The sequence below is a fragment of the Amblyomma americanum genome, chromosome 7, assembly GCF_052857255.1.
Source record: "Amblyomma americanum isolate KBUSLIRL-KWMA chromosome 7, ASM5285725v1, whole genome shotgun sequence".
Classification (NCBI taxonomy): domain Eukaryota; kingdom Metazoa; phylum Arthropoda; class Arachnida; order Ixodida; family Ixodidae; genus Amblyomma; species Amblyomma americanum.
Genome location: NC_135503.1, coordinates 27152876 through 27268598, shown reverse-complemented (window position 1 = coordinate 27268598; position 115723 = coordinate 27152876). Strand labels below are relative to the sequence as shown.

The 115723-nt window shown below is 45.4% G+C and overlaps 4 protein-coding genes across 9 annotated transcripts; all 4 read left to right on the top strand.

Moving 5' to 3' along the window:
• The first annotated feature begins 9920 nt into the window (after nt 1-9920).
• LOC144098726 (solute carrier organic anion transporter family member 74D-like) lies at nt 9921-33833 on the top strand. The gene is made up of 9 exons (XM_077631564.1): nt 9921-10809; nt 11399-11485; nt 13835-14041; nt 22765-22929; nt 25017-25215; nt 28743-28872; nt 30235-30419; nt 32175-32239; nt 32708-33833. Exons 1-9 carry the CDS (start codon nt 10110-10112, stop codon nt 33034-33036), a joined length of 2067 nt encoding a protein of 688 aa, XP_077487690.1. The 5' UTR covers nt 9921-10109; the 3' UTR covers nt 33037-33833.
• Nucleotides 33834-41955: 8122 nt separating this feature from the next.
• LOC144098725 (solute carrier organic anion transporter family member 74D-like) lies at nt 41956-55120 on the top strand. The gene is made up of 9 exons (XM_077631562.1): nt 41956-42908; nt 43497-43583; nt 44836-45042; nt 47585-47749; nt 49677-49875; nt 50857-50986; nt 51484-51668; nt 52499-52563; nt 54219-55120. Exons 1-9 carry the CDS (start codon nt 42194-42196, stop codon nt 54545-54547), a joined length of 2082 nt encoding a protein of 693 aa, XP_077487688.1. The 5' UTR covers nt 41956-42193; the 3' UTR covers nt 54548-55120.
• Nucleotides 55121-69415: 14295 nt separating this feature from the next.
• On the top strand, nt 69416-83719 carry LOC144098724 (solute carrier organic anion transporter family member 74D-like). 2 transcript variants are annotated; one of them, XM_077631560.1, is made up of 10 exons: nt 69416-69571; nt 70570-71443; nt 72664-72750; nt 76087-76278; nt 78519-78683; nt 78955-79150; nt 79654-79792; nt 80829-81013; nt 81824-81888; nt 82817-83719. In XM_077631560.1, the coding sequence occupies exons 2-10, from the start codon at nt 70723-70725 to the stop codon at nt 83239-83241; spliced, it is 2175 nt and encodes a 724-aa protein (XP_077487686.1). In that variant the 5' UTR covers nt 69416-69571; nt 70570-70722; the 3' UTR covers nt 83242-83719. The 2 variants fall into 2 exon arrangements, with proteins under 2 accessions (XP_077487686.1, XP_077487687.1); XM_077631561.1 differs by lacking the exon at nt 69416-69571 and adding an exon at nt 69580-69698.
• A 3268-nt stretch (nt 83720-86987) lies between these two features.
• Nucleotides 86988-111962, top strand: LOC144098722 (uncharacterized). 5 transcript variants are annotated; one of them, XR_013307231.1, is made up of 10 exons: nt 86988-88059; nt 89864-90010; nt 95445-95579; nt 96223-96316; nt 97197-98629; nt 104350-104453; nt 105407-105553; nt 107187-107321; nt 108452-108545; nt 110064-111962. XR_013307231.1 is itself a non-coding variant. In XM_077631556.1 (8 exons), the coding sequence occupies exons 1-8, from the start codon at nt 87924-87926 to the stop codon at nt 107196-107198; spliced, it is 2241 nt and encodes a 746-aa protein (XP_077487682.1). In that variant the 5' UTR covers nt 86988-87923; the 3' UTR covers nt 107199-107321. The 5 variants fall into 5 exon arrangements, 4 of the variants coding, with proteins under 4 accessions (XP_077487682.1, XP_077487684.1, XP_077487685.1 ...); XM_077631556.1 differs by lacking the exons at nt 108452-108545; nt 110064-111962 and having other exon boundaries at nt 96223-96349; XM_077631558.1 differs by lacking the exons at nt 89864-90010; nt 108452-108545; nt 110064-111962 and having other exon boundaries at nt 96223-96349.
• Nucleotides 111963-115723: the final 3761 nt, after the last annotated feature.

Sequence of the window (115723 nt, the reverse complement as noted above, 5' to 3'; positions counted from 1 at the left end):
CAGCACATGTGCGCCATTATAACGTTGGCGGTGAGATTGGGCAGCTGCAGCAAGTCCGACACTCCAGTCAGACAGAGCTGGCACTTCGCCCGATCCCCCGACGAACACGTACTCTGAACCGCTTTTTTTTTTTTATCGCCCCTTGCCAGTCCTCCCACACTAAAAAGCGCGCTATGAGTACGTGTGGTATCTAGTCAGGCGCAGCCTTTGTCAAACATTTTTCCACGAACAGGTGGTTTGCTTTTAAGCTGTGTAGCGGAGCAATTACAGTGCCCCCAGTTTTTCTGAAATTGAGATTTTGAGAAATGAAGACGTTTTTTTTTTTTACTCTACAGAGAATGAGAGCAAACCGTGGTGTCTGATTTCTGAATAAAAGTGCATCGCGAGTTGGCATAACAAAAAATGTTATAAAATGTTGGTTCCCGCTGCCCGCGACGAGCTTCTTCATTCCGACAAGCAGTGGAAGGAGCAATCTGACGCATATTTTATGTTTGAGATGTCCCGCATGACGCAGGCAGTGACTTCGTGTTCGCACAGTCGCTCACGTACCACCGCGTACACACCGCAAACATTTACCTCCAAACCTTCTTGGACCACGCATTAGTAGTACATGCCCCATTGCGTCTAAACAATAAATTAATAGGATATTCTTTGCAAAGGCTAATTAATGCGAGCATGAATAATGTGTCGCCCATCAGCAAGTGCATCATCGCTCCGTATCGTTGATGCCATTTCGCTGGTTTAGTCCGTATGACATTCGTCTGCGCTTCTAGAGTACCCTGTAATATCCGGTGGCAAGCAGGAGCGTAATCTGCGCAGATACGTAGGAAGTCATTTTATATAGCATTACATGATGAGTTTTTACCTGTGAAAACATGCTATATCAGTAGTGTTTACTTGGAAGCTAGTTGGCTCATGTTTCCAAAACGGAATACTTTTAAGCTCAACACGTAAAGGAGACAAGACTCGTTCCGTTTATGCGTTGCGCTAAAAAGTATTCAGCTTTGAAAACATGCTTCAGTGGAAGGCTTCGGCCTAGTTTCGACCGCCTGGGGGTGGCTAACGTGGAACAACTATTATTTAGTCACAACTTCAAAGGTAAATTGCGTTTAGAAAAGTTATGTTTGTCGTGCGATTCCGAAGCACGCTCCGTTCACCATATGAAATCAGCTATTTGTTTATTTCCACAACGTGTTCTTGCATTATTATCCAGAGGAAGCACGCTGCCTTTCTAGTTGTGTCTTTGGTTTACATTGCAGATTTCAGCGTAACTAACGCTAACTTGTGCAATAATATCTTCCTGAAAGAGAAAGCATCACTTCTAGAGCTTGGCTGTTCATTGAATGACCGTTTTATGCTGAATGGCGAAGCCGAACAAGGGAACGAAAGTTGGGGCTGCGGTCATTGTAAGGCTGATAATAATAATAATTAATAATTAGTCTTTGGGGAAGGAAATGGCGCAGTATCTGTCTCATGTATCGTTGGACACCTGAACCGCGCCGTAAGGGAAGGGATAAAGGAGGGAGTGAAAGAATAAAGGAAGAAGAGGTGCCGTAGTGGAGGGCTCCGGAATAATTTCGACCACATGGGGATCTTTAACGCGCACTGACATCGCACAGCACACGGGCGCTGTAAGTTGGTCTTTTTAGAGACAAACTGAGTTGCCACAATTTAGTCTTTCTCGGGATTAAATGTAGTGGGACTAATGGTTAGACCTGGACTAATCATCCGTTAAGATGCCACTGCTAGCAATGTAGAGGTGCGGCCGTTCATGCCAAGAGAGATTGTGTTCAAAAAAAGAACTAGCGGTCGAGTCCATGTGACGCCTGGCTTATTCACTGCAGGAATGCATGCGTGCTGTTAAGTGTTCTGAGGTCACACATGCAGAAGGAACAACCCAAGGAATGTTTTCACAAAAGAAACCTTTCTGAACTTGTTTCGTTACGTCACCTGTGAGCACCAAGTGATGACGTAGTGTGTACGGTAAGTCTGCTTAGAAATATCGCCTGTGATCGACGCCTCGGCACAAGCATTTGTTTTTAGTTTCATTTACTTTTTGTGCGCCATTAGCCAACCAGGCACAGCAATTACCACATTCGAATTGAGAAACGCGGACGCTATACAAGCACGTGTGCATGCGGACGAGAGCACGTGCAAGGGAGGCTACAAACGCGTGCTCAAACGCAACAGAGATCACATCGCAAAGAAAGACGCTCAGAGTGGTTCGAAAAGATAAAACCTACAACGTTTTCAAGGAGCCTTTCCTTGGTCATCTCTTGAAGATATTGTTCATACATTGTTCCTCGCTGCGTAAGACATTAGTGCCAGATTGTAGCAACTCTGTTGCTGTTATTGACGCACTATTTTAAAGCTAACTGCAACATGAGTAAGTGCCCTTTGCATTCGCTTCTGTGACCTAAGTACAAGATGACAGAGGGTTATTGGGACTATCTATTGCTTGCTGCAGTAATCGCTTGGGCGGACGTGGCTGTTGGAATGCGCCTATTCTTCATCTTTTTTTTTCATCTATTTCTAGCAGACACTTTCTGTCTGCACGCGGCAGTGATAGTGACCCATTTGGAGATTGAGGGCATCTGTTGCTGCAGTAATCGTTTCAGTGGACTTGATTACTGCGACACGCATATTCTTTCAATCGTTTGTGTCGCATCTATTCCTTTATACTCCATTCTATCTTCACGCGGCAATGATAGTGGCCCAGTTGAATGCAGCCTTTTTTTTATGGTACGGGTTGACTGAAATAAGCGTACAGAAAGAGGTGAAAACGTAGCTAATAAATGAATTTCTTCATTAAAATAAAGCCGTGCCCGTAGTGGCAATCGAACATCTCTCTGGTCGTTTGGGTGGCAGGCGCGCTGTACACTAGACAACCTCTACTTATGTGTTCCTTTATTGCCCACGTCAGCGCGGTAATACAGCACAAGGCAGGAGGTATTCGCAAAGTTGCCACGTTTCTTTCTGGCAGTGAGGAATTATACTATTTCATTCGGGTTACCTCCTGAAAAAGCAATTAAAATCAGCATAAAATTCTTTCTCCTTGATGACATCGTGTATTCTAACACTTTCCACAAAATAATGGCACACCGATTGGGCTGCGTGGTCGGAGTGACCATATACCATTACACTTCGCCAGACAGCGTGCAAGCCAAGAAGGAAAGTCAAATCTTGAGGGTTGAGCTGCCGCTCTCATATAAGAACGTATTGTCATGTGGTGTCAGAGGAAAACCCTTTTCTATAGTACATTTCAATACATCTCGAAAGTATACTGAATTGGGTGGATGAAAACGTGCTGAGGATATTCAGCTTTATCCCAAGCGAAACAATTTGTTCCTCACGGTACGAAAATTGGCCCTTCGTGCAAACAGCTTTCAACTGGGAATGTACCCCTCATTGCCAAAAGAAACCGAACAATAGGTTTTTGCTTCTCAACCCTTTAGTGGAGCCTTTACGGCACCCCTAAAGATCTAAAGGTGTGAAAACGTGAGGGCAAGGGTGCGCCTTAATTAGACAACCTCAGAGCTTATGGGCTGCCATAAGTGTTTCGCTACGTGGCTACGAAACAAACCACCGTTGATCGGTTACTTTCGGCAAAGACGGCGCCTATATTTAGTTGAAAGACAAAACATTTTTCCTGCAGGTGTAAGCCACATTATTCTACCTTTTTAAGCATGTCTTGGCCAGCCTTTGCCTTAAAGGACACATGGTACATTGTAGCTGGACACTCTGTATCACTTGAATTTCTCGTAAGGCGTTTCGTTTCACTGCGGCCAGCGAATCACTGACGCTGATGTCTTTTTAAAGTGCCGTTGTGACGATAATGTAAAGCCTGTCTTAGTACTGCCGATGGAAAGTCATCTTAAAATCCGGGTTTATCGCCAGACAAATGCTACAACCGATTCAGCCCTTTGAAAGTGCGCGTTAGATATGAAGCAAGGAAGAGGTAAGTGTAGCCGTAGTCCAGTTGAGATGTATTGGACGTATTGCTTTAATTCGTGCAATGTGCGCCTGTGTTATTGTCGTGCACTTCCGCACCAGGATTTCCTAAATACTAAAACATAAAATACGCGTTTATAACGGCTTTCTTAGCGCAAAAAAAAATAATTAAGCCTTGTGTGCACTGACGCAAAGTGCTTCGGAGAGTCGGCGTTGTCGTGATCGAGGCCACGTTCACTCTTTTTCTCCTAGCGCCGTATTGGCGCGGTAATTTTTCCTCGCCGCCACCGCAGGTGTATGGTCTGGTCTTTATGCCGAGCGTCGTGATAGTGCTCCGGATGTCGCCGAACGCATGGTGCAGCGACAACGACCGGCCGTTTGCCACTTTAGAGCGCAGCTTCGTTGCCAGACAGTTTAAAATCTAATACTAACAGCAACCAAATGACATTTCGTATATCCTTGACAGACACCAGGCAACTGACTCCCATACACGTTTCGGAAAATGTCGTGCACATGTCATCGCATTCCAAGCTGCCGATCGCTCCGATCTACTTAAGCCTCTGTAAGCAAAAGTCTTGGCCTCCGCCCGGGTAGTGGCAGTGCTCTTGCTCGTGAACAACGTTGTCTCATGTTCTACTTTGTTTCACGTGTTGCACGCTGTCGTGGACTTCGATTACAAGAGGCCCCAATTCCATTCGCAGCCAACATGCCATTAAAGTTGGTCACTCACAACGGAGCACAGCAACAGAGCGAGTACTACAAATGATGACGTCCGTTCCTCTGTTCGTCTCTTTTGCAATCATGGGATTAACGTTTAGTCTTTTATATCTACTAAGCGCTGCCTCGACTCGCAGTTAGATTTTTCGCTGAAGAAACTTCGCCATCGCTTAGAGTGCATCAAGGTTACGTCCCTGCCGTGCCACTAAGATGCGCTTATCTTGAGAAAAAACAAACATGAATACTTGACGTGCAGTTTAAATGCTTATCGCTTCCAACATAAACGATGGATAAAACAGGATGTTCCTAGAGTTCGCCAAGCAGCTCAAAGAGAATAAAAATGCTCTCAATAGTGCAGTTACCACCAATTTTCTAAAGTGAATATTAGTTACCGACTGGCGTTAAGCAATTCCTTAATATATGCTGTCTCCGATATTTTAAAAAACTTCGGTTTCCTGTTGCCAACAACTCATGCGCAGCTCTTTTACACCGATCCTCGAACTCAGGCCTGAAGCAAGAATTGATTACAATGCCACCGCTGAGTATTATTAAACATACGGAATCGCGTTCGCTTGCACTGCAATGATCTTTCTTTCCATTCATCAGTGGCATCGAACAATGATAAAAAAGCCATGAGATTAATGCGCATTGATTTGAATTATTAAGTGCCGTGAGCACAATCAACCAACTTGAACATACGGTACTCTTCCATGAAAAAAAGGCTTGAGCCCCGTACTGGCGTGTTCCGGGAGCACCTCCAACATCTTAAGACGACGATAACGCAGTGCTGAGAGCCCTCAGAAAATGGGTCTTGTAAGAATGACATCTGCATTCTTATCTTGTTTTCGGGCTGATCTTTGATCTCGGTAACACGGCAGTCGTGCAGTGTCTGGCAAACATACTCAGAGCTGCTCCATGCTATTGTGTAAGAGCGATCGAGCAAGGTTCGAACATGCCTCAGTATGTTCAATGCTTGATTCGATGTCCGAGATGTTTGACTGTCGGTCGCATTGAAAGTTCCTTATCTCTAAGATATAAAGACCACTCAAAATCTCTGGGCACCTTGTTTGACTAGCCTCGTTCGATGGTCTGCAGCGATCTGAAGTGCATAATTGGAGAACAGGGCCGCCTATTGGCCAAGTGGAGAAGTACGATGCGGTAATCGTCTTGATAACGCACAACTGCAGCTCTAGCAATGGAGAACATGGTAGCTGGCACGGTACCTGAGCATGAAAGCTTCCTTTTGTTAGAAGAAAAATTAAGAAAAGAAAAGATATTCACGTAACCCTTGGTGTTTGGGGGAAATTTATATAGCCTGCTACTCTGCACTGGTACCAGCAAAGAATGAAACGAAAGGGGGGATGGGTGACAATGTGGACAGAAAAAAAGTTGCGAATATACGCAAGCAGGTCATAATGTGGGCACTTAATCATAACCATGAGTCAAGAGCAATCGTGCGAAAAAGATGACGGAGCACACGTGTTACCTGGCAAGCTTTGCAAGGCTCCCGCCAACAGCCCAGTACAAGGGCCGCCGAGAGCGGCCTGTCTAAAAGAGCGCTAAAAAAAAGCAGCTTGACAACAGTCTTTCGCGCGCACATACAGGGCATATCGATATCACAGGGTCCATAATCTCAGAGGAATAAGAACCGCCAGAAGAGTCTGAAAGTCCATTCGAATGCAGGTACCACTTCGGGAAGACAACGCCTAATCGCAGTATATCTACGGGGTTCGCCTTGTTGCGCTGAATGCCACGCGGAATGGTGAAGGTCCTGGTCGGATCCAGTCTATCAGTATTGGATGCGGTGTCCTTGACAGCGAAGATTTGTCTTGAAACCTTACTTATTGAAATGTGTACGAAGCGCTATACATAAAAGCCTGACCATTAAGAGACATTGTAGACAAACTGAAATCGGCCTATATCGATGAATTGGTGCGTATTAATTCCAAGAGAGAAAAATGACAGGGTTTTAAAACAACAAAAGGCCCGTAAAATTGAATGCACGCAGCAGCGCCCCAGGCCATTTTCTTGCCCACACACGCAAAAAAAAAACGTAAAATAATCGACTTTTCTTTGCATACCTGTAAGGCTAGACCGTATCGCTGTCCATTTCCATACGCCGATCACGGAGTCTATAGTTTTCTCGACGTCGCCGCAACTACAGTATTTCCCGCTCAAGTTAATCTAAACGCCAGAATATTTAATCTGAGTGCCATTCAATTTAATCCAGCTTCCGCAGAAATTAATCCAAGCGCCAAAGCGTTTAATCCAAACGCCAGCAAATTTAATTCTTATGCATTCTCACACTGGACCGCTCAAACTTAAAACGCGGTCTACAAATCCCAGACGCGTTATCGATGAGTTGTTACTGACGAAGCATTAGACACCCAATGAGCAAGTAATAATAACAACTTCTTTTAATCACAACAAATAAGAGCTGGGTATTAATACCACCCACCACATCAACCGAAGTACAGGGTGAGCGCGAAGCGTTTTGCAGATATGCATCGGCGGTGTCCAACAACTCGCATCATCATGTCACATCTTTATTATCCTGATAAGATGAGCCACTCACTCTAAGGTTATGACTAAGATAAACTCCCTGCGATCAGCCGATAGTGCACTCACATGACTTCGCATCACTTGCAACCTGACGTCCCACATTCTCAACCAAAGTCATGAGGGGTATGGAACGAAACGTTATGTCGAATGTAATGGCGCTATCACTTCGACACACCTTTAGCTAGCACATGCAGTGTGTTCCTACATGACACTAATAAACTGCACAAAGATGTACAATTCTTGCTGCCTTATAAAGGGGGTTTAACGTCCCAATGCCACTCAGGCTATTAGAGACGCCGTAGTGAAGGGCTCCGGAAATTTCGGCCACCTGGGGTTCTTTCACGTGCACAGACATCGCACAGCACACGGGTCTCTAGAATTACGCCTCCATCGAAATTCGACCGCCGCGGCCGGGATCGAACCCGCGTCTTTCGGGCCAGCAGCCGAGCACCATAACCACTCAGCCACCGCGGTGGTTCGCCGCCTTATAAAGTCACGTGACTTTCAGCAAAAGGGAGGCCCTTTCGCGACCTAACAACATTGGTATCGGATTTCCCTGGACAATACGGCTATCCTTTGCACACAGCTATTTCGTTGAATCCACTCTCCGGTCTCACTCGACTTGCAGTATCATGCATCACATCAAGTCGCTATGGCAATGTTATCGCTATCGCTAACTCTAAACACTTTCACTGCGTCATTACAAGTTGTGACGTCAGAAGGAGCGACTTTCATCATGACGGGACGTTATGGCAACCCTGCAGTGATGGGTGTCAAACCAATGACAAGAGAATTGTCGTCATGCATGATACTGCCAGTCACGTGACCCCGGTGATGACTCGGCGAAAATGTATCATCTTCACGACAGCCTTATTACGCCAGAAAAACCGATTCGCTTGATACCCAACTTCATAGGGTTGTCAAAGTGACGTGTCGTGATTCACGATCCTCCAAGTAACGTGACCCCGGATGATGACTCAGCGAAAATGAATTATCTTCACGACGGCCTTATTACGCTAGAAAAAGCGATTCGTTTGATACCCAACTTCATAGGGTTGCGAAAGTGACGTATCGTCATTCATGATATTGCAAGTTACAGACGCCGAATGATGACTTGGCTAACACGTATCATCATGACAGCCTTATTACACAGGGAAAACCGATTGGTTTGACACCCACCACTGCAGGGTTGCCATAACTTCCCGTGATGATGAGAGTCGTTCCTTGTGACGTCACAACTTGTAATGACGCAGCGAAAGCGTTTAGAGTTAGCGATAACATTGCCATAGCGACTTGATGTGATGCATGATACTGCAAGTCGCGTAAGACCGGAGAGTGGACTCAACGAAATAGCTGTGTGCAAAGGATAGCCGTATTGTCTAGGGAAATCCGATACCAATGTTGTTGGGTCGCGAAAGTGCATCCCCTTTGCTGAAAGTCACGTGACTTTATAAGGCGGGAAGAATTGTACGTCTTTGTGCAGTTTATTAGTGTCATGTAGGAACACACTGAATGTGCTAGCTAAAGGTGTGTCGAAGTGATAGCGTCATTACATTCGACATAACGTTTCATTCCATACCCCTCGTGACTTTGGTTCAGAATGTGGGACGTCAGGTTGCAAGTGATGCGAAGTCATGTGAGTCGACTATCGGCTGATCACAGGGAGTTTCTCTTAGTCACCACCTTAGTGTGAGTCGCTCATCTTATCAGGATAATAAAGGATTGACATGATGATGCGAGTTGCAGGACAGCGCCGATGCATATCTGCAATATTGCTTCGCGCTCAACCTGTACTTCGGTTGATGTGGTGAGTGGTATAAATACCCGGCCCTTATTTGTTATGATTAAAAGAAGTTGTTATTATTACTTGCTCATTGGGTGTCTAATGCTTCGTCAGTAACAACTCATCGATAACGCGTCTGGGATTTGTAGACCGCGCTTTAAGTTTGAGGGGTCCAGTGTGAGAAACCATGAGGATTAAATTCGCTGGCGTTTGGATTATTTTCTGTGGCACCTGGATTAAATTGAGCGGTACTGAGATTAAATATTCTGGCGTTTGGATTAAATTGATCGGGAAATACTGTAGTTTGACTCGAGTGGAAGGTATTTTTATTTTGAACTGCAAATTTCTCATAAATGAATGCGTATCGTGTTACCAAACAACACAAACGAGCCACAAAAAAACACATTATTTTATTAACCATAACATTTGGATATAGTTGTAGTAGTTGTAATCACTGTCCCTTTAATGACAGCGTTAAAGGTGGGAAAGCTGGGACAGGCAAGCTTACAGTGTAATAACATCGTTTCATTAGCCTTGACTTCACGCGAAAAGCAGGGTATCACTGGTGAAATCTCCACTCTCCCGTACTAACTTCGCGTATATTTATAAACGCGCTTGCAAGTGCGTTTTCAAAAAACCGGAAGCTTCATGCAGCCAAGAGCAATCTTCTCAAGACAACCCAAGATGGTCACAATGCCACCAAAAGAAAGCACTAGAAGAAACAAGGGAACAGCTAGGCGATACCCGGAAAGAGACTGCCGGCGACATCGCACTGCCGATATCCCTCTTGGGCCAAGACGAGTCCCCTTGCTTATCGGCGAAAGATGTGTTTAGATTTTATCAGCGAGAAGGTTCACTCTGTGGCTATCGGAATACACAGCGCTGACAGATTTGCCGGCCCCTTCACAGCCACCTAGTCACAGATCTGCTGCGGGACTACTGGTGCGACGCTGCCAATATCCACCACCAGACTGCGCCTTGGAGCCTCCAAGAAGGACTCTCCAGCCTCGTACTCTGGGTCTGCGACCATCACTCCGCAGTGTTCGACGAGCGGCCACCGTGTTCAGTTTGCGGTGGACAGGCTGGCTAGAAGGTCATGTCTTCCAAGGAGCCCAAGTTCGAAGCCGTTCCGACGAAGGAACCCGTAGACGATGCATATGAAAGGGAGACTGACCCGGATTTTATGTGCGGAATCTTAGGATACAGGCCGCCCTGGCTGCAGCGATTCGCCAAGGCTTACTACTTTCTCCTGTTCTACACCCTGTTCGGCATCTTTCAAGGAGCGCTGAAAGCCTACCTGAACGGGTGCATTTCCACAATTGAGAGGAAGTTCGGTCTGACTGGAAAAACCTTTGGCATCATTCTCATCGCGGACAACATCAGCGCGCTCTTCGCCAGCTTGCTGATCGGTTACTATGCCACAAAGATCAGCCGGCCCAAGATCATCTCTTTTGGAGTTTGGATCTCTGTCCTGGGATGCTTCTGCAGCGTGTTGCCGTACCTCATCTACGGGCCGGGATTTATAAACCACGGTGGGTCTACGTCCGACACTAAGACACAAGCCGTGTCGCTGAGCATGGCGAGTCAGCTGAAGTTCTGCACAAAGGTAGAAAACAACGACAGCGATGGTCCCGGAGTTGTCAGTGACGAGGCGCCAGCACCGACGGCCATCGTGGCAGTGTTTCTTCTGTTTCTGGCTAACTTCCTCAACGGTATCGGCGGCACGGCGTTCTACATAGCTGGAGCAACGTACACGGACGACAACGTGAAGAAGAAGAACTCTCCGGTGTACTTCAGTAAGTCAGAGAGCCTTATTTCCTCTCTTGTCTTTTGCTCTTTCCAAGTCACAACTTGTGGCATAGCGTAGGCGCGGTCTGGGTGTGCTGAGCAAGCTATGGATTGATAATAATTTCATACGCTCCACCTATTGGCGCAACCTTCTGCGTTATTAGTGTCTCATAAGATTTGGCCAACAAAGTTAACTAACGACGGTTTAAATGGAGCGTCGTGTCCGTGGAGACTGACTACTTTATGGTAGAGTAACTTAATCATTTTAATGAAGACAAGTTCAGCAAAAAGTAAGTTCGATATACAACACTAAACTTTTCAACGTTCACGCTACATATACTCTTCCTCCAAGCCCAAGAGCTGGCTTAGGTTCGCTTGGAACTTCAAGGAGAAAGCTGAGGTATTGGTGCTAGTAACCAGGTAGCTCGTAAGGAATTTTCGCTGAAGTGGCAATTAGTCATTGTGATTGCAAGAACAAATTTCTAATTGTGTGTCATCGGTGCCGAACAAAAAAAAAAATCTTCGATTCTTATAAAGATTTTGTTTATTATCTTCGTTGCAATAATTTCTAAAGAGGTTTCTGTTTGTTATGTGCAGGTTTAATCATGTCTCTGCGCCTCGTCGGACCCATGTTGGGGTACGTTTCGGCATCGGTTTGCCTAAGCATCTACGAGTCACCGTTCGGTAAGCAAAACAAGGGAATCACAATCTCTCTTCTACACCGTCTCGCTTTTCATACTTAAAAAAAAGTTGATGCTTTTCTGCTTAAATGAAGCGGTAATGCAACACGTAATGCGGTATAACACGTTGAAATTATTTTCTTCAGAAAAAAGAAAGAATAGTTACCAGTGGCTCTCAAGCTCAGGAAAGAAACTTCTACTTGAACATTTTTCTGTTTTTCTGTGGGTCATCGACAGGGCGTAAAAAGGCAATATATTTCAGAGATCAGTCGATCCAATTGAGATGATTCCAAAATTTCACAATCCTCGCAGTGCAGTGGAGTCCCATTGTTATCAGGAATAATAGTAATAATCTGTATTTTGTATTGCTCCTTCTGTTTACTTTGCTGCAGTGGCCCCACTGTCTTCCCCTTAACACTTTCAGGAGCTGTAGGTATGCTTGAGAATATAAAGTCCTCATACCTGCGGCGCGTTCAATTATTCGGGCATGTGTTATATATTACGCTCGCACCGTGATGCCACACCGGTAGAGATGTCCGAAGCAGTTTTGAACAACAGTAACTCTTGCAGCAAGTTTCGCTAAATCAACTTTCTGTGGGAGGAAGGATGATTGGGACATAGTTCAGGACGTCCTTCGGCGCGTATTGATAATTTAAAAGCGGTACTGTTGTTAAAAATATTAACAGAAAGAGAAGTATTTTTCTGAATCAAAAACGCCCGGCATTACAAAATAATTTAGTTATAAATATACAGAGGCAAGGTCTACCACGATACCTGAGCGAGCCTTGACAGGAGAAGCTCGAAACGGTCGGGTATTGTGCTCTTGCGCCTAACGCGTTATAACAGTGAGGGTGGCCCGCTGTTTTTGCCTAGGCATAGAAAGCGGGTGCCGAATCTGTATCAGTTCGTTATCAAGAGGCTCGGAGGCACTCGTCATCACAGTAGTGCCAGTGAGGTTGCGTATGTACCTCGTAATTATTAACGGCAGCTGCTGTGTACTTCCCAAAAGACGTTCCCGCGATGTCTTTGATGACTCCTCGGAAGTTTATACCCTTTCACTACAGTATTTTCTCGGTAATACTTAAAGTTCAAGTTGTTTGTTTCATTACCATTTCTGGATGCTGGAAACACTAAAAAAAATTGAACGAAATAGTTGGCTTCGCGGAAACCGCGCCATTGTTACAGACGTGAGCGGGTAGGCAGTGGTATCGCAGTTATTACCGCAAACATAAGTGGGATAGGTCAATGAAATGGAAAAAAAAAATCAAATTCAAATATGCAGAGCATTGAAAGAAATCGGATATAAACAATATACAGCCACTCAACTCTGACACATATATTTTCTAACAGAGACGTTTTGGTAAGATTCAATGTGATTTGCGAAATATACAATAGGACAGGCATATTGCGATCAGAGAGCAACACAACTAGAGGGAAGGAAATGCGCAAGAAATGTAGATAAGGCGCTCCGAAAAAAAGTTACATAAAAAACAAAATTTGGAAGCTGTGCCGTTCAGAAAACGTGATCTTTACTCGTTGAAAATCATCACGCTTATATTAAAAGCGTAAAAAATCTCGAAACGTAGTATGTTTACAAAGCATTGGCTTTTTAAGGGTGCGTGCTTCAGTGAAACACTGTGATGTGCATGACACGCCTTGCTTCAGCTAATGAGCACGCCAGTTCGCAAAATTGCTTCCAGGAAAGAACAAGCTCCTTGACTTTCTGGTGCCTGCGCTCTAGCCAATCGCAATAGCGAGTGACACCATGCCGAATGAGCTGACTAGTCGCGCGTCGCACGTGCGTGAGCAGCTTCTTGAGTTCAGCCCGTGAATGGCTGACGGCAGTTCTGAATTTCGCGGCGCTGTGGTATTTGATGTGGGCAGCATAATCGTTGGAATTTGGAATATTTCCTTCATTGGCAACAATGCATAGTAAAAACGACGAGGATCAATCAAAGTAAAATACTGAAAAGTAAAAATTACTTATGAAACCGGAAAAAAGGGCTGAGTTTTCATTTTAATGCCCAAAGGACGTGTTTCAATCAATCAATCAATCAATCAATCAATCAATCAATCAATCAATCGATTGTTAAATCAATCAGTTAATCAGTCAATCAATAGTCAAAATAGACAAATAAATAAATTGAAAGTCAGCACTCGTGTCTATTTTTCTGTTCTTGACCCCGCTTTTGTCGCGCTGTCACAAATGAAGATTATTCCACTCCCCAAACCTTCCGCCTCGTTTAACCCGCTTTATAAATATATCCCCCAAACTCAAAAAGTCCTGTGACCGCCTCCATATTTTTTCGCTGCCCTCTAATATAAAATGTCCTCTCGCATGTGCGTGCAACAGAGGACCCGGGCATAAAGCGGACGCACCCGAACTGGATCGGCGCCTGGTGGCTGGGCTTCGTCATCTGGGGCGGCGCCATGGCACTGATGTCGCTGCCCATGTCGCTGTTCCCGAAGCACATCCGCAGGAGCTCCGTGTATACTCGACCTGAGACGAAAAATACCGAACCGAAGTCGCTTCGCGAGAAGATCGCCAGGGACGCAAAAGGTGAGGAGCTTTCTCAAACTTACGGGGCTTAATTATGCCTGCAAGCATGGGTACTTCACTAAAAGGTAAACGGCACATCAACAGTTTCTGCCACGAAACGTGACAGGTTTGAGGATGAAAATATTCCCGCAGTATTCCAGCCTAAAATAAAATAATTAATTAATAGTGCAGAAAACTTAAAAACAATGCTTTACAGTTAGCTGTAGTATTTATTGTACTACCACTCCGGACAGTAAATAGCTGCGGTGTGGTATGCTGTGGAATGGTAAGGTATGTCGGGTTCAATGTCTGAGAGCTACGCATGAGTTAGGAGAGACGCCGTATTATAGGGATCCGAATTTACTTTAACCACCTGAGGTTGTTGAACACGATCTACAACATCTCGCAACACACGGGCATTTCGCCTCCATAGAAATGCGGCCGCCGCGGCAGGGACCCAATATCACGACCTTGGGACCAACAGCCGAACGCGACAGTCACTAAGCCACCGCGCTGAGTCAATAAATTCATACGTGTGACCCGATCAGATGAACTATCGGTGAAGCCACTTCTACAACGCGCCCAGATTAGGCGGCCTGCCGTTCCAACAGCTAGTTGACGGTGCGACGCGGCTGCATATGTGCTCCTCGATAGCCAATTTTAAATTAGTAAACTGAGTTCATTGACTACAGTCACCAAACGAAAGGACATGAGGTGCCTGTTCAAGGCTTCATTTTCTACTGACAGGCATTGCGAACCCCGTCTAGATGCCTCTATCTGCTTAATGAGGTCGCTAAAAAAGAAAGAAAGCTAAGTTTTTCCTCCCTCGGGTCAAAAAATTGACAATGACGGTCCTCTCAATGTCGCTGGGACCATACCCTCCTAAATACTGCTTATCCTACAGTCTATAACGTCCTACACACTAAACAATTTCTCACCCTTTAGGGTGTAAATCAGCTGTCCCCAGACGAACACCCTTTTCCAATTGTTCAGTGCCAAAAAAGGGTGCAGCGATCAGAACCCTTAAGGAAGGGTGCACTTAATGATACTTTAGAGGATGTAATGGTTGCGCCCTCATTAAAGGGTACTATTTTTCCGTAACACCTCTACGAATGCATGTTGGAAGGGTGCTCCACACTGATCCACCCATGAAGCAAAAGCCTTGGATTGATGCACACCCTCTAAACTTTCATGCTGTGCACCCTTCCTGAAGGGTGCTGATCTCTGCACCCTTTTTAGCACCCAAAAGGGTGTTCATCCGGGGACAGCTGATTTGCGCCCTTAAGGGTGAGAATTTGTTTAGTGTGTACGCTGCGATAGTTCTGTCCTGGCTGAGCTCCATACTGAGAATCCGGAATCAATATTATAAAAATAAAGAAATAGCACAGCTTTCATTATCTACGGTTGTGGTCAGGTAAGGGTGGTAGCCGAGGCCTCTTGGATCTTTGTTTTCACTGAAACTTCTACATTTGATAGAAGAGTATGTCCACCAAGGGAATGGTACTTAGTTTTGGGTGAAAGGCCGCACTTTTTGGGGGAAGGAAATTGTATATGACACGAGATAAAAACGTCGCTTTTACGATTTGGCAAAATCGCTAGCTTGGGTCCCGGCAGCAACTGAAATAAAATTTCGTGGAACCTGAATATTTTTTCAGTAATTGTATGCAAACTTTTATGTTGGAAGCAGTGCAAAAACATTTTTTAGCTCCTATAATTTCGCACCGAAAAAATTGCAAGCATTTTTGAAAAAGTCAAGCATTCTAATAAGGAAAATTTTTAGGATTGAGGTTTAAATTTTTTTCTCAGTATTGATCTGTCCTTTTTTTGCGCCGTCGAACAAAATTTGCACTTGTAGTTCGGTCAGACGATCTTAAATCCGGCGTTGAAATCATCTTGAATTCGACAAATGAAAAAGACGCAGTTTGAGATTAAAAAAAAAAAAACCTCTGATTTTCTGTAAAATTTCCCTGAAAGAACGTTTAGTAATTAGCAGTTGCAGATAAAAAACTGTTGCATTATACTGTATTAAACTATAAAATAAAGGTTTAACGCAGGCCATATTCATTCAATTACCAGTACTGGATATTGCCCATTAAAAAGAGTAACGTACACTAATTCGGCTTAGAACTGACCACATGTTGTTCAGTTTTAGTTAGCATACTGGCATGACTGCTCTACTGTTATTTTATTGTTCAGCTACAGTGAGTATTGTTCAGTGAATGTATTTATTTAATTATTGTCTTTTAATGAATTTTATACGACCGCTGAATGTTCATTCAAATTATTACTTATATGTTTTAAAACGGGCGACTTTTTCGAATGTAAATATCAGTACCTTGATGTGAAAAGGCTCTTTTAACTGATCGTTTAATTTAGGCTGAGGTAGAAGACGGAGCAGGTTAAGTTAACACTTCATGGAATTTCTGTACACAGGAAATCGCCATTGGAATTGGACATTAGCAGGACATTCGATGTCTTAGACGAAGCGCGAACGTCTCCAAATAAAAGCTTTTTCAGGCGCAAGACTGCGTTTCTGTTAACTGCAATACCAAATAAAGGGGAACAGTTCATGTCGCTATCCCCACATGCGGTGCCCCCGCACAAGACCGTAAATTAGTATAGAACAATAGTATAGGCCCCCTTAGCATTGCCTAAACTGATTCAACATCCCCTCATTAGATGCATGCGGTTGTCATGTACTTTTTCTGCCCTTTTCCATCCTATACTAAATGTGAGTAAGCTGACTATTCCGAAAGTCCTGAGTGGTAATATCATCCAGTTTTCCTTTAAGTACACCTACGAAGCCACTGGTTCTTTCTATGCGCTCATTTCCAATCGAGATCAAGGTGTGTAGCGTTTGTTACCTAGCCCATAATCGCCGTTGCACGCACTTTTGCTGTGCCTTGTGGCGGGAAACGTCGCTTTTGTTGTTTGGTATTCCTCATGAAACTAATTTTTGCGGAGTACACGGGTTCGAACCCGACCGCAGTGGTCGCGTTTCGATGGAGGCGAAATGCAAAAAGTGCCCGCGTGCTGTGAGATGTCAGTGGACGTCAAAGATCCCCAGGCGGTCTAAATTATTCCGAAGGCCTCCACTACGGCACCTCTTTCTTCCTTTCTTCTTTCACTCTCTCTTTTATCCCTTCCCTTACTGCGCGGTTCGGGTGCCCACCGAGATAAGTGAGACAGTTACTGCGCCATTTCCTTTCCTCAGAAACCAATTTTTATTTTCATTAATTACAAGTTTCTTACATACATGTTGCACCTTGTTACAGGCGATCTTGTCTGTCATTTTGTCGGAAGTAATGGCGATTCTCTATGTCCAGTTTTTTTTTTTTTTAGGTGGAAACACATTTCTGCCAATTGTACGTCTTGAGTTCATTTGGAAACAAAACTGTGCAGTACTAGAGAAGGCAATAATAATAATAATAATAATAATAATAATAATAATAATAATAATAATAATAATAATAATAATAATAATAATAATAATAATAATAATAATAATAATAATAATAATAATAATAATTGGTTTTTTGAGGAAAGGAAATGACGCAGTATCTGACTCATATATCGTTGGACAACTGAACCACGCCGTAAGGGAAGGGATAAAGGAGGGAGTGAAAGAAGAAAGGAAGAAACGGGTGCCGTAGTGGAGGGCTCCGGAATAATTTCGACCTCCTGGGGATCTTTAACGTGCACTGACATCGCACAGCACACGGGCGCCTTAGCGTTTTGCCTCCATAAAAACGCAGCCGCCGCGGTCGCGTACGAACTCGGGAACTTCGGATCAGTAGCCGAGCGCCCTAACCACTGAGCCACAATGAGCCACAAAGCAAAAGTGCGAAACTAAATTTTCTACTTATAGCTCTCTCTTTATTCAAGCATAAATCCTGGAATAGATCTTGTGTACTTGTATAGACAGATTAGGTGACCATCCTTAAAAGTGATGTTAATAGAAATAAAGCAATCTCGGCTATTTAACGATCTCATTCGACGCCAGAATTGCCGTTAGGTTTTCGTCATGACTACAAAATTCAGTTTTTTTTTTTTTGCAACGCTTGCCCGTAACGAAAGCGTAGGCGGCGCTAGCTAACCGACGTATACACAGAATCTTCTTGTTTTCAGGGCAAAGAGGCTTTTCTGGCTTTCCTGGCCAGGAGCACAAATCAGAACTATACCAATTCGCACACCCTTCTTTTAAATTCAATTAAAGGAGCTATAGTTGATCTCAGTGGTGTGAAAGTTCGAGCTAAGCATTTTAAACTCCGATTCTAAGTCAAATTACCGTGCAATATTTTTGAAGGACGTCAAAATTCTTACTCCAATTTGCCAGACGTATAGAAACAACGCGAACAGGCAAACGTATTCTTGCTTTGACTTATTAAAAAAACACACAAACAAACAAATGCTTCCAAGGTATATTCTAAGATTTTGCCACTGTACTAACTAAAACGCAACCACATGCGCTCAGTTCGAAGTTAAATTCATGACCATTGCTCTTTTCAACGGGCAATATTCAGTAAAGGTAACTGAACGAAATGCGGCCTTTGTTAAGCTTAAATTTTTATTGTTTAAAACAGAATCATGCAGTACTCAATACTTTCTTGTTGATCTAGAAATTACTGGTAATAAAAGCTTTTGAGATGAATTTTAAAGACAATCGGTGGGTGTCTTTTAATATCTCCTTAAAAATTTGCTTTTTTCTCAGTTCCGGAATTCCAGGTGACTTGAACTGTTGAATGAAAAATGACTTTTGTCCGACAATAATAAAAACGTGAGAAGTACGAAAAGAATATTCAGCTTGAAGTTTTCAATTTTGTTGTCCCATTAATGTCCTAAACTCTGCCCTTATTGACACGTGTCACCTTTTCAGCAATCTTTTCGATTTGTTTGCTGCAAAGTTACAGGGGTCAAAAATGTTTTCGCGCTGTTTGCAAGAGAAAAGTTTCTATACAGTAATTGAAAAATATTCAGGTTAAAATTTTTTATCTAACTTTCTTCGTTCATCGGAACTAGCGGTATTGCGAAATCGCAAAAGCGACTTTTTGCACTTCGTGTGATACATGACTTAAAAAATAACTGCAGTGTTTGTTGCAAGCCTAAATATTATTCCCTTGTATCGACACATTTGCTCATCGCATAAAAAATTTGATTTTAAACAAAAAATGATCATGGGACCTCGATTATTGTTCTTGTCTGAAGACACCCTCATTTCTTTCGCAAGCTGCGCTGATCGCAGCACAACTGAGTTTCACACGGATGTTCTTTTCCGGGGAACAAATATTTGCAGAGACGTCTTCAGTTGGAGTCCGGTCTTCGGTGGTTTTGCGCTTCCGACAGATTTCGTGTTCTTTTCAGGTGGTCTGTGCCGCAATCTCAAAGACTGATAGCTTCCACAAGTGCGCTCCGAGAGCGCAGAGCACTTGAAGTGATACGCCACACTCTAGAGAGCTGCTGCTGGCCACCCGGCACAATTTTCGGATTGTGCGCTTTCCGGAAAGACCGTGAATTGAGTTTCTCGCAATACGAATGAATAGACTTTATTTTCTTGGTGAATAAGCGTTTCTTCAAATGCAGTCATTTCCCGACCACACCGTCTAAATAGACTCGTTACTTCGGTCATAGTTCTGGCGGTTTGAAACCAGCACCTCGAACAACCTATCTGACGTTTATGAACAGAAACAGCCAGAAATCTCTACAGTGCGATATTTAGATCCTGTGGGTAGTGGTTTGTTGCTTTCCGCCTGCTTCTTGTCTCACTCGAGCAAAGTTTTATCTGTGTTGCGTACAAAAGTACGGCGTTGTGTTGACCACATAGCAGCGAGAACATTTTACGGCTTAGTAGCCATCCTCATAGCTCCGTAAATTCTTTTCCGCCTCAAATATAACTTTTCTTGTCCATGACTTGGACTTCTTCAGCGAAAGGCGCCTCTCTTTCTCCCTACATTTTCGCGAGCACGCGTGCTCGTGTGTGCAGTGTTTGTGTTTAACGAGAACAGAAAACTGGGCAAGTTGGAATGGATTCATCTTTAAAGGGACACTGAGGAGAACTCTATCATTTTTTTTGTGTTAGAAAAATCTGATAGTTCGGCATTCCATGGCTTTGTTGCCGCTTGTCCGGGCGCGAAAGATGCATTTATTTCAAAGAAATTTGGATTAGAAGATGAAAAAGTTTTTCCCGCCGCTCTGATTCAAACTCAGGGAACTCTTATGACGCCACGGCAACTCTTATGACGTCTCAGAACGGAGTGACGTAATACGTGACGTAAACGCAGACTCCGTGATTTCTGACGGCTAGCGGTGCGGTGCGCAACCTTCCTTTGCCAGCCTCAGAGATTCGGGGCTTCCGTGAGGTAAGGAAAATACCTCCAAGGTGGCGCCTCTTGTCCTAGGAAGTCATCACGCTTGTACTTGCGAGTTTGGCCTGTGGCGGCGACACCTGTATTTTGTTTCCTGCTATTTTCTACATTACAAGAGTTTCGTTTTCAGTAAGAGTGGCGTTTTTGTGATCAGGAGCTGCTATTATATCGATACAAGCCAACTTCAATTTTTCTTCAGTGTCCCTTTAAGCAGCGCGAAACACAAGACGTCTCGAAACACAGGGCGCTCGTGCCGTCTCTTGTTTCTTCCACTACGCCCTGTGTTTCGCGCTGCTTAAAGAGTGTTTGCGTACTGGACACATATTTGTACATCGCGGGATGACATTTTTTTTTCTCTTCTTCATGTAGGTTAGAAAGGCACCAACTCGTTTGGGCACTCTCTCATGACCACATTTGCCTTGCCTTTAGTCGGTAATCTTGGGCAGCAAGTGTGCGCAAACTCACCGGTCTTAAGTGTGAGCAACCTCGGAGGCTCACATCCCAGAGGCAAAGCTTTGTGTTGCATAAGCTGAGGTCTACTTGTGAGGCGAGGTTGCGAGGGGCAGAGGAAACGGCATCTAACCTTCGAGACCCATGCGCTGCTCTCTTGCTCGGACATTTTAGAAGCGAGGCTATGGGACACGCTGAGAACATCGGCTTGAGTTGCACAGCATACAATGGACCCCTCTTCACCACACTGCCAACTTCCTTGAGAATATTGTCCACCGTTAACTATTGTGGTATGACCGAGTTCCGCAGTGCCTCTCGTTGTCTTGGCTTAGTTCATCTCTTTATAACTTACGCGAAAAGCGCTAGTGGGCAGCGCACGAATATGCATTCATTACGTAACCACCATTACGCGTGTGTGTGTTGGGGGGGGGAGAGGACTTGACGAGATGACCATTATTTATTTATTTATTTATTTATTTATTTATTTACAGATACCTTACAGGCCTCCGGAGAGGCAATGTGTAAGGGGGGTCAAATACAGAAGTTTGTGCAAAATAGGTTAGAAATCAGAAAAAAATAGTAAAGTACAGCAAAACACAAAAAAACAGGTGAGTTCAGATACGATATCGCAATTCACAAAAAGAGACAACAGTTAAACACAACTATGCGTCATGTAACAAAAATATAAGGGAAATGCACAAAAAGTTATACAAAAGGAAAAGAGTGTATCAGGCATACATGAGGAAAGCCGCGCATCAACAGAACCAAAGAGGCAATAGTCTCAAGCAGCTGAAAACGAAGTTATATGCATCTTGAGTATAAAATTGACGTGCTAAGCGTTATCAATGAAGTGCTTGAGTAGATGTTTGCGAAAGGTGTCATGATTACCCTGCAGGATGATGCAATCCGGAAGGTCGTTCCAGAGAGGGATGCACGCGGGAGTGACGAGAAGTGGAAATCATGTGTGTTGCCATAAATCCGGGCATAGCTGTAGTTATTATGTAATCTATGTGATAAGTAGAAGGGACGCTGTAGATGTGCTGGCGGTGAATCAGTGGTATGGACGTATTTGTGAAAGATAGGCACTAGTCATCCTCCTAACCTGAACACCAGAACACTTCGTTTTCTTCTTCGTATACACTTCCAGCCTCAATAACAGTACGCACATAGGCCACGACAGGTATTCTTCCTCTCCTTTAATATAACGCAATGATATGTACATACGCTGACATAATCAGACGAGCGTTTAGGAGATGGAGATTACTGCAAACCGCTCTTTGTCTTGGAATGTGCAGCGTGCTTCTGTAGTTTGACTCAGAATCTCAAAAGACTTAGTCTGATATGTATTTGTTTTAGATGGTTTTGCCTGTCAGTCAGGGCGGTTGAAGCCTGGCATCGGGGGCGTGCTCGGGTGGCGCTTGATTCGCTGGTGCGATAGGCTGTGGCTTTTGCGCGCAGCGGTTACTGAGTGTACAGAGGTGCCCACGTCCTTCGTCACTGTTAGAGTTTCCATGAAAACTTGGCGACCCGTGCGTGTTCCGGAATAACACATTTTCTCAGTAGATATATTTATTTGTGTAATGTGCCCACTTTTCATGCAGATTTCAAGAGTGCTGTGAAGCGGTTGTCCAAGAACCCTGTCCTGATGTGGAAAATGGCGACTTAGTCTGATATGCATTTGTTTTAGACGGTTTTGACTGTCAGTCAGGGCGGTTGAAGCCTGGCATCGGAGGCGTGGTCGGGTGGCGCTGGACTCGCTGGTGCGATAGGCTGTGGCTTTTGCGCGCAGCGGTTACTGAGTGTAGAGAGGTGCCCACGTCGTTCGTCACTGTTAGAGTTTCCTTGGAAACTTGGCGACCCCTGCGTGTTCCGGAATAATACATTTTCTCGCTAGATATATTTATTCGAGTAATGCGCCCACTTTTCATGCAGATTTCAAGAGTGCTGTGAAGCGGTTGTCCAAGAACCCTGTCCTGATGTGGAAAATGGCGACACTTGTCTTCATCATCAATGCCATCGGTGGCTACGTCAGCATGTTCCCGAAGTACGTAGAAAACCAGTACCGAGTTTCTGCGTCGAAGGCCAGCCTCTTCACAGGTACGTGTAATAGTACTCGTAAAACGCATATTCGTGTCCATGAGGTATAGAATTGTTGCGGAAGCGCTGACAAGTGTCGTCCGCCACATCAACTTATCAATAATTATTCAAGCGACTTAACTCTACATTTCCCTGAAATAAGGGCAAATTGTTTGCCCAGAAAAATATTGGGCCACTCTTTTTTAAATTATTGAATGAGATTTACTGGACGATCTCGCTAGGATGAGAAGAAGTGGCTAGTGCAACCATAGGGAAAAAGATACGCAAGTAAGTTGCAGGATTTTTCCTTATAAGCAGTTTACCATAATAAAGCTTGGAAATCACGTGAGCAATGTCTTATAACGAAACATGGTACAGAGCGCGTCAGCAGAAATTTCAATTTGTATCAGAAAGGCACACGGGTTCAGAAGCGCATGGTTTGCATGTTGCATACGATTACAGATACCTTTACTTGCGCCACAATTGCTCATAATCTCGAAGTCGAGAACTGAACACTCTTTCTCAGTAGGTGTCAACAGTAGCAGTTCAGCGGGACTTTTCCTTGTGGTTCTTAGCAAAAAGAGGCTCTTGAAGACCGACTTGAGCGAAATTTTGCCTTACGTGTTAAGGCTAGTCTAAGTGGATAAATTGATTGAAAAGGCCTAATCCAAAAACTGCGTCGAAATACGAACTATAGCGTCAGAAGCGACACATCAGTCTAAGTTACAGGAACTAAAAATAAATGACGCCCATTACCAGTCATCGGAACGGGCCTTAGGAAATCCTTGCGCGGATTCCATGCTAGTTCTATTTGAATATCACCTCTCGAACATTTTGGGGTGTTTGCCTCCCATTGTCAGCATGACAAACAGAAGCGCAACGTTTATCAAAGCAGTTCTAAATAACTGTGCCCCAGAAAATATTGTAATATAGGGATTATCTGGCTCGTGAAATCGAGGAACTCTGTGTAAATTTGGTGTGAATTCATTCTTTTGAGGCATCAGTCATTTGAAATGCGACTTTTTCTTCACTTCTTCGTGCCAAAAATGTCGCAAGCTTGTCGATTATTGTAATGACTTCATCAAAGCCGTACCCTATGAACTTGAAAGTAAAATCGCGAGTTCAACCAGGCTTGATACCAGCCGTTTAATTAAAAAAACTGAGCTATAAAAGGCAGTGTCATATGCCGATACTCCAGCGTCATGGCTAATAATCGGACTAGTGTAAATTTGGATGTTAATCGCTGGATGCTGGAGAACTCAACCTCTAGCGTCGCCGCGGCATCGGTAAGCTGTCTCGGTAGCAAAACTTTGGAGAAGCCGTACCGAACATGATTCCTGCAGCTTTCTTTCACCGTTCAGCTAAAATTTTGTTCCCAGAGAAGATAAATGTTTAAGATGACGGCCTAACGAAGAGGCCTAAATTACGCTTAATTTTTCAGGGCAAAAATGTGTCATGCCGCAGAAATATCTAGCTACACAACCTATCACTTCCGGGAAGTTTAAGTACAGCAGACGCTTTATCTTTTCAGACCATGCATACATCCGACAACACATTCCGTATCCACTGCAGCCCATCAGTAGTCGCACGCTTTTCTTGATAAAACCAACTGTAGCTCTGGCGACTGTTTGCGCGGTATGCTAGAGTAATCTAATCGCCCGTTCTGGCGGCATGCTCCACTGAATCACGAGAACGGTTCAGTTACACACTTCCATTGTTTAGTTTCAATTGTTTATCATTTTCTCCATTACGTGTCATAGCCAATCACAGAGTCTTCATCTAGAGCGGTAGAGTTCGTCTTCGGCGCGGTCCGAAGCATGAATAGAATTCGATTATACTCCGCAGTATTAACAATTTTGTTTCTCCAGTGCAGTTTTCTGAATGGGACCAACGGTACAAGGCCCACAGTGCCGGGCTTCGGCGGCACGAAAGAACTCAACGCCGGGGCATGTGGTTAACACTAAATTTAGATGTTACAATGCAACAGAGTTCTGTAAAATCTGAAACTTGTCAAACATGTTTATCCGTTTGTCCCTATCCTGAACGTATTTTCGGGTCACAAAACAACTGCAGTGGTAGTAGTATTAAGTCATAGCAAACGCACGCAGGCCCCACCAAGGTGCTGGCTATGATGATCGGCCTCTTCCTTGGCGGAATGATCATTCGCTTGTGGAAGCCACGGGCCCGCACCATCGGCCTGCTGGGAGCCTTCGCAGACTTCGTCAACATTGCGGGCCTCTTCGCGGGAATCTTCCTTGGATGCTCTGGCTGGCAACTGGCTGGTACTGGGATAGGCAGCGACGGCAGGTATAAGCTAACTATTACCAAAAAAATATATGCGGGGCTTTTACCATGTAGTGGCGCTAAAATTTCTCACGAAAAAATGGAGAAAGAGCTGTATTACAATTTTACCGTATTTTCGGCTTTCTTTCTTCTTGAAAACTGACATCCGTAAAGTATGTTTGGCACATCAAAAACTCTTTGTAAACTTGTTTTTCAATTGAGAAACACTGCAAAAAAATGAAATGGACTCGAAGTTAGACATACGTTTGTTTTCTTGCGTCAAAGGTATGTCGAGAAACTGGGCAAATCTTACAATGGCAGGAAGTTATATCGAAGCAGGAAGTGATTATTACCATAAATGTGAATATTTGCTGTGTCTCACACTGTTAGATGCCGATATGCTCTTAAAGAGTCAAGTCTTCTTATTCACGGAAGCCGCGCACGCTTTTCGCAGACTGTGTTTCGTAATGAAAAACTTTCAGGGAACACACACTGAAAAAAATGCCACCTCTATCACGTTCAATGAATGCTAGGATCAGCGCATTGAATGTCGTGTTGAACCGCATTGCTGTATTTATGACCTCCAAGGATGCGGGCAGCCCCGCAGCAGAAGTGGGCATTGTTGTCTTGTGAATGCCAGGGTTTGGCAGAAATAAAAGAAGTGTTCAAGTTCAGAAGGGCGGCAGGGGATATGGAAATACGAAAAAATAAAAACATTGGCACATCGCAAAGAAAAAATCTCACAGTGGGGTGCTATCATCTTGTCGAAGACAAATATTTACGCACGAAGGCATATGTAAGTGAACAGGCGGTATGTTCCGCCCCGGTTTATAATGCGCAGAAATATAAACGCATTTAATTCCAGTAGATGACAGGCTAGATAATTTGTTCCCGCAGAAGGTATCGTTTACTGCGTGTTCAATGAGCACAACTTTCAGCGCGAAATGCTTTCCGCACATTAACGAAGCACTCGCAAACACGAGCCTGAATACCAGTGTACTTAGGAATCATATCCTTTTGAAACTCGGCAGTGGAAAATTTATGGGATATATTAGACAGCGAAGTTGCAAGCGCAGCAGCTATGAAAGAAGGTTTAGTTTTGGAGAAACCTGGTTCCCAGCTACGTTTAAAACTTGTGCTGCCATCTACTCAGCATGGCTAAATATGTATTCCTACTCTTCTGTCCAGGAGCTCTCTAAATGATGGGACTCAGTTCGAGCATGTTTTTGTTTAGGGAGCGGTAAAAAGAAAATAAAAGCACAGCCGTATTCGCATGCATTTAACAGTCCGTAAAACCTTTTTATTAAGCACTTATTAGTACTTCTAACAATGCAACCGAAACATATTAACACATATTTCAGTAATGGAAGCTAAAATTTTCCTCCCAGTTTTAGAGATTTCATAACTCTCTCGATATTCAGTGTCTCCCATTCTGCAGTCATATGTTCGGAACGCAGCAAAATATATTTCAGCTGTATTTTCGAAAGGTATTATAATATCGTAAACGCTTGAAAAATAACTTGATGGCCTTCGTAACCATATTCTTCTTAACGACAGAAGAAAGTACAATAATCTTTAGGTTGTCTACTACGCTGTCTACAATGAGCGTCTAAAGCAGACACCAGTGGTGTCTGTGAGGCCCGCGATGCCCTTTTCGAGCTCCCGTAAGGCTCACTCGCAGCGCCACGGTGGACAGATGGTAGCTGCGTTGAATTTGACAACGGTGGGCAGTTTGCTCAAAATCCGCTGTGCAGGTTTCCACCTTCTACGATGGGTGGGTTGCGATGACGGTATAAGGTCACATGAACTCTCTCGACCAATCAGAGGATTTCATTACGGAGAAACCGAAAACTGCAACACGGCGACCTCATTGCTGTCGCATTGAAAAAATATCAAGTTCACAAATTAGACAAAACTTACGCTCGCGGTATCAGGAAGTTACTCACGCGAAATTAGACAGGGCAAAACATGTACTTAAATATTACTTAAGTCAGTCCCACAGCCAGTGAGTCAAGGAGGGTGTATCCTGGTTCCAATCGTTGGGCTTTGTTCAGTGGAGATGTTCTCATAAAAGCTATGCCATATGTGTCTGTGAAAAATTAGCACATAATAATAATAATAATAATAATAATAATAATAATAATAATAATAATAATAATAATAATAATTGGTTTTTTGGGGAAAGGAAATGGCGCAGTATCTGTCTCATATATCTTTGGACACCTGAACCGCGCCGTAAGGGAAGGGATAAGGGAGGGAGTGATAGAGGAAAGGAAGAAGGAGGTGCCGTAGTGGAGGGCTCCGGAATAATTTCGACCACCTGGGGATCTTTGACGTGCACTGACATCGCACAGCACACGGGCGCCTTAGCGTTTTTCCTCCATAAAAACGCAGCCGCCGCGGTCGGGTTCGAACCCGGGAACTCCGGATCAGTAGTCGAACGCCCTAACCACTGAGCCACCGCGGCGGGTATTAGCACATGTCGGAAGTTTCAGCCTCACCGCTGGAGTTTTCTAATTAATAATAATAATAATAATAATAATAATAATAATAATAATAATAATAATAATAATTGGTTTTTGGGGAAAGGAAATGGCGCAGTATCTGTCTCATATATCGTTGGACACCTGAACCGCGCCGTAAGGGAAGGGATAAAGGAGGGAGTGAAAGGAGAAAGGAAGAAGAGGTGCCGTAGTGGAGGGCTCCGGAATAATTTCGACCACCTGGGGATCTTTGACGTGCACTGACATCGCACAGCACACGGGCGCCTTAGCGTTTTTCCTCCATAAAAACGCAGCCGCCGCGGTCGGGTTCGAACCCGGGAACTCCGGATCAGTAGTCGAACGCCCTAACCACTGAGCCACCGCGGCGGGTACTAGCACATGTCGGAAGTTTCAGCCTCACCGCTGGAGTTTTCTAATTAATAATAATAATAATAATAATAATAATAATAATAATAATTGGTTTTTGGGGAAATGAAATGGCGCAGTGTCTGTCTCATATATCGTTGGACACCTGAACCGCGCCGTAAGGGAAGGGATAAAGGAGGGAGTGAAAGGAGAAAGGAAGAAGAGGTGCCGTAGTGGAGGGCTCCGGAATAATTTCGACCACCTGGGGATCTTTAACGTGCACTGACATCGCTCAGAACACGGGCGCCTTAGCGTTTTTCCTCCATAAAAACGCAGCAGCTGCGGTCGGGTTCGAACCCGGGAACTCCGGATCAGTAGTCGGAGTTCCCGGGTTCGAACCCGACCGCGGCGGCTGCGTTTTCTATGTAGCCCAGTTCTAGCTCTTGCGATGATTAAGTTTCTGATGGGCCTCGAATGAATCTCGTAAAAACGGTGTGATCTCGCCACATCTAATACGCACATAGTTTAATTGCCGTGTCATGGATCATTTCCCTGTAACGCGAAAGTTAAAGCAGACTGAATAAACCGCCCCCGCGTAATGCAACCCGCCATTACACTGTCAAACAATCTGTTTCGCTCCCCAAATTTAGATGGACGCTATCCGCAACATCAACTTCATCCACACTAAACCTTTTCACGCAGGTTATCATTCCGGGCTGCCTGCAACCAGGACTGCGCCTGTCCCACCGGCCGTTTCCAGCCAATCTGCCATGTCACCGAGCGTGCCACGTACTTCTCTCCCTGTGCTGCCGGTTGCATCGATCGAGGAAACGTACGTTGATTTTACTCTTGTAAAAACTCACCTCGAGTTTTATGAAATTCTCATGAACACTCTATTGACGGTTAGCACAAGCTTCAATGAAGTGCTTTTTTTTTTCTGAGCATGTACAGAGTGTCGTATGTAACCTTTATAAAATTCCGCCTATCAAGAGTCAAGGAGTCATGGATAAGATGGCTCGCACCTGCTACTCTATTGAAGAGGACGCATTCACATAGGCACGCTTTCCGAACACTTCCTACATTCTTGCAGATAATATAAGCCTCGATTTTGTATGTTTTGTTTTTGTTTTTTAAAGGTTAGCAAACATTTGCCTGGTTCGATGCGACACGTAATGTGACACTGTGGGATTCGGATCGACTTTTAAAAGAATTCTGTCAACAAAACATTAAACCCTGTTCTCACTCGGTGAACAGCACATAAAGCACGAAATCAAAAAAGGAATAAATTAAATTAATTTCGGGTGAATAAGTTATACTTATAAGTTATACTTATGCTCAAATCTAAGCTTTCGTGCTGGTTGTTTTTTTTTCTCTTTTTTCCTTTTTTTAAGTCCAAATATCAAAAAGCGTTACACAGCAGTCAGCAGAGGGCAGTACAGACGGTGACAAAGAAGTCTTGGTTGCCGGTCAATCTTTCCGCAGTTACCGACTGTCGGCCGCATCGCTATGACATAACTTCCTCTCCGAAAAGAAGTTTTTAACTGGCTGCGATCAGTTCGAGCCTCGTAACTAGAAATAGTCGAATACCTCTCCAGCTTCTTGCACGTGACAAGTGCGATTTCTCGGAAAGTCCTTGATTAAACTACTGAGACTTTCTGTACATGAAGCATCCTGTACAAATGTAGTGAACGGCGAGAAGAGCATAGATTTATTTCACTTTCAAGCCTGGAAGTATGACGCAGCGCTGTCTTGAGAAGACCTAGCTGATTCTGGAAATTGCTGCATGTACGCCTTGAGAACGTGTGTTATCTTCTTGACCTGTTTTAGTACACGGCCTGTTAATCTATATTTAATGCCTGGTATTACTGAAAACGTGTGCTCATTTCCGCATAGGCATTTCTTGCTATTATATAACATGAAAGAATAAGTGTACAGCCTCGAGATTACTGCACAATGGAGTCATAATTTAACGGCTAATAATATTCAACAGTACACCTGAGGGAACATGAATAAACTGCAATCTTTGTATTGATACGATTTTGACATTCTACTTTGTTGAGTGTGCACGATTTGATGATGATGATCATCGATGGTGAGCCGCCCTCTTTGGCTTTCTGTTCTCTCTACAATGCTCATGTAAGCTTCACTCGTCAAATCTCTTGTGTCTTAAATGATCATTCATCGCGCCTCGCAGGGTTCCATGGCGTGCTCTTGCATTCTTGGAAACTCGACAAATGAACTAGATGTCCTGCTACCAAAAATCACCAATGGGTTCTGTGACTTCCCGTGTCAGAACATGTACATCCTGGTACTGATCGTCAGCCTGGGAAAGCTCATATCCCAGCTTTCCAGGGTAGGGTCGACACTCATCACGCTCAGGTAAGCGTAACCGCTCGTTGTATACTTTCATCGAAGGAATTGTGATATTCCTACGAAGCTAGATAGTATAAGGATTAACACTACCTAACACATTGGTTGATGTCATTTTAGCTCAGTACTTACAAATAAACTAGACGCCAGTATTAGCCCAGGTCAGCCAACAATACTACTGGTGATAGGTATGTCGGTGACAGCAGATCCGAAATAGCTGATCGAGGAAAACTTGGTGAAATTTGTTAGTATATTTTCCACCAGCCATAATGACTGCTCGATAAGGCTTGATTTAGTACACTAGCACTTATTGTGGTCATTACTCGCACTTATCCGTTCTGTGTCTGTTCGAAGTTTGGTGTGGCAGGCTGCCTGCCACCTGTTTACCGGGTTGTGGGCAACTGCCCAGCAGATTGTGAGTAAACTGGCCACCGTGCAGGTGGCAGTTCAATTAATGATTGGTTGCCAGAAGTTATCGGGAAGAGCAATCTGGGTCTCACAAGCCCCACCGATGGCAGCACCTGCCATCGCAGGGCGAGGGCGCATAGCCTAACCGCAGCACAACGGCTTCAGGGGTGGTGTGAGGACTTCCAGGAATCTATGAATGCAGAAAATGACTGCTTACCGAAGACGACGAATATCTGTCGCAACGGGGCGATTAAGTCGAAGGTCGTGTTGTATTTGCTCAGACAGAGTGTCATAAATTCTGCGCGTGCCTTAGAGTAAAAAATTTTATTTTTTCAGCATTTATTTATCTCTCCCTGGCCCTGGGATAATATTGTAGAGTTCAGTGGGAAACTTCGGCAGTGCGAAAAGTGATTCTCGTGTTTCGCAAGCAAAGCGATCACATTTCTTTAATGTACCTCTCACTATAGGCACTGTTTTTAGTGAGAACAAAAATTACGCCAGTAAATTTACGCGTACCAAAGCTGAACCTTGGGTGCAATGCAAGCTTTAGCGAATGGCTTCCAATTAACTCCTGACAATAAGATGCCTAAAGCATGCGCCGACACTATGCATTTTCATACCGAGGAATTCTGGACAAAAGCATTTTTGAGCGGGAAACCATTTATGAATCCAATTTTTTTATTCAATGTAAAATTTCACTGTTACAGTCAATATATCCGCAGGTCACCCGACGGCAGTTTGGTAATTTTTATTTTTATTCACGTTGTGTCTATCGTCAAAAGCGTTCCTCACTGGTTTTCTATGGCAGTCCTAACTATTCGATGCGATCGCTGGAAACATTTTAAAAGAAAGATTTTGCTATAGATACCAAAATAATGGACCGTTACCTTCAATATTTCTGTAACAGTGTCTTACATTTATTCAATTTTCAAAATTTTTGCCTGCGAAAGCTGGATTTGATGCATGCACACAAATTGGTGCAACCAAATTCAAGTAGCGTACATACTTCACTTTTCAAACATCTCCAGGCCATGAGGCTTCCTGCCAGGCCGTATAGTGTAGGTCTAGTTGCAGCCCTGTTATTTCAAGCTTTGGTTAGGGCGTAGGTCCTGCCCACCTGATATTTGTAGTGCTTTAAACATGCTATGATACACGCAACCGAGACCAAAACCAAACCTTGTGGCTTCGGATCCTTTTAGGCGTCCCGCAGATTACGACCACTTCTTTTTTTTTCATTTCGTATTGATTTCATTGTGATGAAAAATGAGTTTGATAGTCCGCAACATTCTTAATCAGAGCGTAGCCTTGTTTCGCCTCTCACGCTGAATCATTTTTTCCTTCTGTCATCTTTTGTAGGTGCGTTGACCCAGCAGACAAAGGAATAGCAGTGGGGATGCTTGCCGGTTGCCTTAACTTCCTCGGTAAGCATTCTGGTGTTTTATCTGTGGGTTCTTTCTAAACCGCAGCGCAAATACGAAAGGACAAAGTCGCGATTTGGTTTGGTTTGGTTTACAGGGGTTAACGTCCCAAAGCGACCCAGGCTATAAGGGACGTCGTAGTGGTGGGTTCTAGAAATTTTGACCACCCGGGGTTCTTTAACGTGCACTGGCATCGCACAATACGCGGACCTCTAGCATTTCACCACCGCGGCCGGGATCGAACCCGCGTTCTTCGGGTCAGCCGCCGAGCACCAAACTGCTGAGCCACTGCGGCGGCGAAGTCGCGATTTAATGTCATGTCTTTACGGGTAGTACAGCACTTAAACGCTCACACTGTACGCGTGCGACTGTGAATAGAATCAAAAAGATCCATCCGACTCTCTGCCGTCCACAGCTACAGTTTTGAGGCCATTGTACTCTGTCCTAATCCAGTGTCTTTTTTGGTCACAGGAGCCATCCCCTACCCGCTCATCTACACGGCCATCTTCGACGCCACCTGCCTCGTGTGGGAAGACCGTGGAGGGCACCGAGGCAACTGCTCCTTCTACGACGTCGACAAGCTGCGCGTCGCCTTCCACGCTGTCACGATCATCTTCATGAGCCTCGGGCTGGTGTGTCAGCTCGTGATGTCCTACTACGCCAAGCGGGTCACCGACATGTATGGTGAAGCGGACGATCACGCCGAAGTTGGGGACCTGTCCAAGCCAGGAAATGGCGCATTGGAACTCAATGGTACAAACGGCATCGACGCTGAGAAGAAAGCGCCCAAGAGTTCTTGAGTGGGAGGGAATAGGTGGTTCCTCCTGGACGGGCACTGCGCGCGTTTAAGTGCGAAAAAACACTGCAGAGTGCTAATGCGCGCGCATTTGAGGCGACTGTTTATGGTCCTCCGTGCTTTAGGACTTCACGCCGGTGTCTGCTCATGTCCAGTAACGCTTAGTGAATGCGCGACGAATGCAGCTCGCGATGTGAACATCGCGGGCAAGTCAACTCAAATCTGTGGAAACGGCAGCATCTACATAGTCGTCACGTACGATGGCTAAGTGGGCATACACAGCATTGGCGTCCATAGCATTTGGCGTCTTCGCTTGGATTCCTTCCTTACGTTGGCGTCTCAGTACAAAGGCTGATTGGTGCTTACGAAAAACTTGATTGGGGATATTAAATTCTACTGCGCTTGCTCCAGGGCGAATCTGTTCCTTGGAAACAACTATGTACGCATAGTAAATCTGCGACATCTGGTGTACAACGCAGCTATTGCAGAACGTATATGCTCTGAAATGGCGGAGTGTAAAATTTTACATGAAAAGATAAAAAATTTGAGGGGAACTTAAGCTTCGCCTTTAAGGGTATGACGCGACAGCGGTTCCTCTTGCTCATGCAGACGCACAATACTTCCCATTTCACAATCACAATCACAGTGTGAATGACTACACGACATACATATAAAGCCCCACCTTAGCGAAACCGTGTGAACGTGCATGCGTGGCTTAGCAGTAGCGTGTGTGAATCCTAACTCGAAGGTCAGGGGATACAGCGATGATACTGCTACGTAGCAGCTTGAGAGGCGTCGCTGGTAACGTGGGTTGTTGCCTGCTGCGTGTTTATGTGAGTATGAGGAGGAATACACGACTGGGCGCGTGGCTCGTGGTTGCTCCGATCGTTAAAGATCCGATGCGTCGCTGGTGTGGCTGGTGCCATCTATGGGAGCCTGTGGTAACGACCACTTTATCGGCCAATCCGGATTTTTCGGCTACAAAAGCACGCCCACGATGGCAGCGCCAACGCCAGATTTTCTGAACAACGGGTCCCTTACGCTGCCACGTATAAATTGGAAATTGGGAATCGTACCTGAAGTGATACGCGATATTCACGAATGGGCACTTATGGCTGTGGCATGTTCAAGCAAGAGTACATTGCGGCCTTTCGTTATTGCTTGAGCAGTACATTAAATAAGTCAAACAGAATGATTTCTGTAGCATCGCTAAATTAAGGGACAATGCTGCAGCAAACCTTGCTTTTTTTAGCGGAAATATTCATGAACTGTGCATTATGTGGCGAACGGAAGGGCCATTCATTAATTTTTTTTGTCGTCTGTCATTATTCCCGTAGTGGTGCTTGATGAAATGCAACAGAAGGGAAAGATGAGAGTCGACCCTTGTTAGTGTCCTTGTTCCTGTTATACAGCTATTCATACTAACGCGACCGATAGCGTTATAGCGGTCGTTCGAAGGAAACCCTGATGTCCTGAGACGAAAATCAACACTGAGGGAGGTAGTCGTGATGTCATAACTACATGTCCACGTGCCGGTAATTCAAATGCCCCACAACGATCACACAACAGAACAGTGCTGACGTCACTGCCAAATTCCGCATTGGGCCACAGGGTTGTGATGTCACACGGAATTGAAATTGATTGGAACATCAGATAAATTGTGATTATAAGGTCGCAAAATGACCCAGACGTCACTATGAAATGTAAGGAATGCACGGTATATTAATTGCTATGAAAGAAATTGGGGTGAAATAAGAATCGCAATCGAACCCAGGACCCTCGCGTCTGGAGTCGGGCACTGTACCACTAAGCCATCGAGGCACTTTTTCTTTTCTTTACTGTATGTAAGTACAATATTGACAGTCTTCTAGCCTTACTTAACCAGGCCGCATACCGCGATCCCGTCAAACAAAGTCACACCGCCATCCTGCTATCATTCTGCCTGCACATGAAAATTCCGGGGACACACACTTGCATCGAGTAAATGCAGTAAGACACAGGTCGATCTTGCACATCATATACCCTCGCAGCAAAGCACACTGCCTTCTGAACATAGACTTCGACTAACGTGGCGGCTCTGCGTGGCGATCTAGCATGCGACTTTTCCACAGGCTGAACAGTCTCATGAGCCCAAAAAGATCACATGGAATCTTGGAACCTTCCACTGTAGGCAAAAATGTTATAGTATAGAACATAATCTCAATGTCCTTTTGAACAGCCAGCTGAAAAATGTCTCTTCCCCTAAACAAACAAATCAAGAGACAAACAGACAAACACGGCTCCATTACAAAACAAAAAGCAGTGATCAAGCGTCTCTGGATGATGACGCAGGAGGCATTTCATTGACCGTTGCACGAACGTTCCATTAGCACGAAACCATGTTCTGACAGGTAAGGTCGACGTGTGAAGTTTAAAACAAAGTTCTGCGGCCGATTGGACACAGCCGTTGAACCGCTTTAATAAAGTGCTTTAAAAGTAGAGGTAAGGCTGCTAATACATCGGTATATAGAAGACCACCAGAATAGGAACTTTTGTCATCTGCTTTCTGGAGAAACTGTAGTGCTACTATAAGGAAAAAACGAACAATGAGGAATTAGAATATGTCGCTTAAGAAAGCCCCACAAAGGCCTCTCAGGTCTATAAGCAGTAGGCGCAAATAGAATAGGAAAATGGGCACTTCATCGCCTACTAAGCACGGCTATCAGGAAGGTATCGTTTGCCGTTTTCAAAAGAAAAACCTTGAAAGAAGTTGATGGACAAGCAAGTGCTGGAGGCCGTCTCAGCCAGACTCGAGAGGGAGAAAGAAATTGTGTCGACGCATAGGCTCCTAATGAGAGCACCACACAAAAGTCACAAAAATTCTATACAATGCCTGTACCTTTTTCCTTGCGCAATGCATCGCTTTTATTATGCATATGAGCTTCGATCCTAAGGCTATATTGAATACTTTTGCTCGTACTAACACAGGCAGCTTTATACCTATCCAAGCCTGGGTCTGTCGCCTGGCGGATGAGATTTGAGAACCTCAGTGAAACCCACTATAGTGATATTGATGCAAGGGAGCCCCAAAATGCTGTTTATCTTTGGAGTCGTACCTGCTGCCTCCAAAAAGGCACCAGGTCACCATTGTCTGGTCCCCATTGTTCTTGTCAGAGCACTTCTGATTTATGAAAAACGTACATTGAGGAATTGGAATATGTCGCTTATGGTAACCCTACAAAGGCCCCTCTCGTCTATGACCAGTAGGCGCAAATAGCATAGGCAAATGGGCACTTCATCATCTCACATAACTGCTCAGTTACGTGCAAAACCTCGAGCGCACTCTTTTTATCAGAACAAAAAAGGGCAACGTCATCGGCAGAAGTTAAAATTTTGATTTCACATTGTGATGGCGAGAAGCCAGGAACTGCTGTGTTTGTGCTGATACTAAGGCATAGGGGCTCAGATATAAAGCCATTGAGGCACATTCAATGATACCCGCCGCGGTGGCTCAGTGATTAGGGCCTCGGCTACTGAGCCGCAGTTCCCGGGTTCGAACTCGGCCACGGCGGCCGTGTTTCGATGGAGGCAAAACGCAAGAGCCGCCCGTGTGCTGTGTGATGTCAGTGCACGTTAAAGATCCCCGGGCGATCAAAATTATTCCGGAGCCCTCCACTGCGGCACCTCTTTCTTCCTTTCTTCTCTCAATCCTTGAGGTTTTCCAGCAAACTGACCGTTATGTGGTCATCTCCCGGTGCCGTGCCTCTCTTCATACTGGTTAGAGCTGCTTTGACTTCCCATCGAGGACCTCACAGACTTCATCAATAAAAACCAACTAGCTTAGATGTCAATTCTGCTTAAGATATGGAAAAGGGAACAAATACCTAAAAAGTGGAAAACATCAATAGTGAATTTCATAACCAAACCTGGTAAGAGAATCAACACGGACAATTTAAGACCCATTTTCCTTACGTCGTGTGCGGGCAAGCTTATGGAAACGGTCAGGAAAAGACTATCTGAGTACATAGAGGACCAGGAGCTTTTCTCTACAAGTATATTCGGCTTCCGGGCACGCTTGTCAGCACAAGACGTGCTCTTACAATTTAATAGGAAAGCCATAGGCCCCCTTTACGCCAGTCAACGGGACAGAGCTATCTTAGCTTTGGATTTGAAGGGGGCCTTTGACAACGTTAAACACAGTAAGATACTAGAGAATCTCAACACCACAAACTTCGGAAAGCGGACTTACCAGTATGTGAAGGACTTTTTCATCGACAGGAAGGCATACATCAGGATAGACGACAGTAAATTCGAACCCATAGAGATGGGAACGCAAAGCACGCCTCAAGGGGCGGTAATGTCGCCTCTGCTCTTCAAGATAGCCATGATGGGCTTCCCCGGGAGGCTAAACGCTATAGGTGGCATGTCTCACGCCATCTACGCGGACGACGTCACTGTGTGGTCGTCGGGTGGCAGTGTTGGACAGATAGAGGACGCCTTACAGGAGTCAGCGTCAGCAGTACATAAGTAGGCCGAAGAATGTGGCCTTAGGTGTGCACCCACGAAATCAGAGCTCCTTCATATCACGGGGGATAAAAAATCGGCAAGCAAAATTCAAATATACTTAGATGGAACTCAGGTATCGGAGGTAGAAAACATCCACGTGTTAGGGCTACATATCAACAACAAAGGTAAGAATGACATAGCGATTAACAAACTAAAGTCCAGGAGCGAGCAGATCAGTAGGATGATTGGCAGGGTATCTGGCAAGCACGGGGGACTCATGGAAAAGGAGACCTTGTGCCTGGTGCAGGCTTTCGTCATTAGCCGAGTAACACATGCAGTGCCCTAACTCAAACTGCAGCAGAGTGACAAGAAGAAATTAGACGTAATAGTCAGGGCGGCCATCAAGAAGGCGCTTGGACTCCCCACCAAGACGTCCACTGGTCGCCTTCTCCACCTAGGAATGCATAACACGCTGGAAGAGCTACTCGAAGCTCACCAAACAGGCCAAATATTGCGGTTATCAACAGCCAAAGTTGGTTGACGAGTCCTCGAGGATCTGCACATGGCGCTGCCACCCACAACAGAAGACGGAGACATTCCCAAGGACTGGAGGGATAAACTACTAGTTAAATCAATACCAAAAAATATGCATCCCGAGCACAATCAAGGTAGGAGAGAAGCTTGAGCTAGAGCTATAGAGAAGTATTACGGCAGCAAAAATGGCACGTATTATGTAGACGCGGCGGGCCCCACGCAAGAGGGCATCTGCACCGTCGCGGTCATACACGAGGGAAAGCAGGTGGATGGACTTTCGGTGAAAACTACTAAAGTTGCGTTAGCCGACGAAGTGGCGATAGCGCTGGCAGCCCCTCACTCCGACGCCATGCACATAATTTCTGCTTTTCAACACGCCTGTCGAAATTATATAAGGAGAAGAATAGCGCCACTTGCCAGAAAAACTTTAGCAAACGCGCAACATAGCTCAATGCAGAGAACAAAACAATTGGTATGGGTGCCCGGACACCACGGAATAGAAGAGAACGAGGCTGCTCACACAGCCGCCCGAGCGTCTCTCCCCCGGAGTTCCACTGAATTCCCAGACTCGGTCGGGGCTCCTGTACCGAATCCGCTTACCACATATGCGGACATTACAACATATCTGCGCCTCAGTAGGCAGACGTTCCCAGAGCCCGCCAAGGGCCTGGATAGAACTGAGTAACGACAACTCAGAAGGCTGTAAACGCGGTAGTTTCTAAGCCCTGCGATACTAAAACACATAGACCCAACTTTTCGGGGTACTGTAAATTTTGTGAGATGTGCACAGACGTATATCATACGGCATGGGCCTGCCAGAAAAATCCGGAAATAGAGCAAATCGGCCAACGAGAGAGGGCTGGGAGGCGACGTTGTGCAGCTGCTTGGACCTGGAGTACAAAAGGGCTCTGGTTCAAAGAGCGCGGGCAGCGGATACCGCCAGTGGTGGTGCTCATTCCAGCTACCCGAAATGAGGGCTACCACTCAGGCAAGGGAGCCATGAAACCCTCCGCTCTCCTCTAAAACCCGCCCCAGTGCATCCAATAGTTTTACCACCACCACCACCATCTCTCACTTCCTTCTTTATCCCTTCCCCTACGACGCGGTTCAGGTGTCCGCCGCAACATGAGACAGATGCTGTGAAATTTCCTTCTCTCAAAAACCGATTTTTGAATGTTTTTTCACATTTGATAGAGCTTTTTAAGAAAGCCTGGTATCTCTTATTGTGAGCAAAAAAAAATTAGTTTAAGCTCCTTAGCCATGAATAAGAAATAACGATCACGGACTATCTCGTCGTCGAGAGTAGACGTAAGCACGAAATGAACTGCAGGAAAAGCGCACCGTAGTCTAGGACTGCTCACAGATACTGACATCCGCACACGTGTCTTGGGGAGCGTCCATGATCATCCACTTTTCTTCCCTTAGGTTTTCTGCATGAGCGACAGTGCGCCCGGCTTTCTTTGCCGTTGTTTTATGTATGGCGACCAGTGCTTGTCACGTGCCGAAGGAGAGGGAGGGTGACAGCACGTGCTGCGCAGAACGTTGGGACATTGGCCGCACGCCGCTGTCCCCGCCTCCACCGACCACCACGTTGAACAACAAATTAGATCTGGTTGCTGTCCCTGTTGATAGATGGCGCCACGGGACCTGTGTTCTTGGCATGGTTATATGGTTCGCGGGCATTACGTAATGACGGCAACTCACGCGGCGCTGTCGCCTTGCTCAAGTGCCACCAGGGCTGCGCTTGCGCCTCTCTTGCTGCAGGGCAAAACGTAGGTTCCTTTGGGACGCAAGATAGCTTCGCCCACCACAGAACCATGACGAGGCTGTTGGTGACTGCACTGCACTGCATGCACTGCTCCGGCCGCTGCGCAACTTCGCACTATGCGGACTGAAAGCTTCGCCAAAGTTCGTTTACGTTTGCCTCCGTGTTCTCCCTTTCTCCTGGCGTGCACGTCATGCACGCCGGCAACGGGAACTGAAAGCATTTCATGCTTAAAAACTGTTGATCCTCGGTAGATCGTTTGAATGCGTTAGCAGCCGAACGTTCGTTATATCCGAGTCTGACAGACCAAAGTTTGTTTTATCCAAGGTGATGCACTTAGGTTCGTCATATCCGAGGCCAGTGCACTAAACTCGTTGCATCGGAGGCCCAGACACGAAAGCTCGTAATATCCGAGGTAGTATACTAAGTTCTTATAGGCAGCATACTAAGTCCGTTCGTAGCCTGGCGAGCCGGGGACCATGACGGGTGGCCCACCTGCCACTTGCTACTGACAGGCCTTTGACCATTTCCTCTTGAACCGGCTCTTGTAATTTATTTATTTATTTATTTATTTATTTATTTATTTATTTATTTACAGAATACCTGCGTCGCCTCAAGGGCATTATCGCAGGTGAGACAGTTCAAAAACAACGTGTTCTTTTCACAGAAAAAGCAACAAGAACATTAAGCGAAGTTAACATCAAAGTAAAACAAAATCAGTGAACATTATTAAAAGTAACAGAAAGCATGAACAATAGTAAGACAGGAATAGATTCTCGGGAATACAGACGACAATAAAAATCACGATTATCAAACACTGAAACAACTCTTCCGGCAACAAGTTCCAGTCTTTCACAGTTCGTGGAAAGAAGGGTTTAGAAAAACTGTTTGTATTGGAATTGTATTCGCGCACCTTCTTGGAGTGGTCGTGCCGAGTCGAGACGTAAGTTCGCTCCAAAAGGTAGTTACGGCTAATGCTAAGGCATTAATAAAATATATTAAGATTTAAAGATTAAAAAATGGGTTCCATGACTGATGTAAGCGCGTAGCGAAATGATGCATGTGGAGTTGCGTAGAGGGCCTCTCAACTGCGTACGACTTGCTAAGAGATTACTTACGATTTGCAGGTTGGCTTAGCGCGATACAAACTAGGACAAGAGAAGGACACAGGACGAGCGCTCCTCGCTTGTCCTGGTTTGTTTCGCGCTAAGCCAACCTGCAAATCATGAATCGCCAACTGGCCCAAACTCCGCTTTGCTAAAGATTACTTACGAATTCCCGAAGTTTTTTTTTTTTATGACGTGAATTAGTGGTAACACAACTATATTTTGCGAGATAACTGCATCGAATTTGTGTGCGTGTGCATGTTTATCTGCGCGCGTGTGCGCGCGATTGTGTGGCGTTGGTTGTCACGAAAAGGGAAAATTATCTCACTGCACTGTAACAGTCTCTAAACGCATCTGGCCCTTTAGCTGTCAAGCAGCATGGAGGAAAGAGAGAAAAGTGGGGGAAGAGTGATGAGGGAAGCGGACAGCGAAAGTAATGATATGCGTAACGCCTGTTTCCGTCAAGTGGCTGAGCTCGGGGAAGCCGTCCAAGATATGAGGTTATAGCACGTGCTGCATAAGACGTAGTTGGGTCGGATTCACAAGTGCATGTCTGTCTACTGGTTCCGTATTGTTGCTATGTGCCAACGACTACATAGATACGCTCACCAGATAGCGTACTGATAAGCTGGATGAATGCGACCAGTTAACAAAACCGATTGATCGAGGGCAGTATCAGAGGGTGAACTAAGAGAAGTTCGTTTTGGCTAAAGGAGAGGCTGGGTCTATAAGTTCGCCTTTCGTACGCATTCATTCTTGTTAAGAGGGTCTGTCAAACTGTTCACATGTGCTAAAGGTCTGCTCGCAGATGCGGCTTCAGAACTACAGAAGTTTTAACACGCAAAGTTTTGTTAATAATTCTGGTGCCCCCGAAAAAGTAAAACCCAACAGAGAGAGAGGGAGGAAAAAACGGTCACTGCAAGAACGACCGAGTGCATCTGCCGGCGACATCACAAGGTTCGATATCTCCCTCTTTGCACGTGTTGTCTAGGTTATCTACGAGACCCGCAGTGATGTTTTCTCGGTCGGAAGCTTTGGTTTAGATGAACGGTATCTGAAACTAGGCGCCGACTGATTCTGCGCACACTTGAATGGCTAAGGAACCTACGGCGCACCCGCAGTCGAAACACTTTGTACTCCACCAGTCAGACAGCCACTGGACTCTTCGAGCTGGCATCGCCTGGATTCTCCTCTGAAGGTGTCTCTTCTACGTAAAGTTTGCTTTGATGCTAGGACTTTTGGTTTACTGACACAACGACGGCTAGCAGCTGATGTCTCTCAATGAACTCAGGTTCGAAGCCGTGCCGGCGAAAGAGCCCAGTGAAGATGCAGACAAACAGCCTGAGACAGACCCAGATTTTATGTGCGGTTGCTTGGGGTATAGGCCTCCGTGGCTTCAGCGATTTGGCAAGGCTTACTACTTCCTAATTTGCTACTCGCTTTTCGGCATCTCCCAAGGTGCGCTGAAAGCGTACCTGAACGGCTGTGTATCAACTATAGAGAGGAAGTTTGGCCTTACTGCAAAGACAGTGGGCTTCATTCTCATCGCTGACAACATCAGCGCGCTCTTCGCCAGCCTGCTGATCGGATATTATGCCACAAAGATCAGCCGGCCCAAAATCCTCACCTTCGGAGTTTGGGTGTCCGTGCTGGGGTGTTTCTTCAGTGTGCTGCCGTACCTCATCTACGGTCCGGGGTTCGTAAGCCACACAGGAGATGTGTCTTCTACGATAGCAGACGCCAGGACACTTCACGGGCTGAGGAGTTTGAAGACAAAGCTGAAATTCTGCACGCAAGCTGAAGACGACATTAGTGATGAGCCCAGTTTTGTCAGAGACGAGACGCCAGCTCCCAGAGCCATTGTGGCCGTATCCCTGCTCTTTTTAGCCAACTTCCTCAATGGCATCGGAGGCACGACTTTCTACATATCAGGGTCAACGTACACTGACGACAACGTTAAGAAGAAGGACTCTCCTGTCTACTTCAGTAAGTGACCTCACAATGTTTCACCGTGCCCTGCGCATTGCCGTAGTCAGATCATACTAGCCGGCATGATGGTCTGCATTTTAAAAAGGATGCGCACTGTAACTTTATATCGTTAGAACAAATGAGAGTTTCTGAAAATGCATCATTTTTCAAGTAAGAAACAAAATTAGGTCCTCCAAGGTCTAAAGCAAAAGAATTTTAAAAGAACACACCAGTCCCTCATAGCCGAAAATTTAGATTCTTGACCCCTGTGAGTATTAACTCTTGTTAATGAAGCTTAAATGTGAGACTTACAATGTGCAGGATTGGGTGTTAGACTAAAAATGTTGCCCTACTCACATGCCTAACTGTAACTAACTGTAACGCATGATTTATCTCGGTAATTGCATTGCGAGAACTGTCGTGATCATTGCATTGCATGCAGAAACTGAGATTGAACTCAACGGAGTTCTTGTTTGAGGCGATAAATTTCTTTCACGATGAGATATGTGCAAAGTTACTGCAGCATCGCACCAACGCATAGAAACTATTCGTGCATGCATAGCACCGAGCGAAGTACAGTTTTGAGTGTTCGCGTTTTTTGCGCAGGTTTGATCATGGCTTTGCGCCTCGTTGGTCCTATGCTCGGATACGTGTCCGCATCAGTTTGCCTAAGTATATACGAGTCGCCATTCGGTAAGCGGGTTTTTTTTTTCTGAACGCATTTATGTTATTTACGGTTGTACTCGTATGCTGTCTAGGAAAAAAAAATGTCACCGTAATTGTAGCTTTCAGTTATAGCATTCATCTTTTACAGAGGAGAAAATCGTGTCTATGATAGTTAGGAAAGTTTTGTGGGCCATTAGGCAGAATGGAAGTAAGACAGGATCATACGGGGCGCTACATTCTTTCAAATGTACGATGCAGATGCGATCTCAATCGGACATAGCTTGCTGGGCTTGTTCGCGCAATTAACTTTCCCTGGCTCAGGTTGCACAGCTTATAAATAAAGATGCAAAAGAAATAAAAGACGAGCGCAGTTTGTAAGTAGTAAACAAACCGTAGAAAGATCCGAACCATTAAAGTCTGAAACGCATGCATTATGTTCAAGCAGCAGTGGATTCAACCTTTCGGCGGTACTATTTGTTATACCCACTGTCAATGAAATGAAGCCGATAGATTCAGGAGGTAAAACTTCCGAAGCGCATTTTTGAGCACACTGATGACAGATTTTCGGAAACAAGTTTCATCCGGAATTTTTAAAGTTTTGATGAAGGGGCGAGGTGTTGAGAGCGCACCGTTTTTTGTGCGTCCAATAACTCAACCTGCTATAGATGCTATTGTTTCAGCAAGGTGTAGACGGCATGGTAACATACTGATGGTACCTGTTGCGACAAATAAGAAATTGTTTGCAATGCGGCGTGGATGAAGGAAGATGGCAGCGCGTTTACTTGATCAAGAAACATTTATACCTCAAAGTGCTCACCAGATGGTGGAATGTCGCAGAATGTTTATGTGTACGCCTTTCATCACCGCTACAGAGGCGTTTATTCAATGACGTTGGCTTTGATTACATTCATTGCTTTGGCGTGTCTGTTATTCTGAGAATAACACCAAGACAATTTCCGCAGAACACCACATTGCTGTTTCCCCAATGCAGTTCTAGACGACGCTAGCCTCTTCTCATCTTCGTGTTACTTTTTTCATTTTATGCTAACAACGTCTCTTTCACCTTTAAGAATGTTTAAATAGAGAAAACTGGGAAGACCTAATAGCGGTCTAAGAGTTTGTCATTTCTGCAAGCCTTAGAATAGTTCGAAAACCGATTGCGGCTAGCAGAGACCGTTTAAGAAATCTTGTATTCTTTCTCTCCCTTTGAACGTACAGTTCATCACCTAACCTACAAATTTGTGAATCTGATGTCTAATGGCTCTCTTGCGGATGACAGAGAACCCAGGCATCGGCCGCACGCACCCGAACTGGATCGGCGCCTGGTGGATGGGCTTCGTCATTTGGGGTGGTGTCATGGTGCTGATGTCGCTGCCCATGTCTCTGTTTCCCAAGCATATTCGGAGGAGCTCTGTGTATGCAGCTGCAGAGAGCAAGAAGGCAGAGCCCAAGTCATTTGGCGAGAAGATAGTCAACGACGCACGTGGTGAGGACGCAGTGCAATACGGCGATTGACGCATGCAGCGACGTTTCAAAGTTAGGTTTCACCGTTGTGGTGGCCTATCGATTTGAGCATCCGCCCCTTAAGCGGGAAGCGTGGGGCCCGATCCCGAGGGCTGCAGTGTCGCAACCAGTTTGCCATTAAGTTCAACCTCGTTACACCGAAGTTGAAGGGGACCGGGTACTATTTCGTTGTAGCCGTAGCTTCGTTATAGCCCCTGTCGACCGAGTTTCGAAGGGGGATTGTCATTCCTTCGTTACAGCCAATATTTTTTGTTATAAACTGTTTCGTTATAACGAGGTTCGATTGTAATTACAAGTGCTGGGCTTCTCTGCCGTGAAACCTACTTAGAAAATCAAGCACAAGGAGCGGCTGGCTCGCAAAAGTGTGTCCTTGATTTCCCTTCGTGTAGGCCAGACTCCTTAGCCATAGCCCTCTTTTACCACGACACCCTGTGCCGTTTTTTATTTATTTGTTTATTCATACTGCCGGCACAGGACAAGGCAGGAGATGCGGTTTTTCAAGTACACATTTTGTTAGAACTCTTGCATATGAAATACAACAAAAACAGACAATTTACGAACTTTTTGAAAATTAGCAAACCATCATCAATATAAAGCATTAAGGTCTCTCTAGCTAATACTGTAGAAGCTTGGGCAAGTTGGTGTGACATGGTTCTTCAGCAGCGCAGGGGACAAAGGACGTGACAAGTGCACAGACATGGCGCTGAACTTACAACTGGTTGATTGAGGTGATTGGTTGATTGGTTTATTGAGGTGATTGGTGCCACTGTATATAAGTAGTGAAAATCACCTCAATAAACCAGTTGTAAGTTCAGCGCCGTGTCTGTGCACTTGTCACGTCCTTTGTCCCCTGCGCTGCTGAAAAACCATCTCTCTAGCTAGTTTTTAAAGCTCAGTGCTTCTCAGGGAGAGGCCAGCTTCTCTCTTTCAGTCGGCAGTCGGTTCACAGAGCTTTTCAGCAGTACAAGTTTCGAAACAATTATCTAGACTTAAAGCTGCCATTACTGGCCACACTTTAACGCCTTGTAAGCGCTGACATCGTCTGCGACCTTTGGCATTATCTATTCGCAGTGTTGTTGCATCTGTACTCTCTGTGTCTGTGTCCTCAGTGGAAAGCTGACTGGAGCTTGCAAAGAAGATTGGGGAAGAGGGGACACAAGTACTTCTACAAAATGTCTCCCAATCCGGAAACCACCGCAAGACGCAACGCGTGTCTCAATTAACCTGCACTCTGCCGCTTATGATTGGGGCTGGCATAAAAAAAATTAATCGTCACTTTCATCACTGTTTTTACATATCTGGCACACGAAAAGTAGCTTGAAATTCTCGGAAACGAAGTCACGTCCATGCGCTGTGCTCATTTCTATGGTCGACCCCTTCCTCTTTTCAACTCATTAACCTCGGCTCCGTGCCGTCGTTTGTTCTACTAGATAACATGCCAGTGTTTTCCGCAGAACGTGTCTGAGCATAAGTGCGCGTAGCGCAGGTTTTCTTCCGCTCTTTATAATAAACCTCAAAAGTTATTTCGAAATTATTTAAGCAAAAGTTATTTTTAAGGCTTGGTTTATGAGGTTTAACTCCCTAAAGCCACTCAGGCTATGAGGGACGCCGTAGTGGAGGGCTCCGGATGACTTCGACTACATGGCGCTCTTTAACGTGCACTGACATCGCACAGTACACGGGTCTCTAGCACTTCGCCTTCATCGAAATGCGACCGTCAGGGCCGGGATAGAGATCGCGTCTTTCGGGTCGGCAGCCGAGCACCACAACCACAGCGCCGCGATAGCGACTCAAGCAGTACTTTTAAAAAGCATCAATTTAAAAGGTCAAACTGAAAACAAAATTATAGAAGAGGTCCGGGTTCGAACCCGACCGCGGCGGCTGCGTCTTTATGGAGGCAAAACGCTAAGGCGCCCGTGTGCTGTGCGATGTCAGTGCACGTTAAAGATCCCCAGGTGGTCGAAATTATTCCGGAGCCCTCCACTACGGCACATTTTTCTTCCTTTCTTCTTTCACTCCCTCCTTTATCCCTTCCCTTACGGTGCGGTTCAGGTGTCCGCCGATATATGAGACAGATACGGCGCCATTTTCCTTCCCAAAAACCAATTATTATTATTATTATTATTATTATTATTATTATTATTATTATTATTATTATTATTATTATTATTATTATTATTATTATTATTATTATTATTATTATTATTATTATTATTGGAGGTCAGCATCAAAAGGGAGCAGGAATTATCAATTAATCAATCAGTTTCATTTATACCGCATATTTAGTAGAGGATAGCCTCCCAGTGCATGGTTACAATTGCCTTGCATCTCCTGGTGTATATTGGCGCTCTCTGAGTTCTTTTTTTTTGCTTTGCTGTTAAAACAAAATCTGCTGTTGGCGGCCGTCTGTCGCCTTTTGACCTTGTTTTCTTTTTTTGCGCATTTCGTACGTTTCCAGATATGTCAGGTCAGTTAGGTCATGCAAAAAATTTGCTTGTTCGCAGATTTCAAGATTGCTGTGAGCCGCCTCTTCAAGAATCCTGTGTTGGTGTGGAAGATGGTGACGCTCGTCTTCATCGTCAACGGCGTTGGCGGCTACTTGAGCATGTTTCCGAAATACGTCGAGAACCAGTATCGCGTCTCAGCGTCAAAGGCCAGCCTCTTAACAGGTTAGTGAAAGCAAAAGTGTTACCAGTGCAACCTATTTTGCTTCAAGTAAACGCCAAGTTCGAGATATTGGTGCGCACAGATACGCCAGTAACCCTAAACCTGAGTGCGTTGAAAGGGAGACACGTATGAACAACGTCGGATTCCGCATGTTGATGGCATATGAGGCATTCTTTCTACTAAGCATTATCGAAGTTGTTTGTCTCGTTGAAAGTTTTGAGGTAGGTTTTGTATTTTACACGTCCTACCGTTCAGCTTGCACATGTGTGGTGTCGCTATACTGACAGCTTCGTTCACTTTTCCTGCGATACCGAGCTTGTAAACGTAACCAAGTTATTCTAGATACAAGTGGTACAAGTTTTTGAGCGCTGTCCTGAAAGACCCTAAACGTTTCGCAGGGCACAAAAACTTAGCCGCGTGGTTAGGGGCCACGTACTCATCAGCTTGTACTCATCGCTGTCATTGTTCTTTGAAAGAAATAACATCCGTCTCTTAGCTTAGCTCTGTGGAAAGAAACTGAATATTTGAAGCTAAGAAATAAGGCGAACGGTTCGAAATATGAAGCTTCAAGTTGTAATAGCATTTTTAATGCATGTTTCTCGTCAGAAAAAAACTTTCCCAAGGGAAGTCGATCTAATACGAAAGGAGACAATGCAGCCGAACCCGGATATATCGAACTCGAAGGGGATCGCAAAGTAGCTCGATATATCCGCAATTAAGTGCATAAAAAAGGGTAGCTAAGCTTATCTGTAACCTATAAGGAAGAATATACATTGAAACGACGCCAGCGGCGCGCCTCTGTTATGATTGTAACCGCATCAGGCTATGGGGCCGCCGACAGATAGCGTTTGGAAAGTTACGTTGGCTTTACCGCATGACGGCAATGCGGAATGGAAAAGGTATGAGGCTGAAGGCGACCCTAAAGCACACCCCACGTTCACATTGTCCCGTGGTTGCTGCCAGCACGTACCCAAAGTCACGCAGCCGACATGTCCCCGCGTGCAGCAAGTTAACAAAGAATGTAGTAAGGAGATTCGTCACTTGCGGGTGTGCGGCACGTCGTTCGATGCATCGAATGACCAGCGAAATTGGAGTTCGATGTGTAATGCGACTTTCCTACACTTCAAGATTTTCAAGAAGATAATCTGTGCGTTAGATATAGCAAACAATTCGAAATAACCGGTCTCGATATATCCGGAACCGGCTGTCATTCTAATGCTATCAGTACTTGACATCGCAGCCATTGAAAAACAGAAAAGGAAGGCAAGAAAATTTAGAGCATTCACTTGCCCAGCCTAGAGTGAAACGGGCCCTATTTCTTAACAATATATTCCTCACTGCTTCAGATCGCGTTTAATGAACGATTGTTCATAGACAAAGGTATTGTCAAAGCTTTTACCAAGAATGGACTCATTAGTGCTGCATTAATCCTTTTTTACCACGGTCATCGTTTTGTGATTTACGACCCCCCAGGATGTCTATTAAAAAACAGTAAAAGCGTAAAAACAAATTATGGGAAAAAACAAACGCTATAAGGTCAACGAAATATACGATCAGCCGGCTAACCTGTTCATAACGGAAAGAGAAAAGCTTTAACGGAAGAACTACTAAAATCGGAGAGAGATTGCGGGCCATGATCAGTACAAGAGGTGCGAATTTCTTCGGTGTGTGTGTCGACGGATTGCGAATTTTTTCACAGGTGGTCGTGTTTTATTATCTTTGTCAGTCTGCAATTTGAAGCGTCATTCTCTGTTTTTTTATTTTGTTGCGCATAATTTGCCTTCATCTTTCACTGTCGTGGCCACCATTCGAGAGTGCTCCTTTGTGCGCTTGCTCTTTTCTTTCGTGTCTTTCGTCCTGAATGCTTTGGCTTCTTTCCGACGTGAATTCTTTCTAAGGGTTATGAAAAACCGGGCACATAATGTGCAGGCCCCACAAAGGTCCTTGCCATGATGGTCGGCCTCTTCTTGGGCGGTATAATCATTCGCTTCTGGAAGCCCGGGGCACGGACAATCAGCTTGCTAGGAGCCTTGGGCGACTTCCTAAACCTGTCCTTCCTGTTCGCGGGCCTCTTCCTCGGCTGTTCAGGTTGGCAACTGGCTGGCACAAGTATGGACAGCGGTGGCAGGTACTGTGCTCGGGAGTTCTTTTGGGGTGTCCTTGAACCACACCTTTGTTGTGCAGTAAAAACGGCTTGGGGCGCCTTTGCTCTGTTTAGAAGCGTAAGGTGAAAAGAGCGTTTTCAGTAAATAATTTAGCAGTTCACAGCAGAGGCTTGAGAGCTGGGAAGAACATGTGACAATTTTTTTCTTTTATGTACACTTTAGCATTAGGATGGTAATACACATATGCCTTATTCAAAGGAGTTCAGATGTTGTCGAAAGGATTTCCTATCATGCATTTGAAGCGCAGAATGACGGCGGGATGTAATGTATACCTTAGAAAAGTGAATTGCGCGAAGTTCATAATCTGCAGGGTGCCATAGACAAATTTCTTAGATCATGGACTAGTGTCATAAAAGAAATTGATGTTTCGGGAGTGCAGTGGCTCATGTGAAAACTAAACATATTGTCAGTTTTGCCTGTCTGGTTGAGTTTGAAGACGTATAATAAAATGCACAACTCCAACCAAAAATGTTAACTTTAACCCAACGTTTCGAAGCCGACTCGGCTCCTTCATCAGGGGCGACTGAAGGCAGTAGCTAAGCGTCTTTAAGTATAGAGGGGAGGAGGAAGGAGGGGGGGGGGGGTCAAAGGAACGACAGCTGTGACGCGAAATGCGCGGAGGAGGGGGAGGGTGTTTAGGCTGTTAGTCACGCTGGCCCACTGCAGGGAGGTGGTGACGCGACTTTTTTCGTTGAATTTTTGGTTGGAGTTGTGCAGCTTATTATAAGTGGCTCATGTGCTACAAGGGAGCCGTAGCGCTCCCGACATGTGATTTTTCTCATGCAATCGTCAGTGGCCTATGGGCCTTCACGGTTTCTTGACACGACAGTATGCAATAAAACCATAGAATTCTTCAAGATGACCTATTTAATGGTAAATTTCTAAGCAAATGCTATTTAAGAGCTGGACTAGAGTTCGGTCTTTGAAGTCATTTCTGTGCGCAGGCTCTCCTTGAGCAATCCGTGCAACGAGAACTGCACGTGCCCTACAGGTCGCTTCCAGCCAATCTGCCACGTCGCCGAGCAGGCTACCTACTTCTCCCCCTGCGCCGCAGGATGCATCGACCGTGGAAACGTGGGTGCAAAAAAAAAAGGAATTTATTTCCTCCTTTTTAACGCTTTCTGTCCTCGGTGCTACACAAGTCGTATGTAAGAGAGATGTTGTACCTTTCCATGTAATTAAAGTCATTGTTGAGTCGCCGGTATGAACAACCAATGTCTCGACATAATATATACTTCTCGACTGCAGTAAATTCTTAACTGGCACATTCATAAAAGAGCTAATGACATCCTAGGTGATATAAAGAAAACCTAACGGTCATGGTCAGGACATGCAATACGCAGAACAGATCGCCGTTGGTCGGTTAGGGCAACGGAGGCCATTGCAGTCGAAGGTAAGCACATCAGCTGGCGGCATAAAGTCAGCGGCGCTGATGCGATAGGGGCAGGGATGATTGCAGCTAAATGAGAGAGACTTTTGTTCAGCACTGGACGCAACCGGGTGTAATGACGCTGCTTAGATAAATGGTTACCTTTATGGCTGAGACATGGACTCCACTTCGTACTTCGCAGGGTTCGATGGCGTGTGCCTGCATAGCCGGAAGCGCAAGTACGGATTTGAACGGTGTGCTGCCCATCATCGCAAACGGCCTCTGCGACTTCCCGTGCAAAAATTTGTTCATTTTAGTCCTTTTGATCAGCCTGGGAAAACTCATATCGCAGCTCTCTCGAGTGGGGCTCACAATCATCACGCTAAGGTAAGGTTTCGTTTTTGGAACTTTTATTGCAAAAAGTTGTGAAAATTGTGAGGCGTTGGTGACCGTGCTGCCATTAAAGCTGCCATTATATTCGCATTTAAGGCTATTGACATGCTCCAAAATATGTTTCGGGCAGACTGGGCCCGAATGGAAAATTAAAAGAACACTGCTGCACTGTCAAAGCTGTTACCAATCACTTTAAGAACCACTGTCGTGACAGAGGACACGTCCCATAATTTACAGTAGCCGAGGTCTTTCTGACATACGAATACCTAACCGTGAGCGGGATCACTGAATGGGCTGAGATTAGGAGGCTTCCGGAACACAGTTATGCTTTGATTCCTAGGAGCAATGAGATTGCGAATTTTGTTTCACTGCTTTTTATTACACACACACGCATTCAAAATGTGCTTTTTTGCATTATGTTATGTTTATGCTCATGTTACTACTTGATGATTTGAAAGGTAAATGTTATTCTCTTACTGTGACGTTTTCATTTTTTTTCATACATACACACTGTGCTTTTTGTTTTTATTGCTCTATGGACGACTTCTTCGGTCTTCGAGTGCTTTGCTTTTGAAAGCTACCCTGTTTACCGCATAGGTGTGTTTGCGTACCAGTCCTGTTGCGTGGGGGACAGTTTTGAGCTCTTGTTAAAAGTTCTTTAAAGGATTTTTCCGGGTATAAAATCGCATACTTGTGCTACCTTGTCCCCATTGGACTGTTCATCACAGTTTATACACTTCCCTTGGTCTACGTGGGAAGCCACAGACACGCTCCTATATCATAGCTACGGAACTGTTTAATGTTCAGCGGTCCTCGCTATGCAGGTGTGTGGATCCTGCCGACAAGGGTATGGCTGTTGGAATGCTTGCCGGCTGCCTGAATTTTCTCGGTAAGGATTGTACTCTTGGCGTTCGTTTTCATTAACATTGACAAGTTTGGAGCGTTGACTAAATTCAGGAGGTGCTGTTCAGTTTCGTGGTTAAACATATTTGCTGGCCTGTGTAGCAGTTTGAGATCTTAAAGTACCAGGGCGCAGATGCCGCTGAACATACAAGAAAGAGTGAATAGCTGAAGGAGGGGCCACGTTTTTGACGAGTTGTATGTACCGTAGTTAACGAACGAATATATAATGTCAACCAGCATATGAAAACACAGACAGCGTGCATGTCGCTAAGCGCAGCTCGGTCAGATTCGTTCGCATATGTAGGTGTAGGAACTTCAAAATGTATTTGCGCTGACCATACGTCCACCATTTTTCATTTTATTTGCCATGAACTTCTTAAGGATGAACGACCAACAAGCCCAGCTTTCTGCTTTGAATTTACGAGCCTTATATACGCTTTTGTGAATTTTTTTTCTCCTGCGCCAGAGATTCGTAAAGTGGGTCAAACAAAGGTGACGTCTAAAACCGTTTTTCAGCTTGACGGAATTCCGGAAGTTATCGTAAACTGTTGTGCAGAGACAACATCGTCGTTGAACAGCCTGCAACGCTACCATTGATAAACAGCTCTTCCGGGAAGGAAACAAAGAGCTGCACTGATTTTCCTCCTCCAGCATTGTACAATTGAACTGCATGGCGTTAGATGTGCGACCTAACGAGGGCAGCTATTACACCGAGTATTACTATTAGAACTGTAACATTGTCAAAGGAATATTGGATACTTTCGTAGAGATTGATATCGCCACAAAGGCTAGTAGTGTTTATTTGTTCATGCCCAAAGCGGCCGGCACGCGGCTTTATTACTTAGTTCATGGCAAGATAAGCAACCAGATTTATTTGCAGCCGTGCGCTATCGGTTCTACGTTGATCAAGGTTGTCGACGACGTTCAGAGCGCGTTAAATCGTAAGTTCTTCGTCAGCTTTAAATTGAGCGCGGCTGACAGTGGCGGCGATTCTGTTCGTGAATGACGGCCGAGCACGTTTGTTGCTATCGCCGCCATCATGTTGTTTTGTTCTTTGTAAGCGCAAATGAACCCAATGAAGAGTTTCTTTTCAGTGCATTCCTGCTTGTTGGACTCTGTCACCGCCCCGGAGCGATATCCTCGAAACTACTCATATCTAAAGCTTTAGACAAAATGCGTTTGTAGAATAAAAATAAAAACGAATTCGTTATGCGAAATACGAAAATACAGAGCTGACTGAATTGTACTACACCCAAATGGTACGCATCACGTACGGGGTTCGAGTCGCGGTACTACCGATAATTAATCGATTCCTTCAATGGAGGCACGTAGCCCCATGGCGCGTGTTAGACACAAATAAAATAAGGAAATCTAAAGTCTGGCGAAAAGATTCATGAATAAAGAAAGGAACGCCGACCAAAGGTTGTTGTTAAAACGAAGACGTTTCGGCTTCCATGATCAAGGCTTGCGTATGGAAGCCGAAACGTCTTCGTTTTAACAACAACCTTTGGTCGGCGTTCCTTTCTTTATACATAAATAAAGTAAGGGATGCGCTGTCTTTCAACTTTGTCACAAACACTGCGCATTGATACCTTACCCCGTGGAACCTCCGAATTATTCTCTTTTTTTCCTTGACTCCAGGAGCCATCCCGTACCCACTCATCTACACGGCTGTGTTTGACGCCACTTGCCTGGTGTGGGAAGATCGGGCCGGTCACCGGGCAAACTGCTCCTTCTACGATGTCGACAAACTGCGCATCGCCTACCACTCCGTCACCATCGTGTTTATGGGCCTCGGCCTTACGAGTCAACTTATCTTGTCGTACTACGCCAAACGCGTCACCGACATGTACGGTGACGTGGATGCCCATGTTGAAGATGCAGCGACTGCTAAATGGGAAAACGGGGCACTCGAACTTGAAGGCATCGCAGGTGCAGACTCAGAGAAGACTGCGCAGAACAATCTGTGACATGGAATACAGAGCCCCTTTCATTTTGAACACCTGGCAGGAAAAGGTGAGGGAAAGAGAAGGGCAAGAAGGCTGGGAGGTACCAGATATAGCCACGCTGACTACCCTTCCCAAGGGGGAACGGATAAATGGAGAGGGAGAGCAGAAAGGTTGAGTTGCTCGTATAAGTAGAAAGGGTGACTATGGTCATGGGCTCGTTCTGGTTGTGGTCAGTAAACTGAAGGAAAGTCCCAGTATCCGGCAAAACAAAGCGTCTAAAGATAAGCACGCTTCGCTCCGGCCCGGGGTGGACGCCATTAGTCGCGTAGAGGCCTGCGCCGTAAAGTTTCGCGAATTAACCAATATGCAGGCTGCCTTCTTGTGGTCGGCGCAACAGGGCTTATATATCATAAATAAAAAAATGTGGAACGTTGCAGTTACGAATGCGTTGAGGTATTAAAAGCCGTATTATTTCGTAAAATTTAGTGGTATTTTGTGCTTCTCGTGAACTTAGTTTCTTCATGCTCTTTATGATATTTTAAGCTGCCATGCCGCGCAGACTTGTGCATGACACTCAAGACGTGTTGGGCAGAACAGACATGCCCTGCCTTTGTTGGCCATACGAAATACATAAGCTGCAGTGTGTTGAGGGACCATTGCCCTTCTCAAGGGTGTTCCGCTCGATGGCCAGATCTTTTGAAGGCGAATCTTCTCCCCCGCACCACAGCTCACACAAGCCAGAACTATGTCCTCCATTCGAGGTCAACTGGCAGAGTTGACGAAACCGACTGACAGCGAAAATCTTGGTTCACAACGGGGAACGCCAGTGCCGATCGAGAGAATGGCGTGCTACGCATGAGAAATGACAGCGACGGAGCCGTGTCGTGACAACAGACTCATAAAAACGTCGAGGATCACAAATAATTGCAAGCAAGGGTGCAGCGGTACTCTTGGCGCAGAAGATGGTCCTATGCAGGGCCATTTCCGGGCGCGTCGTGCAATATAGGTAACTTTTTTACTTATGGCTGTGATGATGACGAGGAGGAGTGTTCATATCATAAAAAACCATCCAAATTCAAATCCGAAGGAAACTTTGGCCGTATGCGACCTGTGTCGTGTCGCCACGCATGGCAGCCTGAAAGTCCGCGCTAAACAGATGGCGCCACAGCGCTTTGAAAATGGCGACACTCAAAGTTATTTCGTGTTGTGGTATTTAGGGCCTTCATTCCAAAGGGGAAGTCTTGGTGAATAGGAGGAGGTTGTGAAGTGGGAAGGCTGTTAGGATGAGTAGGATGAATCTTATCCACGCACGCGGGCTGCTAAAGAGAATTAAGCAGGTGACCTGCAAAACAAAGGAGTGACCGGTTGACAGGAGAAGCCCTCTTGAAGAAACATTGGCAAGCACACTGAGGCTTCCTCCTTCCCTTTCTTGTTCACTTCGTGAGTGCCTTAGCAATGTTCGCTTTCTTCTGCTGACATTGCCAGTTGCTTAGCACGATGGTTGTCAGACAACCAGTTTTGATACTTATCTTTGTGATTATGACCTTATTCTTACATCCCTATGTATTTACCTATTGTTACATTGTTACGCCCTCGTTCATTGCTACGCTCTTATCGCTGATAGCAGAGAACATAAAATATTAAGAAATTCTCATATAAGTTGCACTAACGTTACATGTTACACTGAAACATTACTTTAGTGTTAAAATTTAAGACAACTTTTGTAGGGCTATACGGTCCCCTTTTATTCATTTAAACCACGCGCGCTGTCTTTCAGTCATCTAGGTGCGTACGAGTGCAGGGCAACTACGCATGACAGAACAGCTGCTCACGATATGTGGCATGCGGTCGCTGTGCGATGACTAATAAGGACGGCGAAAGAAGCGCGCCGGAGGATTTCCGCAGGAATTTTTGTTGGGGCGCGATGAAGCTTTCGGCGGCCAGCCAGAGTTGTCGCGATGCGCACGAACGACGGGCGTAGCTTTATCAGGAAGATAGAAGATGGAAGCGACTTCTCCGAAGATGGAATAACTCTTTGGCGTGAGTGGCCGCTACGCGAGCAGCCTGGTTTCTTATGCCGCTTCGAGCCCCCCTTTTAACTGTTCCGCTTCTTGCCATTCGCGCCTCAGTGTGCTTGTTTTGTCGCGCTTAGGGCTTAGCGGCCGTTTTGTGTAGTCCGAGCATTGCGCTCTCGAGAGCCTAGACCGCATGCCCTGCTCCGCCGCTACGTTCACTGCTGTGCTCTGTTAAAAGCGTTTTGTAGCGAGAGCTACACTACGCCAGCTCTTCGAGCCTTCAGCGTGGCACCCCTTGAGCTCCGTGGCAGCGCCGTGGCGTTGAGCCGGTTGGTCACGTGATGCGGAGCAGCTGCTGCTGCCGGCGGTGCGGCGCGCCGGCGAAATCGAGCTGCAACAGCTGTGCGCATGCGCCGTGTCGAGTGGGGGGGGGGGAGGGGGGGAGCGGAGAACGGAAGAGCTAAACCACAGCCATTTTTTTTGGTGCGGAATAAACCGGTGTGTTGCCATTGAAGGTGCGCCACTCGTCGGGCGAGACCATGGCTCGCGGACCCGTTCCCTAGAAGGCCAGGTTTGAAGAAGACCACAAGGATATAGCGATAAGGATGACGTGGTTTAACCACAACATTTAAAATATATATTTAATTGTATCACATAAATTTGCTAACATTTATTATAGCAAACATAGACTGCAACTGGCAGTACTTTGCCATAAATCTGTTAGATTGTGCCTGCATGGATTCCATGCAAAGCCTCAACATTTCGATGGTTGAATTCCAATGGAAGCGAAATTGTAGAGGCCAGTGTACTGTGCAATCTCAGTGCACGTTAAAGAACCACAGGTGGCCGAAATTGCCGAAGCCCTTCACTACGGCGTTCCTTGTAGCCTGAGTCGCTTTGGGACGTTAAACCTCTGTAAACCGTAAAGCCTGAATATTTAGTAAGCAAGAGTTAATTACTCCCGATTCTCCGGCATCACTAATGGGGCACCCTTTAATAATGGTTATACCAGGGGATTTTCCTCAATGTATACATAATTTATTCCAGAAAATTGCTGATGGCCTAGCTCGGTTAGGCCAGAATATACGTAGCGAAAGCGCGGCGACTTCGGCATCGGGAGAGTGCATTCACTAGATGCCCCTTTATCCATGGTTGAAGCTTGAGCGCCTTTGTTTCATGCAAGTGTAAAATGGTCACATGTCCCTTCCAAATACCTAGGTGTTCCTCTTGACAAGTATCGAGATAACGATGACTTTTGGAAAGAGAAAATTCAAGAATTGTCCACGAGTGCACAGAAATGGTCGGGAAAGGAACTGTCCAATTTCGCGTGCGCAAACATATGTAGTGCATACCTGGTTTCAAAAGTGTGCTATTTGTTGCAGGTCCTTTCGTACTCTAGACTTATAATTCAAAAGTTTCATCGTCTGTTCGTAGTTTTTCTTTGGCAGTTCTCATGGGAGAGGACTAAACGTGACTATTTATTTCTGCGCTTGAGAAAAGGGAGTTTTAGCTGCCACACTTGTACCTGAGGCAGGTGGTGTCAAGATTTATTTTTCTTCCAGATCAACGCGACCCTTTCCTGCGGACTTTTATTCAAGTGAGGCTTTCTTCGGCTTTGCCAAACTATATTATTTCCACTGTAGACGGGATGTGATAGAGTGCAAGTAGATTTTTGAAAGAAGGGATCTTTGCTTTCCGGTTTCTAAATGCTCGGTTCAGTTTGGAATATCTTTCAAATGTCACGCGTAAGAAATTACTGAAAGATTCGCTTGACTGTGTCTTCCCCGAGCTAATATATTGATCTCTGTATAGTGGAGGCCAAGGAGGAAATGTTTTAAAAAGAGTAAGGAAAATGGCGGTGCTAGCGGGCGTGAAGACGTTTTTCTTCAAGCTGCACACTGGTACGTTGCCGGTTAAAATATGTATGGAGGAGAACGGACTGTTTTTACCATGGGGTGCTGACTGCTTGTTGTGTCACAAACCAGACTGAATAGAACACGTCTTTATTGATTGCTGGGATGCGCTGCTCTTTCGGGACGCGCTCCTGCGCGCAATGAAGAAAGACTTACCCTTGACGCCGTATGGGATACGATTCCTGGACGTTGAGACGGAACTTTATAAATACGATGTAATTTTCCCCCTTGGCCTGCACAGCATTTGGCGAAGCAGGGTGACTGTACGGCACTGCGATGAAGATGCGCAGCCTGTCAGAGATTACTTCAAACAAAACATATTTAAGCTGCGTGAAGTGTACAACGAGTTGTGTTTTGAAGATGAAGTTGTCGAGTTGATGGGAGAGGTGTGTTCCTTGAAACAGTTTTGATTTTCTCACGTGAGTAAAACGCATGTCCGCTCTTGATGCTTGAGAGTGCAGCGCATAACATGTTAGTGATCTGTTGTAAACTGTCAAAACAGGCAATAAAGACAAAAAAAAGAGCCGTCGTGGCGCAGTGGTAGCGTCTCTGCCTCAAACGTCAAAGGCTGTGGTTCGATTCCGAGCCTCAGTACAGGTTTTTTTATTCGGTGAGTGTGCGGGGGATTTCAGTGGCTCCCATAGATGCCGCCACCGAATACATTGGTTAGCGGTTAAGCGCAGGCTCTGTTAAGGCGCGTCTATACTCCGATATGACGCGCGCGGCTCGCGCTGCACGGCAACGTCACGTCGGCCAAAGCGAGACTCTATACTCCAACTGCGCTTGACCGCCGACGCGTTCGGCGGCTTCAGCGCCCTCTGACCGCACTGTCGGAAACTTGGAGCACGTCTCTATTTCGCGCCGAGTGCGCCAGCCAACGCCGACCCGGCCAGACCGGTTCGGCTCCACGGCGAGGCGCGCGTTGTGAGGTCATGTGCCTCCTCGGAGCACCGCCATGGCGAAATCGCAAGTTCGCGGCCAGTAAAGCTTTCGGTTTAAAAACGCGAGAGAAGCACACGCCAGTGCGGTCTGTGCAAATGGATTGTAGAGCAAGATGTACTGCCGGGGCCAACACTCTCCAGGACGGAAGAAGCGATCTAGGTCCACATATGTCACGCCTGCCAAAGAAAATCTGCTTTCACTGCACCACATTGGAGCACGTGAGTCCGACTGTCACTTCTGCAAGTTTGACTTCAATCAAATGACTAATGACGGGCCTGTCGGCTTTTGTTCCCGGGTATGCGTCCTGGAGAGTTGTATTCCCAATAGTACATGATGTAAATGATAGAGCTCATTGATTAGACCTATAATTATCTAATAGTACCTAATCAACTCTTTGTTTTAGACTTTAGGGGGAAAATCGTTGCCAAATTGACTGATTTCAGCATGAGAAGTGAGTCTGGTTTCTAAATTTTTATAATCGACAATGTGGCAGGAGTCTTCTACTTGGGCTTTAAGAGCTTTTTTATTTGCCCATCATCATAGATAAATCGATGTAACCTTACAATGAATAGTTCGGGGCTGAAAAGGGGCTTCAAACCTGTATTCATCGTCGTGCATCACGCTATTGTTGTCTGAAAAACAGAGCACAATACGTTGAAAATGAGAACAACACTCGAGGTAACTTGGCATGTCAGTGTTTGCTTTCCTCTTCCTCTCCAAGTTTGGTCAGTGTGTATGAAGCTTCCTATGGGGAACCTGCGCTCCCAAGGTGGCACTGCAATTGTTCCATTCGGTTACTCAAAACTGCTTTTGTCAGCTGCTTGGACCGCTGCAAATGCGAGAACACATTCTGCGCGATTAGATAGCCGCGTTTGGCTGACAGCATCCATTGCCTAGCTTCTCTCGGCGTAGCCCAGATAGCTGACGCACGGCACGTGCGCCTTCGACAGAGCGCGGAGGCTCATGCCAATAAGCGCCTGAAGGTGGCGCGGAAAAGTACTAAAAGTAACACTAAGAGTAAACAAAAATAAGAGTAAACAAAAATAAAGAAAAAAAACTGAGCATAGTGGCAACAACCACTGCCCCGTTTCAAAGGGGACGCTCCTACCTTCCATCCATCCATCCATCCATCCAGTACTACCCAAAACTGCTTGCTCTTCTCGCTAGGCAGTGTGTTTGGCGCTGCAATCGGCGCCGCAAACTTCAGCGCAAGTTCCCCTACCATGTCCAACCAATGCAGATGCCAGTGCCAATTCCTCTCTTAGCGGCCGGTGGAGAGACAACCGTAGCGTCGTGTCGTTGTCGTGACAAAGTGCGTTTGAAAGGTGGCGGCATCGTATTCTCACTGCCATAAGGTGAGGGTTAGGAGCACGTGCATCGCGGTACGCAGATTGCTTGCTAAAATTGTTTCGCTCGTGCGACTCCTTCCATCCCGTCAAAGTGAAGATGTTTCATGACGTTTTTGTTCATTTTGATCCACATTTGTCGAAGTCCGACAAATGCGCCTGTGCCTACGCCCGTGTCTCTAAGCAATGCATGCGCTGTTTTTTTAATGGCACGGAAATGTTCGTACTTTTTTTCCCAGGATATACAATCAATGAGTTGCGACATTATTGCTTCACCGCGGTGACAGTCTGAACACTATGAAGGTGACTGTAGGCCCTGAAATAAACTTGAGCGACTCAGTGCGTTTTTTGCGCTGTATTTATTAGCACGTATACGAGAGCCTAAATCGCTCACATCATCCGCTCGACTAATCCGCTAGACAAGTTTCAGAGATTCACATATATATGATACATATACGCGTGATATCTAGCTGCTTTGTAGTACTAGTTCACCATATCACATAGTGACTTACAACATATCTGCGTTAACACAAACAAAACCCTTGTTGCAATCTTTAACTGCTTCTTTAAGACCATCTGTCAGGCAAGTAATTATATCGGGAGTCAGTGGCTCTCTAGAAGAAAAAACGGGGCAAAGCGCGAAGCGCGGATTGCGCTTTGCGTGTGTGACTTAGAGCGTCTTCTTGTCCTGTCGTCTGCGCGCAGTTTATTATTTTTTTTGGCATTCACTGCGAACCGACTAGCCCAACATCCCAACAGCTTCATAGTGGCCTCGCGGTTGGCAAGATGACAAAATTAGAAAAGTAGCGGTATGCTTTCGTGCCATAAAAAAAAAGCATTCAAATCAAAGTCCTTCAGTTCTGGAGGCCACTTTCTACTTGTGTTCCTGCGGCCCTGCATCCGCACTTGACCAGCCAAAAGTTCCTGAAGGCCATGTACCACGAATGTTTTCAACATCTCCAGTGCTTTCTTCTTAATAATGTGTCGGTTTTTTTTTTGTTTCCGTAGTCCTTTCAATACTCTGCGGCAGTTTTCGGCTTCTCTCCTTAGGCGGACCACACGTTTGGGTGCGGCTGGGGAGACAGGCTTTTTTCTCTGCCTTTGAATTGGTTTGGATCCTGCAATGGGATGTTCGTACTTGTCAAAGGATTGCGGCGTGTTCGAAATAGGCGAAGCAATAATTCCCTGATGTTCGGTAGTTTACTTTTCCACTGCGCTTAGTCCACCGCCACTCGCTTATAGCCCATCATTTTCTGCTCGGCGCGAGAGACGACCTCTTTTTTTAAAGTATTCTTTTCGTTCTTCCGCAGACGTGAATTTAGGGTTAACGACGGATTGAACTGGTGCGCCGGCAGCTCTGCAATATTCTTCAGTTCGCAACCACCCACAATGGTTATCTCATATACCTGAGTCGTTCAAATCAGTGCGTGACTGAAAGCCGCAGAAAGTATTGCACCAAGCATGGACATCACTGTCGCCACCGCCTAGTTTGTTTGTTTTCTTGCTTTTGTGGGCGAAACGGGATAGTGAGGAGTGAGTTTTTTAATGTTTTCTGCCGTTTCTCAGTCTAGCGATCGTCAGCGCCGCGTCACGATGCTTTTCAAAACTAAATCGCCCCTTCTCTTGGGCTTCGTGTACAGCGGTTGACGTCAGACGTGGTAATGCGCAAAGTTTTAATGGATTTGTGCATGCAATGTATGACAGGCACACTCTAAGAGATTTGTTCCAAACTACTGCTAGCTGCAAAGCATCTTTTCTGTGGGAATAGGGGCAAAAACTCTGGGACATATGTCTAAAATATATTTGCACGGTTGAATCCCGGCACAACGAATGTCACTTCAACGAAATTTTCGCCACAACGAAGTATTTTTAATTCCCAGGGAAATACCCATAAGAGTTAATGTATTAAAATTCCCTCGAAAACGAATTACTTTGTGAGCACGCATTCGCTTCTACGAATTTTTCGCGAGCCTTCGCCGGTCAGTGGCCCGCCTTTCTTCAAAAGTTGGGCGCTGTACGAGATTATTCCCTGCTAAAGCAGTGGCTTGGAGCAGCTAAATAAAGCACGGAATGTATTTTTATTAAATTTTCATCTACTTTTTATAAAAAAAATTTGGTTGGGAGTCGTTTATTCGTCATAGGGAAGCAGCGAGGGGATTTGGCGCCGTGCGAAGGCCGCCGGCCGTACGAGGGCCAAAGACGAATCCAAATCCGGTCGCCAGCCTCCCCTCCCCGCCTTCTCCGCAGCCCTTGCCGCCATTTTCTCGTGTGTTGGTGTGTGTTGATCGTCGGTCTTTCGCTGCAGTCTGATCTCGTCGATCGCCTCTGCCATGTCGCCGCCAACGAAGAAGCGAAAGTTTATTTCGCTAGAAGAAAAGGATAGAATTATCGCCGAAGCGGAAAGCGGGAGGAAGAATGCAATTATTGCCGCAGATTTTGGCATCGCGCCGAGTTCGCTATCGACGATTTTGAAGAATAAGGACAGCATTAGGAAGGCACTTTCATCGGCCACTTCAGCGCAGCACAAGAAAGTGACGCAACCAACGTATGAAGAGCTCGACAAGGCTGTCTATGCTTCGTTCGTCGATACGCGAGCAACAAACATGCCCCTGAGCGGTACAATTGTGCAGCAGAAGGCCCTAAATTATGCTTGTTTGCTAGGGCTGAACTACTTTAAGCCAAGCCTAGGATGGCTGAATCGCTTCAAAGAAAGGCATAACATCGTCGGCAAGGTTTTGTGCGGTGAATCGGAATCTGCGGACGTTGACGGCGCATCAGCATGGGTGGCGGACAGAATGACTGTCATAATGAGCAGTTACGCTCCGCCTGATATTTATAACGCAGACGAGACGGTCCTTTTCTATGAGATGCTGCCAGCGAAGACGCTTGATTTTAAAGGGCAGCGTTGCCACGGAGGCATACATAGCAAGAAACGAGTGACTGTGCTGCTGTGCACAAATGTGGATGGGTCTGACAGACGCCCTCCGTTAGTTATTGACAAAAGAGCAAAACCGCGCTGCTTCAAGGGGAACAGGAGCCTACCTGTCAAGTACGTGGCAAACAGCCGGTCGTGGATGACCCGTGCCATTTTTGCTGATTGAGTGGTGCCACTTGACCGCGACATGAGCAGACAAAATCGGAAGGTTTGTTTGCTCTTGGACAATTGTTCAGCGCACCGCATTGACGACGTCAACCTGTCAAGTGTGGAGCTGAAGTTCTTCCCGCCGAACTGTACCTCAGTCATTCAACCCCTGGACCAAGGCATCATCCGGAGCATGAAGTCTTCCTACCGGGAGAGGTTGATCCAGCGGCTTCTCCTGAACACCGACAATGGTAGGGAGACGAAAGTCGATCTTTTCATGGCTTTAGAAATGATGGCTGCGGCTAAAGAGCAACACGGTGCAGCGTGATCCGCAACTTCTTCAAGCACGCCGGGTTGGTCGACAGCAAGGCGACCAGCACGACTGCAGCCGCGGAAAGTGTACCATCGTCATCGACTCCTGGGATTGACGTTACTTGGAAATTGCTCAAGGAAGCTGGAAACGTTCCTGCTGACATAGCGCTGGGCGATTTCCTCGACGCCGACGGGATTATCCACGAGGAACGAAGCGATGAAGACGTGTTTTTGAATGTGTATGCGTCTGTTTTTTGTTTTTTTTTGTTTTTTTCCAAGCTGTTCTTGAGCCGCTGTGTCTTTATTAGTGTTGATGCTTGTAATGATGTTAATGTTTAACAAGAACCCTGCACTTTGTATTGATTTTTGTTGTACCATTGTATATGTAACGACTACTCCCCCCCCCCCCTTATGTAATGCCCTAAACCAAGGGCCTTTAAGGGTAAATAAATGATGATGATGATGATGATCATCAAAAGTGTTCGCGAGCCGGAAGAGCCATCCGATCATGAAGCCTACTTCGCTCAAGATTTACCTGCCGCGGCAGCCTCATCGCAGGTACTGGATGCCTTCGACGTTATTAGAGAATTCCTTGGTACACACGATGACGACGTTGCGATGTCGCTGTTAACAGAGTGCGAGAGTCGTGTGACGCCGCTGCTGGCAGTGAAACGCAAGCAGGCTAAGCTCACAGATTTCTGGCAATAAAACTATGTTTTGCTGGAGTTATTGCCTTGCATTCTTGGTTAATTTCTCGACAGCGAAATTTCGCGACAACGAAATTCCTCGCGCGTCCCGTCGATTCCGTTGTAGCGGGATTCAACTAATGTTTTTTTTTTTTCTGTAGTTACCATTTGAACGTAATGATAGCATTTCGAATATAATATTACACCAAACTTGTTTTTGAACTTTTAACTAATGTTTTCGAAGCAATAAACAACTTAATTGTCTACATTTTAACAATAGAAGGACGTTAGAACACACAGGAAGCACAATATTTATTTGTAATTTTAAACTATTGTATATGATGCAACAAAATTTTATTTGTTAATTTTGGCTTTACAACAGCGTTCAGATGTAACCGATAACGTACATTAATTTGGTTTACATAACAATTTCGTAACTTTATATTTATGTTCGGCACTTCCTGGGGCACTGCTCTAGTTTTAAAGCCCAAGTTTCTCAACTTGAAGTTCAATAATCTCCTGCTCTGGTGTTTTGTGCCTTAGGATCTCTTTCCCTCCCTCGTTCTCTCACTCTCAAGATCTAGAGTTTCTATTGTCACTATAATTTCGGGCTTTGTCATTATGGGGCTAATCGCTTACGCACAGCTCCTCATTCAAACTCACGGAAGGAGTTTTGAGCAGTCGATTAAAATCCAAGACTGAACAGCGGTCTGGCAATAGCTGAACATCCACCCAAAACTACTTCAACTTACGCTTGTGCGACTGGCGTCACCAATGACAGGATTACACTTATGTGTTAGCCTGGTAAATCAATATAAGCACTTATCTATCAGCAGCTGCCATTATCTGCGACTTCAACGTGCTTCAACAGGTTCGATCTGACCGCTCCACCAGCTGTCACAACGCTTGTTGTAGGGCAGGAGACGTAAGTATAGTGAAGGCTGGCGCGGAGCGTTGAGGACCCATGGATGTTAGGTGGGCTAGGAGTATAATCAGAATCTGTTTAAATATTTAAATGGTGTCTCCAATGTCAGAATGCCCCATGGTATTACAACCTCGTGTTTTTAATCCATGTCAGGTCCCAATTCCATAAGGAAGGGGAATTCATTGTCCTTGGGCACGAGCCAATCTCCGCGCACAGGTTGAATACTTTTTTTTTTGCTCACCACCAAACCGGGACACGTAGAGCCGACCCTCAAATTACTGCCCGTACACATCGCAGGCCTTGAGTACGGAGTGCTCGCTCTGTCACGCATCTTTACGGTGTAAAAACATTGCTTTGCCGGTGCATCCGGAAGCCTCGGCACTCATACAGTAGGCCTCTTCCTAAGCGCGGCTTGTCTTTTTAATTCATCCCAGGTGCAAGAGTAAACAGAGACCTGTATGAAGCTGTCGCAACTCTTCCGAGATGTCGGCGCCTCAAACAGATGGGAGATCGCAATCCCAAGAGCTCGCACACTAGCGCCTTGTAGCCTCTCGTAGTGTCAGCCGTAATCGGTTACCGGATAAGCTGTGAACTTGAGATCAGTGTACGTGCAGACAAGTGGACAGCCTTGGTAGGAGTGTGCTTGCTTGCTAGAATCGCAATGTACCCTTAATGCTCTCTAAAGCGGCCCTTAAATGGGTAAGGACAAAATTTCGACCGCAAACGAATGACGTAATTTGCTTCGTGGGCGGAAGGAGATGCCTTCTCACAAGTTTCAGTCACAGGCGTTGAGTGGAATCTAATTTAATATGATATTGAACGCTGTCCGAGGAGCCACTCGGTATCTCTCCGGCATCAAGCGACGTCAGGGTGCCGTTGCCCCAGTTATTGTGCAGGTAGTACAGGTTGGCCGATCAACCTTGAAGTCAAAGTGCACTCAAAAGCTGGCGCCGTCTGAGGCCAAAACTGCCTATACAAAATAGTTAGAAAAAAAATTATTCACGCCCGCGCTAACGTTTTGAGGTTATTTGCATGATTACTAGGCTCGTAGAGCTTTCTTCAGTGCAAAAAACAGATACCCCAAAACTTTGTGTCTGCACCGTTTCAACGTCCCTGGTTGCGATGTTGGTCAGCTGCTCGACAGAAGAGATAGTTTTCGGTCAGGTTGTTTTCCCTTTTAAATCCAAAAGATATATGCCACTAACAAATCAAGCGCCTGTAATAGCTACTTGGCGTTTATTAACGCATAACCCTTAGCGTTCATTAAACCGTACTTGCTGCACATCGCTTGACATTAAGACATACCAAGCTCATCGGCATTTATTAAGGCATATCAGCTGCTCCGCAGACATAACACATCACAAAATATTTGCATTCCACAAAGCGCTTGCTTATTCAAATGTTTTGATATTCGTTTCGGAGTTGATGGCCCTTACATAAAAATGATTTTGTTGCGTATCTACACTTTTCTTGCATTCATTCTTGCTGATAGAACAATTTCGGTAAGTCGATTATACATTACATAAATTATCCCATACAAAGAGCAATTGCAGAAGCTTCCTCTGAAACTTTAAGCTGACCACATGCGCATCATGCTTAAGAAAACTTAATAAGCAAAACAATACTGCCGCTTCATCATTACTTCCTTGAGGTTACGCGGTTTCTATGTCTGCCACTTAGGCAAGGTAGAACCGTAGCCATAAATGTTGGGATATCTTCACGGATTACAGCAAGCAGCATATGCTCTGAAAAATAATGTAAGGCTAACCTGGACCTTCCTTGGCCAAAGCCAGTTTTACCAATTTTACCAAGCCAATCTAAGCAAGCTGCCAAAAAGTGTCATACAAGATAGATCCAACTTTAAGTGCATTGCAGTAGAATAAAGGCTTCCACAACGTTGGACGCATTAGAGCTAGGTCGCTATTACCCTTACAAAAATATCTTTAGACAGTCTATATACTGTCTATAGACTTGTGTCTATACATTCTATAGACTTTTCATAGGGAATTTCTAGAGAACAGTCACTACGCAATAAAAATCCTATAGCCAATCTATAGACAATCTGTTGAAATATGGTCATACACTTTTAGTAGACTTCTGTCTATAGGCAGTCTATACACTATGAATAGACAAAAATAAATATCTACAAGGGGGAAATAGAGTCTATAAGCGGAGGAGGAGGAGGGAAAAGAGTAAAGGCAGGGAGGTTAACCGGAAGAATAATCGGTTTGCTACCCTACACGAGTGTAAAGAGATGAGGGGATAAAGAATGAAACAGAAAGGAAAGTAGCAGATAATTTAAGTCACTATGAAAATTAAAATTGAAGTCACCGGGGCACAGCGGCATAGCAGGCAATCACCGCGCCCACGAGGTCGCGCGAACTGCTCACCACGACGGCGATTTTGTGTCGATCCCCATTTCGAGATCAGACGCAGCGGCAAGGCTTCGCGCACTTCTCGCTGGACATCACGCTTGCCGCGTAGAATTCTGGCCAATTTTCCAATTCACGTTTAAAATCTTTGGACCCAGATCTGAAGCTCTGGCTTCCATCCGACCTACCGTGACGTGAAGAAACTTTGCTTTGCCGCCTGTGGCTTGGTGTAGCTTTCACCAACCGTTACTCGTTCTTAATCGGTATGGCTGACAGCCCTGCATGCGCCATCTGCGGGTATGACGATCGAGACTATATCCCACATTCTTTGTGACTGCCCTGCCTACAACACCGAAAGAAAGTCTCTCTGTCGTGCACTGGAGCATCTAGATCCGCGCCCACTGACGGAAATGAAGATTCTCGGCCACTGGCCGCGGCGATCGTCGGCGGTGAAGGCCTCCAAGGCACTGCTCCACTTCTTGCAAACTTCTGACCTGCGCGATAGGATGTGACTTTAACGAATGCTGACTTTTTTTGTAAAAAGTCTATAGACTGTCCATAGACCGCCGCTTAAACCGAAGTTGTAATCATTTTTGAGAGAACACTTGGAAAGATTTCTCTTTCATGTTGGCCCGACTTGTACTACAAAACTTATACCGAATGGACATTTATGGGTTCATTTCAACGTTTTTTTTATCCCATCTTTCTTCTTTAATGCAACTTGTAAGCTTGATGCCCAGAGTCTAATGGCATTAAGAAGGCGAGAACACATTTATGCTTACTTTGTATTATAGCGGAACGGCAGAAATTGACCGATAATGCGAAATTAGGATAAGTTATTGCATGATTTCTCGTTCTGTTTGCGAACACGAGGATCCCTTCGCGGAAAACACCTCTGTAGTGAGGAGGAAATAAATCCAATGGCTGAGTGCGTGACGGGCAGAAAAAAGCATCTCGATAGAAGTCATGCAGAAATCTGATATGGCTGATTTATTATAAATAACAAGAATGAAACGGTGTTGCTTGCCAAGCAAGTCATGGCCAGAACGAATCAACAGGGGAGAGAATGATACATGCATACAAGCCAAAAAAAAGTGTTTTCCACCTCACGACACAAGGCACACCGCGGGAGCTTCTAAGAACTCTTCAGCTAGGTTCTTAACGTCCCGATAAACGTGCATTGAGTGTCGGGCACAGGGCAAGTGGACGGACGCCAGAATACTTGAAAACCATATCGACAATCACTCCGCTTTATCTGCACAGGCGGTAAGGAGACAGCATGCACGATAACAGTAAAGGAACACAGAACAAGCAAAGAAACAGGTGCCTAGGCTGCGGACAACACCAAACTTCGTCGCCAACTTCGGTGTCGAGGGCGAGACTATCACGTGAGAAGGTTGCGAAAATGTCTTTACACGCCATCGGTGTTTTGTGCCGGCTCTAGGAATGGAGGTAAGCGAGCGGGAAAGCTCTTTGTTTGGGGGACCTTGATGTTATTAGTGAGAAAAGCTTTTTATTCATGACTCTGACCGTATCTGCAAAAGAGCTCTCCAAAAGTTCAAGTAGGCCGCTTCTCCCGGTAGTCTCACCTTTCATGACTCTTCACATGTAGGCTATGCATCCGCCGAAGGCTTCTGCGTAGTTCTTGCTTGGAGGGGTGTACTTGCGCTTATCCGCGGTCTGCGCAATGAATTTTCACTGAGTGCAAGGGGGAGCTGAAAACAGCTGTATATATTGCAATTTTAATTTTCCTCCTCTGCAGAAAGCAGATAAATAAATAAATCTGGGTGAGGATGTTGCTGTTCGGGTGTTTTCAGGAGGCTGTGCTTGTGATGGCGCATGACGTTTTCAGGATTCGTAGGTCTAGCAAAAACGCTGTGGTTGCACTGTGACCGCAGCGAAAGGTATTGACACGTGCGTGTATAGTTCGTAACGTAAATTAGCCCACTTATAACTCATTACGTGTGTGGTGTTTGAAGTTCTATTCTATGCTGCAATTTCATGAAGCTGCAGTCCTCGATATTGTAGTGCTTAAATTTGCGGTGTGTTTTTTTCGTAGGCTTCTGTAGTCACATATTTTGAAAGCAATGGCTTCTATATGCAAACAAAAACTAGCGACCACATTAGCATCGTTAGCGCGGAAGAGAATAGCTAAAACTTTTAAAATGTCTCGTTTCCTTCACATAGTGACTCCCTTGCTTGCTAAACATTTGAATGAATAAACTTGAGTGGCATAAAACTGGCTATGAATGAATAACACTGACGATGGACAAAGCAAGTTAAGGGGAGGTTGCTTCACGAGCTTTCAGCGAGCGGTAATACACTGATTGGTTTATGGAGACCATCCCCATGGTCTAAAAGATAAATCTAGGGATCATAATACAACATTGATGGCTGTCCGCGCACGGATGTTAACACAAAACTGCAACAACACCCGACTTCCGTTCTAGGTCGACTGGCGGAGGTGACGAAATAAACTGACGCCTCGCCGAAAGCTTTGGCTCGCAAGGGCGGACGCCGATGCTGACAGAGAAAAAGAGCAGCTCGCCGCGGACGAGATAAACGGAGACGGAGCGGCGCGTAAAGAAGACACGCCACATCCCATGAATGCCCACAAGGAGAAACCCGACGCCGCCGACGGCGGAGGCGGCGGCCAATACGTGAGGGTGGATCCGGACGCAGTGATTCCCCCAGCGCACGACTGCAAGCAAGATGTCGAGGACGACAGCGACTACCTCTGCGGAGTGGGCAACTACAGACCGAATTGGCTGCAGAGGTTCGCGTCGTCCCGCTACTATGCCCTCATCTTCGGACTGCTGGGCATCTTCCAGGGTGCCTACCGCACGTACCTCGTGGGTACGCTGTCCACCGTGGAGAGGCGCTTCTCCCTTTCGAGCCGGGCCTCGGGGATCATCATGATCGCCGATGACCTGAGCCCCATCGTGGCCAATGTCTTCATGATAGTTTGTCTGAGGCGCACCAGCAAGCCCAAATGGGTGTCTGGAGGGATGCTGTTTTCGATTCTCGGTGTCCTGTCCAGCGTGTTGCCGTACTTGGTCTACGGGCCCGGCAAGCACTTGCTAGTTGATGTGCAGAAGGCCGGCGGCGTCACGGCTCAGGCGATGCAGTTCTGCGGCACTTCGGATCAGGAGGCGGCGGCGGCTAGTTGCCAGGCGTCCAAAGAAGACGCCGCATCGCTCGGGCCTCTCATCTTTTTTTTCCTGGGCAACTTTCTGAACGGGCTTGGCAGCACTGCATACTATGTCATCGGAACTACTTACATGGATGACAATGTTAAGAAGAAGCATTCGGCTGTGTACTTTGGTGAGCTCCGCTTCTGTGCTACCTTCAGTTTGATGTCCGAGAATGCAATTGTTCAGTTTAAGTAGTAGTTGCATTGTTGTTAGCGCAGAACCATTTCTATCTCGAGCACGTGGTCTTAATTTCACTGCTGTGAGACGGGAATTAGAGAGGCGATCGGGTGAAAAACAGTTATTAGAAAAGGAAGTTAGTGGCATAGATTGGCATGCTGCGTATTTTTTAAAGGTCTTCACCGTGGTTAATAGAGGATGTGTTGTGCAGCTGGACTGATCTTGACCTTGCCTCGACGGTCGCATTTACATGTTGGTCCAACGCAAAAACACAGGTGATTTAATTTTTAGCGCATGTTAAGAACACGCAGTTAAAAATTAGGGTGAACCTGTCGCTCGCTGTGTCTCTTATTACCTAGTTGCAGCATTGATTGCTAAAAAGATACCACTTCTCTCGCTAAGTTTTTACCTTTAATACTTGTTATTTTCATCGCTACTTTTCCTGAGTGATAGCCTTATTTACTGATCATATGCTTGAAGCTGTTTATGCGTAAAAAAGGCTAAATACCATTCTAATTTTACGCGGAGTTTTTCGCAACATGCTTGCCAGTTTGGTATATACGCGTGCATAATTGTTGACTATAGCATTTATGCGCAGCGTAAATTGCGTTTCCCTTAAGAAAGTGAGAACAAGTCGCTGAAGCACGTAGCGTGGTAGCATTACGTATATTTTTGAAGAACTTATGTGTCAGGAAAGCATGGTCCTCCGCCCCTGCGTCTCCAGTGCATTACAATGTGAAATCAAACATATTTTCATTCCACTTCATTGTAGAATGCAGTTCCTGTGGTGAATGTTTTCTTGGGCTCTCTCTCACGTTTCCAACAGAGGTAAAGACACACGAGAAATTCGGAGGGCTACCTATATTATAGCTAATGGCGCTATTCTTGAACAGAAAGAACAAAACGGCTTCCCCAGAGTTATGTTTCGAGTGAGTTCGTATGTGCTTTAAAATTCACGTTGCACGTTTAAATGGCGAATGTTTTGTTTGCTTCATGGCGAACTAAATAGTTGGTACAGGCAACTAAATAATTGGCTATGCCGACTACAAACTACCAACTCTTTCACTGCAGAGCATATGAGACGCAGGCCTGGATTAGTCTCCACCCAATACAACCTCCGATGACACTTGTGCATGCATATTATAAAAGACACGCTTTTTTTATTCACCTCAGGATCGCTATACGTCTTCCGGCTCTTGGGGCCTGTCTTGGGCTTCACTTTGGCATCGCTCAGTTTGAGTTACCCGGAGGAAATGACAGGTAAGCGAACATCTGCAGTTTAATATCAGTAGAGCATCAGCATTACCAGACAAAACCTGGACCTTCTGTAGCTTCAATCAACTGATATCTTAATAAGGGAGTAATTACTCACTAACATCCACCCGAGCGCAGCCATACGGCTGCGCCGTATAGCTTTCCTTTGTAGCTGTATTGCTGCGCTTGGGTGGATGTCGATGAGTAATTACTTCCTCATTACAAATCTACTCCACCTTGGGGGATTCTCCTGAACATTTGACCAACTGATATCTTAACCGCTGGGGTGTTAGCAGACTTACATTTTGATGCTCGCACGGAATTCTTCTTGAAATTGAACAATAAAAAATAAGGAAGGAGTACCAACGGAGTAGGAAATCCAGTTACGCCAGCCATTCTCTTTTATGTCATGTCAATAGCGCATGCATATCTGTAAGCCATCTGCGAGCTTGACTTTTGGGTAGTGAGAGTGCAAAAGGCCCACTTTGAGAAGGAAAACTTCCACGCGCGGAGTACATCGTGTACTGCTGGACTGCCTACAGGGCTACAAGCGGCATCCAGAAAATTTAAAGAAAGACAAGGAAGAAATCGTCTGAACAGTGCAGCCATGCGAACAAGTGCTCTCGGCGAGCACGAGCAATTATCTTGACACGAGATCACTTTCTGATATGTACGTGTGACAGCGGTGAACAATAACTCGGTTTTTCCGCCTTCACCTAAAGTCGTGTTTCCTTGAAACGAAATGCGGATGCTCTAACTCTTATACGGTTTAACATGTGCGTAATGTGTACGCGATGTGTCTTGATCACGCTATGTCTTCTTCTCGGGTGGATTGTGCAAGTTCTTATCCAGCATAGCAGATGAAACTTCTGTGTGGAGGCATTAAATAAGCTCATCCTGCGAACGTGTGTGGTTACCCGGTGGTCGTAGGAAAATTTTACGGAGTTGGTGCTCACAAAAACAAGTTTATCGTAGCGCTATCTCGTTATCCGGTCACCTGGTGCTGATACCAGCGGCTGAGTTTGGCACGTCCTGAATTCGTTTGAGGTGATCAACTTGCGTGAGGCTGTACAAATGAACTTTTTTTTTGTTCGGGCAACCACATCTTGCAAAAATAATACCGAAGCGGTGGTCTATTGGTTCGAGCATTCGCCTTGCGTGCTGTGGGTGCGGGGTTCGATCTCCAGTGCCGCCGCGTACAAGCTTTGCATTGGCCCAATACAATGGGCACAAGCTTCCCCCTGGCATCGTCCTCGGAGTGCACGGGGTGAAATTCCTGGAAATGGGTTTTTGACCCTACGTTTCATAACGAGAATACCTTGTGTCATGGTGCTTATTACCCAAAAGCTCCCCTTTCGCCTTTAAGATTCATGGTTATCATCCGCATCCTGCAACATTCTGCGCTCGACTGATCATAGGCTGCACGGACACATGGACAGTACATAATAATATACCCGTTTCTGTCATGCAGAATAGATATCATAAATAAACGGCAGGCTTCAAGCTACCCAGAAAAGAATCTAACCCGGGCGGCCCGACGGCCCAGTTCATACATATCAGCGTCATGACCGAGCAAGCGCCTTTTGTGGTGCAGTATTTCATGTGGTTCCTACGAGCAGCTCGTGACAGCTGGATGGCCTTCCGACGTCGTTCCGTGAAGCGGGGTTGATGTGGTCACAAAAGCGGAGGTCTTACGGAGCCGCTTTGCTCAATTTGTTTGCCAAGCAGAGAGGAAAGCTGCCCTCTCGCCTCCGATGCTCGCTACCCTCAGAAACCACGAATCATTGCGATTTTTTTTTTGCTGCGCAGTGCAAGAATACGACGAAATTTGGGAGATGCCAGACGACCATATATAAAATATTTACCTTTCTTGTATGAGTGGCGTCGATGTGAGATAAAGTTCTTGGCTAGCTCCATTCATGAGAAGAAACAGTAATAGTGCTGTATTTCGGAGGGACAGAAACTGGAAGAAAATCTGAGGAGGCATAAACGAGCCGCGGTCAGGAACAAGCGGCACGTGGCTCACCGGATGACACCAGAGTTCATTCTTTGCTAGTGGGTGGTATTCCCGGCATACATGGCGTTCACAGACCTCGAGCTGAAGCTCCGAAAACTGCAAAACTACAAGCTGAACTACCCAACATAAACGCTTTGCAGCTTTTGAACATTCAGCTCGAGGTCTGTGAACGCCATGTATGCCGGGAATACCACCCACGAACAAAGAAGGCACTCTTGCCTTTTAAGTCTGCACACTCAAAGACAGTGAAAAGGGGATTAGCACCTTCATGCACGGAATCGGTCCTCAGAAGATCGTGTGGGCATAAATTGCAAGCAAGTTGTGACAATTAGGCGCGCCGGCTTTTGGCAGCAGGTTACTCTTTGTCACTTTTGGCAGCTGTGGCTGAGGCCCTGATCCAGAAGCAAAAAACCAGAGAGCCAGGCAAGAGGGCGGCGGCCGAATGTGAAACGTACAGGCCAGTGCTGGTGCCTTGCCTACATAACTACATAAAGTCTCGCACCACCTCAAGAGAGTGGCAGTCAGGCATGTAGTCCCTCTGGCGTTTTTTGCGCCGAACAAGCTTTCCAAGCTGTGCTTCTGCATGTGCGGTGGTGGAAGGCATGGCTGCCAAATCAGGCATGGGACAAAATTTGTCCCTCGCACTACCAGAGTTGTGTATGCATTTCCACTCTCGTGTGGAAAGACTTACACCGGGCAAACGGGGCGTTGTATATATGAGCGACTCAGGGTGCATGCGTTTAATGTAAGGAATAAAGTTGAGAAAGGTGCACATCTTGTGTCGCACTTTAATGAATGCAGCAATTGTGCACCGCGATTAGAAGAGGCGGCGATTCTGGGCAGAAGCGGAAATGAACACGCGCGGCTGGCTCTCAAAGCATTTCATATTAAGAAAAAAAGTTTAAGGATGCATCAGCGATACCTTCCTATCTCTTTACTCAGCCGAGTTTGTTTCTGTGCTTGCGTCGTTTCCACTAATATCAGATGACGAGTTTTTTGTTTGCTTGCGCAGGTGCGGCAAAAGGTATATATGCGTTGGTTTAAGAAGAATAAAGTAGTTGTTAGTGTTGCGCCTGTCCTTGTGTTTCTCTCGTGCACATGGATAGTGTAATGTTTTGCGCACATCGCTCATCTGTAGTATTTAAATGGTTTCGCTCAGCATTTCTAAAAACGGGTTGTTGTGGCGTAGACATGGGACTGTAAATAATGTAATTTGACTATCAAATCAAAATGTTCGGAAAAAATCTCCAGAATTCTCTTTAAGGGCTCTCGCGCTAAAAGGTGCTCCCCCCCCCCTCTTATTCTTCCTTTTGTGTGGCTGTCAGGAGCCGCCCCTGTTCAACCTGGCGACCCGCGGTGGGTCGGAGCCTGGTGGTTCGGATACATATTCATAGGCCTGGGCATATTCGTCAGCACGCTGCCCATGCTCTTCTTCCCGAAGAAGATCCGCTCCAAGTCTGAAGCGAACAAGGAGGACGCGGTCTCCAAGAACAAGAGCCTCAGGACAGAAATAAGAGGTAGCATCTTCATTTGTTCCTGCTTTCTCGGCAGACAGTGCCGATGAGAAGGTCCCGTACTGCCGCTTTGGCTTAGCGGCAAAGATGTATGAAGTGGGCTGTGAATTTAATGTTCAGCTCATTACTGCGGCTGAAGAGCACTATAAGAGAGAGATGTAAACGCGTATGGTGTAGCTCAAGTTTCTTCATAGAAAGTTCAGGAGACCGAAATTAGTATACAGCCTGATTTTGCGGTTGCATTGGCATCTAAAGGTTTGGCGCTTGCTGCCGCGGGAAATGCAACATCGATCACTTGGCACCCGTCCAAGCAGCCATTGTTGCTGCCAATCACTGTGCGATACGTGTGAATGGAGCAATCGAAATTTAGCGTAAGGTGAAAAAGTGCATGCCAAGTTCTCAAGCCTTATGCATTGTAATGGGATAAAGGAAGCGCCGCAGCCTGGTGTCCGAACATTTCCATAAGAATGCCAGAATTTCCCTTCAGCAATGTGCACCAGAGCTCGATTGTGTTTCACAACACCCCATCAGCGCCAAATTCAGTAGCCAGAACACTGTCGTACGATGAGACCGCCGGGTTTGTTTGTGTATACGCGTATGTGTGTTTGAACTGAGCGATGTTTGCAAAAGCGGGACCGCGGATGTCACAGGCGCAGGTGACAGTCACGTTCTTGCAAATCGAATGGTACACAATGCACTGGGTAGCGGGGATCTTCCGTTGCTATAATGAAAAAAAAACATTGCTGGTGGTTTAGCTCGGATTAACCGTGGTCGAAAGCGAAAAACTGCGTCTCCCTGACTGCGTTTTTGGTCGAGCGACTGGCGGCTTCCATAGATAGCCATTCTGACACACACGCACACACACACACACACACACACACACACACACACACACACACACACACACACACACACACACACACACACACACACACACACACACACACACACACACACACACACACACACACACACACACACACACACACACACACACACACACACACACACACACACACACACACACACACACACACACACGCGCGCGCACACACACACACACACACACACACGCGCGCGCACATTAGTGGGCATTTTTTTTACTTGTTAAACTTCTTGCTTTCTTCGAAACGACATTAAAGGCCCTCACAGAAGACAGCATATATATTTAATACAGCTTCGGCGTTATTTACAACCGTCTTATTGCTCGTTCTATGTGGAGATATGGAACCAAACCAGGTTCCAAGCGACGCGCAAACCTTCCAGATAATTTCAGAAAGCCAAATTGAAAAACATGTTTTTTCGGGGAAAGCAAATGGTGCAATGTGAGACAGGCGTCATTTCCTCTTCTTACCAACTTTCATTTTTCTTCGCTTACGGCGCGGCTCGGGTATCCAGCGAGATATATGAGACAGGCGTAATTTCTTTTCCTTAAAACCAACTTTCATTTCACTTTCCTTCCCTTACGGCGTGGTTCTGGTGTCCACTGAGATCTGAGAGAGGCGTGATTTCCTTTCTTTAAAACCAATTTTCATTTCATTTTCCTTCCCTTACGGGCGCGATTCGGGTGTCGACTGAGATATGTGAGACAGGTGTCATTTCCTTGTTTGACCTATACCTACATTCAAGGTCAAACTAGCGGCCCCGCTGACGGCTCGAAAAGCTGGCGTAGTGAAGCTTTTCGCTTCAAAAATATGTGAGCAAGGTTACACCATCCGAGCAATCTCACACTGTGGCTCTAAGTGAGTTCTAACTAAGCACCAGCGCCTATTCCTCGCTTTTCGGTTTGACAACGTTGTAAGTACGGCGAAGAGCCCACATATACTGTCGTATTATAACGAGAATTAATCACTGGACTACGGCTGCACCTTTTTCCTTTTGTTTTCACTTACCTAGTGAAGATCAATCAAACTTCCCGCTGCTGCAGAAGCCCTTGTCAGTTAAAAATGTACCCGTGTAAGAAAGTCGAATATCAGTATCGCTAAATTGAAGCGGACAGAAAATTGGTTCGAATTATGGGGAGTTTTAATTAATAGCCACTCAGTCGGCAAACATTTCTCGTTCACAGCGCCGAAGCGTCGTTAATACTGTTTAGAAGAAACCATCAGTTTTAATAAATCGGAAGTTAAAATTAAGCAAGCACGATATTTTAAATGTTTACTGTTTCGCAAAATCTTGTGAACGTACCTAAGAATAGCCCGTAGACCGGTGTTTTAGGATTTTGTTTGTTTGCTTACTTTCAGAGGGCCTAGAAGGAATTGGAAGGCTGGCCCGAAATCCTGTGTACGTCTTCAGGCTGCTTGGATCCATTGCGAGCTACATCGCCTTGGCCGGCTATTACATCTCCTTCCCGCGTTACACGCAGCATCAGTTCTCCCAGACTGCGTCGAAGGCTAGCCTTCTTGCCGGTGAGCTCACAATGCCGCTTGTTCCTGACGCAAAGTCACAAACCCCTTGCTTCCGTCCCGTTCTTCCTTCGCGATGGTTTTTCCAAACATGCAACCTCTTCAACTTGCCCGATTTCGCAATCTTGTGCAGAGCAAGGTTACGCTTGCCAGATAAGTCGCACTTAGAGCTTCGCAGCACGAGAGCTGCTTAATTCCGCAATTCGTAAAGAGTAGTGAGACAGATACCAAATCTAGCATGGCCGAGTCATGTTCGGCGGCAAAATTCACGCAGGTCCCACGTATATACTGTCCAGCGTGGTCGGCATCATCCTGGGCGCCATATTCGTGCACAAGGTGAAGCCAACGCCAAGGGTGGTCGGCATTCATACGGTGGTCGTTGGCATCATATCTGCTGTGGGCATCATTTCGCTCATGGCCGTCAACTGCGGCTCAATACAGTACCCGGTTGTTCCAGATGCTGTTGGTGGGTGAGCAACCGTTTTCACTTCCAAAAGTGTTGAGCAGCCAAACTTTAAACTCTCTTTTGCCGAACGAAACGTAACCCCCTCTTATAAAAGAATGGTCTATAGACAGTCTATAGACTTCTTTTAGACTGTATTGCCTTCCTATAGATTCCTTTTTGTCTATTCATAGTCTATAGACTGTCTATAGACTAAAGTATACTAAACGTGTAAGGCCATAAATTCATAGATCGTCTATAGATTCACTAACATCTATATTGCCTATAGACTGTTCTCTATATTTGTCTATAGAAAGTCTATAGACATTATAGACAATAGTCTATGGAAAAGTCTATAGACATTATAGACAATAGTCTATGGACAGTCTATAGACTTTCTAAAGAAATTTTGGTAAGGGTTGTCGCGTTACATACAACTGTGGCTGTTTACAAATCATCTAAAAAGACTCGTATTTGACAGCTTGATATCTGCATGTTTGCTTACGTCATCTTACTTCTCAACGTGCACAGAGTGAGTATTCAAAACCAGTGCAGCGACGGCTGCGACTGTTCCACAAGAGTCCATCGTCCCGTGTGTGATCCTGCCACAGGGACGCAGTACTTCTCGGCATGTTTTGCCGGATGCCCGTCGAGCGCCTCTAATGAGACAGTGAGTCGCCTCGTCTTGTTCTATTTCCAGTGTCCACAGAAAGCTAAAGGAGAGAGGCACGACATTTCAAAGAGCTGTGATGCTCTCGAGAACTATAAACTAGCACAGTACGCGTGTACAGACATGAGGCGAAGAGTAGCAATTCGAAAAAAAAGAAGCTTCCCTGAACAAGCGGAAGGCATAATTTATTACAACCTTCCTCTTACATGTCCTCTGAGTCTCCGGAGCAAGAGACGAAAGCAGTAATACTTTGTCATATTTCTGTCACAGTGTTAGTATAACTGCTGCCAAGCGTTTTGGTATAACGCGTAAGCAATGAATGGTTTTCCTACGCATAAGGAAACGATTTTGTGATAAAGTACATGGCGAGGCAACATCGTGAACACCGGAGCGCACCGTTGGGGAATACTGTAAAACAATTTTGACCGCCCGGTATTCTTTAAAGCATCAACATTAGCGTTACACTTCTCTGCTCCGCCGAAATAATGCCGGCATGACATGGAATTAAATTCTCGACTTCGTGCTCAGCAGGCAAGACGCTATAGGAACTTAGGAACCACGGTGGGTACAAACGTTCAAAACATGGTTTTTTAATGCTCATAAAACAACTATTGAGTGGAGCATTGAGGAGGGAGAAAGTGTCAAGCGTCTCTCCTCTTACAGACCTCTCCTGTATTATTTAAAGTCTCTCTCTTCTTGCAATAAAAAGAAAAAAGATGCGGAGGGGTGAAGGACGAGGTCTGCGTAACGCATTTGATCTCTCTTCCTTTCACTTCAATTTATTTCTATTTATTTAGACTTATTTCTTCTTTCTGCGCGTAGTTATGAATGTGGCCGCACTGATGCACTCCAGCGAACTCAGCTTTGCTGTTTTCAATTTCCTGTAGCCATCTATTTCTACTGTTCACAAGTGTTCTAGTGTTATCGTGTTAGTGTTACAGTGCAGCAAATGTGAAGTTATAACACCAAATTAAGAACCAAAAAGATGCGATATTCTAAGCAGCATATTTTCACTTTGCTCTCTGCTTATTTGCAGGCATTCAACGAGTGCCTGTGTCTTCAGTCAGAACCTGGTATGAACGTATTTACGCAAGGCAGCGTAACTAATGGCCAGTGCGAGCAGGACTGCTTTGACGCAATGGTGATATTCGCCGCTGTGATCTTCGCGATTCAAGTCGCACTGGGAACCACCCACGTTGGCTCGACTCTCATCGTGCTGAGGTTTGTGCTAATACCCTGCTGAGTTACAGTGGCTAAGGTCCGCGGAGAAAAGACACTGAATAAACAAACTCACAAGAGATGCGTTGATTAAAAGGCGCAACGACTAAGCGTCTGCGCTTGCTCTTTATCCGACTACACAGTAGCTTCCCAATAACACCAACACAGCCACGAAGAAATTATTGTTCTCGGCCTTTCTTTACGCATCCAAATAACGTCGGAGTTGGGATTTGTATTTTTGCAGACGGACAGGTTGCTTCCACCCTTAAAAATGGTCCATAGACAGTCTAACTACTTCTTATAGACTTTTTTGCCTTCCTATAGATATTTCGTTTTGTGTATTCATAGTCTATGAACTAAAGTCTATAAATGTGTATGGCCATAAATCTATAGATTCTCTATAGACTTTCTATAGCATTTTCATTGCCTATTGACTGTTCTCTAGGATGTTTCTATAGAGAGTCTATAGACTTTATAGACAGAAGTCTATGGACAGTTAATAGACTGTCTAAAAAAATTTTGTAAGGGCAGTTTGCTTTAAATCTATAATCAGTGTACCGAGAAAGCGGGGCGCGACACGTTCATGTTCTTTCGATTCTTCTGTGTTGGACACACGGGGTCTCAAGGTGATAGGTGAACTGAGGTGTCCCAGCCCAACGCTCACGTAGCCCGCCTCAACGGGAATTTGCATCCTGTGGTCGCGGGAAAATTCACGTTTTTGTAGATTCGCGTATTAAATTCTGTTGGCAAGTGGTGTACACTCCTTTCAGAGCATAAACTTGGCACTAAGGGAGCCGTTCTTCCTCTTTGCAGGTGCATAGAACCGAGAGACAAGAGCCTATGTCTGCTGACAATGTCAGCTCTAATGAACGCTTTTGGTAAGTGAAAGTTCCAGCTTTTTTTTTTTGGAGGGGGGGGGGGGAGATTAAGCACTGCACGACTTTGTGCGCACTCCAGAATTAAGGAAAGTGGGCAGGTGACTCAGCCAGTTGCATTACTGGAATTGTTGCAGTGGCATATGCCAGTCGGCATGCCCTGCAGCTCTGCATATAATGTTCGGTCATGTTTGTGCAGAGTGCTTTTAATTCCAAAACTTCAACTTAGTTCAGTTTAAATCAATTCAGTTCAGTGCATTTATTTTTAAAGAAAACCCTCCCAGCTATAGCTTCTTATTGCAGCCAGAACAATAAAAAAATCAAAAGGAAACTTGAACCCGGATTTCTATAAAGGATTTTAGGATATGTATGAATTCTTTTCCGAAACGGCTCGCAGTTCAGCCTCATGGCTAGGAGTGCGCAATCGGAAATAAGATATCATTTAATGGACTATAAAATTTTTCTTGAATGCACACGATTGGCGAAGTCAGAGTAAACGCAACCATTGCAATTTTGTTTTTCTAGCTTGGTGCTAAAGACAAGAAATAAATGGCACACAATGCTCATTATGGTTTTCACGCTTTTTATCAAGAATAATCAAGGATATTCTTAAAGTAATTGGATGTTATATTGAACCTTCTGTTGCAAGTTTTTTATTGTGATTTCAATACCAAAGATTGCTTTGCTGACCAATTCAACCATTAACTGCAAGGACACTGGACGCACTTGCAGTTTAAGCACGTGTCTACAAAGTGCAAGAAAATTCCACTAAGATGGCTTGGTGCATCCTGGCGGCAACACCAGGACAGGTGACAATACTGGATCGCCTCGTATGAACGCGATCGTAGAGCTTAAGGTGACATGCGAGCTTGTGGCGATCTTAAGTTTTGAGGGGATAAATTTAAGCGCACATTTCTTTCGCTCCTGCCAGCCTTCATCCCGTACCCGCTCATCTACGGCGCACTCACGGATGCGTCGTGCATCGTCTGGGAAGACCGGTGCGGAGATCGCGGATCGTGCTGGCTCTACGACCTCAAAAAGCTGCGCTACCTCATCCACGGGGTCACCACCGGGCTTCTGGTCACCGGCTGCGTGTTCCAGGCCTGCATGGCCTACCACTGCAAGCGCATCAAAAACTTCTACGACGACGAAGAGGACGCTGAGGCCAGGCATGGCGAAAAGTCTGGCGCAGCGGCTGGCAGCGGCGTCCAGGAGCCTCTCAAGCAAGCTGGCGCAGAAGCGCAGGAAATGCACGCGATTGGTGACGGCGCTGAGCGGCGCCCGAGGACTCGAACAACGAGCATTGATAGCTGGGAGTTCCAGAACTTTAACCAGATCGCCAACGTGACCAAGTGAAAGTTCTTTTTCATAGTGGCTATTAGGTGGCCTCATGTGCCCTCAACCGTTACAACATAGAAAGTCTTGCGGTGGGTCGAAGCCTTGGTCGAAGCGGGCTAAGGCGGCGAAATGTTAATTAACTAAACAATGCTTTTACTGTAAGCAGAACAAACGGGAGTGGCTCTTCTTTCTTGCGCAGACCCATCGAAATGAGCAAAACGAGATAGCGCACTATCTCTTCGAGCAATCTTTGCTAACATGGTCGTTCCTTGCACGTTTCCGAGATAAGGAGACGAAGATATAGTTAGAAATATACTTGTACATTATGAAAGTTCATAAACTGCTCGACGAGCTAAAGAAATAGGCAAAGTGGCACTTGGGTGTTTCTTTTGAGTGCACGGAAGGCACATGTTGGCCGATAAGAAACCCCGAATATGTCTTCTTTAAGTGCGAACTGCTTTGCAAGCATAAATTAATAAAAATCGCAAGCTGCTTATGTCTATGCGCCAAATATTTTTTTCTTCCTGAGTTTCACGGGCAGCTTTACGTCAATATGCACATATTCTATCTGGAAATGGCAGTTATCAAGAAATGTTTGCGAATTATTAACGCGACAGCTTCGAGGGCCGCGTTCAGCAGAAAACCCGGTGTTGTCGTCGTCTTCTGCGGCGGCAGCGTCGAAGAAAAATCCCCACAAAAGCGCATGGCCTTCCTGTCACCTAGGTTAAGTGACTTTGTGACGTCATCAGCACCCGCCTACCGCGGGAGGTGATAACCTGCCCACCGGGTTATGAGCGAACTGCCCGCCGCAGCATTTGGCATTTAATTTGGTCTCGACAGGCTGCTCTTCCCGACCAACCTGTCGAGACCAGTCAATAAAGGTTGCTCTTGAAGAGCAACCTGGGCTTCAAAAACCGATCAAGCAAGAGAAATGGTCGGGCAGTGATGACGATGGCAACGTGATAACAACTAAATAAGAAAAGAGTAGTTCGTGATTTTGGTACCACACAGTTTGAATTTTTTTAATTCTTCTCAAGCACAACTTACGAAAATGTGGTGGCGTTTAAAGGGTAGCAATTGACAAAATTTAGCTGGCTCTTCGTTCCCTTTGGAATGAATGGGTGAGGTGGCGCAGGTTTCTCTAGATAGGTTATTAATTTTTTGCACTACCGGACAAAATTCGTAGATGAATACTCAAAGGAATGACTTTTACGCAGTAGCTCAACAATGACTTTATGACCAGGTGATGTAAAAACGCATCGCAAGACACTTAACTTGAAAGCATTAATTCCGCTAGTTTCTGAGAAACTGAGAGGAGCACCTCTGATTGCAGGTAGTCTGCGTGATTATTTTCGGACTCACAGTTTTTGTAGACCACGGCATAGCGTCAAAATAAAAGTCTACAATAGAAATAGCGTTATTATGAAACTAACTTATAAGCAAATTGGAATTCAAAGTCTTAAATCTCTTCAATGCGGAAAAAGCAATCATATCAAAAGAAAGTATGTAAAAGAAATGCACTCTTTGGTATATAGGTTACCGCCAAGAACTCTGCAGAAGTGCTCTTTTGAGGAAATGGACTGCCGTACTATTCAAGCTTAATATACGTCAAGAACTTGATCAAGCAAAAAACTCTGCATGCGACATGAGAGTTGCTTTAAAACTTTAAAAAAATCTGTTCTTTCGCATGGATAATATTCCGCGATTGAATGGGATTCAGGAAACAATTTAACGATTGCAAGCGGCGCAGAGCTAACTGAAGTAGTCCGTTTTTTGCCATTTTGCTTTTTGGTGCGCTCGTAAGGGATTTATTAGTGCAGCAAGACAAATCCTAGCCGATCTCTATCACCGGCGCGTGCGATTGCTGCTGCCGTAAAAGCAAAAATAAAAACTGGGACGACGACGAAGAAAACGTCTTCTTATTGCGGAAAATGCTACGCTGCAACGTTGTCTTCGTAGCCATGGCCACTGGCCTTCTGACGGAGCTTTCCCTGGCTGTGCCTCACCTGGAAGGTGTCAGGTAAGGGTAGCGTCGGTGCCGAAGCACCCTTTTCTTTCAAGTGCAGTCTGCACGCCCCTCCTCGAGTTCCAATTGCTGTGTCCGAGCAGAGCTATAAAGTAACACTTTGAGATCGTCACGGCCATCCGATTCTGGCGTGAATTAGCAGTATGTATCCGCCTAACGCTGCCACAGCTCGACAGTGACAGTGTCCACAGAATTGTTAGGAATTGCGATGGGGTTCCAATTATGCTTGCTGCTGTGAGCTTGAGGGCGTGACGTGAGGCTCCGGCAAGTTTAAACAGTGCCGAACACACCAGTTTTCTTGTATATCGCAAGAATTATAGGCAAACTCTCCTAATATCTCGTAGTCGTCATCCGCCCGAGATGACTTTATCGTTACCGCACCAATTCATTACTTATTGGTCACATGAGTCACATGCGTCATGTTACTGATTGGGTAATCATTGCCCATTTGACCCAGGTACTTCCTCTTCTTACATTTTTTACATGCTCCATATGCGTGCAGCTGTAACAAAAAGCTGGCACACCACGCCAACACCCCTTCAGCTTTGGAGTTTTTCCCTCGGGCGTGTATTCATAAAAATGGCCTGAATAAAATAGGCAAGCATTTGATTCAGAGGACTCTTCAGCAGTCATGCAGGTATTCTGTAAACAGGGTGTGGACGAGGCCTATGTAAAGGTGCTGGAAAATGAATATCGGGACCGTATAGCGACCATAGTTGTCACGTGGAACGTGGTGAAATCCCAAAAAGCAAGGATGTCAGTCACGTAGGCACAATTTGTACACTACTTCAGTTCACCATATTTTTACTAGAGATATTTAGAGAACAGATATGGGAAGAGCTAGGGACAAAAGATGATGGAGACTACTTATGTAATCTGCGTTTATCTGATGACAATTCCCTGCAATATAACCCAGATGACAAATTGCAGAGGATCATTGATGCCTTAAAAAGATAACACATAATGATGGGGTCTAAAGATAGACATGAACAAAACTAAAGTAATATTCCCCAGTCTGTGGATTGAACAACAGTTTACAATAGGCGGTGAAGCATTGGAAGCGGTAAGCAAATACGTCTACTTAAGGCAGGCAGTGACCCCGGATGGGGACTACGAGAAATAATTAGGAGAATAAGAATAGGGCTGGAATGCCTTCGACAGATACTCTCAGATTCTGAATACAATTTACCGGTATCCCTCAAGGTCAAATTATGTAACACCTGTGTCTTGCCATTTAATATATGAGGCAGAAGTTAGTAGCTAATGAAATATTATGTTGAAAACAGAGCAGCGAGATGCGAAAACAGAATAATTGATGAGACATAATCAGACAGGCAAGTAGGAGAGTGGTGCAGGAAACACAGGTGGATTAATGATATTTTAGCTGAAATTAAAACAAATTGGCATTCGCAGAGCATGTAACACGTAGAGAACGTAGCCGAAGGCCTCTTCAGGAAGATAACGGAGTGGATACCAACGCAAGGCAAACGTAGCCGTTTGGGGCAAAGAGTCAGGAGGGCGGATGATGTTAACAAATCTGCTGAGATAAGATAGCTGCAGCTGGCGTAAGGCATTGTTTTTTGGAGGTCAGCGGGAAAACTCTTTGTCTTCCATTGAACGTAGGTAAGCGGATGCTGTTGGTCATTCAGATTAGGGTATGTATCTGTGATTTTTCCTGAAAACATCACCTATGCCATAATACGTGTCATAATATGTGTCATAATATGTGTCAAATACGTGGCTTGAATTATTCTTGTGGCAAGAATTCTATTTGTGACCATGCTGTACTCTGAGTTCGGATTATTTCTTATTTCCTCCTGCAAAAGTGCGCCAGTGGTCTTACTTAACTGATAGGCGTACTTCATTACTTCAAACAAATTTACATCAAGTGCTTCTTCTTCTTGTCATATTATGCACTTCGTGAAAGAAGTGACCCCCGCCAACCTCCACCTCCCAAGTGGAGGCTACGGCGTTCTGATCCTGAGTTGAAAATCGCAGCATCGAATCTCGGCCGTCGTTTATGCATTTCGATGCAGGCGACATTTAAAAAATAATCCCACGTGCTCTGTGATCACAATAGATATCAATGGCCCTCCAGTGGTCGAAATTCATCAGCTACACTCTGCTGCTGCGCGGCTCATAACCAAGGCATTAAGCCCGCATTGCCTTGCCGTATACCATGCAACCGCAGGACCGATGAATCCGGCAAGCTTACGTATACCCTCTCTGGGCAAACCTTATCTCACACATGAGACCCCGAAAAGTCACATTCCGGCCCATACCAAATAGCCCACTACCTACATGGTAGACTTCTGACGAGTCCTTGGGAAAAGAAAACAATTCCATCGGGTAATCGCACGAGCCACGAAAATTGCTCTCACAAGCCATTCCTCCAAGACCATCCCAGTGCAGCAAGGGCTACCACATGGACGAGATTCTACTGCTTTGCAGCATGTGCAACAGCAGTTTGGCAATTTTCTAGAAGCGGTTTCTCTTAGCATTTCATAATCTGACAGCACACCGCGCTTGGTTTAAGACTGAGCTCGCACTTTATGCTTCCAGCACGCACCCAAAGTTACCGAGAACTGCTTGAGCGGCAAATAAACGCCATGCATCATGCTCTACCGGCATGGTAACAAGAAGGTCATGACGTTTATTATTGGAAAGTGTCTCGATGTTTCACGCCTTTCCATTTCTCAGACTGGTGGAAGCTGCTGGACAACGCTTCAATGTTACCACCAGAACTGCTCCTGCTTCGGATGAAGCTGGGGACCACCCGATGGAGGGACAGCAACAGCGCTCCGGAAACGGTATGTCAGTCTTGCCAGCCAAATCCATCGCTTTGGTTCCTTTGCTTTTGCTCCAAATACATGTAATTTATTAATTAAATAGTGAAACATATGTGAACTCACAATTATAGCCATGCATCAATGCATGTATTATAACAGCAGGCGACCAAGCAGGCCAACAAGCAAGAGCGGTTCGTAATGTAGAATTTGCAATGCGACAGAATGATCCTTCCAGGCAATGCTATCATTTGCGGGTGTACATTTCATTGGGGCGATAGCTGAAAAGATCAGGCGGAAAAGAAAGTGTTATCAGATAAAGTAAGTCGGGATGTCGTCTGTCCTGTATGTTTTATTCCTTGCTTCACCTAGTTCCACGCGATTTTGCGCTGTTTATTTGACGCTGAATCAGTACCAAGCTCTCAGCCCTCCACCCTTCTTAGTTAAGCTTCGAGATTTGACTCATTCATTCTGTTCTTGAAACCCGAATGGAACTGAGTGCAGTCGAAGTGATAAACCGCACATGTGTGCGCTCACAAGTTCAGCGCTGATGAAGCGGGATCTTTTACTGCAGAACAACTCAGCAACACTCGTGCTCCGTTAATACGACCCCCATTAATATGGACGACTCGAATTATGGACAACATTTCTCAAGACCAAACTTTACGCCTCGTTAATATGGAAACGCGCTGGCCGGACAATGGAGAGGGTGAAAATGCACGGAGCCCGTTAAGACCCATCTATTTTTGTCCCGTTACTATGAACAGCGATGAGAACAAAATCCGGAGTGCCTCTGCCATATGTTTCGTCTTTTGTATTTTTAGTGCTAAACACTGTCTAAAGACAATGCTAAATTGAAAATGTAATAATGTGTGTGTGGCTTTATGCTTACAGCGGCAGGGTGCCCAGTCGACACCCTTCATCATTCACCGCCTTGAATGACTGCTGCGAATAAAATTTTCTATTGCGCTATGTTGAAAACCGCATTCGTCGACTGTCAACCTAGCGAGTACAGAATTCTTGGGATGTGAACAGTCGAAGTAGGAGATACTTCATTAGACCAAGAGGCGCTATCGCGGATCTCACAGACCACTAGGCGCTTCGACCGCGCTCCTACCTGCGCGGCATGAATTAAAAAATATTGTACCTGAAGCTTCCAAGATAGTCCTATTTTCTCTTCACTGCTCGCCACTATGTATAGAACCCGTCCGTAATCACAAAGAGTTTTTTCTTAATATTTAATTTCATTTTCTTCATGATTCGTTATTACGGATGACTCGCTTTTTGGACACTTTTTCTCGGGAACCAAAGTGTTCATATTAACGAAGCACATGTTATTCAGGAAACATGATCGTTATTTCTGAACGAATATTCTGACGAGGAGCGCGGTTTACTGAAGTCCAAAGAAGCAGATATATAAGGACACTACGTAGCTGGTGTCGTGCATACAAAGATTCTAGTTTTGTGATCCGTGGGACCATCAACCCAAATAAAAAAATTATAACATTGTCTCGCGGATAACTTGTTTTGGTCTTGTTTCTTTTCGGGGTAGAGCTTTAATTTTACTTTTTACCAAGGGTGGAAAAGCGCTTAAATGTTAGCTCAATAGTTGGGAACAATGCTCGTCTTGCTGACTCCTTTGTAAGCTTTCCAAGATTAGCGACGGAAATTTGTCACCCTGATTTTCATCTTCCGTAACGATATCTCCTCTGGGCCAGGTGCCCACACGGAGAACTTCCCGTCTAAACTTTCTGCTAAGGTTTCCCGGTGTCAGGTACGCGGCGTCAAGCGGGATAACTACATCATTTGGGAAAACATGTCTTCGCAGGGACAGTCCTGTCTGGGCCTGGTTCCAGCTGCCATCAAGACTCAGACTGCGCGCCTACCTTGGTCTGTCTGGCGTCGGACACCTGCTCATGCCCAGAGCATGCGCCCGTGCTGCTCCGCAACCAAGAACTCTTCGCATGTGCCATGCGTGCGTGGGCTTTGGAGAAATTTTACATATAGTACTACCACAGCTACGTAGACTAAATTGCTTCGTTTTACTTTAGGCAAAACTTTTGTTTGAGAAGTAGCCACCGCGAAAACTTTTTGTTGCTAATTTTGTTTTTGTTTTCGTAATAATCGTAATTCACAAGGGTAGAAACTTGGGCGAGTCGGTAATGGTGATCCATGGTATGTGAGGGTAGCGCTAAACGGGTCAAGGGACAAAGAAAGATGCACACAACACAGGTGCTCCATTGTGTGAGTCTTTCTGCTGCGTTGTGTGCGTCTTTCTTTGTCCCTTGTCCCGTTTTGCGCTACCCTCACACACCATGTAATAATGGTATTTAAATTTCCCAAAGCATATTAGGTTTAGTCCGTTAGGGGAGCACAGTTTATCTTAGAGAAAGTAAAACTCAGGTGGGAGGAAGGAAGTCTTGTGTGGAGTTGAGATTAGAATATTTGCTGGGACAAGGTGGACACGCATGGTGCTAAACCGGAAATCTGTAGGAGACGCTTTTTTCCTGCATTGAATGTAAGCGAATGATTGTGGTGATGATAAATGGTTCCCAGCGAGGGATAAAGCTGTATGCCTTAGGGCAGTTCATGCAGGTCGCAGAATATATTACCAACTTTCTTTGTAGAGAAAATACATTTGCTTGGCGCGAACACACAAGAAGGATGTCCTCTGCGACTAGCACTTTACTTATTTTTACGAGTCGTAACCATTTTTTTACCGAATTTTAATGTTTCAGCTGATTGCGTTGTCCGCGTTTACTAGTCTACCAGTTGCACTCATACGGCGGGTGTTTCGTGAACAAAGGCAGTTTGCTGGCCACACCTTCCCATCCTCGTCTACTCTGGTTGCAGCATGTGATAGCCACAGGCGGCTATATTTTGCCTGAACCTAATTCTGCGGTTTCCCTATAGGTGCGCTCCTGAATAGAGGTCGTATTTGTAACGGTATTGCTTAAAGAGACATTAAGAATAATTTCATCCATTTCTTTTTCTTAATTAAAACCACTTCTATGACTCTTCCTGGGTGCGTCGATGATCACGTTTGTTTTCTAGCAAAAGGTGCAGTTTTATTTTTGAAGCAATTCGTGGCGTAGCGTGTAGTCTAGGATCAGACCACACAAACTGTGTTCATACCCAGCAATTCTGGATAAAAAAAGTTTTGAACGGGAAACAGTTTTTGAAAGCAATTTTTTCATATAATGCGAGAAATCAGTATATCCTCATATCACCCGACGGCAGTTTTGCATTTTTTTCTATTCCCGTTTTTTCTATCGTCAAAAGCGTTCCCGATTGGTTTTCTAAGGCAGTCTTAACTGTTTGATACGATCGCTGGAAACACTTTATAAGAAAGATTTTGCTGCATATCAGAATAATAGACCATTACCTTCAATATTTCAATAAGAGTGTCTTACAATTTTTTAATTTTCAAATTTTTTTGCCCGACAAAGTTGAACTTGGACGTGCCACAGTTTACTCGCAAAATCGCACCATGGTGGCGACACCTGTGTGTGTTTTGTAGCGATAGGTACATTGCGGTAGCATTTCGAGCCTTCATCGTGGCAGCGCCGCCACCCTGTGGCTGCGCCGCCACGGTGTCACGTGGTTGGTCACCTCACCAAGTTCCACTCGGCCAGCTGTAGCTATCGCGTCACTCCAGGTTTAACCAGAGCTAAACCACCGACATTTTTTTATCATTTTCCAGCTTACGAAAGACGATCATTTCAAACGAAAGTAGCGCCTTTGTTGTTAGAATGCGACATTCTGTCGATACAGGTACCCTTCAATTTGTCTTTAATTTCTCCTCAGGCTGCAATTTCTGGTCACCTCTTAGCGCACTAACGAGGCTAACGCTTAGGGCAATTTACAGGCATGCTGAAGGCTGTCAAGAGCAATGCATTAGGACTATGCGCGCCGTATCAACTTCTTTTTGCCAAGCAATTTTTACACATGCGCTACTGTGTCTGGGTCAAAAAGAGTGGATACAATTAAGAATTAAAGAGAAAAAGAACGTCTGGAATTGTATCACCACAGTAAGCGCTAGATTAATAATGAGGTAGTGAATCTGCGAATTCTTCATTTTTTTTTTAAATCTGCGGTTCGCAAAGGCGCACGAAAATCTTTGCAGATGAGTGGCACTACATTTTGAAGCGATAGCTTTAAGGGTCCCGTTATCCAGAAAATGCGGCGGTGTTTGTAGTGGCTCTGAGCGAAAGATACGGATTGGTCGAAAAGGTGGCTATGGCACGTGTGAAGCGATGGATTTGAAAAGTGAAGTAAAACTCTAGTTTGGGCGAGTTGGTTCATGTTGAAAGAAAAACTGGTAATGGCGCAAGAAACGGGGACACAGAAGGCACACAAAAGACAGGACTGACGCCAACTCGAGACTGGCACGTTGAGACGGCAATCAGGTTGAGACACGTAATGGCAGGTTCGGTGCGGAAGCTTCGAAAGAGGAAAGGGCCCATTGTAGGAGAAATATGGTCAAGTAAAACTCTAGTTTGGGCGAGTTGGTTCATGTTGAAAGAAAAACTGGTAATGGCGCAAGAAACGGGGACACAGAAGGCACACAAAAGACAGGACTGACGCCAACTGGGGACTGGCACGTTGAGACGGCAATCAGGTTGAGACACGTAATGGCAGGTTCGGTGCGGAAGCTTCGAAAGAGGAAAGGGCCCATTGTAGGAGAAATATGGTCAAGTAAAACTCTAGTTTGGGCGAGTTGGTTCATGTTGAAAGAAAAACTGGTAATGGCGCAAGAAACGGGGATACAGAAGGCACACAAAAGACAGGACTGACGCCAACTCGAGACTGGCACGTTGAGACGGCAATCAGGTTGAGACACGTAATGGCAGGTTCGGTGCGGAAGCTTCGAAAGAGGAAAGGGCCCATTGTAGGAGAAATATGGTCAAGTAAAACTCTAGTTTGGGCGAGTTGGTTCATGTTGAAAGAAAAACTGGTAATGGCGCAAGAAACGGGGACACAGAAGGCACACAAAAGACAGGACTGACGCCAACTCGAGACTGGCACGTTGAGACGGCAATCAGGTTGAGACACGTAATGGCAGGTTCGGTGCGGAAGCTTCGAAAGAGGAAAGGGCCCATTGTAGGAGAAATATGGTCAAGTAAAACTCTAGTTTGGGCGAGTTGGTTCATGTTGAAAGAAAAACTTTCCTCTTTCGAAGCTTCCGCACCGAACCTGCCATTACGTGTCTCAACCTGATTGCCGTCTCAACGTGCCAGTCTCGAGTTGGCGTCAGTCCTGTCTTTTGTGTGCCTTCTTTGTCCCCGTTTCTTGCGCCATTACCAGTTTTTCTTGAAAAGTGAATAAAACATTATAAAGCTGGTGATTTTAGAATGTCGCAACATGACTAAAACGTCATTACGGCTTATAAGTGTAAAAGGAAATGAACTGTGTTGACGAGGAAATTGGCATTACTAGTCGGGAATCTAACCACTGACACATTACCCGTATGCTACGCCGTATGCTGTCCGTATGGCATGCCGTATGCCTGCCACGCTACCCGTAGGCACACTATTCGTATGTCACGCAGGAACGTTTTCTTTATTACATGGAAGTACAACAAGACTAACAGGCTTCTAGCCTTACTTAACAAGGCCGCATCCCGCGAACCCGTCATACATAGTCACACCATCATGCTGCTGTCAGTTCACCCGTACATGAAAATGCGGGAAGACACACACATGCATTGAGCAAAGGCAGCCAGACAGAAGGTCGATCTTGCGCAGCATATACCCCCCACAGCAAAGCACACTGCTCTCCGAACACTGAACTAATACTTCGAAAAGTGGGGCGCTTTAAGTGACAGGCCTGCGTGGCGATCTATCATGCGGCTCTTCCACAGGCTAAACAGTCCCACGAGCACAAAAAGATCACGTGGGACCTTGGAACATTCTACTGTAGGCGAAAATCGTATAGTGTAAAGCGTAATTTAAATGTTATTTTTGACTGCCAGTTGAAGAATGTCCACAAAAACACGGCACCACGAGAAAACACGATAAAACACGAAAAAATAATCAACAAATGTAATAACAGCACAACAACAAACAGATCTTGTCTCTGGCACAGGTTTTCATGTGCTGCAACCCCGGGCAGTGCCACACTTATCGTTCCACTGATTGGACAGTGCCGTACGGTTCCAAAGCTTCTAAATTCCGGCAATGTTTCATGTGGCGCAAGAGCCCGAGTAGCTTCAAATTTATGCTCCTGGTTTCCGGATCAAATTCCATGCATTTCAGCCCTTTCACGCGTAGCTCTACCGAGTCAAGGAGCGTCTGTTTTGATACGCTATTCTTACAAGTCACCATCCAAGCATGGCTCATTTGATATTTTCCAATGCAAACCATATCACAAAGGTCCATAACACGGGCAAGGGTGCCCCTGAAGTCAGGAGTTCTGTACGGACAGCCATTTAGGTCACCATGCAAAAGTACAACGTTGAGCACAACATTAATGTACGGGAGATAAAGCACGACAATCTTGCAAGTGTCCATGATGATTCCTCAAGTTGCAGGACCTCGGCCACCGGCCGATGCTTTGTTACCATCTAGGAGCATTATGAGTAGGTGGTCGTTCTGAACAACGTAGGCCACGCAGGAACGTTCGTGCGGCTTGGTTAAAGGGGATCTTTATATCTGGGTCGCGTGGCCTTCCACATAAGATGTAAACAGGATCCACGTCTGCGTGGGCAAGAGGAGCCGCTGCCGGCAGCCATTAACGCTATCGCATAATACCCTCAAGGACGAAAGGCTTAAGTGAGTGTTCCCCAAATTTTTGCCGCTACCGAAGTGCAGCCGCTGTGGCCGGGAATCAAACCAGCGACGACGTGTTCAGAAGCAGAATGTTTTATTATCTGACAAATGTCTCGGGTGAAAAATTGGCAGTGGCTTAACTTGGCTAACCCTGGAATCCTGCGAAAAGCAACGGCGCTTGCTAAACGTCTGAGGCTCGTCCATGGCAGCTCCGCTACACGCTCGCGAAAGCCGTTCTATATATGCCCACGCGATCACGTGGCTATGATGTGGTATCACACGGTCTTACGACACCCCCATCGGATGTCATCACGCGGCTTCACATCACCCCATCGGTTGTTCTTAAGATCAAAGGTCAAGGGTCAACCCAAATGTCGTCAAAGGTCAACCCAAAGGTGACCCAATGTCAAAGATCGAAAGTCAGAGGTCAACTAAAGGTCATGGGCCAAGGCCAGGCATCAAGGGTTCGACACCATAAATACTACATATGGTCATACACGACTAACACGGTTGGGCGGAAGGTCGATCAAAGTCATTCTCCAGCCTACGCGACGACTACTTTACCTAGCGTAGTGCTGCTTTTCGCTTCAAGAACCCGTCTTCGCAGACCATGATTCCCAGCATCATTTTCTGTTGCAGCACGTCGCCTGAAGGAATCGTGCCTGGCTGACAGCGAGTGTAACCACGACAATGAGCACGCGCGATGCCTGGATTTTGTTTGCCTTTGTCCAGCACACTTCTACACCTCCGCGGACAGCTCACTATGCCTTCCCGGTAAGTGGAGAGCACAAAGACGTCACGACTGGCATGAGGCTGTTAGCTGAGTGTTCATTGCAGCTGTCTCTCTGAATAACGTGACTCACTTTGAAGTCCGTCACCGCAGACTATTAGCTCCGCGCAGCGTCTTTCATAAATCGTTTATCGAAGGTGCTTGCGTCTCATAACAGGAAATTCTGAAACGCAAGCGCGTTTTTACGCACAGTTCGAATGAGGTGAATGATAATCCAGGTAAAATATTTGTTTGCTTCCGCTACTGCAACAAAAATGCATATCTGATAACACGGAGTGTCCGCTTGACACACAAAAAAGTGCGTAACCTAGCCTCTCTTAATGAGCGATCTTTTTGAGAACAGTGCTGACTAGAGCTAGGTTGTCTTTTCTATCAATTCGTCAATTTTGTTGCGCGTGGAGAAAATGCATTTAGGGTGTGGAAATATAAAATTTGAGTATTATTTCTACTTAATTTACGGAGGTACACTTCCAATGCCAAATATATCGGCGTCGGAATATTAGCATGCCTTGCAAGCACTTAGCTTCTTGAGTATTTTCTCTTGAAGCAATTTTTTTTAACTTTGTAGAGCTTTGAAGCTTCTTTGCCGAATAGTTACAATGTTTTCTCTTCTTTTCGGCCTACTAGACTCCGCGACATGGCAGCCCCTGCGCGCAGTCATGTTCCCGGCAGTACTGCTCATATTGGCATTCGTCATCCTCGGTGTCTTCGGCTACAAGAGGTGCGCTAGAGGTTCTCCAGGATGCGTTCGATGGTACTGACACGCAAAAAAAAAAAACTATTTTCTCAAGCACAACTTATGTTCCCTCGTAACGTGTTCGCTACGAGATCTCTAAAAGCCGAGACAAAGAAGCCAACGCACAACCCTTCCTTTTAGACTGTGAAACATTTTGGACCTGAAGTTATCCGCGAAGTGCTTTTGCTTCTTTACTTTATATAATGAAAAATGTAAATTACAAACAAGCCCTGATATGAGGAGCGGCCAGTTTAAAATTATTGTGCTTATCTGGAGCCGTACTGAAAATTGGCATGCACTTTTTTTGTTGCGTTTTCTTAGAAGCACCGCTGGGGTCTCTTTTGAATGCTGTGAATGAATGTGTAGCTATGTTTCTTTTAAAGAACTTTTGGCTGAAGGTTGCTGAAGCCCATATTTGCTAACGCCACCACAAGTTAATTAATGCAAGGATAAGAAATGAGGCTCGGCTTTCAAGGAGTTGCTTATCTCATTTTGTCGTCGTTAGGCTATTCCTCGCTCCAATACGGCCAAGCGCTGTATTAAACCCAGTGTCGTGTAGTTTTTGTCCGTCAGCTCATAATGGGACGCCTTTCATGCACAGATAGTCGCACCAGATCAGGCGTATTGCTAGGACCACGGTAGCCTATTAGCTGACCACATTTGACTACATTTGCTCTTCCACTTGGCTTGTCCATAAAACACTCATGGTTTGGTTCTTCGTAGAAATACCGTGCAGTATTAGGGAGATGGTACAGAAGAACTCAGAATCCAAGATCAACCAAAAACATTTGTATCGACGGGCATAGAATAACTTTTATCGCGTATTGTCCTAAACTGTTCTCAACCGACTCTCTCTTTGTTGCAGGCTAAACGCTCCCAACAATGACAAGGCGGCGCTTCAGAAAGACTGCTCACCTACAACAAAGGACCACAGCTCCCATTGTTTCAACAGCATCCGCAAATGGATGAAAGGGCCTCGAATTTCAAGGCTGTGGCCCTATTCGCGCCCCTTCGCAGATAACGAATCTCTACAAGAGTGTTATTTCCCCGAGTTCTGGCAAGACGAGCTGGAGAAAATTGCGTTACGAAATAGTTTTCACCGTGGTAGTGTCGGCGACTCAACCCGATTAGAGCTTGCTTCGCAGTGTGCGACTTTTGACCCCACTAATGCACAGTCGCCGTTTACGCGGTCGCCTCTCCAACTTGCTTCGCAAGAGTTCGAACCTGCGCTTTCCGATGGCCGAGCTCTCTACCGCAGCGCGCCTGCAGGCGGAACCGGAAATTCAAAACGTATTTTCAAGTCCAGAGCACGACCTTTCACTGTTCTGAAGTCAGCGAATACGTTTCGGAGCGCGCATCAACGAACAAATTTCACCGCTGCAACTTCCTCAGTAAGCTCTCGTTTCAACGTTAGCAATCCATCTTTTTTCCCGGACAATAGAGTCACCAACCTGCGCGACACTGTTCAGCAAGAAACTACAAGTAAGCGAGCTAGTGTTCCAGAGTGCGAAAGGAATTGGACAGTAGATGGCTGCGAAATGAGTGCCCAACATTACGAAAGATTTTCCGGTAAGTGCAAGTCGGAGACTTTGCTGAGGCCCACCATCAACCGACTACGCCGCGCCATGTCCGAAAATCGAAGTCCGACGATGACCGTCGTGAAGAAGCGCGCTGTGAGTTTCTCCAAGGGCTACCACTCTCCAGTAGCGCCCATTCAAAGACGCACGGAATCATGTGCGGACAGTCCCGAGAACAGCGTCGAACGAGGCGTTGCCTCGAAGGCACGAACTCACAGGCCGCAAAACTGGCTCCTTGCCAAGTTTCTGAGAAAACGGTTCGGTCGAAGGATCAGGTCGTGCGAAACGACTGCCATGTACGACGGGGCATCCCGTGATACGACTAAGGCAACCGTGATCAACAGCAAACAGGATGGTTCGACGAAAGAGAACCGGAAGACACCATCGATACCAAGCAGGTGGCCGCCTAGCGGCGTAGCGATGCACTTTCACCGGCTACCCTTTGACCACGGTTTCGAATCGACTGCACCGGAGTCTCCGACAGCCCAACTGTCCACGTCCGCTGCTCAGTACGAGGCTGCGCCCAGTGGTTCCTCGTGCAGCAGTAACAGCGCGTGTTACTTCAACCCTGGCTTCCTGGGAGATTCGCCCGAGAATACCGTTGGCGGCGCTGACTACCGTGATCCGCAGCTGAGCACACCACTTCGCTTCCACAGCGGGCCACACACTCCAGATTCTGCGCTAGCTGCCGCAATGTTGCGTGCCGAGAGGCGGGTGAAAGGTAGCTCTTTCTAGGCTTTGTTTACCTACTGTGACAGGCTACAGCCCTTCCTCACTCACTGCACACGAAAATGTATGTAGTTGACAGGACAGGAGACCCCGCCTCCTCGACCCTTGAACCATTGCACCACTACAACACTACTCCGTATTGCATTGTGGATCTCTGTCATCACTTGTGACGGCTATACGCACGTTACGTTGTGAGTGGTGAATCAATTAGTCACCTCCTGTAAGCAGAGGCCATCCTTTCCTTGTCTTGTTTCAGAAGGCTATGCGTTGTAGTCAAATTATTATGGGACCTTTGAAAATTTTCCTTGACTGGACACTTGGTTAAGAGCTGCTATAAAACGCTACTAATGACAGAATCCAACTCTGTTACTGCGTCTGTACGCAGCTAAATGGAACCATAGGCCCATATTCCTGAAATCTTACTGAAGTGTTTTTTCATGAAATAAGTTTTTACGCTCATTTCTTTCATTTGGTTAATACTTTATTTCATTTATTTATTTATTTATTTATTTATTTATTTATTTATTTATTTATTTATTTATTTATTTATTTATTTATTTATTTATTTATTTATTTATTTATACTGCAATCCCAGGAAGGGATTTTCGCAGGGTGAGCATACAGAAAATAGGTAAGTACAAATATTAAGAAAAAAAAGTACAAAGGCCACAAATTAATAATAAGCAACAAAACACAACAGCAAAAATGAAAGGCTCAATGACGTAACACAACAAAAAAGTACACTAAGGTTTGGGGCATATAAATACACTACTATCAAGTCGTCAGTGAATATGGTCAACAGGGAATTAATTAAATGAAGAAAGAGCACCAAAACGATCACAATATTAAATTCAGTTCAAAAATGGGAACCGGGAATGCATGACAGAGGACATTATTGTGCACTGAGGTTGCCGATTAATGATGTTACAGATAGCTGTAAGACTTCGTCGTTAGTAAGTTGATTCCACTCCGTTACTGTTCGCGGAAAAAAAGAATATTTAAAGCAGTTATTACGCTGGGTGAAAGGGGTGATTGTAAGATTGTGACGTTGTCTTGTAGAATAACCTGAAGAGAAAGATATTAGTCCATCCATCCAGACGCCTACGAACACTTTTTTTATTCTCTTGAATTTGAGGAAACACAAAAATTCGAAAGCACTCATAGACACTCTTGGGTGAACTGTTGGAAGTAGGCGAAAATACCTACTATTACTTAGAGCAACATTCAGAGATTTGAGGAGTTCCCGAGTTCTCCTTGTAATGGGGATTGGTATCGAAAACTTGTTTCTAAGCAGCAGCTACACCGGTAGCAATGGACTGGCGATTAAACCGACATTAGGAGCTCATTTCTTCTGTTTGGTTAATAAAAACTTATATTCATTCACTGCCTTTGTATGTAGGTGTCCCTAGGCAGATAACACGCCATTTTGACCTGCGATAACACGCCATTTTGACCTGCGACGTTAGAATTAGACAGGTCTGTACAAGCGGAAATGGCGACCGCCGTCAAGTGTGGCTCGTGACGAGTATACTACCTCGGGCATACAACGAACTCTAGAAGACATTTTTACCTGAGCGGGATTATGGCCAGCGTCGATGAGCGGCCGAGCGGCGACACCACCGCGCATGCACAGAACGCAGAGGGCCAGCGGATTTACGGCGCTGCGCGCTCGCTCGTCTGGTCGTCCTAGCGGAGCGAGCGAGCGTCGTCAGCGTCGTTGCAGGGCCCAACATGGCGGCTTCCTGCGCAAACCCTGGCGCGTTGCTATCATTGTGCACGGACGCGGCGCAAGCACGGTTATTATTATTATTATTATTATTATTATTATTATTATTATTATTATTATTATTATTATTATTATTATTATTATTATTATTACTGGTTTTGGGGGAAAGGAAATGGCGCACTATCGGTCGCACATCTCGGCGGACACCTGAACCGCGCCGTAAGGGAAGGGATAAAGGAGGGAGTGAAAGAAGAAAGGAAGAGAGAGGTGCCATAGTGGAGGGCTCCGGAATAATTTCGACCACCTGGGGATCTTTAACGTGCACTGACATCGCACAGCACACGGGCGCTTTAGCGTTTCGCCTCCATCGAAATGCAGCCGCCGCGGTCGGGTTCGAACCCGGGAACTCCGGATCACACTAATCTGCGAAACGCGCGCCTAAAAAAAGCTGGTTGGTGGCGTTGGCCTTCGACTTGACTTGACGATCTGGCAAACTTGTTTTCTAAGCCGATATCCTTTCTATTAGATGCAAAGCACCACTGTCGTTAAACTGTGTACCGGAAACAAACAACAAATTAGGCAGAGACGCTTAATACTGCTTTGGTGTGAGAATGCGAAAACATTAAAGTGCTGAGTCATGCTACGTTGCAGGATGACTGAGTCACGACTATTACTACGAGGCGTGACTACGTATACGTGAGCTTGTGAGCAAATGTATATGCGAACTTTAATCAGCAATAACATAATCAGCACCAACAGAATATGCCAACGCATTCAAACGATCCACCGAGGATTGCCTAAGAGTTTTGTGTCATTAAAAGGGAGGATGACTGTGGGACCGCTCTTCCTGGGCTCGACTCCGACAACTTCTGCTCTCCTGATGGTAGTATTTAAGAATATGAGAGTTGTGTGTGGCTCTGTAGGGAGTGCGTCGTTGAGGTGCCGGTTCACCGCAGTCGAACGCCGCAGTTTCCTACTCTTGCTTTTGCTCAAAGCAAAAGGCTTTGCTCCTTCACGCAGGCGAAGGTGGTGCTCTCTCTGCAGCTTGCCAAGTCCTTGAAACAGTGAAGGAAGTTCGATCGGGATACTTCTGACACCATGTTGAGTTGGGGAAAGCAGGGCCAGCGACCGGTTTATTGTCCGGGCAGGCGAACACTGGCCCGGATACAGAAGGAGCTCGTGCGATGCGCACAGCGTGCCTCACGCGATCGCGCAGCTATGCGCGCTCTCGGCCTTGCCACTTGCAGTGGCTAGGCTACTATATTCTACAACACAACCAACAACACACCGCAGTCGAGCGCAGCAGTTTCCTACTTTTGCACCTGCAAACCGAATGACTTACTTGCGCAAGCCTTGCTATTTTCAGGGCAGCACTATGTAAAGTTGAAAAAAATGAAAATTGGTTTTCAGGAAAGGAAATGACCCGCCGCGGTGGCTCAGTGGTTAGGGCGCTCGACTACTGATCCGGAGTTCCCGGGTTCGAACCCGACCGCGGCGGCTGCGTTTTTATGGAGGAAAAACGCTAAGGCGCCCGTGTGCTGTGCGATGTCAGTGCACGTTAAAGATCCCCAGGTGGTCGAAATTATTCCGGAGTCCTCCACTACGGCACCTCTCTCTTCCTTTCTTCTTTCACTCCCTCCTTTATCCCTTCCCTTACGGCGCGGTTCAGGTGTCCAAAGATATATGAGATAGATACTGTGCCATTTCCTTTCCACCTAAAACCAATTATTATTATTATTATTATTATTATTATTATTATTATTATTATTATTATTATTATTATTATTATTATTATTATTATTATTATTATTATTATTATTATTAAAGGAAATGACGCAGTATCTGTCTCACATCTCGGCGGACACCCGAAACACGCCGTAAGGGAAGGAATAAAAGAGGGAGTGATAGAAGGAAGGAAGAAAGAGGAGCCGTAGTGGAGGGCTTCGGAATAATTTCGACCACCTGGGGATTTTTAACGTGCACTGACATCGCACAGCACACGGGCGCCTTTTGCGTTTCGCCTCCATCAAAACGCTGCCGCCGTGGTCGGATTCGAACCCGGGTACTCCGGCTCAGTAGATGAGTGCCTAGCCACTGAACCACCGCGGCGGGTAATAACTTTGTTCACTGGACCAACGTTTTGCAGTAGAAGTTCAGACAAAAATTTTGCTCTCTGAACTAAGTTTTGCTTTGCCTTTATAGCAGCGATGATGGCACTCGCTTCACCTCATCGGTGAGCGATGGCCAGTAGGAGACAACATTACCGCTGAGTACACAAGTGTGAACGTTGGCAACCAATTATTTATATTCAAGGCCAAAGCTTGGAATTGGTCGGCCTTCATGCCTTTCGGCTGTAAGCGTGTATTGATTCTTTGAGTTTCGTCTTTAGCAGTAAAAACGGCAGCTAAACAGCATGCGCTTTTGACTTCTCCACGAAGTGTCGATCAAAAATCTCATCATTTTGATTTTCAAATTGACGAAAGAAGTATAAGACCTCAATACCAATCTGATTGATTTGAGGCCCCTGACCAATCACTTCCAACCATAATATTGTATCACTCAGGCAAAGTGAACTCCGTGTCCAGCATTTCTGCTTTTTCATTGTCTCTATAAACAACTTCTCCACTTATCTTGCTCTTTTCAACGTATTTGCAAAGACTGCTGATCGTTTTGAGTCAACTTCATCGATAATAGTAATAACAACCGGAGATGAAAATTTAATGGGATCTTCCTCGTTGCATTAATGATAAATTTCTGCACTACCATGGGTGAATCCCTCGCACTCTGCGATTTCCTGACTGACACTCAAGACGAAGAAAAAAAAACTGTCGAAAAACAACCAGCCGACAACGACGAAAAAAAGAGCTGAGGCTGTCTTCGCGATGCGCTGCTGTCTGGCCGTCGTAGCGATTGGCGCTGTCCTATTGAGGCCACCCGTGCAGTGCCTCCCGCAGCTGGAAACCGTCAGGTGAGACTGCGGCATCCCATAAGAGCGGTCATGTACGTAACTAAGAGTAGGACTCAGTGACTCATTTTGTTTAAGCAGCCTACGCCGCAATGCATTTGGGACTAACTAGCGAAGACTAACATTTCAAATAGCAGCGTCTTGAACACAGCAGTGACTTATCAAACACTGAGTGACCCAATGTACTGGGTAATCAGGCAAGTGGCGTCATAAGTTCTCTTAGCTGGTTGCAAACCAAAGGTGAAGAATTTAGTAGGATTATTTTTGCACATTTCGCCTCTAATTATCCAACGCCACCTATAGCTTTCAAAACGTTGCAAATTTTGAGGGAAACTATTTTAGTAAAAAATCTGCGGGTCCGGGTTCCATAGGTATTTCGTTGGAGAGAAGAGCTGGTGCGTGCTATTGCCCGAACGTAAATGCATATGTGAACACGAGAAGTAAGGATGCAGACCACGCATTGTCCATTCTTGTGTCATTTAGCTTTGTCATCAAATATTTTTTACGTTTTTGTAGTAAAACGCCTGTGCTCCAATTTCAAGCAAGCTTTCCACAGGTGCAGTTTTCTGACGTGTTCAGGGCCTTGCTTACTTTATGTAACAGACGGATTTTCGGTGGCAGGAATTTGGAGGGATTTAGGGGTCTAGGGGACTTCTCTGCTTCAGGAAGAATAGTTCGTTCCCATTCTCGCATTTTATTTGCAGGCCTAAATATAAAGCTGTGCGTGAGGCTGACCAGGGTGTCTGGCTAGTGAGGAATGTTGACATTCTACTAACTTTCATTGGAGAATCTGTATGGTAACTCTTTTTGTGTAAAGCAGAAATGCTGCTTTCGGACCTTCCCTGATATTGTAAGCATCACTCATCGAATGCCTGATTGAGCTCCAACATACGTAGCCTGTTTGTCGCTTGGCAGGCCCCATACTGCTGCCGCTCACAAGAGGCATGGCTGTTTATTTTCTATTCTTGGGAGAAAAAAATGGCAATGTCTACGGTAACTCGAACAACTTGCTTTCCCGCAGTCCCGATGTGGAACCTGAGGAACACACATCTACCCTCGAAGAGGCTGACTCAACAGAGGATGATGAGGCCATGGAACAGCCGAGTACGCTCCACGTCACCAACGGTAGGTTACAAACATACGCACTCATTGTGCGCCTGTTTCCCATTTCACTGTTGCTGCGAGCCCCGACTGTTATGCCACTCCGATCAAAGAATTATCGGGTACTTCCGTCTGCAGTAGTGATTAAATGATATCAGCAATACTTACTTCGGCACTGGTAACCCATGGATACAATTAATGTTGTCTCATAATAAAATAACGTAACATCATATCGAACATTCCACGTGTAAGCCCGATTACTATCAGCTCGATGCGCAGAGAGCAAAATAAAATGAGACCGTAGCGCCTAGCGTACCCAACAGTACTGACCAAAAGCATTTTTGAGCGGTAAACCGTTTATGAACGCGATTTTTCATGCACTGTTATATTTGAATATAACAGTCAATATATCCGCGGATCACACATAGGCAGTCTTGCATTTTTTTTAATTAACGATTGGGCTATCTTCAAAACTGTTCTCTAATGGTTAATGGCATCTTAACTGTTCGATGCGATCGATGGAAAAAACTTTAAAAAAAGTTTTCGCTACATGTCAGAAGAATGGATCATTACCTTCAATATTTTCATAACAGTATCTTACAATTTTCCAATCTTTTTTTTCATTTTTTCATTTTTTTCAGAGAATGTTGCACATGTATGCAATGCAAGAGTAGAAATAATATTTAACTACGACCAATTTGCGCACCTAAAGCACATTATTAATCTTAAATTTTTCACACTCCGTGCATTGCTTTCTTCGTCGTTTCAAAACAAGCAAACCTGATTCCAGAATAGCACCGCAGCATTCACATGATATGACATACAACAACGGCAACCATGCGCATGGTTGAACATCTCTAAGTACAGGTTCATCCGGCCCCGCTCTGGAAAGCCGACCAGAGAGAGAGTGATTATCACGCTGGCAACATGTTCTACATCCCACAAAGCGTAGACTTCATCATTGTACATTGGCGCAGGAACAAGCACGTTGGGGCCGGGTTCACCTTGTCGTCGACGAACCGACTGTGGGGGCGACATGGTCTGCCTTGCGTCGGGAACTTGTGGCTGCTCAGAGCTCTCGCCTGTTCTGGTCTCCGACGCGGAAGACTTCGCCTGCGTGTCACGTGCGTTAGCCTGCCTACCTGATAATTAGCGCGTGACAGCAGATTAGAGTCGTTCAAGTTATTAGCTAACTTGTAAGAATTCAGTTCAATTTATTGTTTTTGCTCCCTGCCTTCCGATAATACTGCAACAATGAAGTTCTCTCACCTTCGCAGCACAAAGCTTACATGTTTGAGAATCACTAAAGTAAGTGATCATCTGATGCGGCTGCTTTTCTGATCAGTAAATAAGTCTGGCCTTATCGATCGTTATTTATCCGCCAGTTAGCACCATATTTGACGGCACATATGGTCATACCTATCACCAGCGACAATGTCTCACAGCGTCTTTTCGAGACTCAGACAGTCGAAATTAATCTAAAATCCTCTACTAAGCGTCATTCTGCGTCCACGTATAGATTGGGGTCGTTCAACATATACGATCACCTCTGTCATAGCATAAGAGAGTTTTAGTGTAGGGGCAATAATGCTATATTAACTCGAAAAAATGAGCCAAATGATAAAATTTGTGTTGTGTATACTTATATATATATATATATATATATATATATATATATATATATATATATATATATATATATATATATATATATATATATATATATATATATATATATATATATATATATAGCGTCGCCACCAAAGTTTAAATATTGCTTATCAGTAGAAAAGCTTCTCTTGCTCTCATTAACTGAAAGCTGAAATAATTTGAAGTGGATTTCTATATAGCGACCCCAGCACGTTCGTGCAATCTTTTTTTTTTTTGTTCTCCTCAGTTGGAGCCGTTATGGAGCCATCACATATGAGATTCTTAGCTAGGATGCACTTGGCCTTTTGATGCTGTCTGTTTCCGTGCTACTCCTGTTGTCTTGCTTCAGCATGTGTATTCTTTTTTGTATCCTTGGCCGCCATAGTTCCTGGTTATCTCTAAATCTGGGTAATTTATATCCAGCTTGGAGCAAACTAGATGAGCTCACTGCCTGGCGTTCGCAACAGTCGTCGGGCAGTAGTGTGCGTATCTACGAAAGAACAAAGCACGTGGACGTTTAAGCTTTCCCCGAAGTCCTTTCAGTTAGCCTCAGAGCATTTGCTTTGGCTGCACTAGGTAGTGAAGAGCTAATGCGCACAGCAAGTTGTCGGTTTTGGTGACTGTGTGGAGCATGGGTTCCTTTAGGAGGCTTTCTGCTGAGGCTTTCGTCCGTGGTGTATGTACACTCTCTGTCAAAAATATACAGCCCAAGAGAGTTGCTTCCAAGCCGTGTAGCGGTGCTCTTAAGCACAATTTACAGTCGGGAGGGTTGAGGACTTAAATTCCTTCCGCCTTCAGGAGATTAGGTTCCCTGAATATACAAGGAGAGCCGCGCAGCAGGGCTCAGAAGCAGCACACCCCTTGGGCTGTATACTTTCGACAAAGACTGTACACACAGGAAGAGATCACGTGTGCTGCCTTGCGCATTGCGGCACCTGGAACACAACCCTCAGGTAATCCGTCTTCGAGTAAGAAGGGGAAATACTGAGCATGACGAGGGCCTATATTTGAGCATGAAACAAGGTCTTCACTTGCTAGAGCTATGTTCCACTTTCTGTAATAAAAATGCTTCCCTCAGTCACACTCCTGACTTATTCCTTTCTGCAGCACGACGCCTGAAGGAGCCGTGCCTGATACACGCCCAGTGCAGCCACAGCAACAAGCGCGCACTCTGCCTGAGCTCTGTATGCAGCTGCCCATCGCGATTCCGCGCCAGCAGCGACAGGTCGGAGTGCCTTCCCGGTGAGTGATGTTGTTTATATATCGACGCTATTATGTCCACTGAAACAGTTTGTAATATATTAATGAAACTCTATTCCAGGCATGTGTTTATACATATCTGTTTAGCATGGAACTTTGCCATTTGAACTGGAATGCCCTTCCACGTGAGCCGCCACGGTGGCTTAGCGGTTATGGCGCTCGGCTGCCGGCCCGGAAGACGCGGGTTCGATTTTGGCCGCGGCGGTCGAATTTCGATGAAGGCGAAATTCTAGAGGCCCGTGTACTGTGCGATGTCAGTGCACGTTAAAGAACCCCAGGTGGTCGAAATTTCCGGAGCCCTTCACTACGGTGTCCTTTATAGCCTGAGTCGCTTTGGGACGTAAAACCCCATTAAACCAAACCTTCCACGTGAACTATGGAATTCTGTATCGGGAACACGATTCGACTGCTTTAAGTGCAACTCTTTTTTTTTTAAGCTCCTGTGCAGGTTCAGCTTCATCTCAAGTACGATACCGCTGCTACTAATTGAAATTTTGCACCGATAGACGCTTTCCCCTTCTGTGCTAGGGGTTAATTGAAAATTGTGCCGTTTGATACAGGTTGTTGCAGGTATGCGTAAGAAAAGCTGCTTTCAGACTTGCACAGTGTCTCCAAGCTGCCTGCAGCAACCGCCAGAAGAATAAATCGTCCCTATGGGATTTAATCCTACGAGATTACGAGCGCGCTTAAAACCTTGCCTGTATATTTTTCCAACAGCGTTTCAGAACCAGGGCAGAGAACGACAGGGGTTATACACACGGCGCTGAACTTTCTGGTGGTGTCTAATGTTCGCTTTTCACGTGCTCTCCATGTAAACGCTCCTCAAATACTGTTAGCTTTTCGAAGTTGACCGTCGAAGAAGCGCGTTTTAAAGGTATGGATTTGCAGGTATTAGTGCTCTGTCGATAACGATTTCTCAACAGAACGGATGACAGCCTTAGCCGCTTATTTGCTATATAATACAATAAAACACAGTATAAACGGATGGAAACATTTCTCAACATTCTACCAAGAAACTCGTACTCCATCAGGTAGAAATGCAAAAAGCCACTATTAATGTGCTAATATGAGTATGGGGGAAAGAGTATCTTCGCTTATATTGATTTCTGCAGAGGCTCTGACGTTTAACCTGCTGAGCTTGGACATGTTGCCGGCAGTCCTGCTCATACTAGGGTTTGCCATCCTTGGAATACTCAGCTATCGAAGGTAAGCCGCGCACTGCCCACAATGATGTGTTTTGAACATTTCCATGTTTGAAAGTTTTTGACACAAGTAGATGTTTGAAATAAAGTGTAACCAGAACAGCCGCAGCTTCAATACCTTAAAGAAACTGACGCGCCTTTTCCTGCTGCACTAGATATCTGGGCTTAATTAGAGAAATGCACTATGTTTGTTATTGTTTGTAGTTGCACAAAGGTACCGGGAAAAAAACTCTGAGAAGTTGAAATGCAGTAACACATAGCGCGACGTTTGGTATATCTATTCTGATCTACATCTGGACAACGCAGCGAGCCATGGAAAGAAAAATGTTAGGTGTAACGTTAAAAGACCGGAAGCGTGCAGAGTGGGTGAGGGAACATACGCGGTTTAATGAGATCCTAGTCGAAATCGAGAGGAAAAAATGGGCTTGGGCAGGGCATGTGATGCGAAGGCAGGATAACCGCTGTTCCTTAAGGGTAACGGAGTGGATTCCAAGAGAAGTCAAGCGTAGCAGGGAGCATCCACCCACCTAACCCACCGGTTAGGTGCGTGGATGAGATTAAGAAGTTTGCATGCATAGGGTGGACGCAACTGGCAAAGGGCGGGGTTAATTGGAGAGACATGGGAGACTCCTTTGTCCGGCAGTGGGTGTAGTCAAGCTGATGATGATGATGATGATTTCCCAGCCAATCTCTTTACGTTATCAGTCGCCAATAAAAGCAACAAAAACTCTCTTCTCGTAAAAAGAGACACTGGTTGCATTGAATGCGAACCTTGCAGTTCGTTCCATTGAACGTTGCTCAAAAGCGTCCAAGATACGAAATCTTTAAACACTACGCGCACATGGAAAGTATTAGTAACGTTTATTTGATATTAGTTTGACATTATTTATTGCCCGTTATTTGTGTGGGAGTCGTCCTGGTAGGACGAACATTCCGTTGCAACAAGACATTCTCCCATCCAGCGCATTGTTCTCGCAAATGCAGAAGTGCAAGATGCCGGGCTAGTTGGTAATCTATGATGAAAAAACAGCGCAAGGAACGAGAGCGCCTGTGTCTGTGTTTTCTTCCTTCGTGTTTTCGTCTCGTTCCTTGCGCTTTTTTTTCGTCTCGCAAATGCCCCTGCTGAAACCTGGCGTCAATCGACTAAAGATAGGCTAATACTAGCACTGCACTTCACTTCTACTCTATCTGTTGAATTTGTTTTCAATGCAGTTTATATCTTATAAACGTACACAAAAATGTTTAATGGTCAGTTGGTCAAAATTTTGTTTAATTAGAGATTGACTAGTGATAGGCATCAGATTACAACATAAGTTAGACGTTCAGTTTTCAAATCCCAAAAATTAAATGAAGCTAATATCAAATGGTAGCGTTTCTAAAGTTCAGCAAGCAGTGCGTTAGAATATGGCATCAGTATTGTGTAGAATAGAGAAAAATACCGTACAGGTATACCGCACAGGTATGCTGCAACTAAATGTATTTTTGTACAGAGGATTAACTTAACCTCTTAACCCTTCTGCAGGCTCTACAAGACACCTGCAGACAAGGCCCGGGATCTCCAGGATCTGTCCTTTTCATTAGGCAATACCTGTGGCCCTGCCTACGGCATGTGTTTGGACAAGACAGTAGATTTGTCTCATGAGAGCGGCTCCGACGTTGATATCTCATCTCGCTCCGCGTGGAGTCGCCTGCACTCTTTCGCTGAGAACACTACACTGGGTCTTAGCGCTACCAAACGCTGCTGCCAGTGGCCACTGCCCGATTCGAACGCTTCTTGCACAATGACCCACGAAGAGGAGCTGGCAAAATCCCCTTGTGTCTCCTTTCCCAAGCACAGGGGCACGAGGCGCCAAATAAGCAGCTCATGTTTACCCCAACCTTCCGTCGTAACCGGCCGGCTTGCATCTCGCAGTTCATCTGAACTCGCAAGTGAACAGACTGTGCCATCAGCTTACTCGCCTCCCACATCAACGCAGAAGAGCGGACACCCTATCCCTAAGAAAAGAACCAGAGTACAGACTCTGTCAACCAGCACGCTTATGCCGCCTCGCCGCGCGCATAGACGCAGTAATTCTAATTTTCCTTCTGGGTCGTCGACCCCTGGCACGTTCGCTTACAGAAACCCACAGGGCTTCTGGAAGGGGGGAATGTCTAGTCTCCATGAAACGGATGCGGAAGCGAATACTGAGGAGCCTGAAAACGCTTCGACATTATTTATAATGCCGCCCAGCTCTGCTAGCTTCACCGCAAGCGAGCTTCGAGCTTCAGCTCCTAAAAAGTTTGCGTCCGAGAAACTCGAAGTCACACCTCTCAAGCAAATGCGGCGCGCAGTGTCCGAGCTTGGCGGGAAATTGGCGGCTGTTCCGGAGGAATGCACTGAAGATTCGTCATGCGGTTGCCCGGGCTGTCCAAATGTGCATTTCTGTGCGCCCACCGACGAATCGTTGAGCACTTTCGGATGGGACACCGAGTCCTGCATGAAGTTTTTCGCTGACGAAGACTCCCACAACGAGGCCATGAGATCTCTACTCACTTGCAGCCAGCCAACGTGGCCATGCCAGCGCGTCGTTTGGAAGGGCCCCGACCGCAGGGCCAGGACTTGCGAAGCGTTCGCTTTCCACCACGCTCGAGTGGGGTCGAAGCAAGTGAAGAGGCCCAGGCAGCCCTGGAGTCTCATGGAAAGCCGCAGTCGCAGTCCAGCAAGCGGAGACTTCTCTAGCTGGTGCCAGCTTCGCGAAGCTATGACTGACAGCACGGCTTTAAGTGCAGCGCAGTGCGACACCCCATGGGCATCGGTGTCGTACGTCCAGTCAATGGCGTCGAGCAGTCCTTGCCCCCACAGCAGCTGTGAACCACAACTCAGAGGGTCTGCTAACTGCGGAATGTCGCCAGTGGGTCGCAGCGCCACTCAGGAGGTATGGCCCCGGTGGCGCGGCGGTGCACAGACTCCTGACTCGGCCTTCGGAGAAAATGCTGCCATGTTTTGGGAACACATCCCTAGCGGCGGCTCTGAAGATACGGTCTCACTGACGCCCACCCTCTCCACCGACCTGCCGCTCAGCTTGTGCTCCCTGCACAGCTGCCGCACTGAGTGCTCCTGTTACTTACAACGATCGAGCAGCGATAATTAAATGGTCCGACAAGTCAAAGTTTGTTTTGATCCTCACGAATATGAAGTGCGCATCATCGTCGATGTTGTGCATCACACCGCCCAATTGACGATACATCTACAAGCCATGCCCATTCTAAGGCATTCTCATTGCATTGTAGGACAATGCGCTTTTGAAAATTAATGTGGATCTCTAATTTCATGGCAACACAGTTCAAATCGGGGACTTAGTTCGCTCTCAGATACACTTCCTGATCTAGAAAAATGGATTGTTCGCAACGTGGCGTGGGTACATTAACGGTGCGCGAGCTGGAAAAAAATACTGGCAAAAGAAGAAAGCTTCTCGCTTTAGTTTGCCGCGCATATGTGCGGACGGCCTTTCTTACAATTTTCTTTGATGCCATCTTGAGTTGAGGAAATATGGCTGCACAGGAACCAGCAGCTAAATGGAAGTTTTAACACCAGTTAATGTTGTTATAAATGTTTATTTTGCAACACCATCGTGAAATGGAGTTCATCTGTTTGTTACACTTACCTATGCTTATTTCCGGTAGCTAAATGAGATATATAACAAAATAAAAGCAGGGCCGGCCGCTTAAAGACGTTCTGTAAAGGCCATGAAACCCTCTTATTGACTCAGTCTTTGTAAAAGCGCACAATTCATGCCGTATTGAGCGTAAAGGATGGTATTGTTTCACACAGGCGTCATCTAAACTCGCTATTTCGAGCCGTAGGGAGTGTGTTAGCATATGCTAAGTTTTGATAAACCAAAATTTCAGCGATCATCTTTATCACTAGCGGTTGTGCACCAACAATGATATGCTGCCAAGAGAGAGCTCATAAATTGGCGCTTAAACAGGAAAAGCAACGACCTTCGTTTCGAAATTAGTATTCGGCCGAAGTTTCTGGTAGATTTTCAAATTTTCCGTAGTTTTCAAACCACGCAAAACATTTCTCGCTGTCAAGCGCACTGAACAGCTACTTCGCAATAATAAGTTCTTGAAATGTTGTGTGAATAAAGTATTCTTAGCGAAGCTGGACGAGCCAAAGTTATCGCGAACTGAAACAATTTCTTTGTTCGCCGTGCATGTCAAAATAAAACAAAACTCGTTTCATTATTTTTTCTTGAACATCTGTGGGCTCCTTTCTGAAGGGTGCCAGACTCTAAGCACAAAAGGAGTCAAAGTGGGCTATCCTCCTGCGCACTCCCATTAAGGGCAGCATATGCTGCTTGAACCCTGAAGTAGATTTCCATCATTAATTAAAAATACGGTATGCACACGTATGGCAACAATTAAGTCCCTCTTGAAAACATGCATAATTCTAGCAGTTGCGAAGATTGTAACAGAGGTTTCAACTATCTCTATTTACTAACATCTAGACCTCCGGCGCCGGGTTTACACAGCTAACTACATAAAGCTACTATGCTTTGCACTAGAAATTTATACCTATGTTTTGGAGAGCAAGTATTCCGCATAGTTAGTGATCGAGATCTACTCCGTAGTTTGTGTAGCATGCCGGCCCCTAGAAGAGATTGCGCTAGAGTAGAGCTTCATCGTCATCATCAGCCTGACTACGCCCACTGCAAGGCAATGGCCTCTCCCATATCTCTCCAGTTAACCCTGTCCTTCCCCAGCTCCGGCCGTTTTTGCTCCAGTATAGTCTTATTCTTGTTAATAGTGCACGGCCGACACTGCAAACATCAAGATACTCATTAAACGCTTCCGTATCCGTAAACTCGTGGTTATTTGCGCAAATTTGCGACGTGGATCAGCTTCACAAAGGCAAGTCGTACGTAGTAGAGTCAAAAGAAAATCGCAGCAGTGACACGCTACGTTCTGTGGAAGTAGTTCATCACCAACACTTCGCAAACTACGCTTGATCTGCGCCTAAGTAAAGTCTATACTTCAAGAAAACATGTATGTCCAGGGGAGGAAGCTATTACTTGTCTGTCGATATTGACTGCAATACGCAGCAAGCGATAGTCACGTCCTCTGTCGTGCCGTGGCGTTGATGTACCATGGGGCACTATTAACAGACCTGCCCCCCCTCCCCCTCCAAGTTCCGACCTGTGCCACTGTGCGTAGCGGCGCCACCTGACAAAGCCCTTCTGGTGTGGAAACCGGCCCACTACGCCGGCCTCGACACCAGAAGTGTTTTGTCAGGTGGCGCACCCGAGCACGGTGGCACAGGTCGGAACTTAAAGGGGGGATCTGATACTTTTAGCCAGATGGTACATAGCTGCTGCCTGTCCTTTCTTTCTTGCTCGTGTAGCTGTTCAAATCATCCTAAGCAAAGAGCGAAGCGAGAAGAGAAAAGAAAATAAGGCATTGAAGTACATCTCCTCCTACACTGTTAAGTGAAATCTCACGCGATGTTTTTCAAGCTTAGTCTCCTTTAGAGCTACTTCGAAACAGGAAAAGCTCTAACCTTTTAAGGTAATGACGTAGCATTAAGTTTTAATCTATCTCGCATCGAGAGACCGCCCGGGAAGAATTGTAGGGTTGTACTGAGGGAAAGCTGACTAGCGGTGTGGCCATTGCTTTAGGTATATTTTGGAGAAAACAGCAGCGTTCTTATTACCACCAAAAAGAAATAAAAGGCGATTACATTGTAAACTATGATGAACTCATGGTGTATATAAAGTGTGCATATCGCCACTTCACTATATATGAGAGGTCTACGCATAACTTCCAAACCCCAAGACATCCAGTTAAGTGGAGTCCATGGCTTTGCAGCGCATGATAATTTTTTTCAAGCCCTTAATAAAAGATAAGACTTCGGTAGAGGATCATAATGAGAGAAAGCTGCTGAGCTTCTCTAAGCAGCAGGGAATAATTTTTTTTTTTTGCTATAAGACAGGCACTTCAGCAGAGGGCACACTTCCCTGACATGTTATTGAAGCCCGTTTATTGGACAGCACTTTACAGATTTCTGTTTACTGCGTTATGCTTCATCACTGCCTTTCTTCGAATTAATCCCTTGTTACAGCTCTTATAATAAAATATATTCTACTTCGCTGTTTCAGCAATTAATATATTGAGTGAGGACAATGCAACGGCCTCCTGTATATTGTTTTTGCAAGCCTTGAAAAGATCCTTTTTGTTATACCGTGGCGTATATTGTACTGACAAATAAATATTTAATGCTGACAAGTGAAGCGAGAAAAGGCAGCCATTCCTGAAGTAAAGATACCCGCGATCTGTACCACATCCATTGAACACACTCTCCATGAAAGGAATCGCTCGATGCAATTACATTCCATCATTGGATCGCTACCACCTAATGCGCTTAACTCAGGAACGGTTCCTGAGCGATTCCATATTTCTCATTGAAACTTCCGAAAACAAAGGGGGAAAGACGGGTGTGACAATTCAAGGATGTGCCCGTATCTTGGAAACACTGTTAGAAGTTGCTCAAAGAGCATGGTCCTGTGCACGATATTCACGTGTAAAAGTGCTACGACGCAACAATCACAATGCCAGTATTTTTTTCTTTGCTCCCCATACACCTGCTGCTTCGGAGCCGATGACACACTGATGTCACCCATACCATTATTATTATTATTATTATTATTATTATTATTATTATTATTATTATTATTATTATTATTATTATTATTATTATTATTATTATTATTATTATTATTATTATTATTATTATTCGAAATGTGTGTCCCGTACTAGTCCGTGGGAGACGCGGTATGGACAAAGCAGTAAGGTTTACCTTTTTTCGCGAAAACAATACGGTTTTTAAAGAGCGATTGGAGGATTTAAACTTATAAAAAAATTGCCCACTGTGGTCTTGGATACCAGAACAAGCTAGACACCGCTAGCGTTAGCCTGCGAATGGCGAATACACACCCGGGGTTTTTGTTTCGCGTTTTACGCCGAGACAGCGGAAAATCACTCCGGCTGCAAGCAACTGTGTGCGCGAATGTGTCGGTGTTGTGGGCGTATTTTCTTTCTCTTGGATTACGCTTCCAACGAAATCCAACTTAATCGTCAACTTATGGTAAGTCTGCACGATGATGTTTTATCGATTTGGTCTCCTAAAACATTTGAAGCAGAGCT

What these genes read in the sequence shown, in the direction of transcription:
- LOC144098724 (XM_077631560.1), top strand. Translation starts at nt 70,723, where the DNA reads ATGAATGCCCACAAGGAGAAACCCGACGCCGCCGACGGCGGAGGCGGC. An exon ending in CGAGCGCCTCTAATGAGACA is followed by an intron (nt 79,793 to 80,828) that starts GTGAGTCGCCTC and finishes GCTTATTTGCAG; the next exon opens with GCATTCAACGAGTGCCTGTG. An exon ending in AGCTCTAATGAACGCTTTTG is followed by an intron (nt 81,889 to 82,816) that starts GTAAGTGAAAGT and finishes CGCTCCTGCCAG; the next exon opens with CCTTCATCCCGTACCCGCTC.
- LOC144098725 (XM_077631562.1), top strand. Translation starts at nt 42,194, where the DNA reads ATGTCTCTCAATGAACTCAGGTTCGAAGCCGTGCCGGCGAAAGAGCCC. An exon ending in TATATACGAGTCGCCATTCG is followed by an intron (nt 43,584 to 44,835) that starts GTAAGCGGGTTT and finishes TGCGGATGACAG; the next exon opens with AGAACCCAGGCATCGGCCGC. An exon ending in GATGCATCGACCGTGGAAAC is followed by an intron (nt 50,987 to 51,483) that starts GTGGGTGCAAAA and finishes CGTACTTCGCAG; the next exon opens with GGTTCGATGGCGTGTGCCTG.
- LOC144098726 (XM_077631564.1), top strand. Translation starts at nt 10,110, where the DNA reads ATGTCTTCCAAGGAGCCCAAGTTCGAAGCCGTTCCGACGAAGGAACCC. An exon ending in GAACTCTCCGGTGTACTTCA is followed by an intron (nt 10,810 to 11,398) that starts GTAAGTCAGAGA and finishes TGTTATGTGCAG; the next exon opens with GTTTAATCATGTCTCTGCGC. An exon ending in GATCGCCAGGGACGCAAAAG is followed by an intron (nt 14,042 to 22,764) that starts GTGAGGAGCTTT and finishes CTTTTCATGCAG; the next exon opens with ATTTCAAGAGTGCTGTGAAG.
- LOC144098722 (XM_077631556.1), top strand. Translation starts at nt 87,924, where the DNA reads ATGTTTCACGCCTTTCCATTTCTCAGACTGGTGGAAGCTGCTGGACAA. An exon ending in GCAACAGCGCTCCGGAAACG is followed by an intron (nt 88,060 to 89,863) that starts GTATGTCAGTCT and finishes ATGTCTTCGCAG; the next exon opens with GGACAGTCCTGTCTGGGCCT. An exon ending in TCTCCAGGATGCGTTCGATG is followed by an intron (nt 96,350 to 97,196) that starts GTACTGACACGC and finishes TCTTTGTTGCAG; the next exon opens with GCTAAACGCTCCCAACAATG.